General features: G+C 42.6%; 6 protein-coding genes across 8 annotated transcripts; 4 read left to right on the top strand and 2 right to left on the bottom strand.

Moving 5' to 3' along the window:
- Nucleotides 1-13192: 13192 nt before the first annotated feature.
- Nucleotides 13193-24691, top strand: POLD3 (DNA polymerase delta 3, accessory subunit). Of its 2 annotated transcripts, none has more exons than XM_053456641.1 (12): nt 13193-13326; nt 14104-14159; nt 15323-15425; nt 16452-16491; nt 17280-17412; nt 17866-18103; nt 18877-18949; nt 19109-19259; nt 19383-19486; nt 22212-22300; nt 23990-24062; nt 24153-24691. In XM_053456641.1, the coding sequence occupies exons 1-12, from the start codon at nt 13270-13272 to the stop codon at nt 24359-24361; spliced, it is 1326 nt and encodes a 441-aa protein (XP_053312616.1). In that variant the 5' UTR covers nt 13193-13269; the 3' UTR covers nt 24362-24691. The 2 variants fall into 2 exon arrangements, with proteins under 2 accessions (XP_053312616.1, XP_053312615.1); XM_053456640.1 differs by having other exon boundaries at nt 19380-19486.
- Nucleotides 24692-59313: 34622 nt separating this feature from the next.
- Nucleotides 59314-99655, bottom strand: CHRDL2 (chordin like 2). Its single transcript, XM_053456642.1, has 11 exons — nt 99443-99655; nt 80785-80897; nt 72978-73071; nt 71946-72088; nt 69219-69312; nt 68189-68244; nt 66523-66694; nt 66101-66295; nt 65552-65734; nt 64541-64633; nt 59314-60830 (listed from the first exon to the last, which is right to left on the bottom strand). Exons 1-11 carry the CDS (start codon nt 99528-99530, stop codon nt 60754-60756), a joined length of 1308 nt encoding a protein of 435 aa, XP_053312617.1. The 5' UTR covers nt 99531-99655; the 3' UTR covers nt 59314-60753.
- A 10899-nt stretch (nt 99656-110554) lies between these two features.
- On the top strand, nt 110555-115202 carry RNF169 (ring finger protein 169). The gene is made up of 5 exons (XM_053456639.1): nt 110555-110854; nt 111898-112020; nt 112281-112393; nt 112896-112998; nt 113689-115202. The coding sequence occupies exons 1-5, from the start codon at nt 110822-110824 to the stop codon at nt 114796-114798; spliced, it is 1482 nt and encodes a 493-aa protein (XP_053312614.1). The 5' UTR covers nt 110555-110821; the 3' UTR covers nt 114799-115202.
- Nucleotides 115203-117670: 2468 nt separating this feature from the next.
- Nucleotides 117671-130910, bottom strand: XRRA1 (X-ray radiation resistance associated 1). Its single transcript, XM_053456637.1, has 18 exons — nt 130817-130910; nt 129411-129601; nt 128738-128809; nt 127901-127973; nt 127695-127792; nt 126786-126919; nt 126471-126575; nt 125874-126103; nt 125240-125286; nt 124419-124556; nt 123989-124082; nt 123359-123477; nt 122535-122810; nt 121655-121823; nt 120350-120465; nt 119946-120017; nt 118776-118881; nt 117671-117998 (listed from the first exon to the last, which is right to left on the bottom strand). The coding sequence occupies exons 1-18, from the start codon at nt 130908-130910 to the stop codon at nt 117790-117792; spliced, it is 2343 nt and encodes a 780-aa protein (XP_053312612.1). The 3' UTR covers nt 117671-117789.
- A 1206-nt stretch (nt 130911-132116) lies between these two features.
- Nucleotides 132117-137913, top strand: SPCS2 (signal peptidase complex subunit 2). The gene is made up of 5 exons (XM_053456651.1): nt 132117-132194; nt 134494-134577; nt 134824-134984; nt 136312-136446; nt 136555-137913. Exons 1-5 carry the CDS (start codon nt 132156-132158, stop codon nt 136739-136741), a joined length of 606 nt encoding a protein of 201 aa, XP_053312626.1. The 5' UTR covers nt 132117-132155; the 3' UTR covers nt 136742-137913.
- Nucleotides 137914-139316: 1403 nt separating this feature from the next.
- LOC128474333 (sialidase-3-like) lies at nt 139317-142508 on the top strand. 2 transcript variants are annotated; one of them, XM_053456643.1, is made up of 4 exons: nt 139317-139342; nt 139593-139632; nt 140525-140734; nt 140864-142508. In XM_053456643.1, exons 3-4 carry the CDS (start codon nt 140534-140536, stop codon nt 141860-141862), a joined length of 1200 nt encoding a protein of 399 aa, XP_053312618.1. In that variant the 5' UTR covers nt 139317-139342; nt 139593-139632; nt 140525-140533; the 3' UTR covers nt 141863-142508. The 2 variants fall into 2 exon arrangements, with proteins under 2 accessions (XP_053312618.1, XP_053312619.1); XM_053456644.1 differs by lacking the exon at nt 139593-139632 and having other exon boundaries at nt 139321-139338.
- The last annotated feature ends 1671 nt before the right edge of the window (nt 142509-144179 follow it).

Here is a 144179-nt window from a genome sequence, read left to right as displayed (position 1 = left end):
ACAAGAGAGCAAGGAGGTCCACATCTCGACTTGGGGTGAACCTCAAGAGATCCCTGAAGGGTGAAATGCCATACAAAATGACCTGTGGTGCGTCTCCACTTGCGCCATAACAGAGAAAAAATCTCCATCTACAAATCAGCCTGATCCCAGGCGCGAAGGAACCAACAACCCCAGACATACGTTTCAGCCTTCATCGGCCTCGTCAGTGTTTTTCTTTGTTTCACATCAGTCTGTGGATGATTATTGGTGCTGTGACATAATACAGTATTCATAAAAGTGTTCTAATATCTAAGATGTACTGTTATTACTAGACTTGGGCGCCGGCCAACTCTTCGTCTTCGCGGGGGGGGATTTTCATATTCCGCGAGTATTCGCCTGTTCCTGTGTTCGGTTCGGGCGAATATTTGTGATACATTCTTCGTGTTTGTTTTGTTATCTTCGTTTTTTGATGGTTTTTGTGGAAGGGGTTAATACGGGGTTAACGCGGTACGGACTACGCAGCAGCTTCGGCGCCAGGATTTTAAATGTCCGTACGAGCAACTCTATTGGTCGCCTGCAGGGGCCTCCTCTGCCATCAGCCAATGAAGTACACCTGGTAGAAACATGGGACAGTCCTGTCCGCCTCCCCAAAGGGTATGGGGGAGGTAAGGGGCATCGTCTTTGGGTTGGTACCGGTGCCCAATATTTCTGATAGCGGCCCTGACCATTCAGGTTTAGGGAAGACACAAGCAACGGCACCTCACGTATTTGCGTGCCGACTTTCTAAATATAACACGTGTCCTTGGATGCCGAATTATCCTGGGCCTTGTCTCTTTCCCACAACCCGTGTACTTATTTGTAATTGGTGGCTCTCAGTAAGACACCTGCTGTTATTTTCTCACAAGCATTTCCTCTTCGATGAGAAGCATAAAAGGTTCGCCAGCTGCACATCCTCTATAACCTGCTTGATCTGGAAGTGTCCGTGTAATATCAGGAAAAGTGCGTCCGGCAGCTCAGGAATGTTTGTAAATACATTGCGTACCTAATTTAGCCTTATTGCGTACAACATGGATCTGAATATCCTGCTTTTCAAGATGAGAGGATAAGGAAATGCTAAATGAGCTTGAACGTAAATATCCCAACATCCCTTCTAATCAAAGCACACAAATGATTCATTTAACAAAAGCTTTCACAATTGTTTTCTGGGGAAAACCTTTTTTTTTTTTTTTTTTTTTGCGGAACATATATAGTCTTAAATGATAAAAGAAAATAAATGTAAAAAAAAATAAAAAAAATTAATTATTTAATATTATACAGTATATGATAACATTTTTATTTTATTTTAAATAAAAAAACATAAAAATTTAAATTTAAATTACTTTTAATTTAATTTAAATAACATAATACTTGATATCTGAATATTTAATATGTGATTTCCATTGAGCAAGAATAGATGAAGAACTTGTGAATACGTTGAACAAGGGTTTGAGGGAATAAATATTGTTTTAATTGTTTTAATTACTTAAAATGTTTGATATTATTGTGAAATTATATTTTCGCTGTTTCAGTTTTTCATTCAATCTTACTGTGATTATATTATATTTTAAAGGTTTGAGAAAAAAAGTCATAGGAATTATTATTTCAATATTATTAGGCATAATAATAATAATGTAAATTTTTACAAAGAGCTTGAAGGATACGTTAAATAATATATTGGACCATGTTTTGCAGAGTGTGCCTTTTTTTTAACTATTCCGACCCCAATGAATGGTGACATGAATAGAATTATGGGATGAATTTGCTAAAAGACCCCAAATTTATCTAAACTACCGTAGTTAAAAAGGTTACACCATTCCGAGCTTCGAGAAACGTAATTCCATATTTCGATCTATCAATATGGCTAGATTAGAGAATATGAAGAATTGGTGATCTGTATAATGCAAATATTTGTTATTCTTTTGATTAGCCAAAAAGAAAAATGAGGGGTGGCTAATAAACAATTCCTTATTTATGTACAAGTACGTCATTGTATATCCTCGGATATTTCTCAAAGAGGGAGTCGTTCTTCTATCATTAAATAACACTCTAAACATGCTCCTTACACCCAAAAACCCATTTCTGGTTGTTTGTTATACCTTCTTACACCTTTTAGCACAAGGTGAAATACCTTGTAGGGTCAAATTGGAAGAAGAAGAATTTGGACGTCAATTTACAGTTGAAAATTGGGAAAACGACCTCGCACAACCTTTCCAGCGTTTCTAGATCTAGACATTTTTCCCCAATGGTGCCGTACCCCAGATAAATTACATTTTATGTTTCCAGCTGTAGCATTTACCAGTTAAAGCGAGAATAGGCTACGCTTTTACGCATTTTCTGGGCTTATTACAAAATTAAACCAATCTGGCATTGCGTGTTTCAGTTCATTTCTGTGGTGGTACGAATCGAAGTCCTGGCTGCACCGGAGCTCTGACTTGCCCAACATAATATTCAAGATGACGGATTTTCTATATTATTGGGGTATATCTTTTAAACTGCTAAAATTGCATTGGAAAAGTTATAAAAATCATTTTAGTAGACATTAAAAACATGGAATATTTGATTCACTCCATTCGTAAATATTCAATCCAACTTCCGTTGGCTATCGCTGAAGGAAAATATAGTTTGAGCAGTGATTCATCTATTGTTCCTTTAAATAATTTACCTGGAAACAGAATGGCGGAGGCTTCTTGGAATCCAGTGTTAAGTTAAAATATCCATGCCCGGGTTTCCTGCTGATTAGGTCACGATACTCAACCGCAGACCAGTTTTTTTTAATTTATATACTTGTTTTGTTGTTTTTTTTTTCTCTTCTTCTTCATATTACTTATTTAGATTGTTCTATTAAAAAAAAATAATCATTTCGACAATATGAACCAAAAAATGAATATACATTCTATAAATTATATGTAGAGTTCTTCTTTGTATTAACTGGAGTTATTTCAGTTTTTGTTAGCAATTTCATTGTATGTTTTTATACATTTTGTTTTCTTAAAAATAAATATCATCAGACAAAAAATGATAAATTCAACCAGCTGGCTTAAAAAATTCTTATTGCGACGGCTATTTTTGTATTGTATGCAAAAAGTTCTGTGATTTTGGGTGAACTTCTTTAAATAAAAAAAATATTTATAAAAAATGATTTATTCATTAGTTTTTTTTTCATGTTTTTCCATAGCCTTATTGTTATTAAATATGTTATTTAGGTAAATATATTTTTTTTGATCTACCATTTCATATTATTTCTTTATTATAATTATGTTCTTACCATCACATTGGGTACAAACTCAAATGAAGTGTGATTTGTGGGAATAATTTATGTTTCAAATGGGCAAATATGGACAATATAGCGCCCCTTACAGTCTCGCTATAAAGGAATACATATTAAAGCACTCTGCAATTAACCCTTACCCTCTGGAAGTACTTTAATATATGTTCTTTCAAAATGAATAAAAATAACAATTTAGCCCTTCTACAAAATCTTCTTCCTTCCGCCATGATTGGAAATTTCTGGTCAATGATTGGCTGCTTACTCTGTCAATCAGTGGCAGTATAGTGCTTTCAATCAAATCAATTGGGGGGTATTCCATTTAATGATTGACAGCTTAAGCAGCCAATCAGTGGCAGGAAAGTGCTTGCATTGAAAAGCAAGATTTTACACATGCGCACTGGGGTCGCACTGGAGGCGAATTTAGCAGGGAATTTAGCTGGGGGTAGGGAAAAAGGGGCAACTAAAGTGCATACGATGGCTGGAGCATCCCTTTAGTTTGACTTTGTGACCTATTGTAAATATTAAACTATTTTGAAGAAGAGTTATATATCTTATTATTTATTAACACATTTTATTACGTTTATATAAACGTCAGTGACTTCAGACAGTAAATTATAACTAAAATAAGTAAAAATAAATATTTGAAGAGACGTAATCCTTTGTGAAATCAGTTGACTAAGACGCAGCGTCCCAGAGGCTCGTGGAGTGAAACGTCGCAGTGAGTGCCGAGTGGTCCCACTCCACACGTGGCGATGTCGCAGGAATTCCTGTATTCGGTGATTTTTCCCCCCCACTTGTCCTTAGGTCGAAGTGTTGGTTTCCTGCATTTCATCTTCGGCTGGAGTCTGTCCCGCTCAGCTTTCATTTTGTTCCGTTGCTAATATAAATCAATAATATCACAGCATTTTATGTCACAGGTTAAAATGTTATTTAATTCTAACCAGCTGCATGATAAGAATGGAGATCACGACGTAGGAAAGGCAGGCAACACGTATGTCACATACATGTGTGATTATACACTCACGCCAGCAGGGCCCTCTTCTCTTTCTATGCCAGTATGGCTTACGTTCTTTCATATTAATGTAAATTCAGCTTTAATGATACATTTCATTTCATGTTCTGCTATATTTTAACACAATCTGCTTTTTTCTATTTTATATCCCATTTTTATCTCCATTTTTATTATTTTCTCTCATACATCCCCACCTCAGTTCACTTTATCATCCCACCAATACGTCCCACTAACTTTTTCCATCAATCTTTGAATTTCATTTCTCCCTCTCCCCTTTGTGTTTCATTCCCTTCAATGTTTGTGTTGTCTTTTCTATTACCCCCCACCCATTAACTCTCTTTAAGCATGAGCTGAATACCTGATGTAACGGATCTCGGTACCCCCGATGGGTATATCCGCTAGAGTCGGCTTCCTCGGCTACTTTGATCTCTGAACTCTCGCTTTTTATCGGCCGCTGCCGTCTTCCCCCCAAGAAACATCAGCCGAGACTCGATGCTTGAGGGTAAAAGCTTGAACAGAGTTTAATGGAAAACACTTTGGTATCGAAAACAGTACAATGGGGGTAATTTACACAGCAAAACACGCATAGTTCTCCATCAGGCCCTCCTTTGCACTCGGCCCACCTCAGCCCAGTAGGGGGTCACAATTGGAGTCTCTGGGAAAGATGGTAAATGTAGGCAGTTCCCTGACTTCTGGCTGAAACCGACTTGGTGCCAATACTGGCCATAGAGGTCTCTGTCCTGTAAGTCCTGACCTGATGGAGGGTAACACACCACAGATAAACCCCCCACCCAAAATGGAGGTAGCCCAACTCTGTGTCCGAGCACCACAGTCTTTATAGTCTCTGGTAATTGGGAAAATATGGCACTCTGTACCAAGGGGAAGAAGTAGTCCAAAGAGACCACCTGTACCCACCTCCCCATAAACAGAACCCCTTCCAAGGCCAGGGCCCATAGTCTGTAGGAAGGAGGTCGACCCTCGGGCTTCCGTGACACCTGACTCATCCAAGCTTGTCAGTGGGGTAGAGGAATGTATCAAAGCTGAGCCAGCTAAATTCCTTCATGCCTGCCGCCTTAGAGAAGAAGAAGGACCTATGGTGGACATGTGTTTATGGTGGACAAGTCAGACATGGCTCGGGTGCAGAATCAGCAAGCCATGCCAGGGTCTGTCTTGGTTTATGGAGTCACAAAATCAGGGATGTCCGGTAGGATGATCCATCCCTGGTCTGCTGGAACTTTCTCTCCCTTGAATTATACTAATATTAATGCAATTTGAAATCAATTTTCTTTAGTGAAGAAGCCCTACAGTCTTTGGACCATCTCTCTTTTCACTGTTTAGCTCCGAAAATATCTTCTTCCTTGAGACTGCTTCCTTTTCCACAGTTATGGATTATTGTCCCCAGCGTATTCTCGTCTAGGACAACTAGACCTAGGGTAGAAGGTCCAGGGTGGCAGTACCCCCCTGCCACATAACTGGTAGAAAAGCCGTCCTATTGGTCAATCAGGTTCTCACGACTCATGACTTGTTTAAAAACCATCTTTAATGGGGGGGGGACAAAAATATTCCTCTGCGTCACTAGAAAAAGAAACAAAACTTGTTTTCAATATATTATATATCTGTTTTGAAATTTATAAGGTCAAGTCCAAAGACCAGACCGGCCCAGCCTCTCTTATCTGCCATCATCATGTATGTCATTGAGCTTAATCTTGAGGTGACGAATATAGTGTTGATTGACACTGACAGAGGGATGTAAATGATCCTTTAACAATGGCCTCTGACATCACATAAGAAACGTACAGAATAAAAGAAGACGGAGCTGATTGATAGAGTAACCGCTTCAACGGAACAACAGACCACAACTGTTTACCAATTTCAGGAAACCTTCATCCAAAGAAGCTCATAACAGGAAACTAATGTGGGAAAAAACAAGAGAAGACAAAGAAAAACGCTCTCTTGTCAAGTGAGCAAAGAAACAAAACAAAACAAAACAAAAAAAAATATGATGACCCGCTTTTTAAGGCAGAGTAATGACTCTGTTAACTGCGCAGGAGTCCCATGCCAAGGACAACAGTCTTTAAGGACAGGAAACGTTAGTTCGCAATATAAACAGCAGTAGGAAGAGGATATGTAGAGCTTTATGGCCATCCAGACAAATGCTCCTCTGATAATGCGCTTGTTTTGATCATCAAGGAAAAGGAATCCACATCATACCCCCAACCAAACTGCGTCATGATCTCCTTTTGATAGTGCAGCTGGCGCGGAGTCCGTAAGAACCACGCGGGCAGAGGTTTTGAAGACCGGAGTCGGCTCATTATCCCGAACGCGTCCGTTAACGGTCGTTGGACGATGCCATGGAATCCTCAGTGGGTGTTGTGCCCCCCCTTTCAATGAAATAACTCGGAACACAGACGGTTCTTATGTAATATTTCATCATGAATGGTTTGGTTATTGGCTGACCGTCATATCTAAACGTGAAAGTGTGCTGTCCAATTAAAGAATATTCCAGGAAAATCTTGGACTTTTGGTTTACTGCTGTCTACATAGACTGAAATTGTCTTATTACTCAGTTGTTCATTGTACCTATTTGTTTTTTAAAAAAAGTCCTACCATAATGGATCAAAAAACCTTGTGCTCCCAATAAAAGAAGGGTTATCTATACCCCCTCTAACTGTGTGTGTTGGGCAATGTAGGACAATGACCTTATACTCCAACTCAAGATAGCGCATCACCTATACATTTAGGGTTCTAGAATGTCTTCAATTTATTCAAGTTATTAATAAGGCTCCAAAATGGTCTTACTTACCCTTCTTCGGGTTCTCTTCTTGGTATCAAGGATCAGGATCTGGTGTCGTAAAGCCTTGAAATCAGAAATTCTGAAACAGGAGAATTATCTGGTGTTGACGGAACATCTATCTGCTCTGTTCCACAAACATTCCAGATCCGGCTAAGCAAGAGCTTTTTGTGGACTGAGTGAATTATTGCAACACAACCGTGCAGCTGGCCAAGCCAACATGGTCTCATGCCCATTACCTAGCTCGACCTGGCATGTTGATAGCAGACAAACCCCAAAGGATCTGGCCCCATCCCTTCCTCTGTTTTTGTCCTGGTCCAGCCAGGTAGCTCATCTCCATACACCCTCATCCCACACTACTAGGAGCTCATATAAATTAAAGCCCGGGTGGAAGGTGTTCTTTTCACTTTGGCTTAGTCCTAGTAAACCGCATCAGAAACCAAGCTTCCTAGGCCAGGTGGATCAACCAGAAGATACTCAAACAAACTCATGACATTGGAAATCATGACGTGAAGCTATTACACTATAATTGTACTGAGAAATCAAAGATCTAGATGCACCTCTAGATTTCTTTAGTGGCAACGTTTGACCAGAATGACCAAATCAGCCATGTTTTTTGGGGCACATGTAATATTGTGAGGTATGGGAAGTATGGGTAACCAGTTGGTCAAATGGTATCACCTACTGCCTCATCCAGACCAAGCCTTTGATCCCTGAGTACCTTCCAAAGGAAAACATGGCCACCCAACTCTCTTTAGATACCATGGATAACAGCAGCTCCTCATCCCACCCATTTTCATAGTGGCCATGATCAGTTTTCAATAGAAGTCTTCACAGACGGTGAATTGATGGTTTCGTAGGGTAACTAATTCAAACATATTCCTTCTAATTAAACATAATCCTTCCACAGAGTCTTATGACTCCGGTCACGTCTTTCTCATTCCCCAATTAGACAGCACGGAGGAATTTTAACCCTGTCATGTCTTTTGTTACATTGTTTCTTTATACTATGCCTCCCCCTTCCATGATATCGTAATTAAATTACCATTTAAACCTAATTAAATGTCTAGCTGCTCTCATTGGACCTTAACTAACGAACATTCTGGAAGCCTTGGGTATCCATTGGTAAAATCATGCATTAAATATAAATAAGATGATGACCACGCAGAGAGTGGACCTCCCTATATAATCCAGGACAGGACTTGAAATCATTTCACGACTGAACGTAGAAGGCTAAGCTACATCCAGAACACACAGAGCTATGGGTCATCATATACTCATCATTCTAATCCTGCTTGTAGTCACCATGGATACCGGTAAGTAATATATGTACACGTGTGCACATTATCATAGCTACATTCATTCCTAATTCCAAATGCATGTATAGCAGGAAAAACATTATTACATTTTGCGTCTTGCCTTTCTGTAGCTGATTTTTTCCATGCTACGACACATATTAACACATATTAACACATATAACACATATTAACACATTCTTACACTCTAACACCCCGCAATAAGAAAATAAGACAGTATGAAAACACCAAACAACAGCTTCATTACATTAAACATGTCATGGTTTGGCTGCCATAGAGCTTTCACATAGAAGTGAAAGATCATATATTCTAAATTGTGCCTCTCTGGACATGTTTACAGAAATGTAATATGATAAAAGTTATATTTTATTTAGAAATGTCAGAGAATAGGATAAAAGCGCATGGCATGTTTCCACGTTCTCTGTTTGGCTTCTTTGCTTGGAGTGGGAATAAAACTTTTCCCACTTTTCCCACTTTTCGGGGTGGGGGGGGGGTCTTGCGAAGTCTCCAAAAGATCCGGGGCCACAGCAGATTTGATAGCAATGGAGTCCGCTTCGGGAAACCCTCTTTCATTTTTCTTTATTCCCTTTATTTCTCTCTTCAGCTTTACCCTTTATCTCTCTCTTTTCTTCTTATTACCTCTCCTCCTCTTTCACTTTATCTCTTCTTTCTATCTCTTCCCTATCATTTTATCTCTGGCAACATATCATGGCGTACTGCATTCATTTGTATCAAAAGTATTCTTTATCCTCAGAGTCTCTATTAGGGGCTTCAGCCCTATTAACCCTCTCAGTGACACTTTAAAAAAAAACAAAAAAAAAACTATTTTTCTAACATCAGACTAAAAATATATATTTTTATAAATAGAATTGTAGTTTTTGCCTGATAATATAATGTTTTCAGGCAGCTGTATATCAGCCATTTGTATGAGTTCTCACTCTGTTATCTGAGCCCCAATCTACTAGACCATCACCCCAATTTCTTATCATACTGCCTGTGGGGAACAATAGAACGGCTCAGTCTCAATCACCCAGCCGGACTCTCTGACCAATGAAAGTCTATGGAGGAACGGACTTCATTAGCATCGCCATAAAGCATCAGCTCAGTGTGGTGTTTGAGCCGAAAAAGTCACCCCAAATATCACATGACTGACAGCAATGTTATATTTTATTTATAGATGAATGAGAATAGAAATAAAAACATTATTTCCTGTTTTGGTTTTTTTCCCCCCCAGTTACCGGAGGAATCTGGGGATGTGATAATTTCATGGGGTATTGCCGAGTTGCCTGTTTTGCACGAGAGTATTCGTTAGGTTCCAAGGACTGCGGGGAAGGATTGGTGTAAGTTTTCAGTTAAAAAATCTAATTTATGTAAAAATAGATCGGTACTTTGTGCCATATTGTGCAGTAAGGGCAGACGGACCCGGGGTTGGGGGTAAGGGGTTAAAATTCTTCAAACAGGGTCAGCTAGACTTGGACTGCCTTGTAAGGAGAATATATGAGGAAAGAGACATGCAAGAGACAGCAGATACGGACTTATGATGTTCTACAACATACATGTTTTAATTTTAGGTGGAACTTACATTTTTATTGTGTCCGTAATAATAATAAAATATAATAATAATGATAATAATAGTAATAGATAAGAATAAATTATTATGCATATAGAAAGATTTCAGCATTGGATCTGAATAAATTGCTATCTTTTCGCCCAACAGATGTTGCGTCCCGAATGCTTATAAATGAGTTTTGTGAGAATATCGAAGAAAACTGGAAAAAATCTTCCAAAATCCTGCTGGATGGAATTAAAATACGTTTCTTTAGGGAGAACGTCGTGTTCCGCACTTCTGTCATTTCCATTCTTTTATTTTACGAAGAAAGAAACTAAAGAAGAAATAACGAAAGAAATATCTCTGTCATTAATACAGTAATTTAATAAAATTTGGGTGATAAATCAAAGATTTATATATTTTTTTTTCCTCTCGGATACATTTACAGGAACAGGATAAATGGATCAAACAGTTTAACCCTGCATATGCCACACACCTTGACGAATGCGACCCAAATGCCCGCGTCTTGGTGGGTATAAGCAGCGACATTTCAGTCTGGATCTGATTCCATATTCTGCACCGCTGTGATTATACCGTATAAGACTCCCAGGTTTTTTTTGCTACCATTATGTTATGGTCGGTATCCCTGCTTGAATGCAGGTGTCTCAGTTTAGTGTATCTTTAAATAATAACAAGTCAAGGTTTCTATGAGGGCCGGTATTAGAGGTGGTAACGTTGGGGGGCGCCCACTGACGGCAGCAAAGCCCTCAGATCGGGTGCTGCAATGTGTGGCCACTTTCAGTATATGCCGGCCACACGCTATGTGAGCATACTCAGCCGTCGGCGGCACTTATCAGGCGGCTGGTGGCCTTAAAGTTGGGAGACGCTTATACCTCGTACTTGAGAGCTTTCTAAGTAAATTTGATCTTGACACAAATGACGATTTAAATATTCATTAATAATGAATGAAGTCACCTGTATTCAAGCAGGGGAATCAGATGGTGAGAAAAGTGCCAGCTGGGAATCTCAGATACCGTATTGGCTCGGATATAGGCCGCCCCCGTATATAGGCCGCACCCTAAAAGTTTGGTGCTTTTTTAAAGAAAATTTTTTTTCTTTAAAAAAGCACCAAAAACATGCTGCCACTCTGTCCCCCCCCGAGATATGCTGCCACTCTGTCCTCTCCCCCTCCCCGAGATATGCTGCCACTCTGTCCCCCCCCGAGATATGCTGCCACTCTGTCCTCCCCCTCCGAGATATGCTGCCACTCTGTCCTCTCCCCCTCCCCGAGATATGCTGCCACTCTGTCCTCCCCCCCTCCCCGAGATATGCTGCCACTCTGTCCCCCCCCGAGATATGCTGCCACTCTGTCCTCCCCCTCCGAGATATGCTGCCACTCTGTCCTCCCCGCGATATGCTGCCACTCTGTCCTCCCCCTCCCCCCCGACTTACCAGAGCAGACTCCCGGGTGTCTTACGGGGCCGGAGGGGGACATCTATGCACATCGTGTATACAACTCCCGGTGCCGGCACTCAGCGGAAGTGCCGGAAGTTGTATACGCGTATTGCGTAGATGTCTTCCGCCGGCCCTGCAAGACCCGGGAGTCTGCCCTGGTAAGTCGGGGGGGTTAGAATGCATCGTGCGCACGTTCACCGGCAACGGCGCATCGCCGCTGCCGGTGAACGTCCGTGCGATGCGCTTAGACAACCTCCCGTGCCGGTACTCCCCCCCGTGGGAAGTGCCGGCAGGGGAGGCTGTCTGAGCGTATCAGACAGTAGGATGCAGGTCCCCTGCACCGCTGCGGGGGATCTGTATCCTAACCCCGCTGCCTGCCCGGCGCCCGGGACTGCATAGACCCCGAATATAGGCCGCACCCCCACTTTAAAGACTTAAAGTGGGGGAAAAAAGTGCGGCCTATATTCGGGCCAATACGGTATTATTAAAGCAGAGTGGAATACAATATGCGTGTGATGCGTGTGATGGGCGTAATGTTACGCCGACTATAAACCAAGATCTCAGACCGAATAAAGTTTGAGGCTTTTACTGCCGAGAAAGATGAGCCGTAAGATCCTGATTGGCCGCCAGATTCCATGTTTATACACACAGCAGCATCTAGTGGTCATTTCTGACAATGCGGAAACCTTTTAAGAAGCTTCTTTCCTGTTGCCATGGACACCCATCAGCGGACTTTTATTGTGTCACATTACATAATATGTTACACCTCCCACATATCCCTGTTTTGGAGGAACAGTCCCTCTTTGGTCCCCCAAAAAACTCAATCCCTTCCCTGATGCCCCTCTTTTCTAGGAGGTCAGAATGTTTGCTGGGTATGAGGGGATCGCAGGGTTCTACGGCCCTAAAAGCCCCGATAATTTGTATAGAAACAGCAGGGAACGGGTAAATAGTAAACAGTGTAAATAAAACCCTTTATTATTCTTCTGAAAGCTGCGCCCCCTTGCCATACCTCTAATCACACCCCATAAATTGTGTCCCCAGTTGGCCACTTGGAATGTTTGGAGATATGGTGTAAGGGAGGTGGGATGACATCATTTCTCACGCTGTAGACTTGACATGGGTGGTTATATTTTGCCCATCAAATGCCCTTTCAAGCCCCCTCGTTGCGCGCACAGATCCCAGTTAAACAACTGTGCCGCAAAAGCTGCCAAGCCAGCTGACAGTCCGGGCATAGGTCCAGTTCATGGGAACTGCCCTGAAAAAGCCAGGACTGTTGGCACGTATGACACCCTGCTTGCATTAACTATTAGCTATGAAAATATGGTTGGGACAAAACTGGACGTTTCAGTATTCCTAGGGAGGGTCTGACAATGGCAGACTCCCCCAACATAATGCGTTCTTAGCACCATAGCAACAAACTTACATCTAACGCGGCTTGACCCTATCAACAAACTGTATGTTTGTTGCTATGGTGACAAGACCACGTTTCAAAATGTTCAGGAGACTCCCACCTTTCAAACATAAACCTTTACGTCTGTTATTGTATAAAACCATGTCTTCCACTGGTTGCTATGGTAATAAGATCAAGCGTCAAGCTCTCCTCCATAACCCCTGCAATGTTGTGCTCAGAACTGACAGCCCACAGGAAAAGGCGTGGCTACATAAAACGTACGTGTTGAGCCCGGCGCTCTCATTGGCCAGCTGCGGACTGTTGCCCCGCTTCCCAGCCTACGACTGCTCTCTCCGTGCGCCACTGCGCATGCGCTTCCTCCCTGCAGCGCGCCACACATCCGGCGCCAAACCATCTCGCGCCACTGAAGTCTAGGTGTACCGAACGCTGAACACGCGGCCCCGGCCGCCATGGACGAGCTGTACCTGGAGAACATCGACGAACTGGTCACGGACCAGAATAAGATAGTGAGTTACAGAGGGGCCGCAACCGTCACTCGACCTCAGAGGGGTTAACCCCCCCCCCCCCAAAAAAAAACTGACTGGAGGGGAGGGTGACGGCTGGGGCTGTGTATGCTGACCCCCTGGCAAAGCATCATGGGTAGACAGTGGTCCTTTCATTGCTAGACAGTTCGCTTTCCCTGGCAATTAGAGGGTATTTAAAAAAAAAAAAAAAAAAAAATCGTCGGTCACGAAACACAATTGTTTGGGAGACAGCTGTTCCCCTCGGCGCTCATGGAGTTAATAAAATATATGCACTCCCTTTATCTGCATGCTACCCCCTTGCACCTGAAAATTACCCTCTGATACCCAAATGGTTAATGAAATGCAATACGCGTTCTTACGGAGACCTGGGAACTCACGGCAGCTCCATCCTGATCTGGGATTCAAAGGGTTAATAAAATCAGGTGCGTCTCCTCGTACCTTATTGTATATTGTACAGCGCTGTGGAATATGATGGTGCTATATCAAAGAATAAATGATGTTGTTCTGCTGTGCGTCTGTATGTTGCTGTTATTTACCCCGTTTAATTTATAAAGCCGTTCCTGCTGTTTCTATACACATTATCGGGGCTTTTAGGGCTGTAGAACCCTGCGATCCCCTCATACCCAGCAAACATTCTGACCTCCTAGAAAAGAGGGGCATCAGGGGAGGAAAAAGTGCCTCGCGTGTACTGTTGACTCTCAAGCTATGGGGTATGACTCTGAGTTTTCTGACTGTTTCTATCTCTTCTGTCTCTTTAAGGTGACTTACAAATGGCTGAGTCTCACTCTGGGTGTTCACGTCAATCAAGCTAAACAGTGAGTATTCCGAAGCGATATAAATGGCGGCTCCACGGAGAGCCTTTCCTGCCGTCTGTAAGAAAACATCCGTTGCGCCGCTTAATATTGTGGCGTTTCGTGTTGCTGATGTAGGCAGTGCTAACGCATCACTCCCATCACACCTACTCAACGTATGAAAACTCCTCTACGCGATACTTTCAACTCATCTTTTTTTTTTTTTTTTTTAAATTGTACTGCCGTCTCTTCACTCAGTTTCTTCTAGGGCAGGCGTTATAAGTACCCACTACCACTCAAAAGTCTGGAGGGGGTTAATGACGGACACGTACGCCACTGTACACGCAAACACATACATGTCTATACACGCACACGCTACTGTTCACAAGTTTGCGGTCACTAAGATGTCTTCATGGTAAACAAGAACATTTCTGGCTGTAACGTAATTTGCAAACGGGTTTTCTAACCATCAGTTATCCTTTTAAACTTAAACTTGGATCAGTGAACACAACGTGCCATTGGAACACGGGAGTGATGGGAGTGATAAAGGGCCGTTGGAACACAGGAGTGATGGGAGTGATAAAGGGCCATTGGAACACAGGAGTGATGGGAGTGATAAAGGGCCGTTGGAACACAGGAGTGATGGGAGTGATAAAGGGCCATTGGGACACAGGAGTGATGGGAGGGATAAAGGGCCATTGGAACACAGGAGTGATGGGAGTGATAAAGGGCCGTTGGAACACAGGAGTGATGGGAGTGATAAAGGGCCGTTGGAACACAGGAGTGATGGGAGTGATAAAGGGCCGTTGGAGCACAGGAGTGATGGGAGTGATAAAGGGCCGTTGGAGCACAGGAGTGATGGGAGTGATAAAGGGCCGTTGGAGCACAGGAGTGATGGGAGTGATAAAGGGCCGTTGGAGCACAGGAGTGATGGGAGTGATAAAGGGCCGTTGGAGCACAGGAAGGATGGGAGTGATAAAGAGTCTGATTAAAAAGCAAGTTTCCAGCTACAATAGTAATTTACAGCTTTAACCCCGTCTGCGCTGGATTTCTGATATGTTTTATGTTGTTTTCATGGACAACCCGCAGGCTGTACTGTTAGTCTTATGCGCTTATTCTTTATGACGATGACTCGCATCGGAACTGTTTGTTTTCCTTTAATGCGCTCCCGTTTTGTCCCTGCGTAGGATGCTGTATGATTATGTGACACGGAAGCGGAAGGAGAATCAAAGCGCTCAGGTGCACGTAACGTACCTGCTAACAGGAAAATGTATTCAGAATGGGTACCCTGTGAGTATATTTTCCTTATATAAATATCCTTTACTTACCGCCAACCAATGACACGGCGCTGTACAGTGACATATATACATTAACACATACAGACATAACCGAAGCGGAGGACCCTGCCCCTGAGCTGCCATCTAGCCTTATGATACTTTTACGCCACGATGGTCCCCGCTCGTGAGCTTACAATCTGAAGGAAGGAAAGTCATATAATATGTGATAATCGTCCAGTACAATAGTACGGAGCCTCTGTAAATGCTGTAATGTCCTGTAATCACTATCTCCAGCAGCTGCACTGGGCACATAGTACAGCATAGTTGGTTCCATTTGATTATTACATTTTATATATTGTTGATATGTGTGTTTAAATGAGTAGCAGCATCTTCAAACTCGGTATATTATTTCCGTGGAGGGTTAGGGTGAGTGAGAACTTGTGAGGAAGAAAATGCCACAAAAGAAAAAGTAACCTGATTAAAGGGACAACTTAGTGGCCAACAATCTAGAAGTACTTTTAATATACATTCTTTTACCTAGAAGAAGCTAAAGCGCTGCCGCATAACACCCCCAGTGTCAGTGTTTTGGCTACTTGGAGTCGATGAGAGCGCTTTCTGTGGGGTCTCTTTACACCCCCTGGAACGCTTGCATGCGGTGATTGGCCAAGAGTTTTAATTTGAAAGCAAATAGATTGGGGATCAGGAAACCGAGGCATTTCATCTACAACCAATCATCAGTTGTGGTGCATGCGGCAGCTGAAGCGTACTTTTAACATGAAGTTATTGATCTCAGAGGAAGATGGACCTTTTAACGGAGCAACATTCGTGTTTCTCTGTTTATGATGGAAGTAGGAATTTCGAAAGCCAGTCTGCTAAATGACATCACTGCTTCTCCAGACATCTGTCTAAGCTTAAAAATGACACCGCTGTTTATACAAATCCTCTATTGAGTATAATATTCGTCCTCCTATTCATAGAACACACATGTATGTGCGATATACCGCACGCTTCTCACTGGGTAATGTGCTTTCTCTTGCAGTACCACAAGGTGGCAGTAGTGAGGGAGGACAAACTGGAAGGTAAGACAAAGGTACCAAAAACTAGATGCCAACCGGTCTTTATATAGAAATTAACTTTTTTTTTTTGTTTGTGTGTACCAAAATGACCATATCATTGAAAATGGATTTTGCTGCTGCTGAATCAGATCTACTATCCACCTTTTAAAGCATCTCCATGCATCTAATAGATCTGTGCACAGAATAAACAGGTTTACAGACTAGAACAAGCTAATTGTAAACACACAATATGTGTATCTGTTTGGAGTAAGTTTGTATCGTAGCCGTCAGTCTTTTGAGCCCATGGGTAAGAGTCTTGCTCTGATCACATTCGAAATGCCGAATCATAACCTGAAGTCGTTCTTCCGCTTCTGCCCACTAGGGGGCGCACTACGAGCACATCTGTGAACATAATCCCTCTCTGTATATTTATCAGTACAAATCAACACTACTTCTTGTTACACGGACGCCTAAATACGCCGCCACGTGGAAAGGTGCTACAGATTGCTTTAAAATATGCCCCTTGGCTGAAGGGCTACCCACTTCTCCATTGATAATAACGGCATGTTCTGTTTCAACAATCTATTCAGTTTTGCTGTAAATTGGCAATTCTTTCATTCAGATGTCGGGTGCATGTAATATATTTCAATATGCAAGAAATGTAAAGGCAGCAAATCTTCCTTTTGTACATTAAAAGAAAGTAATGTAAGAAAGGTCTTATTTGTATTTTTTCACCAGTTTTTTTTTTCTTCTTTTGTACGCTGAATGTATATTTTTGAAAGTTAAAAATGCATGGTAATTTGTATCTTCAGCTGCCAAAGCGAAGCTTGCTGTGGTCGCCAACGTCCACGTCTACAGCATCCAGAAAGCCGCCTTGAAAGACAGCGCTCCGCTCTTCAACACCGATTATGATATCTTCAAGAACAACCTCGAGGACTGTAACAAGTACGTGCCGACGGAAGCCTCGCTGACGCTTTAGAGGGAAGGTCTCGATCTCCTTTTAACGCGTTTTATTGTGTTAAGGTGCCGTTAGTAAAACTATATATATATATATATATATATATATATATATATATATATATAATGTTAAACCATGGGCAGTGCTCCTGTTGAACCTTTCGAGACCTTTGTCCATCTACCTCTCGGCGTAGCATGATCTCGTATTTGGGAGAACATGAAAACGAACACGAATGATGAGTTTTCATTGTATAAACTAATGTGTCGCGGGACAACATACATGAAGAATACACTGAGCAATTCACCTTGCTGCCTTGAGCTGAAGGTAAAAATCTCTATTGGGACAGAGAGGGGTATTCTCTAAACCCCTACATACTTCTAATCCCCTAATAGGGACTGCATGGGGGGGCGGCAGCATTTGTAACCGTTTCAATCTCCTAGGTTTAGTGCCATTCGATGCCCGCAGGCTGTGCCGAGGACCCCGGAACAGATGTCACAGAGCCAGCCGGTTGAGCAAGCGCCTACTCCCAGCACGCCAGCCATCAATGGGCATCTCTCTCAACCAGCAGCGAAGTCCGGCAGCCAGCCTCCCAAGGGCATCATGGGCATGTTCACCCGGCCGCCGTCCAAAACACAGCAAGCCGATAAAGAAACGAAGCCGGAGAGCAAGGAGCCTGAAGTAGGTCAATTGTAATACTTCTCCCTGTCTGTGTGCTGGAGTAATCACACGACCTGATTATATTTTATACATGGCCCTGTTTAGTTCTGCAATATGCTTTAAAAAAAATGAAAATGTTGGACAGCGTGTTGTCTTCCCGTAACCTTTCAGACCCTGAGATTCCTGCTGCCTAGCATTATGTTTGTATGATGACCATATAAGTAATTCTGGCATATGGTTATCCGCTGTGTAATATGTGAATTTATTATATGATACGAAGGGCCGGCGTGTTTTTTCCAGAAATTAAAAGCACAGATGGGAAAAAAATCACTAGGGGTGCAATTTCTCCAGGGATAGTACAATTTCTGTAAAAATGAATAGCATGTTGATTTTGTTTATAGTTTACACCTTGGCATATTTTGGGCCAGAGTACAATGTCGTGGGTTTCTTCAGGCATTCGAGGCGCATAAATCCCCGTTAATTTGTGAAATGCACGTTTTCTTGATCGTGTTTATTTGGTGGTTCGGAAATGTGCGTCTGTTTCAGAGCCGTGTTTAAAACATTAGGTCGCGGATAGCTTTCAGGAATTGTTCTAGAGGTTAGTTATGTTTTTATCGTAATGTTCTAAAGATTTTGATTGGCTTTAAAAAGGAAGTATACGCTTGAATGGTAGTTAACAAAAAACCTTACTCTGTCTACAGCGAAACCAACGTTTCAAGACAGGTTAAGGTAAACTGAGTGAGTGTTAAAAGAATAAAGATAATCCGTTCCTTATTTTCCTTCTCTCTCGCTAGCCTTCTGCCGGAAGCAACAAGCCATCTGCCAAAGCCAGCGCTATGAATAACTTCTTTGGAAAGGCTTCATTGAGTGAGTAATATAATAAATGCCAGGATCATGTATATCTAATGAACGGCGGATCTAGTCACCCGCTTTTCCTGATCATGCGCAGTCCTTGGTCTCGTCTTGGTTTATGAGCTATGAGTGACCCCTGAGTCCGTTAAAGCGCTCTGCCTTTTTTATTTGTAGGCAAAATCAAAGAAACCTCTTCCACGAACGAATCTGTCAAACAGGAGGAGAAACCATCTCCGTCGGTAGCCCCTACCACCGCCGCACCACCTCCAGAGAAGCCCGCCAAGAAAAGCGAGGCCGCCAAAGCTCCGGCAAAAGAGAAGAAAAGGTATCGAATTAAGACGGTTTCTGTACCATGTAACCGTGTTCTATACACCTGAGCTGTTAATGCCACTCGGAGACCGGGGATCTCGGGCGCGGCGCCAGCTTCATCTCCCTCCTTGTGCAGCAGGTTGAAGCGAGCGGAAATCTCGGATAGCGACGAAGAAGCCGAGAAACTCGTGAAAAAGAGGAGACGGATCAAGCAGCCCACGCGCGACAGCAGCGACGAGGAGGGTAAGTGCCGTGAAACTGCCCCTCGACTCGCATTTCTTGGCCGTACCTGCTAAACGTAAACGGAGGGATTTTTGGAGCTGTCTCCGCTATTATAGGTCTTTATAAGTCCCCGACATACACACCAGGGGTGAGTTTTGCTCCTCATGCTGTAGGGGGGAAGCAGTCTTAAGCTGCGCTCCTTTTCGTGAGACCGTCGTCGAGAAGGCCGTCAGCTTCTTCCTTCGCAACCTGCAGCGAGAACGCCAGGTGGGATCGTCTGCTGCCCTTTTTTACACCGGTCTGGCGGTTTTAACCCTTTGCGCTTCGGAATTGAGTAATGAGTTATTCATTCATGGGTTGCTCGTCCACTCCCTTCAAACTTATAGAGTTTATGCGATCCCTACTAAAAAAAATAAGAAAAAATAATGGGATTTTGTTTGTGTGCATTTATTGCATCTTGTTGAATGACCTATAGTTTACTGCTAGCGGGACACGAATCCAAATATTTATGTAAAATACTAAAAAAAAAATATAAATATTGTAAAAATACAATATAAATAACATATAATTAACATTTACTGGCAAATCTTTTTTCCTAAAGGGTCTTTCTTTTTTCTTTTCTTCCTAAATTAATATTTAGAATTTTGGGGGGTCGTCTTGTATAACTAAGCAAATACGGTAACATATATACAATATAATTTTTATATATATATATATATATATATATATATACATTATATTTTATAGTTTTTTTTATAAAAATAATAAAATGGAAATTATTTCAATTTAAAAAAAATGTGCTGGCACGTTAAGGGGTTAAGTCTTTTAGTAAACGGCGAACGTATTGGCTTTTCTTGCCCCCCGCGGTGTAAGTCCACGTTGCGCCGGCGGCCCTGGGCTTTCACACCCACGCACTGTTTACGCCGTGCTTTCGTTCGCTCCGCTGTAATCTCCCGCCGAGCCGGCTGCCAAAACAAAGCCACTCGCGCCGTCGGGAACTAATTGGCCACTTGTGTTTGTCGCCCGGCATTTTCCACGTCAGGACACCGCGTAGCGTTTGCCGTGCCAGCTGTTGGTGGCGCGTCGCAGACTTCGCAGCGCTCTCCCCTCCTTTGATGCCGTGTTTGTTTTTGTCACCGTCCCGCGGCGCGTTGGGATTTAATCTCGGCTCGCTCGTTAATGATTGCTGGCGGCTGCTGCTTCGATGTCCCCTTACACTGGAGGGTTTAAAGAGCCCCCCCTGCACAGCTAGCGTCCGTCGGGGGTCCGAGAAGCTCTCATTTGGTCTCCGGGCCCCCGCCTCTCAGGCTGGTCTTTATTTCATCGTGTCACTTCTTGCTAAGCTGGAAAAGGTCACTGCTTTAAAGCCGGTCAGAGGTCGGCTGCTTGGAGAGCCGCAGAGGCTTGAATAATATCGCGGGCGCAATCGGTCGTTTTCTTTACGTCGTCCTCTCGCTTCGGTTCACATGTCCGCGTCTCCACTCCTTTTCTTTGCAGACTCGAGGCGCGCATGTTATGCATTTCACCTTTTTTATTCTCGTGACGCCCGAAGCACCAGAAATACCCGTCTGTTTTCACCTATCTGAGCAGAAAGGAGAGTTCTGTATCCTATAGGCTCCCCTGGCGCAAGCGACAAAGCCGTATGGGACTTTATCTTACCCCGACTGTATAAATACCCTCTGGTGGAAAATAATTATGCAAATCTGGAATTATTTTATGAAAAAACATCATTTTAAGCACTTTAGCCCATGGCATGGTTAGAAAACAGTAGAAAACTACTGGGGGGGGCTTTTTGGTTTACCATACGGTGCGAGAGCTTTGCATGTTGAACTGCTAGCCCCACAATTTAAAAAGGGACACGCGTGTTACCGTCATTGAAACCCAGTGCCACTTTTTTTTTAGGTTGCCTAGGGAATAACATGGTCCAAGAAATAAGGGAACCTAAATCAACGGGTTTTTTACTCAAATATATACATATGTATCAATCTGGGAGATGGGCTGACACTTGTTAATAACAGTTAATGGGTTATTTTTGTCACCTTAGCTTGTTGGGTAAATACCGTATTTGCTCGATTTATAAGACGAGGTTTTTTCCAGAGCAAATGCTCTGAAAAATACCCCTCGTCTTATAATCGGGGGTCGTCTTATAATCAGACCTCAACTAGGTCTGACTATGAGACTAAGATCCAGATCCCCCGCAGCGATGCAGAGGACCTGGATCCTCCTGCCCCCCCCCCCCCAACTTACCGGTACTTCTAAGTCGCCGGTGCGTAGTCCGGGCAGCTCTGCGCGATTTCCGTAGACAACTTCCGCTGCAGCCGGGAGGAGGTGCAGCTACCAGCGGGGGTTGTCTGTGTCCATTGTGCAGACTTTCCCCGGCTGTCAGAAGCACCGATAAGTTTGGAGGAGGGAGGGAGTGTTAAATGGGGGGTATAAGGCATTTCTGGGGCAGGTGGCAAGCCTGGGGGCAGATGTGCAAAACTGGGGGGGGCAGGTTGGGGAAAAAAAGGAAATTAAAACAAAATATTTTTCTCAATCATAGCTTTTATTTAACAAACAATGGTTCACATAGTTTACATGAATTAACATTTACTGGTAAAACTTTTTTCCTATAGGGCCATCTTATATTCAGGCTTTTTCTTTTTTCATAAATTAATATTCAGGTTTTGGGGGGGCGTCTTATAATCGTGCAAATACGGTATGCTGTCCCGTTATAATTGTAACCCATACGCGATCTCCTCTCTAGGTGCGCCACCATCTCGGCAGGTGAAGACCCCATCTCCTCCGCTACCGCCGGAGCCGGTTCAGAAGAGCGAGGCGGAATCCCAGTCACAGGTATGGCCGTGGACCAAATTCACGGGATTATTCCTCGTCCCGCATCAGACTCTCGTTCTGATTGGCTGTCCGGTTCAGCCCATTGTGAAAAGGCTTTGAAAAAAATGGCGGGCGCCATCCCTATCAGTCTTATAATCCCTGGTCCGGGAAGGGGTGATCATTTATTAACATCTTACAAACCGCTGAATTTTATTTATTTTTTAGTGGCCATGTTTTTTTCCGGCTGCTTTATTGACGTGAGCCAGGACTCAACGTATAAAGACAGACAAGCAAATGTTCTTTTCACAGCAATAAATAACATTTGTTCTACTTTTGTGAGTCAAACACCAAGATTTATTTTCTATTTTTTTTATTTATTTTTTTTTTTTTTGGAAGCATTTACTGTGATTTCACTTTTTTTTTTTTTTTTTTTAATTTTATTTTTTTTGTATGATGGATTTCACTCAAACTGAAACTATTTAAAACCCATGGTAGTTTTTAGAATGTTCTCTGACTAATCTGTTGATAAACATTCTGTTTATTGGGAAATCCTGGGGATTTTCAGCTTTTCCTTCGCCTGCGAAGAATCATTTTCAGCGAAGAGGGGTGAAAGAATTTTTATTCTATTTGTGCGCCTAAAACAGCAGTTTTATTATCAGTTCAATTTGTCATTTTAATGTTAATTTCTACTGTGTGCCCCCCCCATTGTGTAGCACTTTGGAACTTGCTATCGCTCTATAAATGAGTAATACTCCGGGGGGGGGGGGCGTTTTTGGTACAAACTTAGAGATAACATTTTATCTTTTTAAATATCTTTTTATATTTCCATTTCATGTTTGTAGCCTTTCTGGCCAGTAATCCGTGTTTGGCATTAAGAGGGATAATTATTTGCCATTCTTCAAGGCAGACTACCATCAGTGTATTTTTTTTTTTTAATATTATTATTTTAAAAAAATTTTTAATATTAAACGGCGTCTGTGTTTGTGCTTATAATAAAGGTATAAACCCCTACATATGGTTTACTCAAGCATTCCAGGCAGAATGATATTCAGAATGTGAGTGAGATTTAATTGGATGATGTCACTCAGAGGAGCAGTTAAGTTTTGTCTGAATGCTGCTCCTTTTTGGTAGCTTTGTATGCAATGCGTGCAGAAACGGGATAAAATTAGAGCCGTCTTTATGCAAGCTGGGATCTTCCCGGATAAACCTCTACTTTTTGTTGCGTTGACTGATAGTTGAACAACCCCCCCCCCCAAAAAAAAAGGCTCCAAGCTATGGTGATAATCACAATAATTGTGAATATAAATTATTCCCTGATTTTATTTATATTCATATATATATATATATATATCTATATCTCTATCTCTCGATAGATAGATAGATAGATAGATCTCTATAGATATAAATAGATATATCGCTATAGATATATAGATATAGATGTCTCTGTCTCTGTCATCTGATGTGGGTTAAACATTTCTTGTGGGGTGTGTGGATTTCACAGGGTTTTTTTTTTTTTTTTGTTTATTAATTTAATAAATGTATTATGTTCAAGGTTATCTTGATAAAAGGTTAGAGCCTGAAAGTTGATGAAATAAAGGTTGAGTCCCGTGAGTGTTTAACTTCTTGGACTTGTTAATATATATCATTTAATTTTTTTTTTTTCTTTCTAATTATGCGATTTTTATTTATTTATTTTTTTCCTAGCTGCAGTCTGGAGGAAAAAGGAGGAAGCGGAAACGCGTTCTGAAATCCAGGACGTTTGTGGATGACGAGGGTTGTATGGGTAAGGTGTTTATAACAGCAGGGGGTACGTTAGATTTGGGGGGGTTGATTGCGGTTGAGATGAGACGTGTTTGCGTTCCTTGTTCCGCAGTCACGGAGAAAGCGTATGTGAGCGAGTCCTGCACGGACAGCGGCGAGGACTTCTCCACCACCTCCAAACCGGCGGCCGCTCCGAGGCAACCCAGCGCGGCGGCCGTAAAGCAAGAAGCAAAAGCCGAGACCAAATCGTCGAAAAAGACGTCTGCGGCCAGCAAAGGCACCAAGCAAGCCTCCATTATGGGCTTCTTCCAGAAAAAGTGAAACACTGGCCCAAAAAACACTTATTTGTAGAAACATCTTTGGGGTCGCCATAACAACCGCATGGATTTTTGTGGCCCTCATGGGGCATTTTGGCTATTGAAGGTAATTCGGGGTGGCCTGCGTTCTCGGAACCTTGCTATCCGAGCCTGTTCGGCATGCGCATGTTCTGGCCGCTTTCGATATCCAGCCTGTATATTTATTACAAAATCAATGAAGCGGTCGGAAGGATGGCGACCGGGTGGGCGATTCTCTGCTCACATACACGCATCTGATTATCACCGACCTATCGCAAGCGGTTCAGTAATAAACAACATTAATAATAATTAACAATTCAATGGATACATACAATATAGTGCTAAACGCATAAGTAATGTGTTACATAAGCTCTGAATATCAGTGGAAGTCACACGATAGCATATTTGTTCTATTTTTGTAAGTCGTCTTTTTCATATTTGTTACTCATGTTTTTTACTTTTTCCTCCCCATACAAGCCACCACGTGGCTATTAAATCATTTAACTCTTTAAATTGAGAGGAATCTGCTTCTTGGCTGCGGTTTAGAGTTTATCACCCTAGTAACCAATAGGACGATTCTGCTGTTTGTTGGTTCGCTATACAGGTTGCCGTGGTGATAGGACCACTTTCAAAAAGTTGGCCGGTGTTTTTGCGGGGTCTGCATTAATACGATTATCCGCCCCCTTTTTTACATAGATCTGTAAGATCTTAACGAATTTCTCCTTCATAACCGAGGATCATGGGAGTTAAAGTCAGGCAGCTGCCGGAGCAATGTCTGTCAGCGCACCTAAACAATAAGCAGAAATATTTAGAACTATTCAGTTTTTAAGCCCTCCGATGCTTTACGAGACGGATTACTGTCCCTCAGCGCCCCTCCAAAAACTAATGCATGGAAAGTATGGGGGGGTCCCCTTAGGTAGAAGCTGCAGCTGCCCTCCTGTCTGTGTTCTGACAGCTCTTGGCACTAATAGGCCAATCAGAAGCAGGAAAACGATCCAATTGCCCAACAGTAAATATGAATATAGATTGGCGGGGGGGGGGGTTGGCATAGGGGAATGTTATGGGGGGGATTCGGCCGAGCCCCCCATAAATATGCAAAAGACACTGGCTGCACTGTCCCTTTAACTGCCCCTGCGATGATGATGATCGGTTTAGACAGCCGTTTTTGCGTTGGGGGGCAGCAGACGCTCTGTTTTATTTCCTTCGGTCCGGGCCGCGGCTGTATCGTGGCTTTGTGTTGACATAGACAGCTCGGGTGCCGTTTTCCACTTGTAAACGCGACCTCATGCTATAAATTCATGTTTTATTTTAGCGCAGTCATCCTAGACCGATGACAAGCTGGAATTTCATGTTCCGCGTGAAAGAAGTCTCTTTGTCCGTACGTCCTTCACACAAAGATCCATTTAATTCGTAAATAATACGTTTACAGCTTCGGTTTGCTGTAAATTACACGGCCGTTTTGGGTAAAATAACATGAAACCGTAGAGACCCGAAAAGTGCTTGTTTTTATTCGATCCAGCGAAGTGGTTACATAGGACGAATGGACCGCTGGAATTCTGTGGTTTGCACCGATTTGAGGGTTTTTTTTTGCCTTGATAAATGGTAAATAAGTTAAAGAAGAATGTCTTCTTACCCAAATTTGGCAAGTGGTTCATTCAACATTCAGCCACCGCAAACCTTGTGTGTAAAGCCTGCTGCCCCTAAAACAGACAAAGTGCTCCTGTCACAAAATGCCCTTAGGCGACGGCATTTGATCTATACACTGCTTTAAGGCGGTTGTGAAGGATGTAGTGGGCGTAGGTGCGTGAATGCTGATAACGATGCTCGGCACCCATTGGCTAATCGGCGGCATGAAAGCTCTCTGAATGAATCAATGGGAGAGCTTTTCTGTTCATGGAACTCAGAAAGGATCCCTGTCCGAAGCATCTGCCGAGCCAGCTCTGGAGCGGACTGCAGGGAAGGATGTTATGAGCAGGGTGATGGCTTCGCGACTTATGTAGCACTTGAAGTGTCTCGCTGGATTCGATCCTTGGGCGTGGTGATATGGCGCAAATCTGCAAAACAGTTTAAATATAGTTAAAATGGTATATTGATTTATAGAGACGGACAGAAGAAGTGATCGGTTAGCTGAAGTAACGGACTTGCAGTAATAGGATTCCAATGGGTACCTTGAAATTTGGGGGAATATCACTTGCTATCTAAAGCAATTAACGTCATCCGGTCGTTTAGAACGAGTTCTTATTGTGGATCGGTATATTATGATTATGGTGATTGTCTAGCAGCTGGATTATGTGATGCCCTCAGAAACAAGGGTACTGAGCTACTAGAAAAAAAGGGTATGGGGGTCCCAAACGGGGTCATGTCAGGAGAGTTAGGGGCAGCACTGTCCCAAGGGGCCTCCTCGATATACTTCATATACATATATATACATATACGTTTCATCTTCCGTACAGATGGATCCCAGCTCCTGCCAGCAGAGAGTATCTCTGCTCCTGTGATTATTGGCTGGTAGTTGGGGGGGATTCTGTCACGGTAACTCTGTGCCTCCGGTGACAGCTCCCCCTGTCATCATCTTCTGTGGCTCTCGCTATCTATGGAGCTTATGACTTTGTGTCCATGGACATCCCTGCTTTTGAAACCATCTGGCTCTCTTACTAAACCAGAGAGTGCACTTTTGGCGTGATTAAGCTCATCACTGAATGCGCGCCATGGTGGAATTTTGGCTACAAATGGACCCTCCTGCCATTTCGAGAGGGTAGCGCATGGTCATGAACAACATGAATGGATAAGCTGGCGCCGTTCGTTCACCAGGCTTCGGCTGCCTTTCGTAGGACTTGGGCTTTGTGGCTTTGGAATCCCGTTTATCACCCGCAACCCTTCTCACTTGAGTTCTCCTATCCTTAATTCTTTCTTCAATCACAGAAGCGTACGGTGGAGCGGCCCTTACCTGAAGGTTCGAGTCCAGCTTTAGGGGACCCGGAGATGTTGTCTGCAGTATCTTCGGCGAGCTGTATCTTCCCGAGAAAACAGATGACCTCCAGTGTCCATCCCTTCCAATACTTGGAAGACGTTAGCGTCGCGGTTGCCAATGTGGCTGCTCTGTGGTTGGAAACAAGTTATCAAAAACCGAGGGGAATAAAAAAGAAGTTTTAAGGCTTGTCATGCGCTGACAGATACGATCCCGAAGCGGCTATTCGGCATCTCCCTCATTGTTTGGAAATATCCAGCAGTAAATACCATTCCGCTGCTGGAAGTCGACATGGGAATTATGAAGGTTATTACGTCTTAGGAGCAGCGGATGCCCCAGCATGGGGCTGTCAGGGGTTTATGACCCTTAAAAAAACCCACGCATTTCCATAATCCACGTCTCTGTCTTTTTGTCTCCATGTGTGTTTAGCAGGCGATTAAAACCCACGCCGTGGACTTTCTAAGATCATATCCAACGTTAACAGGTTGGCCTTTTTCTCCTTGAGCGTTTGCTCCACTAATCTCCCTTTATCTGCAGACCTGGAGCCGCCGTTGCTGTCAGTCATGTGATATTTTGGATCACCTTCCCAGTTCAAACACCACACTGAGACGATGCTTTACAGCAATGCTAATGAAGTCCGGTCCTCCATAGACTTTCATTAGTCAGAGAGTCCCCTTGATGACAATTGATGGAAATGATGAAGTTCCTGACGGTTGACTGCACTGTCAAAAAAAACATCCCTGTCATGAAAGGGGTTAAAAAAAAACCCCTTATTTTCAATCTGATACTAGTAATAAAAAACATTCTTATTGCTGGTTTAATTTTATGCACATTTTCACGCAAGACACTTCTATTTGGATGACAAACTGGATAAATACCTAGCGGGGGGGCATGAATGGGGTTCCGAGCATTTTGTTGCTAGTTTGTCTATTTAATTAAAAATGGAGTCATGTTTTTTCTCTTTTTGCAGCGAACGATCTTGATCTTCTCAGGCGGCAGAATTGTCACGGTCACTCGCTTGTTCGCCGTCCAAGTAGTTAAACTCCCCTTTTGTCCAAGTTCCTTCTCTCTCTGCCATGAAATATTTTTTTTATGTTCATTATAAAAAAAATGAAGATTTGGATTCTTTTCCAGCTGCCGCTCAGCTGGGCAGGAGGGAGGAACCGGCACGAATGATCCGGGCTGGAAACCACTTCTACCCATCCGATAACGATATCTGACACCAGATACTTACTCCCTGACAATTGTTTTATGATTATATTGTCCCCTGATTATTTTATAACATATTTTATAATTTGTTGTACTGATTCTAATATAGTAGGGGCAAGGACAGCCCTAGCATACAGGTGAATAAGGCCTAGGGTGGAGCGCTTAGCGGGGGTTCCGCCCATGAGGTTCTTTCCTATGTTGGTAAGTGAGTAAAGAGAGGCCAACCATCAGTGGATGTCAATGTAAACATGGGTGCCTGAAGCCTCTTTGTGTATTTTACTTGCAATTCCAGATATAGCCATATAACGAAACTTTATTATAATTTACACCCTGACTGGACCCTTTCTGTTATGCTTTACATGTTTGTTTTCTATATAGCCCTTCTTGGAGAATGTATCAGATGTGTTTTTGGGCTACTTTATTACTGGGCCACCCCCTCCCCCCCACGAACCTGCAGCCCTAGACCTGTGCCTACTCAGCCTAGGACAGGATACGTCACCGACTACGCACCAAGCTGTTAAAGGGACAGGACCGTTTTATTCTGCAGCCCATCCCAGGCCATTAAACCCAGCGGCCTATCATTCGCGGTTGTTACGAGTAACCGGCATGAAGACCAAGCAGCTTTTTGGAGAGACCTGACACCAAAATACACAATCCGTTCCAGTCCAACACACATTGGCCAAAAGGAACAGCGTAGAAAAACATGAAAAGACCATGTAAAGGATCCAATCAGGGTGTGAATTCCACCCTGCTTTCTACTCACTAGGGGGCGCACATTATAGCCACCCAAAAAAATGGGTGAAATGAACAGTTTTAAAGAATTCCGCTCACTGAGATATCCAGCCATCCACTCGGCGATGTTGTTCCTGGCGAATGGGGTTAAAGTCATGGCATCTGTCAGCACGTCCTCATCTACAGTAGCCGGCGGCGGCGGCGGAGGGCTCCTGTCCTGCGTGTGCATCGTTAATTACTTTTACGGTGTTTCTTTTCCCACACGTTGATGAAGTCAAGGTGAGTTAGCTATAGGCATTAGTCACTGTCCGGCCGCGGCCAACCTCGCAGTTGGAGTCATTTCACTCAATCGCCTGGCACGATATGGTTCCCATGAGGAAAAGGGAGTCATGATGTCATATTCGCTTTCATCCACAGTCCTTTGATGTCCCCGACGCACACATGATGCTTTTAACGGCAGCCTGGCAGAAATTCTCACAGTGATCCGGCCCGATGAGAAAGGAACGCTTCGATTTCACGCTTTCTCAGAAGGTTCTGAGTCCTCGCTCTTTAATGTCTCAGAAGCAGACCGGACCGCGTCTCCTGGGGACGAGACGTATGGAATTCCGTCTGGCTCCGTTACAAACATTATTGGAGGAACGCTGGAGCTAAACCCCAATAAATGCGCCTTAAAGTAGTTTCATTTTCCTTCAATTGACAGATAAACGAGTATTGCGTTTTTTAGCTGACCTTTCTCAATTAATGATAATAATAATTATTATATTCACGGAATGTTCTTCTGTACCTCAAAGTGAAAAGTATGACCGACAAGCTGCTGAGATTTCCGAGTTACAAAGAGAAATCTTGACTTAAAGAGGAATTCCTACTTTAAAATAAAATAATACTAGCGTTCTAATAAAAATATGCGGCCGCTGGGTGCTGATGCCGCCGGCCGGCGCTGCTTTAATACTATTTTTTTTTTCATTTAATAGCCGATCCGGCTTGCCATATTAAATTTTTAAAAAAAGTATTAAAGTAGCGCCGGCCGGCGGCAACAGCACCCCGCGGCCGTTTAGATCAGATTTCGGGCGGCCTGGGGGGCAATGGCCCCCCTGCCCCCCGGCCCAGCCCGCCCCTGGCGGTCCCCCTTCTGTTATGGGGGGTTATAATGTTATTTATGGGCTCGTTAGAAGGAAGTTATTGTCTATTTACACTGCATTAATAGTGTATGACGTCACTTTGGTTGGAGAAGGGGGGGCAAATGTATAAAATTGTGCCAAATGGCTTAAACATAGATTTTTTAAATTTTACCTTCTTAAAATGCGTTTTTATAACCCTTTTTAGAATATTATTTTGGTCTGACACCTTGTGTTCCTACATATATTATATATAATGGCAACATACAGATATTTTCTGTTACTGATATAAATTCCAAATAATTTAGGAATATACATATTTTATATTTTTCTTTAATAAAATAATAATTTTCCCAGGATAGGATGATACAAGCATAAGAATAGGGAGTCGGGGGATGGGTTCTGTGCCTTATTTATTTTATTTTAACCCACAATTGCATGGGGCATTGGAAGTGAGGGGTTCAGGTGGGTTCTATACCCCAATGGCTAATTATTTTATTATCCTTCAGCCCAATATACACCCAGGGTGGGGGAAGTGGGGGCAATTGTTGGTTAATAGTGAATCAGGTAGACATTTTATTGTTATTTTATATATTTTTTCCTTAAATAAGAGTGCGGTGAGTATACGATCCGCTTGGTTTCAGTTTCAGTGCTCAACCAAAATGGCGGCCATTGACCATGGAAAATGGGTCACGCTGTGATGGAGCGACATGGCCAGTTGATAAATACACTAAAAGGAACATGGGGGCAAGAAAAAAAAAACATTTTTGGATAGAGCCCCACTTACAGACACTCACGCTAAATATGTGAAAAAGCCAGTTTAACCCCTTAATGACAAAGGCCGTACATGTACGGCCTCAAAATGCATGGTTTTCAATGGGTTTAGGGACCGCCCATTGTCCTTAAGGGGTTAATATTGGAACGCAGGAAGACGGTGTCGTCCGTACAGCTGGTAGAAAAGCAGGGCTTAGTGAATCGTGCCCTTGTCCGAATGTATCAGGCAGGTTGCCTGGGCTAATGCATTGTGTATTATTCACATAGCCAACGCTCACCGAATAATACTCCCCTTCTTTAAAATCGGTGGCTTTAATTTGTAAAACATTACAGGCAAGTTTTTTTTTTTTTTTTTTTTTTTTTTTGGACAGATACTAATTTTAAGTCCCTTTAAGAAGTTAATGGAAAATTCAAGTTTGCTGCCAGTCATATGATGAAGTATTTTATAAAAACACTTTAAAAAAAAAGTCCTTATGACAGCAGACATCAAAATATATTCTATGCTATTTACCTACGGTCTACACTGAAAAGAGACTCTGTTTGTTTTTTTGGCTCTAAAATCTAGGCACTGTTCTAACCTAATGTTCAGCTTTTTTTTTTCTGCATTAATATAATGTTTTTCTTTTTTTTTTTTTTTTCTCCAGTATAAACAAGACTAATTGGGGACGACGGGTTAAAAATATTTATTTGGTCCCTTAATGTGAACGATGGTTATAAAAGTAACGTTTTAACCAGAATATGGTATGTTCTATCTAGCCGCTAAATAATAGTCGTTATCATTCAAAGAAATTGGGTATATAGAAAAAAAGCAATAAAAAGTAATAATTTTATAATAATAATGATAAATAATCATTTTATAAATTAGTGTATTTTTTGCCAAGATTTTATATGAAACAGAGTAGGAATAGTAGTAAAGGAAAGAAAACGAGAGAGGATTTGACAAACTGAATTGGAATAGATTGTAAGATTTTGAAACTCCTTAGATCCCTTCTTCAGCCATATTATACAATGTTTAATAATAATGTTTAATATTATCATACGCCTTGCGCTCTATTGCAACTTAATAATGGTATAATCCTCACAATTAACAGTTTAATGCATTAACTAGACCTATTTTGTGATATTGGTGAGATTAAACCAATATATAATATTAATATATTAATATATAATAATAACTAATATATAATGTATACACTATATGACCAAAAGTGTGTACACCACTCCTAATTATTCAGTTTAATAGGTTAAACAGGTGAATAAAATCCAGCACATCGGCCGCTGTCTCGGTAGAGAAATATTGGCAGTAGAACGAGTCGTACCAAAGAGCTCATGAGTTTAAACATGGCGCTGCCATAGGATGCCACCTTTGCCACAGGTTAGTTCATGAAATTTCTGCCCTGCTAGATTTGCCCCGGTCCACTGTAAGCGATATTATTGTGAAGTGGAAGTGTCTAGGAGTAACAACAGCTCAGCCACGAAGTGGTAGACCACGTACACTCACAGAGCGGGGCTGCCGAGTGCTGAAGGCCATAAAATCCATAACATCACTCACTACAGGGTGCTAAACTACCTCTGCACAAGCACTGAGCGTCGGGAGCTTCATGAAATGGGTTTCCATGGCCGTGCAGCTGAACACAAGCCGAAGATCACTATGCGCAATGACAATAATCAGATGGAGTGGTGTAAAGCCACGGCCACTGGACTCTCAGGAACGATAATCTGTCTGGGTGTATGTCAGTGTTAGTATGAGTGTCTGTGTGAGTCTCACCTTTCTCTCTTCCCATTTTCTGTCTCTTTCTTTCTTTCTTCTCTTCACTTTCCCCACCCTCTCCTCTCCCTTTTTCTCTTTTCTTCCCATCTCTCCTTTCCTCTACCTTTTTCCATTCTTTTCTTTCTTCCATCTCCTCTCTTTCCTCCTTTTTCTCATCTTCCTCTTGTCTCTCATTCCTCTACTTTTCTTTCTCATTCATCTACTCTTCTTTCTCTTTGTATCTCTTTTCTATTGTCTCCCTTTCTCCTCTCACTTGTGTTTCATTTTTTTTTGATGACTCCTTTATCTAAATTATAAAGCCACACCCTGACCACACCCTGACCACACCCTTACCACACCCCTGGGAGCAACCATTCAAAGAATAAGTGTGGCAACCCTAGGCTCAGACCCTGACAACTGACTGTCTGGTTACTGGTTATCTCTATACCGGCACTGACAAGCAGACCCCAGGCCTCCGCGGTGCTTTGAGAGATTGGGGAGGCATTTAAAAGGCTCGGTGAGTTGCCTCTACTTAGCTCCTCTCTGCTATATTTAAGCAGCCTTTCCACGACTGGCGAGGCAGCTGCTGCTTGAATACGGAGCGCCATGCAGGATCTGTGCCTTAAAGGGGCAATCTACACCCTAGAAAAATGCATATTATTATACTTTCATATGCACTTTAATATATATTTCCAATATAATCAATGGGCAGATTCCTATCACTGATTGACATCTTAAGCAGCCAATCAGTGGCAGAAAAATACTCGCATTGAAATCCATGGGAAGACTTTCCACACGCACACCCTCATTCTGTGCCAAAGCGAGACCCCTATGCCGGGATTTCTATTTCAGTGAATTAGTTGAGATTCACTTTTCTTGCCTAAGTTATACAAAGTTATGCTGCTTTGATTTATTATTGTATCTGTGGATCTTGCCTGTTGGATTTCTGTAAATTATTTGTGTTCTAAATGTTGTCAAATTGCTCTTACATCGATAGAAAGTTCCTCATAGGCTGTCCCTTGCTATTTAGCTCCTCCCACTCAATATATGGCCCATTCCCCACCCATTTTCTTATATATTAGTAGAGAGATCTAGGGGACAAGCCTTGGGAATTTCCTGGTTATATGTGCTCTTAAATTAATTTAAAAAAAAACCTCTTAAAAAATATCTTGTTCCTCTAGGGTTGTTTAGGAGCATTTAATTCTCTTTTAGGAACTCTTCTTTCTGATAGGAATGCTAATTATCCAATGGATGGTTCCGGTTTGTTCTCAGATACGATGCCAAGTCCAGGCATCACACAAGAGGTGTTTCTTCTGAAAAGCTCCAGCAGTTCAAATACATTAAATAACTTCATACGGCAGATTTCAGAGCCAAGACGAAGTTATAAGTATAACAGCTGGTGGCATCTGCCTCCATGATACATCTGTTTCATATCCAGCATGGCCGATGGACCCCTCTCTGAAGAACTTCTGTCATTATGAGGATTACCTGGCTTTTTATTGAAAGAAACGGGGACGTTGGGCTTATCGGCTTCTTTGTGCCATTAAGGTCTCTCGCCCATGAAGGTGGTGATATTCTTTGTTCTAATCTGATTCATAACAAACATGTTGCGTATGCTCAGAAATAAAATATTTCAGAGATCATCAACGGCAGATTACAGATACTTTCAAAAGACTTAGTCCTGCATCAATAAAGCCTTGGGGGCCCCTAAGAACTGGAGGGCCCCTGCATCACAGGGGCTACAAGGGCCTGTGTTATCCATGATTCTGAAGGAGCTGTAATAGTAAATTACCGGAGGGTAAAATAAATGGGTCCTATTCACTAAGAAGCCAAAAAATCAGTTCAGTTAAGGATTGACAATACTGACCATGTCCTTTAATCCTAGTACTTGTCACTTCTAACACTTCAAACATGTATATTTAATATATATAGGCTATGGAGGGAGGCTATAAAGTCATGACATTCTTTTGCGGATCACGGAATCTGGGATGGGGGATAATATAGAGCTATAATCTAGAGCGCTGTCTACTCTACTGAATATAATGACTGTAAAAGCTCTCCTAACCTTCTCCGACAACCACTTCTCCTTCATGGCTTATCCTGTTCTTTCTCCTCATCTCCACTTCTCCTGCTCCGCTTCTTCTTCTCCACTTAATTGCTCCTCTTCCAATTACTTCCGCTATAGGGCAGAGGCTCTGCGCACACCATGGGGACAACCTTTCCCCCCCAATGTCACCGGGGGGGCTCTGGAGATGGTGAAGCGGAGAACGAAATGAAGAAGCGGTTGTCGGAGAAGGTTGGGATAGAGTAAGAGAGAATGAGAAAAAAACAACGAATTTCCAACTAATATTTAGAGCTGTCTCCTTTGTTTGTGTTTGTTTTTTTGAGGCCCACCTCCTTGTTTTTTTGGGTCATTCATACAAATTAACAAAATTAACACAATTCCTGAGGTTCTCATAATCTGTTCCTTAAATTCTAGAGATTATTTAATCTATAATTTAGACATAGGGCAACCATATAACCAAGACGTGAGACCCTGGCAGACAAGGCTCATCTAGGAGGAAAACGCAGGTAGACAGACGTTTTGAGTGAATTTCTTTTAATTTACAAAAATACATCAAAATGTGTTACTTGGTCCTCATTGATCAATCAAGGTGTTGCACATTCTTGCTGTTCTGTATACCTGTCCACCATGTCCCATGTCACGTTATTCCAACAAATGTTCCCTTTAAGAAACAAAAAGTCATGCCGTCAACTTGTTGGAGAAAATAAAATATCTCAAAAAAGTAGAAGTTACCTAATTTGCAAATGACAAAAATGTCTTTTTTCTTCGGTCAAAAAAAGAGCCTTTCTTTGCATGCATGTAAATTATGGCGTGTAGTAGACGGCATATTCCAAACAAACAGACTAAATAGTGAAATTAATCCCACTAAAAACATGCACCATTCCAAAATCCGGCAAATTGATGGACCGCAAGTACCAGATTTCTTGCAATGAAGAATTTGGCAGGTCCCGTGGAACATTAGAGCCTCGCACAGCATAAGGAGCTGCTCAATTAGTCATTGGTTGGTTATTAGTATCATGTTCTGTATGGCACTTGGCAGGCTCTCATCCTACTTGAATTCAATTTTATTTTTGCCTTTGAAAAGAAAAAAAAAAAGGAATATTGAGGGGATTTGTTGTCTGGGTTTGGAACCTACCTGACAGAACAGAAAATTGAACACTGAAATGGCACGGCCAAAAAAATGAAACTTACGGTGAAAGAATTGGGGTCTTATTGGAGAAACTGGATGTGCTATAGCCTACGACAATCAATGATCTTTACGATGGCCGAAGAGGTCCAGGCCGAAGAGGCCACAAAGCCCAATCGCCCCATGAAGCGCCGCTAGTCAATGGTTCCTGAAAGGAAGAATCACTGATCTCATCAACCGGCCTGTTACCGGACCAAGTCGTTACTGTCGGGGATTGGCAAAGTGTCCGTACGAGGACACAAGTGTCCGTGGCAAGGTTGGTGGAGGTCCATAGAACATCATTAAATTGTCCACCACTGACCCCGGTAAATGTCTACCATAAGTAAAGTCGGACACAGTCCTCTATAGTTTCCTCCTGTGCAGCCCTGCCTTTGGAAGTGGAGAGCCGGGATATGACCAGGACGTCTGATATAGATCCAAGGAAAGACAGCATTTTTAGATGTTTGTGTTGGAGATCCAACAATGTCATCAATGGAATGCATGGGATAGACATATGAATCTAAGACGAGACCAACAACCGATTAGGGTCTGGAATCTTTACAGCAGGAGACGGTGCAGACAAGATGGCGCTGATCTGCCGGCAGGATCTGGCATTGTTTTTAGAACCTCTTTCTTTGTGACTTAAACTGTAAATTCTAGTAACTTGACTAAATAATAAATTATAAATACATTTAAATAATAAATAAATAATGAGGAAAACATATCCGGAACCTTTGGTGACTTTGACCCAAGTCGAGGAGAAGTCCTGATGGCCCCTTAACTCTACGTACGATGAACCAACGTAGCTCCTCTAGAAGACCTGTAGTGGCCAGATTCTAAGCCGTTGAATAGAAGTCTTCTACTGCTTTGTAGACTGTAAGCTCCTAGTGACCTGCTTTCCTCGATTGTCTAGATTTATGCAGCTCCACCACTCGCGAATGATAAATTAGCCACTAATTATTTTATGATGATACCGAGATGGCGTCTTACGTTTAAACCCAATCGCTATTTTTCACTTTATGAATATCTGCGTTTCGTCTCTATAAATTTTCTCCTGGGGATTTTTATTTAATTTTTTTTTATTTTTTGGGGGGTTAGATAATCTTGATCCGCATTCTCATAACACACACACACACACACGTGCTATGCCATAAATTACATTCTGCACATTGTAAACCTCAAATGGATAATGGGAAGTGTTTTCTAGACCTATTTTTGTGAGTTTTTTTTTTTTATTTTTTTTTTACATGCAGGAGTTCCTTTGTGAAGGATCATTAATAAAGGGTCATCTTTGTTTCCCGTAGCTTATATCCGGACTCTCTTGGCATATGTAGTATATAAACTTTATAGCCCCAAGCGACCTCTTTCTAATTTTATAAATGATAACAGCTGTCCATCTCGTCGCATAATAAACTGCAATAATCAAATGATTTGTTTACCATATTGAATTAAGTCATTGGAGAATAACGGGTTGACATCATTCTCTGTTTAACCCTTTAGTGCTCAGTTAGCGAGAGGACGCACGAAGTCACATGTTACGCATTTGGGAGACGTCCAGCGCGTTTCTGATGCAATAGGCTGCAAAACCTCTCTGCTATGCAAAGAGTTAACCATTACCCCGTTTCCGTTAGTGAATAAGACTGAGATAAACAGAGCTTTCATTTCTCAGCAACAAAACACGAATACGAATCCCCCCCCCCAGGCACAGGAGATCATGGTATGATCCATCTATCACACCTGCAAGGGTCCGCCCTGCAATAGAGCCTCCCCCGAGGATAAGGAGTGAGGCTTCTTCCCAACAACTGTCAATGAGCACATAATCTTTTCCTACGTAATGGCCTTCTAAACCTTGGAAAGCTAATTCTTGCATCCTGATCCACTACTCCCAACCTGCGCAACTTGGTCTGTTTTAGATCTGTTTTAATAAAAGTTTGGACTTCGGACTGAATGCAACCATTTCGTCTTCCACCATCACCCCTGCTTCAGGAAGAGAGCCTAGGTTACTCCGAGAACGTTTCTTAGTATCTGTAAAGCTCTGTTCCAAATACGTTTCCAGAAATTTTGCGGCCAGTGGCAGGCTGGCCGAGAGGGCAGAGGGGCATTTGCTCCTCAGGGGCATTTGCTCCCCAAAATAGTTCACAAAGGGCCAGTCCCACGGCCACTGGATCACCTACAGAGGCAGGAACACAGTAGGGTCCCATAACAAGTTGTTACGTGACCCCGGAGTAAAAAAGCTGCTCACACAGTGTGCTGAGTGCGAGGTAAGGGAGTGATGGAGGGAGTATGTATGTGTGTGTGTGACTGTGTACATGAAAGTGTGTGTTAATATGAATGTATATGTGTAAGTATGTGTCAGCGTGTGTATGTGTGTTAGCTTGAGCGTGTACGTTTGTGTAAGTGCTAGAGTGTGTGTAAATATGTGTGCCACTGTGTATGTTAGCTACCGGGGAGGGGGCAAGAGGACACTCGGGGCGCTTTACCTGTCCCCCAGGCCAGAAGGTGCCAGCCCTCCCCTGTCTACTACTCTCTTTTACGTAGTCCTCTCTGCCCAAATTCTTACGGATAAATTAAATATAATCAAGCGCCATGTAGTGTTTTATTGGAAATTAGTGTTTTATGTGAAATTATGAATCTAATTTTCAGTGTCTGCCGTGGTCTGCATCAGTATTCCAGTAGCTGTAACAAATGTAACCGGTCCCCGTTCAGGAGGAAGGCTCCTACTATGTAGTTTGTACGGTTTCTCCCAATTTTAAAAGCCTTATAATGAATAAAGCCAGCTTGGGACTGCATAATATCAGCAACAGATATTTCTCCACTGATGTCTTCCTAAAACTTTAGGATTGCCCTTTGTGTCCCAATTCACACAGGATGTTCACTGTTTAAGAGCTTCCCACAGTTAAAGTGCGTGATGACCTAAACATATGACTCTCCGATGGATTAAATAATAAGGTCACTTAGGTAATTGCAATTTGCTCTGCTGATAGACGGACAGCTGTTTGTAACGTTTACTGCTTGGACACCCGGGAACATAAACAAGTCATTTCATCATGAGTGCCTGGAAATAACAACCAGAAGCAACCGAAAAAAACAGAAGAGGCAGTCTGAGTTCATCAAACTCGTCGTAAATCATTTATTTCAGACACAAAGTATCCATAACCTTTACATTTATTTCCCTATATACAAGGCTGGTCCCACCACGAAGATGTCCTATATTTCTCGGATTGTATGCTGGTGGGAAACACATTTTTGGGTGGTAGGAGACAGAAGAACAGTAGTTTTCACTTCTTAGTAAATCAGGTTGTTAACTTCCATGGGAAATGAAGGGCAGCTGCCCCAGGCAATGTAAACGGTGCATTTGAGATGACCGGTGACAATGTCCCCTGACCTACTCAGGCGCCATGCTTTGGTCTGTGGAGATGGTGCAAAGAAGAACAATGAGGTTCTAAAGAGAGTTCTCCAAGGGTTCCTCAAACCCCTGGCCACAGATCGACTACATCTAAATCCATCGAGACAACACTCATCCAGTTATGGAACAATAAATCCTTCTCATCTCGTAATCAGTTGTGTGAAGGTAATCAAGTCTATGGCCAACCTATGATCAGCACCATCTGTAACCCTGTAATGTCAGTGACAAAATCTCTAAGGCTGAAATAGTTTCAGAATCATTGGGCCAATCGCTGATGTGCGTACCTATCAGATTTCGAAAGGATGACGAATTCTTGGGAGCAGTAAGTGCCACCATCAGCCAAAATGCAACGAACCACCTTTCCACCTTGCCAATATCTGTCTATAGAGATGGCTGCCTATGGGCTCGATTTTATACACCCGTTAGCAACGAGTGTGGCTGAAACTCAATAATTATGAGGGTCGTCCCAATACTATTGGCCATATAGCGAATCTTTGAACGCAGACTTTTACGTAGATATCGGTTCATCCACATTGCCTTCGCCACAACCTTCCAAGAGGAATAAATATTAGGACTCTTGGTGAGCATCTGCATATTTCCAACATCTCTGAGTCTAAATAGTTTACAGGTCTTTGGAAATTCTTGCTGGATTCTACTTTTTCTAGATTCTCATAGATTAACCTAAACCAGTTTTCAAAAATATTAAATCGTTAAAGTAGATCATCCATTCAGAGACAAGCAGTCATTGGCATACAGGTACATATTATGGAATGGATAATTGGAGTTTTCCAATTGGTCGTGAAAAGTCAACAGGTTCCACGTTGTGCTTTTTTTTTTTTTTGGTTAATATCCGCGTATCATGAATGTCTCCAGCTTTGGCCTTTGGGACCTCCAACTCAAAACAAACCAATAACTTCCCGGCCGTATCAATACGCATTACACACCATACCCCAGAAGTGTCGAAAGCACAGGATGTTAATGAGATAATTATAACAGATTATGGAAGCGATGGCGTGGTTCCACCTGGTCCACTGTGAGAAAGATACTTACATGAGCAGAATACGACGTCACTTGCGGGGACCCTACAGTAGCCAAGTCTGTCACAGATGCACCGAGTAGAGAGAAACATTTGTTATGTGATAATGCTATAAAAACCCTGAGCCATTCACAGCTGTGGACTGAAACTGGCTGCGGATCTACGTCCGAATCCCTGGTGTTCTGGATCCCAGCCCTCGCATAATCAGTAACAAGATTAATATGCTTCCCTTGGCATCTCAACCATCTCTACTCTGGACAGTCTGTGTCTGTATGAAGACCTCAATGTCTAAAACAGGTGGACAGCGTTATAAGTGACAGCTTGTGACCAGGAGTGAAAGGGGATGATGGAAAATTTAAAAAAAAATCGCTAAATATTGTCACCGTTTGGGGCAAATCTCTCCATCTCGATTACTGGAGTATTCCAGGTAGCTTTGTTGATATGTTCATACGACCCTTTTTTTTTTAATCAATGTTTTCCTTTTTTTTGTTCCTAAACTTTCCTTTTTCATTACTTTAACAGAATTATAATATATAATTGTTATAATTAGATACGGGGGAGGGGTATTATAAACAGCTTACAGTTTATATAAGGAAACCCCCTATGCAACATAAACCGTCTATCACACAGAAATATATAGTTCTAAAAATACAATAAATAAAGAAAATCAAGCCAAATTGTAAAAGTTACAGAAAATTATTATATATATATATATCCAATGTTTTGTGACCTGGTGCAATGACTTTTGTGGGTCCTCATCAAAATTATGACAGAGAGTAATGGGAATTGTAGTCCACAAAAGTTAATCAGTCTATTTTTTTTCTATTAAAACTATATTTAAATGATTTTTGGTAGTTTTGTGTTTTCATTTTATTTTATTATTTGTGTGGGGGGGGGGCACCTGTAACATCATTCATTTCTCACCATAGATCAACTCTCTGCAACCTTCCTTTTTATTTTATTTGTTTCTTTTTTCTTAGTTTAATTTTTCTGCTTATCTTATAATGGTAGCGAGCGACCATATTAGACTGCCTGCTTCATGGATGGATCGCTAACAAAAGGCAGCCATCAGATCTTCTGGTACCTTCTTTTTTTTACAGATTAAAATCAGCAATATATGTGTAAAAGCATATAAAAACATACAACTTAACTGTAAATAAGAACCACACGGCTCATACAGTCTGCCCGTTTTAAAGAACCTTAATCAATTCTTGGTCTCGTCTTAGATTCAGGATGCCATGCGTGTCTAAATTATGGATGAATCACTAAAAAGAAGGCAGCAATCAGATCTTAATTGTACTTTTTGTTTTGTGCAGCTAGAGAGACTTGGTCTATGAAAAAAAGGTTAAACAAATTAAACCAAGGCTACAAACTTCATCAAAACCTAGAAATGGCCAAAGAAGGGATCTTCATTACCGGCACTCCAGTAACAATCACACAAAACAATTATACTCTTACAATAAACTAAAATAACATAAAATACATTTTTTTGTAGATAGAGAAGGGAAATGTTTGTCTTCCGCTGTAGGCTTTTTCAGATATAAACATATTAAATAAAATATAATTCTGGAATTCTACCTCAGGCAGTTGACTCTAGAGATGGTCTCCACTGGTCCTTCTGCTTTTGGACTTCACAAGAACAGGAGACTCTCCTTTTTTTTACCAGTAATTTTTATGGGGTTTTGTTGTTTTGTTAATTTTGTATTATATATAATTTTATATAATATAATACAATTTTGTAAATGTAGCATTTCCCCCTTTTTTTACGCTTGGGCAGCAAGCCCACCGGGCCAGTTCAGAGCTGCTACCCGCATTCAGATTCAAGCTACTTCTCATGCATACAGACCTGCTGCTCAAAACATACTTGACCCGTTTCCTTGGAAGTGATGATCTTACTTAATATTTGTGCCTACGACCTCTTGGGGTGTGAATCCAGTCCTGAAAGTATCACTTTGGCCAATTACACATGGACATGGCTGGGAACTCTACGGATTTTGCCCTGGAGACTCCGGGAGAAGCGCCGCTTCTCCAGTTCTCCACGTCGGATTCTAAGGGTCGTCGGAGTGACAGACCCCACTCACCACCTATTTCCTCCTTAAATGGGGGGGTTCCTGTGATGTCAGCCCGAACACCCTCCAACGTCAGTTGGACCAATCTAGCACACCCATACCTCTTTATGGTCCAGAATTTATTTTCTTCCCTTCGTATGATTACTAGCTTTTATTTATAGAAACATGGAATTTGATGTCAGATTAATGTCATTTAACGAATCTGGTCCGCCCATTCTTCTCCCTGCTCCAAGATCTCAAACCTCACCTGGCCGTTTGTTTATCAAAGCCATATGGCTATCCCAACGCACGATAGTCCCATGTCGTTAAAAAAAAAACAGGCTATATAACAGATCTTTACAGCTATTGTGTCCATTTAACCCCTTAAGGACAATGGGCGGTCCCTAAACCCATTGAAAACAATGCATTTTGAGCTTTGTCATTAAGGGGTTAAACTTTTTAGCTAAACTATTCCAAATCCTAACGGCTCTGTTTTCTTTACTGTCAACATATATATGTGTAAAAGCTTTTATGTGAATAAAAAACAATAGGAAGCATAAAGTAACCCACTGGATTCTACCCCTCGTCTGGACATTTGACATAACTGACCTACACACATTTTTTTTAAAAAAAATATATATATGTTTTTCCACCTGTAGCCTAATTTTATCCTCGAGCCATTGAAGATAAATGACTAAAGGCAAAACAGTGAAACATAATAGTCGGCTTCTGAAATGTCATCACGTCTCATTACCATGTAATCCACGCTGAGGAGCCGTGAAGGAAACGGACTCGTGTTTCACTCATTTTTGTAATTTTTTTTTTTTTAAATGACTGTATTTTAATTTTTTTATTTTTTTGTAAGATTCTGCAGTGCGTGTGTCCTACCCGGGAACTCATGATCTCAGAGCACATGTATTCAGGATATAACAATGTATGTGCATGAAATCGCAGTGTTAAAAAAAAACAAGAGCTTGTGAACTCACAACACATTCCCAAACCAAGCTCTGGGATTCCATGTGGGTGAGTAATCGGCAGTCCGGTGGATATTTGGACCCCTTCGCTGTTGCTCCCGGCAACCGATATTGTGGTACCTTCTTCGTTTACAGATTAAAATAAGCAATATATGTGTAAAAAGCTTATACAAATAAACAAGAACCACATGGCCCAAATAGAGTTTTAAAGACTCAAGCCTTAATCAGTCGTTAGTCTTGTCATAGATTCAGGAGCCGTATGCCATGTCTAAATTACTTTACTTTACTGTTCCACGTACCTACCACCCTGGCAGTAATGTAAAACTTCCTTGCGTTGCCTCTCAGCCTTTGGCCCTCTAGTTTTAGATTGTGTTCTAACATTTCCCCTCCTTTTCAAATAAACTTCCCTCCGGCAACAAGAACCTAATACCCCCATCGGGACAAAGCCAATCATTGAGCACCTAGTTCGCTGTAATTGGACTTTCGGTTTAAGCCCCACCCATCATGACTGACAATTCCAACGCTGACAAACCCACCCTATAAGCATACCATGGAAGCAGCCATCTTAACTTCCTGTTCTCAGACTCTACAGGAAGTTCATTGTTATCTTAGTTTTGCCACAATTTACAGCGTCTCTAAGGCAACGTGTATTTTCTATAATATCAATAGAGCAAGTATTTTTTCTCACACTGTGAATTTATTGACCTAGACCTTTTTTACCCGCATGGCGACAATGACATGGGTACAGGAATCAATTAACAAAAACCCCTTAAAATTAAATGCAGAACATGCATTCAGTAACAAGTCTGAAAAGTGCTAACTATAGAACAATTAGCTGTCAGATTCTACGTTTCAAGGAGAAATGAGACTTCTGTATTATTTGACTCCTCCCACGACTTCCACTACTGAAAACAGGAAGCATTCATCGGTACACTTCTCGCACATGCTCAGTAGCACTTCCTTTCTAGTCAATGGGAGCTGAGCTCCCTTTGAAAGCTGAGTAGCAGCAGCCAATGAGAGAAAAGTCTAATTTTCTACATGCGATAACTAAAGAATACATGCTCCGATTTGTATGGAGTAAAATGCATTGGGGTCATGCAAACAGGTTTAAACTATGAATAGTAATTTTATGAACATCAAAATGAATTTAACCACGTCAACCACTGACGTCAGCGGGACAATTGTTTGTGCGATTCTGGAATATCTGTTAATGCATTGATTATTTTTTTCTATGACTTGGATTTACTGGATTGTGGGGAAATGGGGGGAGGGGGGATGTTTAGCTTTGTGGCTCCTAATATATATAGTGAATCAGATTCACTGAAGGGTCGGATAGGAATTGACAGAATTGCTAAATCTGAGTTCCGTGGATTATGTGTTCCCACAGTCCCATTATCACACCTGGGAACCCCAAGGATCTCGGGGTGAAGGGGCAGATTTTCAGGGGCCGCACATCTGGAGCTGACTCCTCTATATTCTACACGGCTGTGATCATATATAAGACTCCCGATTGCTTTTGCTACCAGTAAGGTATGGCCAGGGAAATCGTTAATATTAATTGGATCCTGCTTGCCCCCCCCCCCGCAATTGGCCCCTGTCCTTAAGGTGCCAGAGCCACCTCATGCTCAGTCCGTCCTTGAGCTGGAAACAGGGCCGGCGCCACCTATAGGCAAAGTAGGCAAAGTAGGAGCCCGCTGTCACTATGGGGAGGAGTGGGAGCGAATCAGCCAGTTAGGAGTGGATGGGTGGATGTGGCAAAGGGGGAGGGGCTTGTGGGGGTGGAGCCATGGGCGGCAAAATTATGTTTTGCCAGGGGTGGCAAAAATCCTTGCACCAGCCCTGGCTGGAAATGACCAGCAGGCGCTCGCAAACCAGGACCTCGTTCTTTTTCTTCAAAAAGCTCTTTCAGCCAAACAGCTGTTACTCAAAATTAACATTTTTAGATTTAGCGTCAAAATTGTGTTTAAAATGACATGGTAGTACAGGTGACTTTATTTAGAATACAAGTCATGATTTTTACGGATCGGATAAGGACTGTTATCAGAAGCATTTGGTGGCCAACGTTAGCTTACCATTGGGGTAGAAAGTTTGAAATGCATGATGAAAAGTTTAATAATTGGTATTAATAATAAGAAGAATCTCATGTTATCTGGATTGAAATGATGAACGGGATGCCCTTTTTACCCTGTGAAAAAGAGAGTGATTAGTTCAGGGCTGTTGGCAGCTATGTTCTAATTTAACCTACCTGTGCGTATAGGTAACACTTGTTCTATGCGTTACTCGTTTGAATGAGATTGTAAAAGAAGTGTTATTTGGTTGAATGTCTGATACAAATCAGGTCTGGCTCTTTTTTTGGCAAGTTTTGGATGATTTTAACATTCTAATGGATTTTTTAAAACACAATAAAGTTTAATCTGCCTACGACATAAATAATAGTTCCCGCTCTAATTGTTACAAGCCTGGAAGTAAATACCCCAGACAGATCGCTGATAAACGATGGTTACAGAAGGACAGATCTTTTTATAAATCTGCGTTATGTTATCTGAATTCCACGTGCAAACCATTGCTCACGCGCTGAAATAAACCAGATCTGAAATGTTTTGATGGATGCGCCTCCCGTGACAGGTACTAAATCACTTTAGGACTTGAGCTGGATATAGTAAATGTGAAAACACTGACGGCTATTAACCACACTGACAACTCTCAGCCACAGGGGCATATATTCAACCGGATAAAGCCATCTGATACGGACCACCTTTTACCCACCAATGCAAACTCCCACCGATCGCTCTCATTAAAAGGTAAATACACTCAAACACACGCACCACACTCAGCCAAATGAACACACACACAGTGTGTCACTCAAACGCACATCACATCCAGCCCTAGTTAACAAGAACAGGAGGTTCTCCCCTTTATATGTCATTTGATCAAAATCAACATGAAGGAATAACTAATTATATATATAAATATATATAAATAACTAAAAGGATAACTACCGTAATTGCCAGTGCAAAAAAAAGCCAAAAAGTGGTATTTGTCAAAAAAAGTTTTTATAAAGTTTATAAAAGTCAAAAAAAGGACCAGCCACAAGAATCACACTCAGCCACAAACAAAATATTCAAACACGCACACACTACACCCTCACTCACATGCACTATACTCAGCCACACATGCTTCCCGTGATGGTGTTGTGTGAACCGCTACACTGTTGCTGAGTGACTAAGGAAGCTGAGTAAGGTTTGAGTCTTCATGGCAGGGAAAAAAACATGGCCTTCTGGCAAATTCTTTGTGTTTATAAGTGCTCTCTCCAATATTGGTGCCAGAATTATTGCCACAGCATTTCTCTTTCCCAATTAACCCCTTAAGGACAATGGGCAGTCCCTAAACCCATTGAAAACAATGCATTTTGAGCCCGTACATATACAGGCTTTGTCATTAAGGGGTTAAATTCAGATGGCCCTGATCTTGCACACACACAAGGCAATTTAAGGCACTGCATCAGCTATTCAGTCCAATAAGCAGGTCAGTCGTCACTGGGAAGTCAAACCGGAGGGACTAAGGTCACGGGCAGTCAGGCAGGTAACTGAGACAGGTATATGGGCAGGTAGGTAGGCCAAAATTAGGTTGTAGCAACTTTAATGAGCACCTATAATACCGAATGTAGCAAAGTGTACCTGAGTATGCTTCTCTCGCTCGTGATCCCAGCAAGGGGGCGGTGCTTCTGAAAAAAAATTATAAGTTCTCAAAATCTCTCAACATATTTTTGTGAAATGCAAACACCGCAAACAGGGTTTTCGTAGGCATAAACCTCTGTATTACACCTGGACTGTACCAGAAGGTCACAGTATTAAACTGTTATCCATATTTTATATTTATAAAGCCGTTGCTTTATCGTAACACTATTCGTTTTAGACAACCTGTTTCCCCCTAATGTTACAATAAAGCAGCTTTTGCCAGCCTGTGGGATATTATACCATGTTTGCCATTCAAATAATTAGTGAAGACGTTGTGTAAATTTAAATTAACCATTCAATGTTTTAAAAATGCGATATCGCAGGTAATACATTCCAAAGGTGTAACATATTCGTTGTACTGACATTGATGCAGTACGGTCTCTTACCACTTGGTGGCAGTAGCAAGCAGGTCCGGTGCAATAGAATCAGAGGTCTGGTAACAGAGGGCATTCTAAGGGTAGTCTCTTGAAGTCTCTGGATCTATGTGAAGAATAAACCACACGTCTCCTTCGACAGATTTTGTTGATCATCTGGCATTGCATCGCGGCAAAGTTCCATGTTGTCTTCTGAAAGTTAGAAATGAAACTCAGAGTAATAATTTTTAAACCACTGGTCCCACATGTTTTTTTTACCTAAAATGTGGAATCTGAATTGAATCTTGGATAAATCAGTTTAAATTTAAATGCCAACCCCAAAAAGACAAAAAAAAAAAATTACATTTTATTTGTTTAATTCCAATAACTTGTATTTCCTACAAATTCTGCCACGCAAATCGCCACATTTTAACAGATGACATATATTTTTTTATTTTTCTTGATATCAAAATGTATCACACTATGGGGGCGATGCATAAAACAAGGTCGTCTTCGATGATACCGTTAGTTTTCATACTTTTTGTATAATTAAGATGGGCTGTTAATGGAGAAAATTAGTTTCTTGGCACTTTCGACTGGTAATGAGAACCACCACCGTCATCTGTGGCCCCCGACCGTGCCCTCAACACCCTGTTTTTTGTAGGTGGAAATTTTGTGAGCTACATATACATTAAATAGGCCAGATTTACTAAAAGGGACGCTAATTTGCCTTTAATTACCAAAATAAATATATCCCACAGTAAAACGATAGTTCCAAGAAACAGCATTGCATTATATTTCACCCCAAAAAAAATGGCTGTGTTACATAAAATTACAATAAATGTAAAGAAGGAGGTTCAATTAACCCCTTAATGACAAAGCCCTTGTTTTCAATGGGTTTAGGGGCCGCCCACTGTCCTTAAGGGGTTAATTTCAAGTTTAAAAGCGTCGAAAACTAGTCTATTTTCAAACAAGATGCTCCAAAGTGTACGGCGGCTGAATTTCAAGATGCCTCTGAGGTCCAAACTTGTTCTAGGCTTCTTCTGTACAATCTCAGCTGCCTGCCACGCTCGTAGAGATATCGGTCCCGGATCCTAGCCCATTTCAAAAAATATTTTAAAAAAAATGGAGACTTTTCCAATGGTCCTGTACTATACCTTTAAGATAATAACAGGACACAGTGATATCGAGTTGCTAACGACCCGTGACCTTTTTTGCTCTGTGACATTATCGTCAGATCTTTCCCGTTTCCCGGAAACAGGATCTGACCGCTCGAGTCATCGGATTAGGTGTACGGATCCCAGTGTAACGTATACCGAGTCTTGGACGTTCACGGGCCGATCCATAGGAAATAGTTCAGATACCTAAACGCGCCTTCACATCCGTGCTTTCGGTGCGGAGGTCTGACCGTGTTCCCATTCCAGGAACGTATCAAGATGAATGCGAACTGGTTGCATTGTAGCCCACCCCCCCCCTCCAATCTCTTGCTCAACGATCATTCTCTAATTTGTCCTTGTCGTCTCTACATCTTGTCTCGCCAACCTCAGTGGCCTGGCACCACGCCATGTCTGACCTCCAGTTCCCAGCCCTTGTGTAAGAAAAAAAAAAAAGAAGCCCGCTTTGTGTTTTCACCATCGGATCCCGCTCTGCATACGATTTCAATTAGCGTCTGGTTTCAAGCTTCAGCAGATGTGGAATGTATTTCTTAACCCAGGTGGAAAAAATCTATTACCATAAAAAATAAAAAACACAGTAATGTGATTAATTCTAACTTTAAAAAAAAAATTAAATAATACCAAACATTGATTCCATTCTTCCGACGCTTTTTTGGATACGAATTTGACCGGAAGCTTAAGTGTTAATTTAGTTGTGTTGGCTCTCCAGATTTGAACACTTTCTTCATCAACGTGAATGATGTACTGGTGGTGGTGTTTAGGGCAGGAGGCCAGAGATTGAGGGCGTTAACCCCTTAATGACAAAGCCCTTACATGTACAGGGTCAAAATGCATTGTCCTTAAGGGGTTAAAAAAAATAACCTCTGAAAAATTAAGGTAAATTATCACTTTGTTACAAAGTATCCAAAGGCAAAGCTGCTTTGAATCCGCCAATGTCTCTAATCACTAGTATTAACCATTTACTAGACTGACAACGTGAGCTGATGAGTAATGACTTTGGATGAAAATGCTCACTGACCGTTTTAACCCGTAGAGTGCCAGCGATGAAGAGGATAGGTCGCTCTTACAGTGGGCTCCAATACCCAACTATGTATCTCCTACTGCCGTCTGATGGGTCTTATGAGTTGTCACATTTCTGTACTGTGGAAGGGATGCCAGTTCTAGTCTAGGCCATCGTGTAGCCTTCACATACCTCTTCCAGCTAAAGTCTTGTGTGTTTAAGACTACACGTGAAACTTTTCTATTACAGGCAAGGCACTCTCTTGGGGAGAACAGAAATGTTTTGTTAAAAAAATGCAATCACTGCTTTAAGCAGTGGTGGGTCCATGGGGCAGGCAACCAACATGGCTGCTCGCTGCCATAAACAACAATGCTAAAGCAAACCTAAAAAGGATTCATTCCTCATCAATTTCTGGGATGAAGGAAACTTGTGTAGATGAATTCATTTGTTTATTTTTTTAATTATTTAATGTATATTGACATATCATCTTTTCTTACTGTGAAAAAAAATATTTGCTTGCTAAAATTTGGAAGACAGCTTCTTCTTTTTTTTGAAGGGACAAAACAGCCGTCATATGTACTTTAATGAGAGGTCCCTTTAAATTTACATGGTGTCACCTTTGCAAACACATGCAGAATCTCCCAATCTGCATATGCCCCTCCCCCAAACATACCTCCTGACATGTGATATACTTACTACTCCAACGCTGGCTCAGCGAACCTTGCAATGAGGTCTAATGACAAAGCTCTTACTTTGATTTCAACAAGGAGTCCTTTCCTGCCGCTGATTGGCTGCTAGAGGAATAGTGGTGAGAATCATCAGACCTCAGAGGGGAAGCAGAGCTGCAGCTCAGTAGCTGGAGCTTCTCCCTAAGGTTAGTTTTTTTTTTTGGAACTTTGAAACCAAGTACTCATAAAGGACCTTAATATACCTACATACTTTTTGTTGAGGCTGCCTTAGACATTAAACTGTCCTTTAGTAGACAGGCTTGTACATGTCGATACATAAGAATTCATCATTTTTAGTGTTTTACATGATTTATGCATTTCCATTTGGTCCGTTTCCGTTGAAATGTCCACCGACGTGCCAACCTAACGTGCTGCCTTCTACTCTTTCCACATGTAATAACTTCAGCTACTCAACGACAACTTCAACAAAGGATTTAACTAGACTAAGCTGAGTTGCCAACCCACAATCTGGCGTCCACCACCGTCCGAGACGCTGCACAGCAACCGGTGCTTCTCAACACCAGCGAAGATTGAATACAGGTGGGGGGGACCGACAGAATTGGATAGGAACGGAGCACCAGTCGTGGTCCAGCTGCCGCTGCTGCCGGGAGTACACAATATCCACCAGCAGAGAAAAGCAGGAACAAACATCTTTTGTGATCTCCTGTTTTCACTTTGTAGAGTTTCGGCGGCTGAAATTAAAAGCACGTTGTTTGTGTCTAAAATGCTGTAAGCCGAGTCTGGAATGAGAGGAGAGGCCTGCTCGGCTGCCACCGACAGCCTTTCTCCTGCTTCTCGAGTATTTATATAGCTTTCTAGATGTGTATTTTTATATAGTATTTAAGGCCCCAAAGGTAAAAATGACAACTCAACGTAACCTACACTATATGACCAAAAGTATGCAGCCGCCCCTCCGAATTATTGGGTTTAAGTGTTTTCTAAAAAAAACACAATTGCTGCCAGGTGTATAAAATCAAGCACATCGGCAGCCATCGCTATAGACAAACATTGGCAGTAGAATGGGTCGTTCTGAAGAGGTCACAGGGTGCCACCTTTGGCACAAGTCCGGTCCACTGTAAGTAGACCACGTAACAAGAGCTCAGCCTCAAAGCAGTAGACAACTAGACGACGCACATTCATAGTGCCGGAGTGCAGAGGGAAGATGTTCTCTGGAGTCAAGAATCACAATTCACTATCTGGATCTATCTGCTGGAACTGCCTGATGGACAAATCTGGGCTTGATGGACGTCAGGAGAACGCTACGTAATGGAATGCATGGTGCCTCCTGCGTGCATCTCACAGCTTGGGGAGGTTATGAGATGGAATCTGTAAGCTCCATCCCTCCCCAAAAGGATAACCCGTACTTTAGCTAAAGGGATGAGGGCATAGTTGGTACCTAGAATACCCAAAGGAATAATTTAAATTTAAGCCCCAATCTTTCCCACAAGAATGAGTGGGGACACTAACTGTCCCGTGGTTCATAGGGATATCAAACCTCATTATTCTCTGTTTTATTGGTGTATAATATAGAGAAAGCATTTCGTAGGAGTGGTTGGGAGACTCTGAAGAAAACTTGGCCTAACATATGAACGAATAGGCCCGGACTGTCGATTATCACGCTGACCTGTCGCTTTAAGGCCAGCAGCCGCCTGATGACTTAAGTGCGTATAGAGCGGGCTTTTGCCCAGTGTGCCAGATGGAACGCCGGGACCTTTTAACGGTTTCAAGATTTTTTATTATCAACCTTTAAATTCCGTTCAAGGAAAAAAATGAAAAAAATGAAAAAATTGAAAAAATTGAAAATTACGCTTTTCATTCACATTACGTACGAATGATTGATTCAACGTTCCGCTAATCCCCTCTCTTCCGAGGTATATAAATGTGAACTATGCAGTCGTGTAACAACTGCTACATATTTCATCACTTCCTCTCAGCGAAGCCGATTGATATCTGATATTTTTGTTTAGTTGTAGGGTCTGTATTTCATCAAAGGCCGCTCTTTAAAATCCACCAAGTAATCAATTTCCTACTGTCAGCGCCACGGACGCGGATTGAGTAACGAGATTTTCTTGGAAAATTCAAGGGACCATCGAATTAATTAGTCCAGAAAAAGGATGATTTACTACTAAAAAAAACACGAGGGGCAATTTCTCAATGACCCCAGTCATTCTAAAAAAAAAATTCAAGCATGAAGAATGTCTCCTGAATGGGGGGGAACCATCTCCACCGCAACTTTTACCATTTCTCGGCAGTACCTTTCTAACTGTCAAGACTTTTTATTGTATTTTTTGACTGTTTTCCAATAAGCGTACGCCGATATATCGGGTTATTTCAAATATAAAACTATGAAAAAGTCAGGATTTGACACAAATGACAGAGCCGCGTTTCTGCCGACAATGGCAGTGAACTCCAGGTACACATCTGGTCCTGATATACATTGATATTTATTCCGCAATATCTTGGAATTCAGGATTCTTTGAGCGGGGGGGGGGCCATAAATGGCATTTTAATCCCGTCAGGGGGTTGAGGTTGCCCTCTCACCCTTAGCTTTCGGTAATATTTTGTCAGTCCGTATGAATCACGGCAGACGCGTTGTAAGGTAGACTATACGAGGAGATTTTTGTGTAGGTGGAATGTTTGTATCTTACGAGCAAACTCACATTTTTTTAATAAAACGTACGTCAGAGGCCGTTGCTTGCCTCGTGCCAAGGAATTGTGCCTTCACATTTCAGATCTAGAATGATCTTTGTGGTTAGAATTGCAAGGCGGTGATCTTATCTTATACCCCCTTTAATACACGGCAGAATTACTTTTGGCTCTTGCAGCAGCTGACTGACATTGAGCACCGTTGCTAAGTTGTCATTGTCTACAATTACTCCTAAATTCTTCGTGTTTAATTATTTTTGTGTGGCATATTGTTATGAAATGCGAATGAGAATGCATATATATGTTTTCTTCTTAATGAAAACCTTGTGCCGTTTGTTAACACAGACAACACTAGTCAAGACTTGAGTACGTTTGCTCGGTAAAAAAGTGTTCCTCCCTTGTCCATGGTGCTGACGAGCAATGGATCAAGGGAGTTCCCAATCTTCTATCAGCAAACTAAAAAAGAAGACTTGATTATGGCTTGGTATAGATTTTTATGGTACTCCATTACCTCGTTTACATGCTTTAACAAAAAATAAACGGACTATACCTACACTCCTACCTGGATCTCAATTCTTACGTAGCTCGTCAAAGAATGAAGGGGGTTTGCTTGGCAAGGTCCATTTTCTAGATACCAATAATTTTGTTTGCTATGATAAAGACCCACATAAAATCCCCATACCATATGGGGTTTCATATATGGGGTTTCATATATGGGGGGTTCATATTTTGGTTTGTTTCCTCACCATAATATTATATTAAATAGAAGTTTTTGAATTAATCATATTGAGCTCCCAAAAAACCATTGAGTGAAGCTCATCAGATCCTGGCACCTTATTTATCTAGACATTAAACCTCTAGACTTCTTCCTAGCCAATATTCTTCTGGGGACATTGTTATGTTTAGAGGCTTTGTCAAAGACCCACCAATGGCACCTAAATAATGTGAAGAAGGAACTAGCCACGTTAAACCAAAGAGTGTCTTCTCCACCAGTCTTGCCAACCGATTGGTGTTACTGGCCTGTATCACTCGGACCCATCGGCTGGGCGGTCAGCGCCTATTAATTCAATAACATAAAACTGAACCCCTTAAGGACAATTGACTTATATGTTTCTCTATTCATGTATTTCTGCCTCTATGGGCCATTTTTTCAAGATAAGGAATAATATTTCAGTTCGTTGCAGAAGCTTAGAAAATGAGACTGATTAAATTTCAAGAGCCCCCTGTTTTTTTTTTGGGGGGGTTCTCTCATTTTACCATCACGCTCCGGGCAGGTAAGCAGAGAGATGAAAACTTTCCAGAAATGTTGAAGCTATGGGAAAAAAAAGATTGAAAATCCATGTATTGCTTTTTGGTATAAAATGATCTTATATTTTTACATTTATTTTAAACTACAAGTCAAAAAAGCACTAAATAAATAAAAAAATAAGCAAAACAAGAACTGACGGTAAAAAGAGGGACCCCCCAAAAAAGGAAGACTCTTGAAATTTAATCAGTCTCTTTTTCTGAGTTACTTTTTTTCAACTGTTTTCCAAAATGGGCTATAGAAACCACTTATTTGTGATTTATTTATTTTTAAGGCTTTTGGTGCAAAAAGGTATATTGTGATTGTGATCCCCTGCTCTATAATACATAAAACTTTCTATAGTATTTGAAATCATTACACGGGAAAAAGTACTCGTACGGTACTAATAATAAGTAATAAATAATAATAAGTAATAAATAATAATAGTACTAATAATAATAATAATAATTATTATTATTATTAAAATAATTATAATTATCATTAAAATAATAATAAAAAATAAAATAATAATAACAATAATAATAATTATTATTATTAAAATAATAATTATAATTATCATTAAAATAATAATAAAAAATAAAATAATAATAACAATAATAATAATAATTATTATTAAAATAATAATTATAATTAAAATAATAATAATAAATAAATCCTACCCCATTAAAGGCACAGATAGATGTTTATGTGTCTTTTTAAGGTTGGGATTTTACCTAGGGACCAGCTGGAAGGAATTCTAATCCAATTAGAAAAGACATCAAACATTATGTTTTTTTTTTTGTTTTTTTGTTTTTTTTTTGTTTTTTTTTAAAAACCTCACAGCTTCTCAATGTCAGTATAAGTTACCATACTTATTAAGCGACGTTTCCGGTGAAGTATTTGCCTGCTTATATCGGTATGGAAGAGGTTATCTTGTCGATATATGTGTTTGAGAAAAAGGAAGGGTAAAAAAAAAAAAAAAAGCCGTGAGTCATTGTAGCGAGGGCTGCGTGCAACAGGCGGAGAGATTTACCATCTAGCTAGCCTGCCATCTCCTGCCAGTTGGGAAATAGTTTTCATATGCCCTAATCTTCTGATAAATGTCAAGGACCACCTGCAAAGCTCGCAGCTTGGTGATGGCCGGAGGAGATAATTTGTCAAGGTCAACATCACTCAACATGTTCAGGCTAAAGCGGTCCACGCCAGCCAACAGATAAGGGGCAGCCAGTGCCAAGACAAGCAAGGCGATTTCTTTCCTTGCGAATGGGTGCGACAGATGTGAGTTACTTTATCTAAACAGATAAGATGTTAAAAAAACAAGAGGATGCGGCAGATTTTTATGGGAAATATTGATTTTTTTATGGTTTCAGAAAACGGATATTCAGCTACGACTCTAAATATTGCAGAAAAATGAATGAATGTGCCTGACGTTAAGGCCGCTGGATTAGATAGAGAATTGACTCGAGTCCGTACGAGGACACCAGTGTCCGTGGCAAGGTTTGTGAGGTCTATAGAACATCATTAAATTGTCCACCACAGAGCCCAGTAAATGTCCACCGTGAGCATTATTGGTGCCTACCCCTGCTCGATTCTGGGCAAGTTTTTTTCTGAGATGGGGCCTAAAAATGTATATCCCAATGGTTTCATATGTGGGTTTGTTTTCCCAAGTAAGAGTTGATCCTTTCCCAGTAGAGTGATGTCCATTGTCAAGGGATACTATTGCTCAATCAATGGTCTGTTCTGCATGTAGGTAGCATGTTATGTGTATCATGTAAGGTTTTGCTGTCCATCTTTCTAAAAAAATCCATCTGCATATTCCTAAACCTTGTCCCCCATAGTCCCTATAAACCTACAGCCCCTATAGTCCCTATAAACCTATAGTCCCCTATACTCTATACTAGGGACAAACAATTTCTGGAATTCTGGATGTGCCTGTGGGTTATCCACTAGAGATTCCTCAGGTCTAATGGATCTACCAACAAAGTAGATCCATTAAATCAATCGAAATCAATGAATTTTTTTCTGCAACGATGATCTCAAACAGATGATGTCGAAAGAGCTTTCTCTGTGGATGGGATGAAATGTCCAGTATTGACCATGAAATATCTCAAAACAACATTTGTTTTTAGGAGGACTTGATCTTCTTTTTAAAAAAGATATATCTGCGTAAACAGCTTGTAGATTCTGAGAGAGTTGACAGTCAACAGGGGAGGATGCTTTCATAACATCACCTCACATTTTTTTCTGGACGAGGCTAGAATGTCTTGTGAAGAAAAGGCTCTGTGACATGCTGTCATGATGTTTGTCTCCATGCTGAGCGTTTTTGGAAGACCATAGCAGGATGTGTCTGTCTACCCCTCCAAGTGTCACTTGGACCGGCTAATAATGTCCTTCTTCTCCTTGGGCGAAGGGACGTATGACAGGGGCCAAATGAAGTCAGAGGTGCTGAGAAGCGACGGCGAGACTGGGTTCTCTGGTGGCACTTGGAAAAGACGTTCCTTATAATTCTCAGCAGGTGTCCTGAATGTTGTCCACCGGGCAGGGACGTCTCGTTTGGCTTTTGCTCGAGCTGCCTGTCTTGTACTGCCATTTACACGTTCTCTCCATCAAAGGAGCGGCTGTCAGCAAAACTCCTTAAATCATGTCTTCTAAAAGTAGCAAACACTGCATGAGGCCTTCTGCCAGAGACTGAGGGGCAAGCCGAACCGGTTAACAAGCTGTGCGTATGATTCATAGCCACTCATAACCCCCTCCAGCTGCCATCTTATTAGCCTACGCAGTGGTTCTGACTTGGCTGCCAAAGAGAGCGGTTTTTTTTCTAACATTTAATTATACAATTTATAGAGTGCTTTAAACAACCTCATCCCAAGACATAGCTGCAATAAAACGCTTACACACATTTTCGTTAGTGTGAAGGCTTCAAGTCTAGGAAAGTTGGCCTCTTCTTACCACGGTTCACTAAGAAGATGAGCATCGGACAGAGCAGAGAACGTACAGCAGTCGGGCTCGGAGGGAGGTTCCGGTGTCCAAGAGAAAATGACTTCATGTGGAAGTCATCAAGAAAAAGAAGAACTTGGTGGTCTCTCCTCAAACTACTGTGAACCAATAAACATAACAATGTAACCCACTGGGGTTATTTTATTAGTAAATTAGACAGACATTGCTGTTTTTACTAGCACTGATTTATGGTGGACCTTGCTGTCTGACGAGTGAGTCTCCTCGTTGGTCTTCAAGGTTCTAAGTGCAGAGACGTTAATATTTCTTGGGATTTACTAAAAATGGACCCCCAGATATCAATCCATCCGCCACAGATAGATCTGGTATCTGCCTGTGGTGTGAGCAGGAGATAGGAGTCACTAAATTATCCCATTTTTATAGCTGTGGGTAGACACAGAGAGACTAGAACCCAATATCAACAACTCTACAAATGGCCCTATTAGCACTTTAATTCCCCAAGCTCAAAGAGAATTTTCTTACGCTGTGGGGTTTGTGACTTTGTGTGTTGTGTCCATACTGTTGGACGGTACTCTACACTATAATACTTTGAGAAGTTCTAGATTGGCTGGTCTCAAAGGTTATCCAGATAGTTGCCAAATGTCGCAGTTTGGTAGGGACAATCCCAACAGTGGAGCTCATGAGTTGATGGTTGGCTGACGGAACGTACAATGGTCGTTTCGCTGCCATGTTTTATTCCACCAATGATGTTGTCCACCGTGCGAACCCAATCACGCTGGTTCTTCTGAGCAATTCACCACCAGTGGTAACCAAATAGTTCTAATAACTGTCCTCATGCAAAACATATCATGTTGGGACTTGGCCCTGATAGAGGTCAATCACGGAGGCTTTTTTGTTATTTTCTCGTTAGGTATGTTATATGTACACATTGTCTATACATACACACATATATATATACGTGTGTGTGCATGTGTGTGCATATAGACTAACTTTTATTCTTTAGAATATGTTGTTAGAACTCATGGGTTCTGTGTGTTTTATGAGCGTCTGAAACACATCGAATCCCACGATCAAAGGTTCCAATTCCTAACTGCCGAAATGCATGTGATTCCCAAAACCTCATAGGGTCTCCATACAAAGTTCCCAGTCATCTTGTTATACGTTTCCCTGCCTAAACTATTCCCCATTGTCGCGTACAATAATCGTCGAACACAATGAGATTAACAGTTACTTTATTATAAATTTTTTTTTTTTTTCAAACACAGGATTCACAAAATATGAAATATGACTTCGGAAAATACTTTACTTAGATTTCTCAGATAGAAATAGATATTAAAATAAATAGATTGCTTTTTCAAAAATGGGCTCGGTACAGTATCCACGGAAACAAAACAAAAAAAAAAAAAGACATTCCACCACCGCATACCGGCCCCAGCGCGTACCCTTCATAGCTCGCCTGCAAGGTTGTCCTCCTGTCCTCTAGGACCTTCTCCATGAATATAATACAGTAGATATTGTTTAAGATACATACATCTGAGCTTGCTAAACATTTTTCTAGGTATCTAAGTGTCTAGTGCTTGGTTTGCAAAAACATTGAATATAATATATGTAGGACATGATAGAAAAATAAACATTCTGTGTGTCTGAGAGACGTTCCACCCAACGTCGGTGTGACCTTAGACCGGGACACTAATATCACACAACCCCAAGTGTCAACATACACTTCATTGTCGGCCTCGGTGACATCTTCAGTTGTGATTGAACATTGTAAGGTTGGTAAAGGTTTGATGCTTTTGATTTTTTTAGAGGTTTTTTTTATTTTTAAACTAAAGGCATTATGGGGAAGAGTCGGAACTTTGGAAGCTGCATGATCCATAGATCTCATTATATCATCTCATGGGGCAAAGAGAAGGTGGTTCAGGGTTTGGGTGAAGGACCAGAGAAAGGACGTTCTTGGCAGGTTCTGAAGAAGGCTAGAAAAATTCAGAATTGCATGAATGAGTTCCTAGAGGAAATCTAAGGGTTACGTATAAATATTTCTTAACAAATCTTATTTTGATGTTTAATAATTCCAGTTTCCAGTAACTTCATGATGTTGGAATCAGCTGTCCATGGCCCAACGTCTCTGCATACGTTCTACATTAAAAAGGAAATGATTTGAGCTGCAAACAGCCAAAACCTGCCTATGTTCGAATCACGAGAGGCGAAGAAGTTCAACTATGTAACGAAACGCGTCTTAAAACTCCAAAAGTGTGTAAGGAGGTCTGCGACTTGACAAAACTTCATCATGTAGGATCTGCATTTCATAAATGTCCTTCAAAAATACGAAATCTTCACAAAGTAACACTTTACCAATTTAGCCAAACTGGAATAAACCGTGTTTTCACTTATATACTAAGGGGTCGTTAAAATAATCCGCTCCCGAGGGGCAAGCTGAATGGTCTTACAGACTTAAGGATTTTATTTGAGAAGCTGACATCGCTCTACCTCCTCTGTGCCTACCGTTAGTGTGTGAAAGTATTAAGGATGCATTATTTGCGTGGGAAAGAACGGGGCACGTATATATATGTCAAAGCTGTCAAATTTACACCTACGCCCCCTTAATCCTTCAAATATTTTACGTTTTCTCTAATTGGTGCGTAATTAGCGTGTTTTGGGCATACTAGATGGGCCGAACAGTTCTTATTTGCCATTCGGTTTACAAGTAATGTGAATATATGGAATAATTGCAGCACACGTATAATGGAGTACTGTTTAACGAGCGTATTGAATAGACGGATAGTCAAAGGTAGGTTGGAGAGGCCGATAAAAGCAGCACATGAACGCATCATACCCCAATGGTCGACTATTCCATGTGAGCAATGTCCAGTTAAATACAAGCACTTTGGCTTAAAGGCAAGCAGTTGGCATTGTAAGACCATGGACGTCTGGTCTGCAGTCCTCGAGGACTGGCGTTGAGTTAGGTTAGTACAAGGAACCTTTATAGAGAGTATTATTGTTGGGTTTTTGGGTTTTTTTTACCCCCCAGATAAGCTGTATGGATAACAGTCGTCTCTACAGTAGGCGCATCAGGTGGCAAATCTTCAGAACAGTGGCCTTCTTCTGCGTTTTACAAAACCGTAGGCTTCCTCTGGACTCCAACCATCTCAGAAGTTGTCTTTTTGTTGGGTTGTTGTCTTGTATTTAAAGATTTCTGGTCTTTTAAGGTCATTGCCGTACACTTTACAAGTCTTTTTTTTCTGAGTCTTAGTGTTTTTTCAGTTCTCTGCCTCCTTGCTTGGACTCTCTGTCATACTGAGATCGGGAGGTTGTGGTCTGAAGATGTTCCACTGACCTTTTCAATAACAAGAGAAGAAAAGAATAGTTAGCTTAATGCATCGAGACGGTTGACTCTCAAATAAAACCTTAAAGACCACCAGTGATCCAAATCATAATGTCATAAAGACTATGGACAAAAGCAGAACGGTGTGTGGCCCTTGATAAGAACCTCAGCAAGAGCTCATCACACGTCCTTATTCTCCTTCTCTGGTTGACCACTACTGAAGACTACCCCACCAGTTGTCCAGTATGGAACATGGATACTGGTACCAAGTATCTAAGACTAGTTATGGATACATCACGTATCCACTGCAGATGTTCCTCAGCCACGTAGGCCACTCAACTGACTTTTCAGGAAACTTTATATGCGTTGTGATGTCAGAGGACAGAAAATTGGTAGCTTCTGCCTGCTTTTGCAGCTGTGATATATGGTATAAAGCTATATATACATTACCCTGCTTATGAGCAAAGGCAGGTTGTGTTTCCTTGGCTCTAGAAAGGTTCTTGTATGTTCCGTAGACGGCTGATAAGCAAACATTAACTTATGCTGCATGTACTAAGTATTCACATTACTAATTCAGTTTACTATCTGGTTTGGCACAATTTGGGTCTCTCAGAGCTGGCTTAGAAACCTCAGCAGCTCACTTTTTTTTTTTCTGGCCGCTGAGGTTTTTACGAGTCATGTCATGAAATTCTCGCTGCTTATGGCGAGGGCTCCAGAAACACACAGAGACTGATTTACGAGTGCCAGAAGAGACTGCTCCACACTTAGTCCAGACTTCCTTACTCCGCGTAAGGGACTCGTTAAAACTCAGCCAAGAGCATTGTGGTTGCCCATCGTAAATTAGAGGTTTGTAGTGAAAATGATGTCATTTTCGAAAATCACAAACATCCCTGTAAGCGTTATGTGAACGCGGGCAGAGGTGCATCGCAGTCAGACGGGTGCCCGCTGAATAAAATAATCTAGATACATTAAATAAAAGCACTTTGAGTGCCAGGGATGATTGTGTTTCGACGTTATGCACTTGATACACCAACCACTAAACGACTAAACCTAAAAGCTCAGGCACTACATGCACTGTGGATCCCTGTGGATACGTTGTCAAGGATGATGGGAATTGTGGTCAGCGGCAAATAAAATCCAGAGATCACATATCCCTGCCAAGTCCCCGTTTTTTGGTCTTAAAGCCGACAATGTCCATTCTTGTATGATGCAGATTTTTTTTTTTCCACAATACATGAATATTCAGTTCTTGGTTGGATTTCATGATTATAAATTTCCGTTGGTCAATAGAATTTTTTTTGTGTGACTCTTTTTTGTATATCTTTATAATAATAATAATAAAAATAATAATAATAAAAAAATATAATAATAATAATAACAATAAAAAAATGTATAAATTCAAGAGATAGGGTGCGATGACCAATATGAAGGACATAAGCTCTGAGTGACGGAGGAGAGGTTGGCTCTTAATGTCCATTAGTCCTACTCTTAAAAACTGAGATTATAGAGGTTAGAAAAGTCTGTGAAACCTTTCGTGGGGCATTATAGTCATACAGTAAAGGATAGGGACACATACGTTATGAAGACCTCTCCAAGAATCTAAAGAGGTCTTCTCGTTTCTAGGTGTAGGGCTTGTACCGAACATAAATGGTTCTTGTGTAATTTAAAAAAAAATGCATAATTCTAAAGGAGCTCCAGAGACTGAAGGAGACGAAGAGTAAAGTCCCCATAAAATGGTAGGAGAATCCGTACAACATTGGAATCTCCAAACTTGGGAGGTCCTGGTCCCACCACAGAGCAATAAACATTCCTGGTTATACTACTCTTTATAAAAACCAGCGTGATGAAAAAAAGTGACAGGGAAATGTCTTCCAATAAATACCTAAAACATAAATAAATAAATACCGAACAGCTTGACTCCGTTTCTATTGGGAGACATGGCTTTATAGCCATAAACACATAAACAATGAATCCACCATAAAGGTAATTCAAAATATGTCTAGTTCCATGAACCAAAAACCGTATGTCTTCAAGGGCCAGAAGCTGTGGGTCAATAACATCTAAAATGTATGCATCCATTTTGTATGAGGGACAGATACTTCTCCTCTCTGTTCTATTACTTTAGTTACTCGGTCGAGAAAATAAATGAAATTAGTTTGAGAAGATCTTCCCGGGGTAAACCCGTTGCTGTTTCTGATCTTACAAACCATTTAGATCCAGATATTTATTATTTTCCTTTATCGTCGTTTCCCATTATTTCCCATTGGTCTGTAGTTGGCCGAGTCTTCAGTCCTCTGAAATCTGCTAACAATTTTACCAGGACGCTCCGAACCTCCTTTAATAACTTTGGGTTATTAAAGGAGTCTGATGGACTTGTCTGTTGTTACTTTGGAGAACTCAAGTAGAACGTCTTCCTCCGTAAACACACATGCTTTATGTGTCTCATTGCCTATCCTTTCCAGCAATGGAAGACCTTGGGATGTCTTCCATTGGGAAGTCCCTTCTCTTCATCTTCCTTTGAATAACTGCTCCTCACCTTCAAATGAACAATTTAGCGAATAAACCCCATGAAGCTTGCTTCCTGCACTTGATGGGACTACTGGCTGTTATACCTGAAATGTTGGGTTAAGTACTACAGAAAACAGATAAAATCAGTACGGAATGGGGCGGCATGGTTCATGACCTCATAACAAGTTCCCGTGCTTTTGTGATGGAATGGGTCTACTGCCAAGCTGGAAGACCGTTCCTTTTGGGACGATACCCTTGGCTAACCCCTGGTTGGAAGATTAAATTATCTACACACACAAAGAAACAAAAAATATTCTAATAGTGGTAATGAAATGTACGAAAAGAATTATATGAACAATTTAGGTCGTAATCCCCTTTGTTCGTCCAACTTAAAAATACATAAAGACTGCCATGGATGAGAAGAAAATAAAGATACACAGAAGACTCTCACGTGGCTTGGGGTAACACGTGCTTGCGAGGACGGCTGTCGATTAGACACTTGTGATATTATCTGGCAGGCCGTTTACAGTAATGAGATCTTGGAAGCCATGTAGGGTAAACAGAACGGAGGAGACGGCATAACACGGAATTCTTAAAATACTCAAAAAAAACTCTCTAAATGAATTGGCTGAACAGAGACGGGGAAGATCTTTCTAAACGATACGGATGAGTTACAGTTCTAATTTCATGCATGTCTAACACATCCAGGCTTCTTTGTCCATTACCTATAAATGTATCATTTTTGTCTTGATTTATTATTATTTTTATTATTATACAATTTAGTTATTTTCTAATTTACATATTTTAGATACATGTCTTATCCGAAGCTAGAATGGCTTGACAAATGCTGCCGATCAGGGTCTATTTGCACAAAAAAAACTGATTTTAATCCATATAATAGCTTTGTCTTTTAAATTTACAACCCCCCCCCGGACCCCGTGTATGTACATGAAGAGGTTCAGCAGACACCCTAGGCCCATATGCATACGGCTTCTTTCCCGCTGTACTCATTGGCGTCCATGTAAATTCCGGGAGGGAATTCCGGGTTCATGCACCAAAAGGGTTCCCATTGATTTCCCCCGGAGCACTTTCCTGCCGGTGATAGATGGCATCACGCAGGCTAAACTGACGCAAAACCGAACCAAAGAGGGGCCGTGCGTTACAGCTTAAGGTAAGCTGAGTTTTAATTCCTACTTTTTAAGATGTGAAATTACCTTCACTTGTTCTGGTGACCAGCCTGAAATTTTCAGCTTCTTGTTTGAAGTCCTGCTTTGCCACTTTTTTAATTTGGATCAAATGAAATATCCCTGCAGGAAGTAGAAAAAAAAACAGAATTGGAGGATTTCCTAATTCTATCTGTATTCCGTATCCAGAATATTGTAAACAGATTCAAGGAGAAAGAGAAGCTTTTCTGCATTATTCTGGTTAGTTGGAGTACTTGATAAGCCATGGCTTATCACCCGGACAACCCCTCCCAGGTCTCTCCAATCGGGAGAGAGGGGGTGCGCGGAGGCTCTGCCCTTTTTGCAGAAGCGCTCCGGGAGGCCTTGTTAACGGAGAGCAGGGAGAAGCAGTAGAAGAAAGAAGACCAAGAGGAGGCAAGAGAAGAAGAGGAGCTGTGAAAAAGGAGACCGGGACACAAAAGTTGTTGGTGGAGAAGGTAGGGAGACTTTGATAGAGAGCATGTGAGAGAGGGAATTAAATTGTGAGAGAGTGAAAGAGTTTGAGAGAGTGTCAGAGTATAAAATGCAATGGCACTTAAAAAAGACAGCTACTGGCAAGCAATTCAAAACAGTCACATTTAAACAGTTCTTTTTTACACAAGAATGGCAAGTACGTATTTGTGCAAAGTCTGCAATTTTTATTGATAGCCGAGCTGTCATATACCTATCACAGGCCCTCAAAAACACAAAAAAATTAAGACCAAAGTTTTATTTTGTAGCAAAGATGATTGATAACACGTGGAACATCTCATTGTAGCATACTATCCGCCTCTAACGTGTATTTTAACAAGAAAACATAAAACCACTTATTGCAGTCTGCACCTTTTTTTCTGTATTACCTAGCATCATCCTATACAGGAAGTAGTGAGTGCAGCGCTAAACTGCTTCCCCAGACTACAATAAAAAAAGGCAACACAGAATACAAAAATGTACAATTCTAGGAGGATGCTCTGACTTATAGATCTGTAAATGTTTTTAGATTTATTTAGATGTTGTCAGTACCTTTAATCATTTTCCAAACGTAGATTTCCACATCCTCTGACGCCTCCTTCTCTATAGCGATTTTCCGCAGGTTTTCCTTCAGTCCTCCGGTCGTGGGTGACATGTACATATACACCAAGATCCTGTTGGGGTTTTTTACGCAGCGAGTCACGGGGACCTCTTCTGTGGGTTTCACTCTATCGTCTTGATAAATAAACAAAACACTAAGTTGCTCTGTGCACGGGGCATACCAGGCAAACGGAGTGCTTACATTTCAATTAGAAAGAACAAGGGACCCCATGAGTTTTGTTGGTGTTGAGCGTTTGCCTATGGTATAAGCCGGAATGGAAGTGTGAACTCATTCCAGTTGGCCCTTGGTGTCTACATATACTCGATCACCGCTAACCTCAAAAGAGGCTGAGCAAATACAAGAGTGCTGATTTATTTTATTAGTTATTGGGATCTCCATATAACAGTCGGTGATGGACCTCTCATGTCGTCAAAGAAGCTTCATGGAATCAACCATAGAGGAGATCTGGAACATGGAGAGGAAGAGCTGAACCCACTAACCTGGACATACTTTGCAGCATTTGCCTTCCACCTTCTCTGGAAATTCGCATGGATATTCCTCTGGACAGGTGACCCTCTGACAGTCCTGACTCCCGTCCTTACAGGTGCACACGATACACGGGATGGCACCAAAGTTTCGGAAAACCGGGTGCCAGACCTCTCCGTGGGAATATGTCTTCGCGTTATAAACGCAGGCTGAGGGGGCAAATGGAAATCCATGAAGCATTCCCCATACACATCTCTAGGCAAACCTTATTAGCTGCAGAAGACCCTATGTACCATCATTATGTTCAACCCATCATATGTCTAGATACGTAGCTCTTTGGTCTTTTTCTATCTAAGGCTAACCCCGTTATACCGTATCAGGTTGGAGACATACACAGAGGGTTGTTAATTTCCATACAAACATTTCTCATCCTCACCTTTTTTATGCTTTTCTTTCATTAAGATTTTCACAGTCGTGCCACCTCCCCCGCCTTTTTGTTTGAAGCTCCTCGGGTTGAACCCGAGGGACGAGCTGATGATTGTAGACGCCGTGGCCCCCACTGACTTTCTGCTGAGAACCTCGCTCAGACACTGCTCCTGAGAATGCCTCTGATGTCCAAAAGAGACACACGACTTTCACAATCGACACTCCGGACCACAGACGCTTCATTACATCATCTCAATTTACAGCAATTCACACTTTCATCTATTATAGACCTGATCTGAGGTAACATCAATGCATGTTGTACTGTATGAGTGATAGAATTCGATTCATATAGTTGATTAAACATTGAGTGCTTGGTCATTTATAAAGTGGATATCAAACCTTAATTCAGGAACAAAGCCAGATTTATATATTTTTTTTACTATATAAAATTCAGACTTAAGCTGAATTATTTAACTATTTTTTTATTTATTTTTTGGTGTTTGAAGTACCTCTGTCTTCTGTTGGAGTCTCAGGGTTTTACTGCTCTTAAGCTAGTCCAAAACTATGCTTGCGCATTGGAGTAGCTCACTGAATGTCGTTGACCTACAATTCCCATGATGCCTCGCAGCTGTAAAGTAGCAAACCCTCATGGGAACTACTAGCTACTTCTGATCTGTCCTTTCTGACTTTTTAATTGTGTGAGAATTACAATGTGCCATAATATGTTCTAATGTGGATGTCCACCATTAATGGTATCCCAGAGATCTCCCAGACCAGAAATCAGCTGCCATAGTCTAAGACAAAACATTGCCAAGTTCCCCTGTGTGGACTTTTTGATGTTTCCTCAAAGACTTGGGAAACTGCTGATTTACTGGAAGCTGTAATCAGATCAGGATCATAGGCAGGGGTATAACGAGAAACCACAGGATCCTGGTGCGTTAATTGCCTTGGGGCCTCTCAACTTCACCAAGCAACCTTTGCCCCAAAACAGCTTATGAGTGCCACTTTTCCCTCTAACAGGTTATCTGTGCCATATTTGCCCACAAACAGCTTGTCTGTGCCATCATTGGCCCTTCCCCTCTCCAACATACACTCTGGCACACATATGTAAACACACTTACACTAATGTACACATGCTAACACACACTCACTACTCACTAACACACACATAAACACTCATTCTAACACACTCCCTCTCACACCACTCATGCTAACACACACACTCCATCTCACGCCACTTTACACATCATGCCCACATAACAAACAAATACATACTCACACACACTTATAAATACACATCTATGCTCACACACATACACATGCATGCTCACACTCACTTATACATAGACATTCAAGCTCACATACACTTTTACATAGACATTCATGCTCACACACACTTATACATAGACAGACATTCATGCACAGATACTTACACATAGACATTCATGCACACATACACTTTTGACATAGACATTCATGCTCACACACACTTATACATAGACATTCATGCACAGATACTTACACAGACATTCATGCACAGATACACTTTAACATTGACATTCATGCTCACACACAACTGCTGCTTCTCCTAGGATTCCGTGATACATTAGCGTTAAAAAACACATTACGATAGAGATACGTTCATATATCTGTTTAGAAAATCAAATGTCACGTACAACACCTCTGTTTAACTGCAGCGGCTCCTCTTCCACTGACCTTTCATACGAACCGTCTGCAAAGCACAAAGCACAAACTTTAATATTCCGTAAAGAAAGTTCTGTAATAAACATTCTGCGGTGATAAATGTCGCCGGAAGGTGAAAAGCATTCAAGTACTGTAAAATCCTTTACTGAGCCAGTAAATATCAGGAATATGTAAAAATTTACATATACAATAGAAATTCACCTATAACTCACTATTTAGTAGGTAAATCCCAGCGAGTATTTTGTGAGGAGCATTGGGACTGGTTGAACTAGATAACCAAAATATTTATATAATGGCAAATGTGTTTTGGGACTCTATATACCTTGGTCATTAGGTTGGAACAAATTCCACCACAACCCTGTGCTTGATAAAGCTGGGCAAACGTAAGCAGAGTTGGGAAACAAAACTACGAGAGATACAATAAAACCTTGTGACGAGAGTCAATGTGGGAGGGGGGCTGCCAGTGTCCATCTCTGACATCACATCCTACATGCATTTATGCATCGTGACATCACAAGCTGTCACAATACTTGTGACCCAAACAACGGAGGAATCATATTTCTTTCCATGGGGTCAAATGGCTTAGTTGATGCCATTTTTTTGGATATCGGGGAAAAACTTCAACCAGGTGGGACACGACTCGAGCCAACGTAACCTCCTCTCCTTCGCTTTCCTGAAGGATTTTCCATATGGCAAATCTGAATCAGCTATAGGTGGTGGAATCCTGATTCCAATGGCCTGTTCGGGATGTACTTTGTGCCAGCACCATTTTTTTTATTGTAGTAAAGTGTAGTAAGTAAAGCGGCCTAAGTGGTTCCTATTACAATACAATACAAATAGTCCACAGAGTTGAACTTACTATGAGTTCGCAAAACTGCGAGTTCATATTTATATAAAACTCCAAAGATCAGGTAAAACAACCATTGTCATTGATGAAAAAGCGTGTAGGGCATTTACTAGACGTGGTTATATAAAAAGGCTCCCGGCGTGCCCAGACCTTACCTCGGCAGACAGGGCAGCATGAATCGGGCACAGTAAGAGGAGAAGAACAGACCAGCTCCGGGCACGTCACTAAACCACAGTAAATCTGTCCATCCTGGAAGAGAAACCGATAAAGTACACTCACACAAAGTCGGCCATTGGCTCTTCACCACTAAGTGTCTTAAACACTGAAAATATCACAGATATACACTCGCCGTTAAATATGTGGGGTGAGGCATCTGTACAGACAGGACATGGGAAGAACTGGAAAGGGTTAACATTCAGACTGATATGAAAACACAGTAAGTATAATGATTGTTATCGATATAGATAATGTAACCGCAGCAGTGATTAATGAGTTAATAGGAGTTACTAATCTATACCCCCAATGTAAAATAAAATCAAGTAGAAACAAATTGCACGTAACGAGAAATTTTTCTTATGGGAGGTAGTGAGCTGTCACTTGAGGGTTCCAAAAAGCAGAGCTCTTTACCAAGTTAGTATGTGTAATCCCCCACTCTCTGTCCCTTTACAGTCTGTTTGTGGTTAGCTCCGCCCTATGAATAGCAAGCCCTGCCCCTTATGTCCTACAAGGACAACCCACGAGGAGCAGAAAAAGGGATAGCTAAGGAGGGTCAAGCCTGGGAAATTCTTAGACATGGTCAATGGTCTATGAACATATTTTTTACAGGTTTCCCCACAACCAGTTTACACTTAGAGACGGAGGAATGTTACTCATGTGGCCTTAATAGTTGCTTCAATATGCTCACAGCCATCCTCATACCTGGCAACATCTCAAGGTAGGTTACCTGGAACTCTGTCTTTTCAGGTGTAGACAGGGCTTCACAAAGGGTGGGGCTATCCATGCAAAAGGGCGGGATTAGCTCCACAGTAGGTGTAGCTGGCCATATCAGGGGAGGAACAAGCACTAAATGGTTTGGTAATGGGGGGGTTGGTAATGGGGGGGATTGGGCAGAGAGTGGGCCAGAGACTCCAGGTCAAACTGGAGAGATTCCAATTGTGCGCTTAAAGCTTAGTAATTAAATGGAAGGCTAGGACAGGGACTCACGCGTTTCGCTTTGTTAGTGTAATCAATGACCATGGATTTATGAGTATTGTGTTTTTTTCCGACACTTTCACAATGTGTTTCTCATACGTATTAATCAAGTTTCAACAAAATGGTAGGGCAGAGGTTGTTTTTAGCCAACAATGTATTTATACATCTGAACGCAAAATGAATTACTGAAAAGGTTGTCTGTTTTTTTTCAGGGAGTTAAACTGAAAACCATTGTGGGACACGGCATTCCTGAGCTCCCTCGGACATAAATAAAAATCACAACTTTGGCCATAAAGTCGCTACAAAAAAATCTTGTAAAAAAAAAAAAAATTACACTAAAATAAAGCGATGCTCAGAATTTCCTGGAAGAGACAGAGTTCAATACTTGAAGTCTGGGTTACACAAATATTAAAGGCTTCTTAGCGGCTCAGCGATCTCTACAATAACAGCACAGTGTAAGATTATAAAGTTTCTCACTCAAATGTGATTAAGCGCTTTTGATGGAAGAAAAGTCTGCAGTTCTTTGCATTTTATAAATATCTATTTAACCCCTAAAATACCACATGGGTGAGTTATGAATGCCTCTGGATTGCAAGCAGGACCCTCTTTACCCAATGTAGCGGCCCGCGTTAGTCTGTTAAGCCTAGTCTTCTCATACCCTTTCAATGTATGTACCAGACAAGGACGGGCCATCTGGCACGCCAGGCAAATGGCGGGACAGCAAACTCACCCAACATGCCGCGCTAGATCGGGTGAACCAGCGGCAGCCGGCAGCTGGATGTTAAACGCCGGATATTAAGCCGTCAGCAGATGGCCACAATCCTTAAAGGTGCAGTTCCACCTAAAGAGCCTCTTAAAATATTTGTGAGATAGGTGTGATGGGAGTGATGTGTGATGGGAATGATGTGTAAAAGGTATGAGGTGTTTTGTGTGATAGTTGTGAAGAGATTTGTGTAACTGGTGAGATGGGAGTGATGTGTGTGATAGGTGTGAGGTGTGATTGGAGAGATTCACGATTTGTGTGATGGGTGTGAGGCTTCCACCTGGCCATTATACCAACAGGGACTTTGATGACATCGCATTCTAAATACATTAATATGAAGTTGGTCCTCCCTGTATATGGACAAAAGTATTGGGACACACCTCAGTTATTGAAATCCAGTGAAAGGAAATCTTAATGCTTCAGCAGCAAAAAAAAAAATGGAAAATGCTCGGCTTCCAGCTTTGTGGGGACAGTTTGGGGAAGACCCTTTTCTATTCCAGCATGACTGCACCTCTGGCGCACAAAGCAAGCTCCATAAAGACACGGTTGGGTGAGTTTGAGGTGGAAGAACTTGGCCGGCCGCACCGAGCCCTGACCTCAACTCCATCGGACACCTTTGGGATGAACTGGAACGGAGATTGCGAGCCGGGCGTCTCGTCCAACATCAGCGCCTGACCTCACAAACGCTCTACTGGATGAACGGGCAAAAATTCTCCACAGAAACTCTCCAAAATCTTGTGGAAAACCTTCCCAGAAGAGCGGAAGCCGTTATAGCTGCAAAGGGGGGGACCGACTTCATATTAATGTCTATGTATTTAGAATGTGATGTCATCAAATTCTCAGTTGGTGTAATGGTCAGGTGTCCCAATACTTTTGTCCATAAAATGCATGCTTGGTCTTCTTCAAACCAAAGTCCAAGGGCACGTACCGAGCAGCTGCACTGAACGCACTGGTTGGGCTGCCGTGACGGGAACAGCTCGTACGTGGTGAACATCTCTCCCTGCTGATAGGTCGTTCCGTTGTGCTGACAAATCTTCGCGGACGCACGGAGCCCAGACGGAGAGAGGGGCTCTGTGGTGGAGAACACAAAAAACAGGCAAGGTTAAGACGTTTTACACCATAAATTAACCCCTTGATTCACAGAGGCGGAAAATATAAGTCGCACACCTATCAAAGGGTTAAAGCCAAACGCCGGCAGCTGACATTGAGCAGATTACTTTTATCCCTGACTAATGAGCCCGTCTTTCCGGGAGACAAATATAACCATATAAACAGCTTTATCAGAGTTTGGAAGTTTTGAAGATTAAACAAAACTTTTGTAAACTTTTAATCCTAAAAACTGTTGTATCTTTATATATATATATGCTGTATCTGTTTTTTCTCCCAAAAAAGATAAAAAATAAATAAAGTCCCGATATTTCTCCCATATTTTTAGGTAGTTTTTTTTAATTTCATATACTGTATACACTTTTAGTGTAATACTGTTTACATAATACACCCTTACTCATATATATATATATAAAACTGAATTGTATTGACTCTGCACTTAACTGTGACCCCTTTAATGTAGAACGACACATATGTGAATGGTAGCTTTAATCTGTGTGTGTTATTGTGTGTGGCCCTTGGTGGCCGTGCCTAGACCTCCTGTTAGATGATGCAATCATTAGGGTCTGGTCTGGCATTACTTTACAGTAAAAGATGGAGAGATTTACTAAGATGTTCTTCAGACATAATACACTATTGTTCTGCCCACATAATTCCGCTTATGTCACACGGAGTTGTGATGTCATGCAGTGTTCTGCGCATTTCCTCCCCTCGTCCCAAATTCACGATCCCCGAATTGGTCCCAGCTATAGAGACATCTATTAGGACAGCCGACGGCCGCGGCATAAGATGGATTGTCCTGTAAATTCAAGACTTTTGGCAGCTATTGTTTTCGCGGCACGTTCCCACTTACCAATACATCTCGGACAGCACTGGTGCGGGTCCGTGATAGTGTGGACGCAGTGCAGAACCGGACACTTTATCCTGTAACAGCTCACATTCCCACCCTGTGCAAAAAATGAAGAAAAATACAATTTTTGTGCGTCTATACCCCCAAGTAATGAAATGGATTGTAACCTCGCCGCTGTCTAGAGTTCTAAAACCCCCAGAATTTGTTAAACAATCAAAATTTGCCTTCCCTGCTATCTCAAAAGAACAGTTGTTTCTTGGTTAGAAAGTTGGTGTGGATAGCTCACTTTTTTCCAAAAATATACATTAATAAAATGGATTGATTGTTTCATTAAAAGTAAAGTCCCACTGTTCAATCAATAAAAGAATTTTAACACATTTGGAGATTTTTCTCTTACAGAAAAATTGTTTTGATGAAATAGATTATACTTGATTACATTATACATAGTAATGCACACATAGCAATAACCCATATAATAAGAAGTGCAACCTTGCTGTTGATCCAGAAAAAGTGATTTCCAATTGTGTTTCAAAAAGGGGAAAAAATACTTTTTGACTCAAAAATGGCATCTGATTTCTCACTAGATCAACAAACTATAACTTATCCCATTGTTATATCCCTGTATATTCCTCATATTATATATTTTATATTATATACTCTACGGCTGTATAACTAATCCCGTCCTTATAACCCGTTATATCCTGTATATTCCTCATATTATATATTATATACTCTCCGGCCGTATAACTAAACCCGTCCTTATAACCTGTTATATCCTGTTTATTCCTCATATTATATATTATATACTCTCCGGCCGTATAACTAATCCCGTCCTTATAACCCGTTATATCCCTGTATATTCCTCATATTATATATTATATAATCTCCGGCCATATAACTAAACCCGTCCTTATAACCTGTTATATCCCTGTATATTCCTCATATTATATATTATATACTCTCCGGCCGTATAACTAATCCCGTCCTTATAACCCGTTATATCCCTGTATATTCCTCATATTATATATTATATACTCTCCGGCCATATAACTAATCCCGTCCTTATTATCTGTTATATCCCTGTATATTCCTCATATTATATATTATATACTCTCCCCCGTATAACTAATCCCGTCCTTATAACCCGTTATATCCCTGTATATTCCTCATATTATATATTATATACTCTCCGGCCATATAACTAATCCCGTCCTTATAACCCGTTATATCCCTGTATATTCCTCATATTATACATTATATACTCTCCGGCCCGTATAACGAATCCCGTCCTTATAACCCGTTATATCCTGTATATTCCTCATATTATATATTATATACCTTCAGGCCGTATAACTAATCCCGTCCTTATAACACATTTTATCCCTGTATATTCCTCATATTATTATATTATATACTCTCCGGCAGTATAACTAATCCCGTCCTTATAACCCGTTATATCCCTGTATATTCCTCATATTATATATTATATACTCTCCAGCCGTATAACTAATCCCGTCCTTATAACCCATTATATCCTGTATATTCCTCATATTATATATTATATACTCTCCGGCCGTATAACTAATCCCGTCCTTATAACCCGTTATATCCTTTATATTCCTCATATTATATATTATATACTCTCCCCCGTATAACTAATCCCGTCCTTATAACCCGTTATATCCCTGTATATTCCTCATATTATATATTATATACTCTCCCCCGTATAACTAATCCCATCCTTATAACCCGTTATATCCCTGTATATTCCTCATATTATATATTATATACTCTCCCCCGTATAACTAATCCCGTCCTTATAACCCGTTATATTCCTGTATATTCCTCATGTTATATATTATATACTCTTCCCCCGTATAACTAATCCCCTCCTTATAACCCGTTATATCCCTGTATATTCCTCATATTATATATTATATACTCTCCGGCCAGTATAACTAATCCCGTCCTTATAACCTGTTATATCCCTGTATATTCATCATATTATATATTATATACTCTCCCCCGTATAACTAATCCCATCCTTATAACCCGTTATATCCCTGTATATTCCTCATATTATATATTATATACTCTCCGGCCGTATAACTAATCCCGTCCTTATAACCCGTTATATCCCTGTATATTCCTAATATTATATATTATATACTCTCCGGCCGTATAACTAATCCCGTCCTTATAACCCGTTATATCCCTGTATATTCCTCATATTATATATTATATACTCTCCGGCCGTATAACTAATCCCGTCCTTATAACCCGTTATATCCTGTATATTCCTCATATTATATATTATATACCCTCCAGCCCATATAACTAATCCCCTCCTTGTTCTTTGCACAGAGGGCGGCTGGTATTTTCCCCCGTATGTAGTTGTATAATAATATTATATCCCCCTAAGAGGCCTTTTTTCTTCCTGAAACAAATGTAACTTCGCCAGCCTTTCTTCATTACTAAAGTGTTTAATTCCTGTTATTTGTCGCCGTCTCTGCACTTTTTAACGCTCTAAAATGTTCTTTTTAAGGACAGGTGCCCAGACTGCATATTCCAGATGGATCTTATCACTGATTTATACAGAGAAAAAATAACATTTCCTCTTGTGATTCATCATTACCTCCTTTTATAAATGTAAATATCTTATTGGCCCTTGCAGCAGCTGCCTGACATTGGGAACTGTTGCGACTTTATTGTCTACAGTGATTCCAATGTTCTTTTCATACAATGATTTCCTGAATACAACCAGATCTAGAGTATTATTTACACGTTTATTTATTTCCCAAAATGCATAACTTTGCATTTGTCAACATTAAAATTCACCCGCCACTTGGTCACCCCGTGCTCCGTTATTCTAATGGGGTCGTGTGCAAGAAGAGATTCTCATGTTAAAGTTTGAAAAGTGATTTTAACATGATAGGAGAAGATAGACCGCTGTAATCTGCTGCAACAACTTCAAACTGCGCAACATAATCCCATAATTCTCAATGAGTCCTTGTTATACAGCCATAGAGTGAGCAACATAACGCTTCATTCTTCTCACCCATCCAATTCGATATACACATCAAAAAACAACTAGCAGACCTCATCTGATCAAGAGGACTACATTTCCACCTGTGTGCAGGTGACACTCATATAGACCTTGGTGCATCAGAACAACACAAAAAGCATACCAACATCATCACCTTATGCCTCAGGATAATCCAGACTGGATGACCACTAACGTCCTACAAGCACCAAACATGACTTTCCAACAAGCAGCAGCAGAACTCCAGCCCTCCATAGGTAACTCGCCCAAGTCCCCCCTCGGCAGGTCAAAAACCTTGGAGTTGTGGAAAATATGCTCTCGTTAAAATTTTAGATTGCAGAAACTGGTCTGAGATGCTACAGTATGTACGATACAACCACCCCACATTCAGGTGGAAAGTAAAGACTTGGCTCTTCCTCGAGACATCTTGGCTCTTCCAGACAATCAGCCCCCTAGTTCCCCCTTTCTGGTTCTTTTAAGAATATAGATGCAGGATCTATATGCTACAGTTCATAGAAACATCGAAACATAGAAAGTGACGGCAGAAAAGAACCATTAGGCCCATCCAGTATGCCCAACCTCTGCGTACTTTTCTTAGAACCTGCCCTTATCCTTTATCTAGCTTGGCCTCATGCATATCCCATGCTTGCTTAAATGTCTTCACTGTACTAACATCTACCACTTCTGCTGGAAGGCTATTCCATGCGTCCACTACCCTTTCCGTAAAGTAATATTTTCTGATGTTACCATTAAACCTTTGCCCCTCTAGTTTATGATTATGTCCTCTTGTTGTGGAGGTATTTCTCCTTTTAAATAAACTCTTCCTTTACCTTGTTGATTCCCTTTAAGTATTTAAATGTTTCTATCATATCCCCCCTGTCACGTCGTTCTTCCAGGCTATATAGGTTAAGATCCTTTAACCTGTCCTGGTAAGGTTTATCCTGTAATCCATAAACCATTTTAGTCGCCCTTCTCTGAACTTTCTCCAACATATCTATATCCTTCTGGAGATCCGGTCTCCAGTGCTGTACACAATACTCCAAGTGAGGTCACAGTGGTTCTCTCTACAACGGCATGAGCTCTTCCCTCTTTCTACTGCTAATACCTCTCGCTATGCAACCCAGCATTCTGCTACCGCTACCTGCTGCTCTACTGCATTGTCTGCCTACCTTTAAATCCTCAGAAATAATTACCCCTAAATCCCACCACCCCTTAAATAAATGTATCCAGTATATACTATATGACCAAAAGTATGTGGACACCTCACCATCACACCTACGTTAGCTTGTTGGACATCCCATTCCAAAATCATGACCATTAGTATAGAGATGGTCCCCACTTTTCTGACTAAAGCAGCCTCCACTTTTCTGGGAAGCTTTTCCACAAGATTTTGGGGAGTTTCTGTGGGAATTTTTGCCCGTTCATCCAGTAGAGCGTCTGTAAGGTCAGACACTGATGTTGGACAAGAAGGCCTGACTCGAAATCTCCGTTTCAGTTCATCCCAACGCTGTTGGATGGAGTTGAGGTCAAGTTCTTCCACCCCAAACTCATCCAGCTATGTCTTTATAGAGCTCGCTTTGGGCGCTGAGGCTCAGTCATGGTGGAATAGAAAAGAGTCTTCTCCAAACTGTTCCCACAAAATTGGAGGCAGAGCGTTTTCCAAAACGTCTTGGTGCTGAATCATTAAGATTTTCCTTCATGGTAACTAAGAGGCACAAACCCTGAAAAACTGCCCCAGACCGTTATCCCTCCTCCACCAAACTTTACAGCAGGCACAATACATTCTGGTAGGTAGCGTTCTTCTGGAATCCTTCAAACCCAGATTAATCCATCAGATGCATGAATCATGAAGCATGATTCATCTCTCCAAAGAACACATTTCCACTGCGGCTTTACACCGCTCCAGAGGACGCTTGGCATTGTGCACAGTAATCTTCCGCTTCTGTCCTGCTGCTCAGCCCTGGAAACCCGTTTCACGAAGCTCCCGACGCTGGCGCTGATGTTGCTTCCAGAGGAACCTTGCAATTCTGTAGTGAGCGATGCTACTGAGGACAGGCGATTATTACGCCAGCCCTGCTCCGCGAATGTGCGTGGGATCCGACTTTGCCCAGCTGACCTCACAACACATCAGCTAGCGCCATGTTTCTAATGTTTTTGGAATCGGTTACCATGGTAGCAAGCGGCCATATTAGGCGGAAAGGTAGGGATCACATTTTACTTTGTTGTACAGTCAAACAGGCCAGATTACCACAGCACAGACCACCACTGATTTTACAGCTCCCTGGGCCGATCACCGGAGATCAGAGGGTCTCGCCAACCAGCTAATGATCCAGTGCCTGAAGATCGAGACTGTCCAACAAAGAATGGGACAGTTGGGGTTTATAGATTTTTTTTTTCCAATATAAATTTTTTAAAAAAAGTGGTAAAATACAGTAGTGTTATTTTTAGAAAATTTCAAAAGATTGTAAGCTTTAGATTGTAAGCTCTTTGAGCAATTGTTATGTTATATACTACCTGTTATGTCCTGTCTACTCATTGTACAGCGCTATGGAATATGATGGGGCTATATAAAACAATAATAAAAATTAAAGCGTTAATTAAAAATTGTAGCAGTTTTTTCTCTTCATTAACCTTGTAGCAGGAAAAACACTTAAAAATGTCATCCAGCATTCGCTTTCTGTTTTCGCTAAACATTGTTATATATTGTATAATCTATGTGCATTTTGTGGCTGGATTTGATCGAATTAATCGGGTGAGGGGGGGATTGCCGAAATATTTTTCTGATTTTTTTTCTTCATTTTTTTTTTTTTTTTTAAATCTTAAACTTAGAAAAAAAAGAATAGATTTTTTTTTCTCCGCCTGAAATGATCTCCTCGCTGCAGAAATTCCAATGCATCCAGTATTCGCAGAGTTAAGTTATACTATAGGAGACAGGGGCTCGGCTAATACACTGCTCTATTATACGCTAGCGTTGGAGGGTTTTGCGTGATGCGGTTTTTTTAACGTCCCTTTTTTTATTTATTTTTTTTAACAAGCTATAACATTTTTCACTAATCCCTATCCCCGAGCACTTTTTTGGGCTCCAGCTGTATACCAGGCGCTGTAACAAGGACTCATTCATAGGAGTCCGAGTTTGTTCAGAAGAGGACTGGGCACTTAGGAACTAAACGATAATGATGTGGACCCAGCTTGCGATCCTCAAGAGGCGTCAAGTGTTGGGATGACACTGGAAAAGCAGCTACGCGGTGGGACGGTGGACAGCTGTGCCAGACGGCGGTGACATCACTTGGCTTCCTTAAGCCAGACAGATTAATTGCACTCACTTCGTTTCAAGCAGAGTAAAGTACATGGCGCTATTGTCGGTAGCCGCCTGGGCTGTCAGGGTCCCCCCCCCCTGAGGGTATACAATTGGTCCTGGTATGTTTTTGGCAAGCGCTCTGATTCACGTCACCGACCTGCCAATCATACCGAGCTCTGTGGGAGCTTTGCCACCGGGGGTAGGTTTGTCGTGTTTATTTTTCAATAAAAGGAGATAGTGTCTCCTTATTTAAGGTGGAATAACATATGTATAGAAAAAGATGCATACGGCTTTATATATATATATATGCCCCCCCCCATCATTTGAGGTGTCTAAATTGAGACATTTGTGATGGAGGTGTGGCAGGACTAGAGACTGAAGTGGGTGGGGCTATAGACAAAAGGGGGCAGAGCTGGAGGCATGTTTGTTATAACCAATCAAATGAATGGAGGGTAATTCTGATCTCGCATCTCCCTATAAGCAAGGATCATTGGAGGGAACTACTAGCTTAGCATGGTTGCCAGTTTCCAAGTTAACAAACGTTAAAAAAAGATGGGCTATAGGCAGCGCTAGGCTAAGGCGGCAATTGTGTGATTTGGGGGAGGAGTTTTGGAGGCGGGTTATTTAAGGTCGGTGGGCATAGTGGTAAGGAGCCATTTTTGTTTAACCTTGCCTGGTGTTGTTTGTCCCTCCCTCCCCTAATGTCGTGGGCGGTAGCTTGCCAGGTATCCAAGGGGTTAATGTGGTGGTATGATCATTGGTGGTCATAGCTGGTGGAAGATTCCTGGCGGGAATTGGTGCTTGGAACCTTAGGCCTGGGTTGGGGCATCTGGGTAGGTCTCTTCCCAAAATTGGTGTACCTCCATCTCCAGAGACAAATATTGGCAGTAGACTGGGTCGTACGGAAGAGCTCTGTGACTTTAACCATGGCGCTGTCATAGGTTGCCACCAACAAGAACTTGACCGGCCGCACAGAGCCCTGACCTCAACCCCATCGAACATCTTTGGGATGAACTGGAGCAGAGGTTGCGAGCCGGGTGTCTCGACCAACATCAGTGCAAAAATTCACACAGAAAGGGATAGGACCAACTACATATTAATGGCCATGGTATTGAAATGGGATGTCCGACAAGCTCATACAGGTGTGATGGTGAGGGACCCACATACTTCTGTTCATACAGTATCTACTGTGGAAAAAAAATACAAAGTGGGGTCTTTATACAGAAATATTTACTTTGTATATTTGGTTTGGCAGAACTGGGAAAATATGTTTTCTATGTTTTTGGCAGTTGTACAATTACATCATGAAGTGTGATGCGTAGTTTGTCTTCAACTAGACATTTAAATGGCTCAACTGAAAAAATATGTTTTATATGTGTACGCTATTTATACGATTTTTACCTAAACATAACTATAGAAAAACTAAGACAACTGTCTTACGGGGGCTATGGACATTATAGCAGACATACCTCAGAGCAGGTGCAACGGATACAATACACAATTCCTTGAGGTTCTAGGTAGGGGTGCCAGCTCTCTCCTGGACCATACTTCTTGCCATGAAATATACAGAACATGTCAGGACCTGGAGAAACACAATACAGACAAATGTAAAGTTATGCATTATGGGGAGATAATAATGCAACATTAAATGGTATCTCCCTGGGGAAAAAAACTACTAAGGAGAAGGTTTAAGGAATAACTGTAGAGGACAGACTTAACAGCAGTGCTCAATGCCAGTCTGCAGCTGCAAAGGCATGTAAAGCAGGGATTCACGGTAGGAGGATACCATCTTGCCTCTATATAAGTCAATGGTAGGACCTCTTCTTGCCATCGTTCCTTAAAAAAGACATTATGGAACTAGAAAAGGTGCATAGGAGGGCTACAAAATTAATAGGGGGGGTTGGAAGATCTTAGTTATGAAGAGAGACCACAAAAAGTTGTGTCTATATACGCTTGAAAAAATGGCGTCTTAGAGGGGATATTATAACGCTGTATGAATATGTGTGGGGCCGATACAAAGAGCTCTCCAGCGAAACGTACAAAGAACAAGAGGTCGTCCTCTGAGACGGGAAGAGCGAAGACTTCATCCACAACAAAGGAAGGGATTCTTTACAGTGAGGGCAGTAAAGGTACGGAGTCCACTGCCGAGAGAGAGGGGGTTCTATCAGATACAACAGATGCCTCCAAAAAGGGTAAAAGCAGAAAATACAGGGGTATAGATGATAGAATAAACAGTAAATGAATTAATACGTTAACACGATCATACAGATTTAATGTATAGAATTTTAAAGTGTAGGATATGGGAAATGTTATTTTATTTTTAAATGTTAATATTTGAATCTTTTAATAGTTTGATATGTTGACGGACAGTTTTTTTCTTTAATTAATGGTAAGTTTTTTAGGCCTGCTTTATGACAGAAGCAAAGTAAGATCTTAAGTTTCTATAAGATAGACGCGCCAGGCCGTAACGTACCGACAGTCTCTGGCTCCGAGTATACACTTTAGGTGCGCGGTACGCCTGTTTATTTATTTTTTTCTTAACCCCCGCAGAAAACGTAGCCATTCACTCACACGTTCCGCAGACCAGCATCTGTGGCCTGGATAAAGGAATGTTTGTCTTGAACCTGTCTCCGTACAATAAGAGCATTGTGAGGCCGGTGAGAGTTTCCAATAAATGTTACCGCTGGCTAAGCATGCTGGTATGGACGGTGGCCACTTTCTGAGCAATAGGGCTAAGCATGTGGATGGCAAACCGCACTGCCGTAGGAGACGTTGCAATCTAACAGCAATGTTTTGAAATGAATGTATGGGTTCTTATGGGTATAGACGCTCATTCTATAACCCTTCCTGCGACCTACGGAGAGCAACAAGTATCATATCTCCCATCACTTTTCTTTTATGGGGTGTAAGAGGGGGCTTCACCACGACTTTATATATGGACCTTGTGATAATCCAGTAGACAATGCATTGACATACTTGGGAACTTCTTCACTCCGGCTACCCGGAGCCTTCCCTTGCGGGAAGCGGCCAGGACTGCCCGTTGACGTCAGTAGGCCTTCACGCTGAGGTCAAGGGCCTTCACGCTGATGTCAGCGGGAAAAGCCCCATTTAAAGGGAAAATGGGTGAGGAGCGGGGTATGTCAAGACCCCGCTCCCGCAACCCGGAGGATTCTGTTCTTGACCCAGAGAACTCCGAGTCAAACCCAGAGAGTTGCCGGGTATGTGCATTCAAAGACACAAAAGCTTTCTTCTGAACAGAGTCCAATGGCCGGACTGGCGATGTCGAGGTAGCCCTGGCACTTCAAGTCCAAGTGCTGCCGATGGCTGGATATCTCATACACTACGTTTTTATGCTCACATTGCCTACGGTCGGGCATATCCAGCCGCTGGCTGAACGCTGCAGCACCAGAACTGCCACTGGAGCAGGCAGATGCGTGGAGCTGTTGGCCATCAGCCCTCCGAGCTTTTGCCTGGTATGCCGAATGGTCGGTTCAAGCCTCCACAAGGTATGTCACTTTTTGAGTTCTTACCCATGGTTACATGTGCTTTCTTGTTTGCTACTGTCTAAATTATGGACAAAATAGTAAAATAATTAGGGAGAGTGGAAACATATTTTAATCTAAAATATCTCTAATCCACCTAAGGGCAACCAAAATACATTCCTAAAATTTTTACCAATTTTGTCCAAGAAGGGGGATGTAATTATTCCTAACTCCTGGGGTCATTTCCTAAATGTCCCTGCTTGCCAAATACGAAACCTTCACAGATTGAGCATTATCAAAATTTACCACCTTCACGTAAAAAAATGACCTTCTAACTCGTAATTATTATTTTTCTTATGCTCATATTTTGATTACTTTTGGAAGCATCACTTTTACTGTTTTCGATCACTGCTCGTATACACATATTTTGAGCGTAATATGTTTAACTACCCAAATGCGTTACTTTACACTTATCAATGTTAAAACTCATCAGCTATTACTCATCATGGTCCAAGCTACCAGTATATAAACTACTAGTATATACAGTATCCAATCCAATCAAACGTGTAAGATAAGTCACAATCAATCTTTGACATCGCCGTGGAGGAATTTTGGCCGACTCTAATTGTTTTAATTCAGCCATTTTGGAAGGTTTTTCGAGGAGGAACTGCCTTTTTTTAAAGGTCATGCCTCAGCATCTCAATCAGATTCATGTCAGGAATTTGACTAGGTCACTCCCAAACCTTTATTTTGTTTCATTTCAGCCATTCAGAGGTGGAGTTGCTCATTTGCCTCAGATCCTTGTCCTTGTGTATAACCCAACTGTGCTTGAGCTTTTGGCCACAAACCGATGGCCGGACATTCTCCTTCTGGTAGAGAGCAGAATTTGTGGATCTATCAATTCTGGCAAGTCTCCCAGGTCCTGAAGCATAGTACTACCTCCGCCATATTTGACCGCTGCTATGATGTTCTTATTGTAGAATGCTGTGTTAGCTTTATGTCAGATGTAAAGGGACCTACATCTTCCAAAAAGTACCACTTTTGACTCATCAGTCCATAGAACATTATTCCAAAAACTCTTCAAGGGTCATCAAGATGTTTTTTGGCAAACGTGAAATGAGCCTTTTTGGTCAGCAGTGGTTTTCGCCTTCCAGCTATCCCATGGATGCCATTTTTGTGCAGTCTCTTTCTCATTGTGGAATCGTGAACACTGACCTTACTTAAGTGAGGCCTGCGGTTCTTTACGTGTTAGTCTTGGGTACTTTTGTAAACTCCTGCATGAGTCGTTCGTGCGTTTGTAGAGGAAATTTGGCCGGCCATTACTGGGAAGGTTCACCACTGTAGTCCACCATTTGTAGATAATGGCTCTCAACATGGTTCGTTTGAGTCCCAGAGCCTTAGAAATGGCTTTGGAACCCCATCCAGAGGTTCTTGAACTTCTTCAGATGGCGCCATTATGTGCTGCTTTCTGATACCTTTTAGCCGACTTCACTTTGCAAGACAGATTCTACTTATTTGATGTTTAGATTCACAGGGTTGGCAGTAATCATGGCTGGCCTCGTCTAGTGAAATTGAACCCAATTATCAATTAAATCTGGTTAATTGGTTGATTTAGTAACTAAGGGGACAATAACTTTTTTTTCACATAGGGCCAGATACGGTTGGATAACTTTGTCCCGAAGTCCTAGGGTTTCTCCCCGATTTCTCAGGGTGATTGGTCAGATTCTCAATCATACGGTCAAAAAAAGACCATCCCAACCAGCGCTTCTCCCCCTGATACATCACAGCTGAAATCCCGGCTTCAATACGCAACATAAAGGGACTGTTTGATGTCGCATGCCGAAGAATTCATATTAAAGTCATTTTATTTTATAAAATCCGTTCTATAAAATATTTTTACTTTGCTTACCTTCAGGAGAAGCTGCAGATCCAGAGCTGCATTGGGACATCTCCTCCATGGTCATAAAACAGAAGAAAATGGGAGCGTTTGCCCCCCGTTAGACCCCCCAAGACCCACTGCGCCGGCAACTCTCAGAAGGGGCAAGTCAAAGGGGTAAATACATATGTTGGAGTTCTACAAAATCCCCCAATGCGGTTGCAAAGGGGCACACCTACTAAACGGTAAAAGGACCTCTCGCCTACATGTCCATGAAAGTGCTTACGATGGTGGGACTGTCCCTTTAATTCAGAATATCTTTACCTCCTGAAAAGCCATGGTTTTGGTTATGGTTTTACAAGGTCCGTAATGACGCCTACTGCTTTTACACCAATTATCGCTGTTCTCGTTGCGTCTTATTTCTAGATCATACAGATTATTCCCGGGTTTATACAGATTACTGTATAACACAGCTTTATAGAACACCCGTCACTGTATTCATACGGCGTGTTACTGGATTTATAAAACGCCGTTATTGGACCCATAAATCACCCCGTAAAATGGCAGCCGCGGCCTGCCGTTCCATTTCTTGCATCGCTTGTTCTCCCCACAGCAGTTTTATTAAAATCTCTGGTAGTTTAAAAAAACATTGACACATTTTATAATTTAATCGCGTTTACTTTGCTTTTTTATTTAATGAGATTTTTCCGCAGCTGTTTTCCATTGGCTCACCGATATCGTAATGAAATGATTTATTTACGCACGTATTTTTTTTTTTTGACCAAGGCTCCCAGAACGCCTCAGCCCCGGGAAAGAAAAATGCATGTCGAAAGAAAAAAAAAAAAAAAGACACGGAGCGCAGGTGTGCACGTCGAAAGCTCGTAGGAACATTGACGGCAGATAAGATTCATTTGGCCCATCGAGTCTGCCCTCTTTTGATGTAAGACTCTTAATCAGCCTTTGATCTTGTTTTAGATTCAGAATAGTTGAACGCCCCTTATGTTAGGAATCTCTACCACCTCTGCTGGGAGGTTGTTCCATTTAACTACTACCCTCTAAGTAAAGTAAAACTTCCTTACATTCCATCTGATCCTCTGGTTTTTATGTTCTAACATTTCTTCTGCGCTTCATGCCATAGACAAGACACTACTTCACGGATGATGAGACTCGCAGGAGTTGTGGTTCCTCCATACTTGGAAGTCTACCTGATTGTGGCATGAAGGGGGGGGGACATCAGCATTTACACCTGGGATGTCTGTCTTCTAAGAATCAGCGGTTTCACGGAATAAAAATAGTACCAAGACATCGTAGCCAAGGGGTGAGTTTTTTGATGGGTGGTCTAGGCAGAGAATTCCATTCCTAGCTCATAATTTTCCACTTGCATTGATTCGCCATCATCAGTAACGAGACACTCACAAAAGTCGTGTTTGTTTCTGTTTAAATGGTTTTAATGAGCTCTGTTCCATTAAGTAGAGCCGTCTCCGGCCAAAGGCAATAATCTCCTGTCCAGGGAGAACTTGCGCTCTTACGGCTTAAGTTCATGTGGGAATTGGCTTATAGTAAATACGAGATTCACAGGGAGCGTGTTGTTGATCCTTGAAACGAAAGCCATCTCTGGCGAGTGGCGGTGTCATATGGATCCAGTAAGGTAGGGCTATGGACTAAGACATGGGAAGTCGGGTCCAAGCTGAGGTGGGGGTAACATCAGAGGGCTAATGAGCTACAGAGCTCAGAACGCAGGTTGTAGCAAAGCAGGGGAAGAAGGCACAGGCTCCGGTGGGAAAGCGGGCAGATGATGACAGGGTACATTTGAAAAAATTGAGAGCTCTTGAGTACAGCTTGGTGTACGGCCTGTACTAAGGAGTAGAGCTCAGGTTTTGGTATGTAGTGAGTACAGCTTGGTGTACGGCCTGTACTAAGGAGTAGACCTCAGGTTTTGGTATGTAGTGAGGAACAGAGCTTGGTGCATGGCCTATAATGAGGTTTACAAGTCATAGTATGAGCTGCAGTGAGGAGTAGAGCTCAGGTTATGGTATACAGTGAGGAGTAGAGTTTGGTATATGGGCTCTATATAGGAGTAAAACACAGGGTGTGGGATGCAGTGAGGAGTAAAGCTCAGGGTATGGGATGCAGTGAGGTGTGGAGCTCAGAGTATGGGATGCAGTGAGGAGTAAAGGTCAGGGTATGGGATGCAGTGAGATGTGGAGCTCAGGGTATGGGATGCAGTGAGGAGTAAAGCTCAGGGTATGGGATGCAGTGAGGAGTAAAGCTCAGGGTATGGGATGCAGTGAGGAGTAAAGGTCAGGGTATGGGATGCAGTGAGGAGTAAAGCTCAGGGTATGGGATGCAGTGAGGAGTAAAGGTCAGGGTATGGGATGCAGTGAGGAGTAAAGGTCAGGGTATGGGATGCAGTGAGGAGTAAAGCTCAGGGTATGGGATGCAGTGAGGAGTAAAGCTCAGGGTATGGGATGCAGTGATGAGTAAAGCTCAGGGTATGGGATGCAGTGAGGTGTGGAGCTCAGGGTGTCGGAGTAGCGAGGAGTAGAGATCACATTATGCGGAGAGGAGTAGAGCGCAGTGTATGGGATACAGTGAAGAGTAAAGCTGGGGTTATAGCATGCAGCGAGGATACAATGGGAAGCGGAGATCGCTTTATGGGATGCAGTAAGGAGTAGAATTCCAATATGGAATAGAATTCAGCTCAGAGTTCAGGTTTTTGCATGCAGTGCAGGAGTAGATAAGTGTGTGAGATGCAGTGAAGAGTAGAGCTCAGGTTGATGAATTAAGTGCCGTAAAGAGCTACGATCAGGCTATGTATGCAGTGAGAAGGAGGCGCACTGAGGTGTAGAGCTCCGTTTATGTGATCCAGTGAGATGCAGCGAGCAGCCAAGATTAGGTCATGGAAGACAGTGTGGAGTAGAGCCCAGGGCAGTAGTCATGTGGAACATGATCATGCTATATAAATCAATATATAATAACTTAAGGGTAGGTCTTTGGTCCTTGGTCTTGTTGTATTATTCATTGTTTTATATAACGCCATCATATTACGCAGCGCTGTACAAAGAGTGAAAAGTAGTGGGAAAAATTTAAACTTACACCCCCAAAAGAATAGCCTCATATCTTCCCAGTGTGTGTTTAAAGATAACTAAGGGGCGTCTCACGAATGGAAACAACAAAGCTCTACAATACAACAGAGCTTTAGTATTAAACACAAGCGGACCACACAAAAGATCTCCCAAGCACCGGAGAACATAAACAGGAGAAATAAAAAACGTATCCACACGTGGCCGGAAGCTGCCTCCCGCGTGGCTGGATCTCCCGAGAAATGGGAAACGTCCGCATGACATATCCCTGGCAGAAGCGTGATGGCCAACTGGCCGCGGAGCCGTGTGCGCTACAATATATTTCCCTGCGTAAAGACTTCATTGGTGGCAATCAGTCAACGTATACCCCAAGGAGACATAGACAAGTCCAGAAAGTATGAGCAAGCAGTATTTCCCAATTTATTGGATCATTTCACCCCAAGAAGATGTCACACTCCATCTGTGACCGTTTTAATCATAAATAACTCATTTATTTTATTTGCTTCTGTGACCAAGCTACGCAACGTAGGACAAATGACCATTTGGATTGTTACTATATAGAACAACATAACTATATATATTTAGAGTTTTTACAGGTATAGGAACAAAATGTAAAGATCAGACCAAAGAGGCCTTTCGTTTGTTGGCCCTATTCTATCTCCACACCATAATAACGCAATACTTTTTCCCAAACCCAGCGATTTTTAAGCATTAAATGAAATAATAAGTCTCAGACCCGGACTGGTCATCTGGCACGCCGGGTAAATGTTCTCCCGATCTTCCTGATCCAGGGGGAGATCAGCTGCCGCTGCTGCGATGTAACGACTTCAGTCATCAGACGGCCGCTGGCCTTAAAGTGCCACGTCTACCCTGTAAACACCAGTCCGACCCTGGTTATGCATGAATTATTAGTAAATACAGTCCCATGGCAAGAAGTCAGCCATATTTATCAAAAAAGAACAATGAGTGTTGCCAAACCACAGACACATTATCATACCTGGGAACTCTCCGGGTTTTGCCAGGAGACTACCTGGTTCTCCGGCTTGGCACCCAAATCCTCCAGGTCACAGGAGTGGGGTCCTGACGTCAGTGGGTAGTCCTGACCCCCATCCCGCAAGGGGGGGGGGTCCAGGTAGCCGGAGCCTAAAATTTCCCATGTTGAGGTTGGTTTAATTAACCATGGCGACAACATAGCATCCCATACAGATTGCTTAATATTATTAAACCTTTAATTCGGAAGATGCCGTACGGAAAGTCTCCGAATTACGTAAGAGGATCGTTCGTCAACTCTAAGCGTAAATTGAGACATGTTATATTATATATTTTTTATATATATATTTTTTTTTTACGTACGTATGGAGGAGCTACATAAGTCGGGGGTCCATCTGTATTCTGTATCCCTCTGATGGCTTTATATGTCAATAAAACTTGAACAAATCAAGTAAATTTTTTTTGATCGCCATGATTTTGCACTTTGCGCAGTTGCAACATTTTGTAAAAGTCATTCCGAAGATATTATTACCTAAATAACGTTTCCTCGAGGCAAACCTGTGATTGTGAACGCATAATTACTGGGGTGCAGTATAAAAACAATAGTATCTGCAGGTCGCACTATATGTGAATAGGTGAGTGAGCTGAGATGGAACGGTGTGCAGCAGAGCCCCCTGCTGGCTGAGCCGGGTATTACGCCGAGATTCAAAGCACTTTGAATTAAAAGGAGAACTATCGAAGTCACGGCTTTAGCATACATGTAGCATGTGCCTTCTTGTTTATTAATCAGTGTAACCTTCGTCAATGTATCTAGTTAACTTCATGGACGCTGAGATCTCCAGCATCATATAGCCTTACATTTCCATCCCAACCCCTTAAAAAAGCCGCCTGAACCAATCAACAGCAATCAGCAACTTCGCGGCAGATGAGAGATAACGTAACCCCTTAATGGCAAAGCCCGTACATGTAAGGGCTCAAAATGCATTGTTTTCAATGGGTTCAGGGGCCGCCCATTGTCCTTAAGGGGTTAATGGGTAGGAAGCATAACACGGACCTCGAGAACAGTAAGTTAAGATGGTCTCACTGTGCACAAGTATTTAGTTAGGAGAGTTAGATATTAAAAATAAATAAAAATAAAAATAAAAGCTTAACAGGAAGCATACTTAAGTACACTTCCTGTACATGCTCTGTAGTATTCGCATTGAAGTCAGAGGGAGCTGGGGTCCATGTATATGTGCTGTGTATATATATATATATATATATATATATATATATACATATATATATATATATATATATAAACATTACATGAATTTAGTGTACTGAACTATGCAATAGAGCCCTGCGCGGGACTGCTTTTTTAATCCCGCTCCCGCCCGCTCCCGCTGATTTTTTGCCCAATCCCGCCCGCTCCCGCTGATTTTTTGTCCAATCCCGCCCGCTCCCGCTGATTTTTTGTCCAATCCCGCCCGCTCCCGCTGATTGTTTGTCCACTCCCGCCCGCTCCCGCAACATATGTGTCCTATCCCGCCCGCTCAAACTAGGTTTTAATACCTAAAAAAAGTTTTACTAGTAAATATTAATTGATAAGGAAACTATGTTTTCATATTTAATAAAAAGTATAATTGAGAAAAATTTATTTCTTGTTTTTATTTTTCTTATTTGCCAACCTGCCCCCCAGTTATGCATATCTGACCCCAGGCTTGCCACTCTGCCCCCCAGATATGCCTTATATTTCCCTATATGCCACTTTCTACACCAGATATGCCTTATATCCCCCTATATGCCACTCTGCCTCCTTAAATTGTCCTTATACCCCCCAGATATGCCACTGTGCCCATGATATGCCATGTACCCCCTGATATGCCACTCCAACCCCTGATATGCCACTGTGCCCCCAGTTATGCCTTATAGACACTTATATGTCACTGTGCCCATGATATGCCACTCCAACCATTGATATGACACTGTGCCCCCAGTTATGCATATATCTCCAGATAACCCACTGTGCCCCCCAATATGCCACTATGCTCCCTGGTGTGCCACTCTCCCCCATCATAGAAGCCCCAGCAGAAGTTATTCACAAACATCCATTGATCTATTCCCTAAATCATACATACTGGTTAATACAAACTCTTTCACTGCCTTATCAGAATTGCAGATTTCCCGCGCACTCAAGGCTGCCTTCAGGTTGCTCTCACAGAAGGTCTCTTTTCTTTTCCCGCAGGAACGGAGCAGAGTCATTTGATGAGATGTTAAATCACGTGACTCCGCTGTGTTCCTGGGCAGAACAAGAGAAGTGACGCTGTGAGGGAGCAGCGAGAAGGCAGCCTTGCGGGACTGCGCGGGATTACCGGGACCCGCAGGTACGCTGGCTGACCGCCCGCTCCCGCCCGCAATAGCTGAAAAACCGCCCGCGCCCGCAAGTTCTTTGGCGGGTCCCGCGGGACCTGCGGGACCCGCCTCCCAATGCAGTCCTCTACTATGCAAGATAGTTTGATCAATTTTATCTATCAAAAACATACATTTTCTCGGGATTATACAATTCCTGGGAGAATAAGTGACAACGGCTAGTGTTGTATTTTTCACCCCACAATTCACTGTAAACATTCTCTGACTCCTCATTTCGGCAACGGCCGTGCCTCTCTTGGACCAAGTTCGAGTAAACCATGTCCGTTCTTTAATGTCCAATTACGTTTTTATATTCCCATAGCTCTCATTCTAGCACCGCACCATACCCTGCCTGACCACAGGTGGACTTTCCATAAGAGCATGCGGATGAAAGGACAGATAGTGTATCTACGTGAAGGGAGACGGAAAAAACCTAAATACACAATTTCTATTGTTTGGACAGAAAAAAAAAGGAATCTGGAACCGTCGCATTTAAAGGAATGAAAGCGGCGGATTCTGGACGTTAATGGATAATTCTGATTAAAGGGCTGGACGCGGCTGAGGAAAATGAAACCCCGTCCACGGTCTTTCTAAACGAAGCCTGGATTTGCAAACAACCGTAAGATTCCTGTTTAATCTCCTGCGGATTCTGGTTAACGCGATTATCTGGCTCGGCATTAAAGCGCAAGTGATTGACGGAGCCGATTTCTACATTGAAATAAAATTCACCGACTGGCTTTTGTATCCCTTTCCGCGTCAAAATTCCATCTCTTTAATCCAGAGTCAAGTGGTGGCCTGACCTCGGAGGGTCACTCCGCTTTCTTCACCTGATTTTTTTCCCCCTGATGAACTCGATTAGAGGTTCTGAATTTTCTTGGAGGGCTCCAGAAGCACATCTTTCATATTCTGGGCTGATTTTGTAAAATAAATCATTCAGGGTGACTTTAGGGTATCCATCAAGGTTCTACAGGCTCAGGTTCTCTGGCTGGCTCATTGATGTCAAATGCACTCTAAGGTCTAACATCTTAAAAGGATCAGGAACCTCCAGCTGGCTTGCAAGGGAAGACATTGATGTCCTTCAAGTGCTTCTCTGGCCAGGATCTGCATGTCCCATCACAGCCATACCTGGAAGCTTCCCTGGGAACGTCACTTTGGGCTCTCCGGTTCCTTCTATGAGGCAAGAAGGGGAGTTTTGTCGAAGGTCTAACAACTTAAGAGGGTGAGGAACCTCAACATGGCTCGCAAGGAAAGAGATTGATGTCCTTCAAGTGCTTTTCTGGCCAGGATCTCCATGTCCCATCACAGCCATACCTGGAAACTTCCCTGGGAACGTCACTTTGGGCTCTCCTATTCCTTCTATGAGGCAAGAAGGGGAGTTTTGTCGGAGGTCTAACAACTTAAGAGGGTGAGGAACCTCAACATGCCTCGCAAGGAAAGAGATTGATGTTCTTCAAGTGTTTCCCTGGCCAGGAAACCAACGTCCCATCACCAGCATACCCGGAAATTTGGGCTCTCCTGCTCCTTCTAGCGGGCAAGAAGGGGGTTTTGTGGGAGAGGATGGCGGCCCCTGGTCTTAAACTGCCAGGGTTGTTTTTCTTCCCCAGAGCGGCCAAGGTCCCATCGAGCCACTGTTATGGACAAACAGAATTTGACAAGAAATAAGAACACCTAGCCAAGCTTTCACCCTGTAAAGACGCCATCAGTTGGGCCTTGGTGGTTCCTTAGGTTCAGATATCCATATGCCTATCCCATGCATGTTTAAATTCTCTCATTACCACTTCTGCTTGGAGGCTGTTCCATTTATTTACCACCCACCTGCTCAGAAGTGCAGTTAATCAAACCAACAAAAAAATATTTATATACAACAATCAAGGGGAAAATGCAGATGGCGTTCGCTGACTGAACTGGGCACAGAATTAAGTGACCACGGTTAAGAATACCCCAGGTGACCTGTGCCCCCCCCATTCTTCACGCATTAACATGCGGTTTGTCTATATGGTAGGATTGGCCCTGTGGGCTCTGGGAGTCCGGCGACGCTCACTGTGACGGGCTGGCAGGGACGCCAAAAACAGTGTCCAGCCCGGGGGTTGAGTGCCCGAGGCTACGTGCCCATCTATTATTAACCCCTTAAGGACAATGGGCGGTCCCTAAACCCATTGAAAACAATGCATTTTGAGCCCGTACATGTACGGGCTTTGTCATTAAGGGGTTAATGTAAGGAAGATTTACTGTATCTCCGCTAAATCCCCCAAAATGAAAATACACTCTCGTTTCCCAGCGGAGATAAAGCATGCGCGAGTACGGGACAAGTCTGTCGGCCGCAACAGCTGCGTTATATCCGGCTTCTGGCAGCAGCTGGCGAGGCCGTCCCGGCATCGAGGCAAACAGGTTAAAACAGGTGTTTGTGTTAACTTGACATTTATATCGGAATGACAGCAGAGCTGGCAGCCGGAGTATGAAGAACACCAGAATTATACGCCGGTTTAATGGTTAGAAGCCGTTACGGAAGATCTACTGCCCTGATTTGCATAAAACCCCCTTAAATTATCACCAAATAACTAAGAGACCTCAGTATGTCCGGCATGGGGGAGAGAAGAGAGGGGGATGGGATAGGAACGTTTAAATACATAAAGGGGGTTAGCAAAGGAGGAGAAAAGTTACAACAAGAGACCGGAGGGTCAGAGACTGAGATGGAATGGAAGGAAGTTTTACTTTACTGAGAGAGTGGTGGATGAGTGGAACAGCCTCCCAGCAGAAATGGTAGAGGCTAATCCAGCGAGGGGATTTAAACATGCATGGGATAGGCATACGGCTCCTGAATCTAAGACGAGACTCAGGATTAAGGTTTGAGTCTTTACAGCAGGAGAAATGAGCAGACTAGGCGGGGGCCGAATGGGGCCAATCTGTTGGCGGGTTTCTATTTCCAAAACTTCATCAGACACATTTTGGGGTCACTTTTCATCCACATGATTTTAGGAGGAAGATTAATCTTAGGGGTAGTAGAGTCTGGATCACCGGTGCATTTTAAAGACCAGTTGAGCAGCGCCTACGATGGTTAGGGATGTAGCACACGAAGTGTTAAAGGGCATCTCAATCGGGTGTACAGGACAAGAATGATTTGGGAAAGCTGATGTGCCCAATCCACAAAGAAGCACCCCAAGATCGGCATCGAGCAGCCCATCCCCACCGAATAAAATGGAGACGGTAGGCTCTGGGCAAGACCTGGGTATGATCAGAAGACACCATGGAGAAGGTGGCCGCTTCTCCCATTAGTTGTCTACTTTATTGAGTAGAGGAGGCTGATGCTAAGTCCCCGCAAAGCAGCAGAGAATGAGTTTCTGCCTGGATGGTTCACAGGATCATCCCTGACGGACCTGAGAAGGACATCAGCACGGCGGCCGGGCGACGGTCCCCGACGTCTACTCTACTGTGAATAAACCCCAGGGACTTCTAAGTGTCATAAAGCACATGATCAGAAGAAGGAGAATGTGATACTTAAAGAAGGGTGAAATCTTAAACACTCCAAAGAACTCAACTACAAATTATGGCAGCCAGGTGACCTGAATTGCCTAGGACAGTCCCTACATCAAGGGCTTTGTCCCGATCCCTGGCCGCCATGTCCTGGCACCTTGTCGTGTTCTGGATTTAATGCAGTACAGACTGTCCTTCCGTCTGCCTGATAATCAGGGACAGTGTCGAAAGGCAATTGCATTTTGGGGGGATTCTGCACAACCCCCCCCCATGCATTTGCAAAACGGATCACATGAACATTTAAAGGGACGGCCCAGCTATCAGATGCATCAAAGTGCATACTATGGCTGGACTGTCCCTTTAAATAAGTCTCTGGGTTTATTTCCACCAAGGCTGGTTGGCAGCTTCATGCTGGATCCTCGTATGGCAGAGAGTTTGGCACTGAAACAGTTAAACAGAGCTTTTAATCTCTTACTTTAGCTTTTCTGTTTTCGTGACCCTGGCGATGTATATCACTCATTCTTTTGACCCCGTGTCCGTTCTCCTACGCAGTCTGCCATTGCCCCCATCTACCCCCTTGGCCGGTTGGCTGACCACATCAGCCATGTATCCCACGGCAGGTATAATTTTCACATATTGCGCGGGATGTGGATTCTCAATACTCATCTACATTGTAAGGGCAAGGCCTGTTGTTTCTGTACATCAAGTTGTTGTGTTACATACTACTTGTTATGTTCTCTCTACCTATTGTACAGCGCCACGGAATATGATGGCGCTATATAAAACAATAAATAATAATAACAAATAATGTTCATTTATATATCCCACATACCGCATGGGGCAGCGCTTTACATCGGGCATAAAACGGGAGTGTATAAGAATTTATATATACATGTTTACTTTCTTGAGGTGGCGATGGATAAGTGGAACTGCCTCCCAGCAGAAGTGGTAGAGGGTAATACAGTGAGGGGATTAAACATGCATGGGATAGACATACGGCTCCTGAATCTAAGACGAGACCGACGACTGATTAAGGTTTGAGTCTTCACAGCGGGAGAAACGGGCCAGATGGGGCCAAATGGGGCTTGTCTATTGTCAAATGAAGTGTTTCTATGTATACTTTAAAGGAGGAGAAATAGGATACAAGCTCATAATCTAAGACTACAAGGACATTCATTGTGAGGTAACATTAGCATTTTTTCAATGAGAGAGTAGTGGATAAGTAGAACAGCCTCCCAGCAGAAGTGGTAGAGGGTAATACAGTGAGGGGATTAAACATGCATGGGATAGGCATACGGCTCCTGAATCTAAGACGAGACCAACGACTGATTAAGGTTTGAGATCTAAACGAAATGTAAAGGCATCTCTCAGCAATCGTATGCATTAAAGTGCGTCTAATGACTGGAGTGTCCCTTTACACTGTTAAAGAGACAGTGGCGCAAACATTGCTTGCACATTAAATGCAATTTTCTTAATTTCTTCACAAAACAATCATTTTAAGATTAAAATATATTTAATAATATAATAATTATTATATTTAATAATAAAGAAAATATTTACAGCGCGACAAAAGTCAAAATTCACAAAAAACATTGATTTTTAGTCATTTTAACATCAGCCTTGTTTTAAACAGAGTGTGCCTCCCAAATGCATACCTCCCAACAGTCCCGCTATTAACCCTTTCTGGGTTGCTTCAATATTCGGAACTAGAGACCACGGGGCTCGGTTGAACGACCCATCTAAACCTTAACTGGTGTTAATGGTGGTTAAAAAAAAAATCATGGTTTTGCCATTTAATACCCAAGGTGCTCGATTTTAGACTGCAAATACCCCCCACCCCCCAAAAAAAAGCTGCATTGACCAGAAAACAGCATTTTAGTGCAAATGAAATGAACATTTTTTGCACGTCCGTTCTAGAAAATCAAAACCTTCATTTTATCCAAGCTGGCTTACAAGCGCTTACTGATGGGGGGACCTATCCATACTCGGGTACTCTGAGGGTTTGCCCCCGAGTCTCAGGGATTTTACCCCAACCTCAGAGTCTCTGAGTGAGCCTGCTGCCCACTCAAACTTACTCTGCGTTGATCTGATGATATCTAAAGACCCCTAATAGTTTTTGCCACTAAGAGGTCATGGCCGCCATTCTGAATCCTTGAATGAATGTTACTCAATGAAATGACAAGTAAATGTTTCCATGACGACTGGTATTAGACCAGTAATTAAATGGTTAATATTCAAAGAGTCCCAGGGACCGCTCATTTCGAACATGCCCCGCTGTGGACCTACCTGGGGCATCGGCCTCTGAGCGTGTGATGATAAGTAAAAGCATGCCCCCCGTTGTTAGTACGGCTAAACACTCATCATACCCGGAGCCCAAGGGTTAATGGCCGTGCGGCTGAGGATGATGGGACATAGAATGCTGTCTAGCAACATTAAAGGGACACTGCTGTCCCCTTAAGAGTTTAAAGGAACACTCCAGCCATCAACCCCAGAAGCTCCCCCATATGCATTTGCCCCTTTGCCCCCACCCAATCCCCTATTTTCCATGCAGGACATGTGTTCAGCTGCACACATCTTCATGCACATGATATACTTAGCCCCACTGACACATGCATGTTTAAATCCCCTCACTGGATTACCCTCTACCACTTCTACTGGGAGGCTGGTCCACTTATCTACCACCTTCTCAGAAAGTAAAATGTCCTTATGTTACATTTGTCTTGGACAAATCTTTTAGATGTTTTTGTATTTTACATCAAGGGAAGTTATAGAAACAGACAAGGAGCCAGAGATATCTGTGGCTGCTGCTCAGTAGACTTTCCACCTTTCAGGTAACGGAAAACCCCGAAAAAGAAGTATAGTGAGGGTATGGTGCCATGTAAACAGATGAGAAGCACTGAACGTACCATAGCCTTCACTCTAGCCATGGTTCCCGCTATCAAATGCCCCCTCTCTCTGCCACCCTATCCTCCTCGCCTTTAGCGTAACAACCCACCCAAGCACATGCAAGGTCTAACAGCTGTGTAGGTAAATTATGAATATTATCCAAGGATCGAGAGACAACTCTCCAGTCATCATCTCCTTTGTTTGGCATGTAGTAATAGCTGCACAGTGTGCCCGTTTCTCGCTACTATCGCCCATATCATTGTCCTCTTCATTTATGTTCTGATCCTGCATTCCAAACACCTTCACCTCATGTTACCCTACGCCTCTTATCCAATCTATAAAATGTAACGAGATCTAAGACGTTTGTGGCAGCTTTTACTGGCCAATACTCCGAGAATTAGAAGATAAGTCACATAAGAAGAGGAGACCTTCTTCTTAAGACTGTATCATCTCCACCACCGGCGTATTTCACAGCCTTCTTCTTTAGTTCAGCACAATAAGACCGGAAACCTCTGTCTCTTCCACATCCTCTTAATCCATAACTCATACCTCACTTATCACCCTCCACCAGACTGAATATCTTCACGATCTCTTTTGCTTCAGGTCCACTCCCAAATCCATCTGAACATGACCTTGTTCACTATTATTACCAAATAACTAAACCAAAAGATGACAGCTAAAACTAACCAACTATTCCTCGTAGACATCTGTGCCACTTCATCACAAATGGTCCTAATTCTCTATCTTCATAGCTCTGTTCTCTCCTGCTTCTCAATCTACTTCTAGAATTTCTCTTCCTCCCCACTCCCTCCTTCCAAGTGTGCGATAAGGTTCCGTTCCTCTACACTTTCATGCTTGACAAACTAATAAGGACCTCCAGACACTGGTACGTTCCACACTCTGAAGTTTCTGAACATACTTAGGTATTACAACTTCCCTCCTTGCTGTCTTCCCTCCACTCTTGGACCATTTAGTTGGCTACCTTATCTCTAGTTGTCACCATTAGTCCTAAAAACACTCGCCTTTTGATAATTGTCCTCCAGACAATATCTTCCTTGCAAGCAAAGATGCGACTTTCGATCCTTCACACCACTGGCTTGTGACATTATGGACTTTGTCCTCCACCTCCACCATCGCTGGATCATATCTCCACGATTACTTTGCCTCTTCCAGATATAAAAACTTAGCAGAGCTCTAGATCAAACACGTTCTCTCCATCTGCGTATCGATTCCTGATTCCTGCATCCCACTCTAAAATAGTCTATGAATGAACTTCTTCTCTCGCTTACAATCCATGCTCTCTGTTCTCTCCTTTCCTTGTGAATTCATCTCTCTCTTTATCCTGGGACTCTCACTTCTCTCTGTTCTCTGTCACTTTACCACTCTCTTCTCTGTATCACAGGAAAAATCACCTCCCTCCACTCCTTGGAGCATTCACCACTCTCCGTACCCTGCCGAAACTTATCTCTATACTCCATACCCCCAATGGACTCACCCCCCTCTCTCTATACCCTGAGGGATCTACCTCGCTCTCTCTCTACCCCATTGTGCTTACCTCTTACTCCTGCTCTCTCAGTTCTCAATCCCCGACCATAGCTCCCATTACCATGCCTTGCACCAGTTACACCTTAACTCCCAGTTCCCGTACCAGCCTCTGTCCGGGACTCGCTTGTCTGCCGCACTCAGCGCCGCGTACACTCATCACCGTAACAAATCTCCCAAACACATCGTGCGGTATACCAGTAACACCAGCGTGATCATGTTACATGCCAAAACTCGCCGCTATCGCGTTTTACACACTTGTTGCTCTCGTGTTTCAGGTTTTATTAAAGACATTTCCATCCGCCGAACCAAAACAAGACAAAAAAATATCAGTTCATGCTGCATCCCGGCTCCCTAATTTCCCCACGTGTTTTTTGTTTGTTTTTTTTTTTCGCTCTTTACTTACGAGGTCTGGCTCTGGCTTCTGTGTGAGAGGCGATAAAAAGCACAGAAAATCCCAGTAGGAGCTGCACTTCTCTCGATTCGGGAAACATGTTTCCAGCCCCAGGGATCGCTGAGCGTCTTGGCTTCGGTCGCTGGATCCCCGAGCTATAAAAGCAGCAGCGGAGTCCGAATCAGCATGACACAACTACGTCAAGGGCTGTAGTACAGACTCACAGCGGCTTTTTGCGAGGAGGGCAGCACCACAACAGACTATCACCAAAAAAAAAAAAAAAAAAAAAAGGACCTCCTTTAAGAGAACGCAAGAATTCGGAGCCTGGGATTAACCCTTTCCGCTCCAGACCCCATTTGTCATACCTTATCTCGCTTGTCCCTTTTTGGGGGGAGGGGGGTAGTTAGACGATCTCATAACTTCGATCGTGTCGCCGACATATGCCGCAGCGGCGCCGCAGAGATGATAGCTTGGAGCTCATCGATGGCGTTTAACCCTTCACATGCTGGGGATGCGGGAATTCGGGCCCCTGGACGGCTCGTTTCATTTGCATTTTCGGTCGCGCCTGGTATCAAAATAAAAAGGTCCTCTTTTGCTTACTTAAAGAAGTAGGCAGCAAGGGGATTTTACTAAAGTTTGGTAAATCCACTCCGATGAGAGAAACGTCTCCAGATTCTATGGGGGTTACATATACAAACGTCATGAGAATACTGCACCTATGTAAAAAAAAAAAAATATATATATAAACTAAATATATATATGTATAAAACGTTTTGTTACACCTATACAATAATATTAAAGCTGAATATGCCCCCTCCGCTATAGACTACAGCCATCGCTGGCTAGGCTGTGATTGCTTGGACCTGTTGGGCTGTGAGTTCCGGATCTCGATGAATAACCGAGACTATCCAGAAACGGGAAACGACTGGCACTCGGCATGGCACTCGCCATGGCAGTCACTACCACTCCCATCATCCCTGACCAAAGGACTGTGTATACACTCGCCAGATACGTTGGTCAATCTGTGGAATACCCAACTGATTTTTGGAATACGATAACATCTTTAGTCTGGCGAGGAATGCCTTGGCGTGTAAGCGGAGGACTCACCGTGTTGCAAGCCAAAACGCTAAATCTTTCATTACAACTCGTCCTGCGCAACTCACAAGCCTGGCTTATAATAATAATAATAATAATAATAATAATAATAATAATAATAATAAAAATACCGGTAATAGTGGTAATAATAATAATGAAAATAATGATAATGATAATAATAATAATAATGGTAATAATAATAAAAATAATAGTGGTAATAATAATAATAATGAAAATAATAATAATAATAATGGTAATAATAATAAAAATAATAGTGGTAATAATAATAATAATGAAAATAATAATAATAATAATGGTAATAATAATAAAAATAATAGTGGTAATAATAATAATGTAAATAATAAAAATGGTAATAATAATAATAATAATGAAAATAATGATAATGAAAATAATAATAATAATAATAATAATAATAATAATAATAATGGTAATAATAATAAAAATGATAGTGGTAATAATAATAATAATAATGAAAATAATGAAAATAATAATAATAATAATGGTAATAATAATAAAAATAATAGTGGTAATAATAATAATGTAAATAATAAAAATGGTAGTAATAATAATAATAATAATGAAAATAATAATAATGAAAATAATAATAATAATAATGTAAACATAATAATATGGCCGCGTAAGACGGGCGCTGATAATATGACCTTTGTTTGTAGCGGGCGCGTTTACTCGTTAGGAAACACAAGTTAAAACGTATATACGCCACATTTTATTTTAACAACCCCCCCCCTGAGCTGCCGCCACTGGACTCAATTAAACGTGACGACCCCCCCCCCATCCTTCCATAAAGACAAATAGCCCCGGCACAGAGAACAGAAGCCGCTCTCAGTAAGGAGGCTCTGTTCTCACACATGTAACGTGACACATTTACGGGGCGCACGGGTTAGCATTCGGTTTTTTTTTCTCGGAGTAGTGTTACTCGCTAACGCAGATCGCGTCCGGAACGGAGGAACCAACAATGGTGCGCCTGGGCTGCCGGGTTTAAAGGGACAGGAAAGAAAGAGATGTAAGAAATGAAAGAAAGCACGTGATCCAATAAATCCGATCCATTATTTCTCGTGTATCGGGGCCATCGTTGCTCGTTTAAGCTGCTGTCCCACTTACTCTGCTGTGTTTAACACTTTTGTAACTAAACCAAATAGCATCAGAAACTTAAGCCCCAGCGCTGAAGAATGCGGAAGATTTCCCAGGAATCATGTGTTAATAATCAAATAAAAATGGCCTCATTCCTAACTATTTAAATGCCTCAATAACCAAAGATTTTACAGAATGTAATTTATAATTCAATGTATAAACCTTTTTCTATCTATCTATCTATATCTATCTATCCATTATCTATCTATCTATCTATCTATCTATCTATTATCTATCTATATATCTATCTATCAATATCTTTCTATCCATTATCTATCTATCTATCTATCCATTATCTATCTATCTATCTATCCATCAATATCTGTCTATCCATTATCTATCTATCTATCTATCTATCTATCTATCTATATCTATCTATCTATCTATCTATCTATCTATCTATCTATCTATCTATCTATCTATCTATCTATCTATCAATATCTATCTATTATCTATCTATCTATCTATCTATCTATCTATCTATCTATCTATCTATCATCTATCTATCTATCTATCAATATCTATCTATCCATTATCTATCTATCTATCTATCTATCTATCTATCTATCTATCTATCTATCTATCTATCTATCTATCTATCTATCTATCAATATCTATCCATTATCTATCTATCTATCTATCTATCTATCCATCTATCTATCAATATCTATCTATCTATCCATTATCTATCTATCTATCTATCTATCTATCTATCTATCTATCTATCTATCTATCTATCTATCTATCTATCTATCTATCTATCAATATCTATCTATCTATCCATTATCTATCTATCTATCTATCTATCTATCTATCTATCTATCCATTATCTATCTATCTATCTATCTATCTATCTATCTATCTATCAATATCTATCTATCTATCTATCTATCTATCTATCTATCAATATCAGTTGTTCAAAGAAGTCTGTAATACCTTTGAATGAGTTAAAAGACATTTGATAAGATGTACATATTATGTTTTTAAGACCTTTGAAGTCCTTCCTTTAAATTTACATATATTTTCTTATATACACAGTGCAATTTACTATATAGATATATATTTAAATATATATTACTGTATAATTGCTAAAAATATATATTTTTCGTAAATTTTAGGGCTGTAGAACCCTGTGATTCCCTCATACCCAGCAAACATTCTGAGCTCTTAGAAAAGAGGGGCATCAGGGGAGGAAAGAGGGGCATCAGGGGAGGATCAGGGGAGGAAAGAGGGGCATCAGGGGAGGAAAGAGGGACATTAGGGGTTTGGGTTCCAAAAAGGAATTCTTTTGAAGTCTGATCATGTAAATTCACAATAAAGGTTAAAGGGAATCTATAGGTTGGTAACGGTCAGAAATGTCCATGAATGATACTCTATACCTTAACAGAAAGCCAGAGCGTTTACATTATATTTTTTGTAAAGGGCGAGAGCAAGGAGGCTAGAAACCATCTCTGTTTATTACAAAATATTACAGGCTTCCTTCAGATGCTCAAGAAGGGAAAATGAAAAAGAAAATTGTTAACAAATTAAATTTAAAAAAAAATAAAGAAATAAATATATATATATATATATAGAGGTGTGCAGATGTTAAAAGATTTTTTGAATAAACAGAGTGTATTGTGTCACCCATCATCTGGAACCCAAAGCAGCGGGGGGGTTGGTTGGCGTGACCTCCACTACAGTCCATTAAGGGCCACACTTAAGTCCACAAAGGACTTTTTGTCCTCTATGAGGCTGACCTATGATTAATTATTACTGTTATATGGCATATCTGTCTTCGGAGAAGTCCTAGGCCTGACTGAGGGCAGCGCCACCAGGCGCCCTCACCACGCTGCATTGCTTACGTCTGAGTCACGGGATGTGATGTCATATCCTGCCGCTCTGCCACTTAAGAACATGCGACGGGAGCCGACCCGGCACAGTACTCCGTAGTGTCAGTGGGCCAGATCGTGGAATAAATAAAATATATTTATAGAGGCACAAATCTGGCGGTTTGTTTTTTTAATTCACTCATTTAAAGGTGAACTGAACCTTCTTTAAATTTTAGCATCTGAATAAATGGAACAAAACCCCATATAACTTGTACTTTGTACCTTGTGTTTTTCCATGAATTTGATTCCCGCGGATATATGTGGATTAAAAATGTAACTCGATGAAGCTCAAGTCTGCCATTACCATTATTTAATCAATTTCCTGTCCTACAAAGGCTGTCTGAGCCAATCAACAACAATCAGGAACTTAATAGAGGAGAGATAAGTAATGGGGAGGAATCATCATGCAGATAACGAGATCAGGAATTTATGATGGCACATAACATTTCAAATGTTTTATTAAAGGTCATGAATGGGGCAATTCTCTACCAAGAAAACGTATTGATATTTATAAAATCGTCTTTTAGGGTTTGTTGGGGTGCCCTCTCTGAGAGGTTGTTTTCATGGGTTTGGCTTTATTGTGACAGCTAAAATGTTTGATTACTAGAGAAAAAAGAGAAGAGAGAGAGGTGAAATAAAAGAGAGGAATGTGAGAGAGCAGAGGAGAGAGAATAAAGAGCAGTATGAGAGAGAAAGAGGAGAGAAAAAAGAGAGAATGGAACAGAAAAACGAGAGAGAAGATAGAGGTGAAAGCAATGAGAGATATTGATGAAAAGAGAAAGAAGAGAAGAGAGAAAAGAGAAGACAGAAAGGAGAGAATAGATAGAGATATGAGAAAAGAAAGAAAGGAGGAGGAAGAGAATAGAAAGGAGACAAATGAAAAGAGTGAGGAAATGGATAGATGAGAGAGAAGAAAATGGAGAGAATAGCAAAGGAGATGCAATAAGAGACAAACCAAGAAAGAGCAAAGGAGAGAAAAGTAGAGTAAAACCCATTACCATAGCTGGGAACTTCTTAGCTCCGGCTACCCGGAGCCTTCCCTTCCGGGATGCGGCAAGGACTGCCCACTTACGTCAGCGGGAGGTCCGGGTGACCTCGGTGGGTGGTCCCATAACTTCAGTGGGCAATCCCAAGTCAGTGGGCGAACCCACTGACGTGGGGGGCATCTTTGCTGATGTCACTGGGTGTTCCCGCTGACATCACGGGAAACGCCCCCATTTACCCAAAGTAGTTCAACCATCTCTTGTAAGCATGCGCAACTCTCTCCCCGCTACATTTAATTCAAATGTACGTGAAACAGAAAACTGAAACGTCATAAAGGTGTCGCAGTGGGTGTAAGAACCATCGCTGGGGATAACGTAAGAGACTCCATGATATAAGAAGTCGTTCCGATCTCTACCAGGAGACCTCGGCTCTTAGTGAATACAAACCAAAGCCCTTAATCTTTGAGCGTTAATTATTTAGCGAAGTGATTCTTTATTTGGAATCATTCTCCAAGGTAAATTAGTTTCTGCGTTCGGCTCGCCTTGGGACGCCGTGTTCGCCGCCTGCTTCTTTATTTATAGCGAGGCAGCGAGCCGTTCCCAGAGTTTGATGAATGAGATGAGGTTTTTTAAGCCGTAGACGGTGACCTGCGCTATCTGTCTTGTTAGACGTGCCATTTCTTTTTTTACACGATCCTGAGTCCTCATTCCAAATTTGATTTAAAAAGCTTTAGAATGCATCTGGAGCACCTAAAACCTGACCTTATTTAGAGACTTGCGAAGACGAGAGCTGGAATTCGGCCAATCGCGTCAGTTTCCAGCAGCGATCCTAATCCAAGCTCCTTGGCCTGCGTAAAGGTCCGCCGGCCACATCGGTGTCATGATGTGCGCTTTTCATAATTATCTCGGATATTTCACAGCACATTCTGGGACGTGTGTGTTATAACTCCTTTGAAGGAGACCTACCCCGAAATCTTCTGATACCTCCTAGCTAGTTAACCTCTTTATGACCACACGGGTAGAAGCGGCATAATTAACCGATGGCTAGAACCGGACAGGAAAGTATGGATTTTTGCCCGATACTGGGCTACTTGTTTTAGGAGAACGCCATCAGAAATGGAACTCGAATTGGTTAGAAGGTCCAAGCCATCGATTCGGGAAAAGTGTCCTGGTGGTGTCTTCTGAGTTGCGGAGTGTCTTTGTTTGAATCACACAATGGCTCCCATAGGCAGACTCACCATTAGATCCATAAACCACCAGTTATTAGCCCATGTATAGATCAAGAGACGTTTGATGACACGCTGGTTGGCGTTTCCATGGCACAAACTATATTTCAACCAACACATTTTCCAACCCACTACACACATAAAACATTGTGACAACGTTGTAGAACCTCAAATTTTATAGCATCCTTTGTGGACAGAACTTTCCTTAAAGAGGGGGTCCATCAAGTAACTCAAAAGGAAAACGTGCCATAAGAGCCTGATTTGGAGAATGATATAAATAACATAATAGAAGAAGAATACCCCATCACCAGCCCAAAGAGAAAGGACTCTTTAGTCGAAATTGAGGCATATAATTGGGCCAACATAGAAAAAGTTGTAACGTTAAATATGTTTTTTGGGGGGACCACAGAGGCCTCTCCTTCCTGAAATCAATGGGTTTGGTGGCAACCATTGGTACGGAAGCCGGATACACGTTGCAATTGTCTACCTGCAAGAAAATGCGGTGGAGTCCAATCTTCTGACTGGAGAAGAGACAAGTGAGACCTACGACGGAGTCCACGTGGACTGACGAAACGCGTCGCTCGATCGCGTCACCTGCAGACACGTCCTGTATTTTATTGATGAATCAAAAGTTACGTCTTACACGGCCACCCCGTGCATCCATTTATTTTGGGACCCCTAGGCTTTGTCTCCGAACAAGTTTTGCTAGTGAGAAGAGAGAAGTGCCCCGAAGCCCCCCTCCCCCGTACTTAACACGGTTAAGGCTTTAGCCGTAGAAATCAGCTGTGGGCTCCACAAGGGTGGTCTTCACGTTTCTTGATGCTGATGGACTCTGGTGGACTCTGACGTTGCTGCGCTGCCAATATGTCCTGAGTATGAAAGTGGACCATTAGAATCTGCCCATTCATCCTGAGATTGGGAGTAACAGCTCTAAGAGATCTGATTTGATTGTAATAATTGCGCGGTAACGCGTTATGTCCCAATTTCCGCTATTTTGTGAGAATCGTTTTTTTAGGCTCTTCTGAAAAATATGGCGGAGCCATTTACTGGAGCAACAAATATATGTGGCTGGCATGAATTCCATGAGGGGTTTTTTAAGCATAAAGGGTTAATTGCGGTATAATGCCCGTAAAGTTGGCTCAAGGACGTTAAGGTAAAAGCTATACGTTAAGCTCGGCACTGTTTGCCCTTCAGAATGTAAAGGGAAGTCATGGACATGAAACTGCAACTCTCCTGCAAACTCTCTCTTTAGTGATTATTACACAAGTTCTCGGATGTAAGGCTGCGAGGACATCTAGTGGTTTTCACATTATTTGTCTGCTGTAGTTAAATAAATTGCACCCGTCAACTAAATAATTTATCCATCCAAACTGTTCACAAAGTTATTAATCGTCAACCAATGAATATTTAAGCTTATGAGGGTGCTTACATATAGACGTCTCTTTACATTGACATGTATGTATATATAAATATATATATACATACACTATATACATACTAATGTAACACATGCACAAACACACGCATATATATAGATATATAAATATATATAATATTAGAATTTATATATATATATATATATTAGAAATTATAGCCATTTACACAATATATATATATATATATATATTAAAATACTAAAGTTACACACGCACATATATATAATATTATAATTTAGAATTATATATATATATTAGTAAATGATAAATTATAGCCATTTACATAATAAATATAAATATAAATATATATATATATATATAAATATATATTATATATTCATTTATTCAACGTATGCAAAATATACATATATATATATATACATGATGTAATATTCAGGCTGAAAATGATGGATAAAAATGTAACGAGGATACTGGTATATCCCGTTGTGACGCGCGGCGGCAGCCCTCAGTATTTCCTTATATGATAGCGCCATCTATGGGCTGAAGCTGCATCTGCACTGGTCCTATATGTATATACGGTATAGAACGAGCGGTACATGCCCAGACGTGTTCCCATCCGAGCCGCGATGAGAAATATAGGCATGTTGGTTGTAAAAGGGCACGGTATATACACATAATGAAAGCCGAAGTGATACTGTGGAAGGAGAGACAGGCCTGGCCGCGCATGTCCTGCCGCCCGCCGCACTTACGTCACTAGGAGACCGCCAGCCTTAAAGTGCCAGGGCCGCCTCGTCAAGGCACGAAAAATGGACTCGGGCACAAAGTTTCAAAAGTGGCTTTGTCACCATAGCATAGAGGATGGCTCCATTAGTTGCCATGGCGATAAGACTACTTTTGAGACTTAGCCCCAGTATCGGTTTTTAAACGCCAAGCCTCAACCCACAATACGATGCATGCGCCATGGGGCATTTAACCCATGGAACATTATGTCTTCTCCTGTGCCTGATTGGGTGCTATCCGCGCCAAGATGGAGGCAGCTGTGGCAACCAAGGCATTCGCTCGGACATCCAACGCCCAGCACAACGAACGGGTCTCTGAGTTTAAGGACTGTCGGCAGCTATGTTTCTCTTAATGACTTCATAACATCCTCCTCCTTCTGACTGCTGAGGACCGATTGATTCGTGAAGCCAAATCTATTTGCCCCATGCCTGAATATTGCCACTCGGCGGAAACGGGAAGGTTGGCATTCGGTTAGTAGCCATTTAACCCTTATAGCGGGGCAGCCGAGGATATCGCGCAGGCTGGATGTTACCCTCGTACATGGAGAGCTGGGAATTCCCCGACGCAGACATGTGCTGACATGTACCTTGCAGTACTTACCCTGTGCTGCACCGTGCGGGTCGGCATTGCTCCGTGTGACAGCGGCCGTGCGATAGCACCGGGGCTACTAACACGCTACAAACCACGGGAACATGGCGCCGCTGCATGTAAGTACTCCACGTTAACCAGAGCCAGATTAATTATCTCTGATCGTTATTATAATGCAAGGTGTCGTTAAAGGGCATTTTTTCTTCATCTGAATAAAAAGATATCCTTTATATCTATCTATATAATTAAAATATATACTGTATGTACAACCTGATAGATAGATAGATAGATAGATAGATAGATAGATAGATAGATAGATAGATAGATAGATAGATAGATAGATAGATAGATGATAGATAGATAGATGCTGTCATTCAAAAGTTTGGGGTCACTGAGCTGTTTTAATGGAAAAGAAGGAGATTTCTGGCTGTAACGTAATTGCAACATAATTAGCATTTTAAACTTAAATCAGCGAACACAACGTGCCATTGGATCACAGGAGTGATGGGAGTGATAAAGGGCCATTGGAACACAGGAGTGATGGGAGTGATAAAGGGCCGTTGGAGCACAGGAGTGATGGGAGTGATAAAGGGCCGTTGCAGCACAGGAGCGATGGGAGTGCTAAAGGGCCGTTGGAACACAGGAGTGATGGGAGTGATAAAGGGCCATTGGAACACAGGAGTGATGGGAGTGATAAAGGACCATTGGAACACAGGAGTGATGGGAGTGATAAAGGGCCTCTGTACGAGGTTACATTCAATAACAAATCAGCTACAATAATCATTTACAGCATTAACCCTGTCTGTGCTGGATCTCTCATTCATTTCATGTTATTTTAATGGACACAGTATGCCCCCAAGTGACCCCAAACATTTGAATGATGTGTGTATGCATATATTTATATATCGGTATATTGGTAAAAGACGCTGTCCCCACCCAGCCCTTTAACTCCCTTCCTCCACCTGCAGCCGCATTGGCGTTCTGTTCGTCTAAAATGAAGCCCAATTTTCACAGCCCGCATTTTTAAAAACGAGAACAAAAATGATCATAAATATACAATGGATTTCTGATTTAATGAGACGGCTGGGGACGGGGGCTGCCCGGACACATTAGTAGTGTTTATTGATTATCACTCCCATCACTCCTGTGTTCCAATGGCCCTTTATCACTCCCATCACTCCTGTGTTCCAATGGCCCTTCATCACTCCCATCACTCCTGCGTTCCAATGGCCCTTTATCGCTCCTATCACTCCTATGTTCTGATGGCTCTTTATCACTCCCATCACTCCTGTGTTCCAATGGCCCTTTATCACTCCCATCACTCCTGTGTTCCAATGGCCCTTCATCACTCCCATCACTCCTGCGTTCCAATGGCCCTTTATCGCTCCCATCACTCCTATGTTCTGATGGCCCTTTATCACTCCCATCACTCCTGTTTTCCAATGGCCCTTTATCCCTCCCATCACGCCTGTGTTCCAATGGCCTTTTATCACTCCCATCACTCCTGTATTCTGATGGCCCCATTATCACTCCCATCACTCCTGTTTTCCAATGGCCTTTTATCACTCCCATCACTCCTGTGTTCCAATGGGCCTTTATCACTCCCATCACTCCTGTGTCCCAATGGCCCTTTATCACTCCCATCACTCCTGTGTTCCAATGGCACGTTGTGTTCGCTGATCCAAGTTTAAAATGCTAATTGATGGTTAGAAAACCCTTTTTGCAAATTATGTTACAGCCAGAAATTTCCTTGTTTTCCATGAAAACAGTGAAGTGACGCTATCCCTTTAGCTCGTACATATATACTGATTTTAGATATTATATATATATATATTCCATGTGTATTATTAAGTATTGATAAAGCACCAACATATTCCTCCGTATTTATTAATATTATGTAGTATATATATATATATATTGTTTTTAAAAAGCGGTTTTCGCAGACACTATTATTGTGTGTCAGATTCCTCTGGCCCCGCCCACAGTACAGTAATTTCCGCCTGAACCGGATGTCCGGTGTCAGTGTCGAAGTTGGGTTGGATTTTTACTTCTTTTCTTTCTTGGCGGTTTTTGCGCTGTAGTTTCGCGAGCTGGTCGGCTTTGCGCCCGGCTGCAGAGCTCCGCTTTTCTCGGGGGGCACAGCGGGCTCATGCCGGAGCTCCGTCCCGGTGGGGGAGACCGGAGACACTGGACAGCGAGATACAGGAGCCCGGCCGCGGACTGGGGAGATCCCCCCCGGCCGGACGGCAGGCGGTGGCGGGACGGCCACTGAGGGAATATGTCCCGGAGAACGAGGAAAGGCCAGGCCCAGGTACATGAGGGTTTATGTGTATAACGGCTCCGCTGCGTGTATACGGTATGCATAGGCTGGGGCAGGGGGTTCCCGTTAGTGGTATTGGCCGTTTTTATATGTCTATACTGACTCTGGGGTTTATAGGGCTGGTGCCCGTGATATTGGCTACTGTATGTATGTCCATACTGGCCTCTACGTATATATGGTATGCATAGGCGGTGGGGGCAGGGCATGGCTATTGTCTGCTTCTCTGGCAGGTGCAGATCTTGCCTATCTGTGATTGCATTAGACACAGTATTCGGCCCCCGTGCCCCTGTGTGACGGTTACATTAGACACAGTATTCGGGCCCCCGTGCCCCTGTGTGACGGTTACATTAGACATTGATTCGGGCCCCCGTTCCCCTGTGTGACGGTTACATTAGACACAGTATTTGGCCCCCGTGCGACGGTTACAGTATATGTGGTATTTGTGCCCCCTGTGTGACGGTTACGTTGGACACGGTGTTCGGCCCCCATGTGACGGTTATGGTAGACACGGGATTAACCCCTTTTGCGGAACATACAGATCCCCTATGGAACTGATTAAAGCGTTTAACGTAACCCTTCGCGGATCACAGATGACCTACGGAATACATTTTTACCTTCAGCCCTGAGCTGTAAGTAGGAACGTTTTGGTCATTTCGTGGGCTTGGAGTGATTTATGTTGCGATCGGGAGTAAAATATATGGCTACATGTTACAAAGATTCTGCAATATAACATACAACAAATGGAAAAGTCTGATCCAAAGACCACCTTTATAACCCACTGTGTATTATAGGAGTCTATGCCCTGCTGTGGAAAAGCCAGGTGGCCGGCAAGTAAAAACCGATAATCTTAAGTGTTTTGGCGTTTCACATGCCGGGGTCTCTGTTTCAGACAGGTGGGGGGTTGGAAGGAAGACATTCTTTTAGTTGCTGTACATTACGTGGATTGTAACGTATAACATTTGCTACCCGGTTGTTCCCAATAATTGTCTGCGAACCGCCGTGCGCCTGTAACAGTGCGGCTTTTATTTCCTCAGGTAAGCGATGACCAGGATCAGGCGAAGGATTTGAGCCACAGGCTGCCCTTGGAAGAGACCGAAGAGGGAAAGCGGAGAATGGAAGATTCTCTGAGACGGGAGGATAAAGCAGTCGTTAAACCGGTAAGGCTTCGTGTGTTTGTAGCGCGGTCTTTGCTGAAATGGAGCTGCTTGAAAGCGTTGGGGGTCTTAAGAGTTTGCCGCAGGATTTCGGTAATTACCATAAATAACCGGTAATGTGCAGCGTTACTGCTAACGTGTCTGTTTACTAAACAAGGTGCGGATGTGTGTGTGTTTTTTTTTTTTTTTTTTTTTAATTATTTCTCTTAAAACCAGAGTATATATTTTGTTGCAGCAGATGACCTCTCCTCTTCTGTTTACAGCACTTGCAGCATCTCTCTGACTCTGAGAACGAGGAACCGTTTGCCGGGAGGATCCCTTACAAATCCGCGTTTGTTCCAAAGAGCAATGCAAACACCCTGGCATCGCTGACTTGGTAAGGTGGGCCCCAACTGGCTCCCGGGGGTCCCTCACAATATTGTTTGAAGTCCGATGCAGATATTCATCCATCAGATTTGTGCATAGGATTGGGAATTCGGTTGCCCGTTGTTATATATATCCGGCTGCGTGGGAACATGCGGTTACAAATTGCATAAATACCATCTGATAAAGATGCTTGTCTCTTGTGCTTGGAACCTGCTGGGCGGCTGCAGCCTTCCTTATACAATGAGGCAAAAAGACATTATGTTTAATTTATAGAACGCCAGCAGATTCCTTATTGTTATAAAAAGGGAAGCAAAAACTCGCATTAAAGCTAATAATATATAAACCGTGTTTAACACAAGTGTGGATGAGGAAGAGGCTCTGGCCCTTGGGAAGAAGGGAGGAATATCTTGGTGATTTTAGATTCATATTTTCTTTAGTCGTGTACATAATGTGGCATTTTTAGTAAATACTCGGAAGTGCTAACTCTTTGGTCTGCACCGTTATCCCGCCAGGAATATTCATTCAAAGATAGAGAGGAGCCAGAGCTGCAATGATACGGTGTACGAGTGCCGTACAAGGAGCCAGAAGGCTGCCCCGCTGCTTCACAAAGCAAAAGTGAGTCTGGTACCTTATTAAAGCGCATCTGTCCCCGTCACAGAGCGTGACGTATTACAATACTGTTCAAAAAAAAATACTTATCACTTATTGTTTTATATAGCGCCATCAAATTCTGTAGCGCTGTACAATGTTGATTGATGCTTAGAGACTAAAATAAGTAATTAATAATGCATCTTATGTGTATACAGTGGAAGCATCCATATTATCTCCCTGTTCTCAGGATCTGCTTCATTATCCTGCCTGCAAAACCTGCTTTTTTTGGTTAATTATCCAATATTCCTTGCTGGTGATTGGTTGCTCGAGATATGCGCCCTTCCTGTCTGCTGCAATGTGGGTGCGGATACTGTTTGTTTGTTGAGCCAAAAATATTATGTTTTCAAATATCTTCAGTTTCGATTCGGTTGACACGATCTCGGCAGAAGCGGGTCCAGCTGAATAGATGCGAAGCGAGCGTTGCAGGCTTTGAACAAATACAGGCATGATAAATGCTAAATGAACATTCTTGGTGGTCCTTTAATAATATAGCGTGACCTTTTAAGAGCATTAAATTCAAGAGATGGCCCCGTTCTCGCAGTCGCTGTAGTTATTTTGCTTTCCTCGTATTTCCTTCCTTTTTCCCCCCCAACAGCGTTTAAATGTGCGTGAACATTTTACATAAAATCTAATTGTGCTTATTTTACTCTGCAGGCATCTCCTGGCGGTTGGGCTCCTTTTGGGATGTTGGGAGTCCTCCTATCTACAGAGAATAGCCGTTCCTTTTCTGCTCCTGCCCTGACCTCGGAAAAACGTCTTGCTGGGAACCCTTTGAACTCCTTCATCCCGCTGCAAAAGCCAGAGAGGTCCATCAGTCCGGATAGCAATGACAGCATTTCCGAGGAGTTAAATCACTTCAAGCCAATTGTCTGTTCTCCTTGCACGCCACCCAAGAGGCTTCCCGACGGCCAGGTCCTGAGCCCCGTCATCATAAAATCCACTCCCCGGAATTTGAGAAAGAGCTTGCAAAAGCCCACGACGTACGAGGCCAGCCCTCTGATTTTGAAGAAATGGGAACAGATCTTCCAGGACCGTCAGATGAAGAAAACGCTATCCAAAGGCACTTTGACGTCGGTCGACGAAGGGTTACCCGTACAAAGTAAAGCGGCGGCATCAAGTAAGCATCTTCTCGATCAGAACAGCACAATAAGTAGCACGGGAACGAACTCCGAGTTTCTGCCTTCTTCTAGTAAAGGAGTGCTTGTGAAACGTGATGAAGGGCGGCAGGACTCGCAGGGTAACGATTCTTTCCCTGGCTCTGGTCAATCCTCGGAGACGACTCACGCTAAAGACTTCCTTAATACGGATGCCAACTCAAACGAGTACGCCAGCACCAAGGTGTCCAACGCTAAGACTGTCCGCAAGTACGTCGGACCCACTTCGCTAAAACCAACGTTAAAGCGGGCGCACAAAACCGCTTCACAAACTGTAAATATGCAAAACGGCACATGCTGTACCGCCGCCGAGAATATCAGCCCGGTGTTCCAGCTGCGCAGGGGGCAGAAAAGACGATGCAAAACCAAGCACTTGGAGCAGAACGGTTCTCTTAAGAGGTTAAAAGCTCCCCGCGGGGAGGGCTGCGCTCAGGGCTTCAGCTTCGTCTGGCGGGAGGCGGAAGAGAGACTGCACCAGGAGGAGGAAGACGAGAAGCTGGCGTTGAAGCTTCAGAAAATCTTTGACAAGGAGCATCGGGCCGTAAACCGCTGCAAGGGGAGCAGGGATGAATACCCCCTGCGCTCGAAAAGCACCGCTGGCGCAAACTAGCACTTAAAATACTTTTTCTACGTCAAAATGATCCACAGGAAGAGCTATTTTTCCTTTTTAGAAACTGATGTTGACATCTGGTTCTAGCAGAAGCCGCAATAATCGCATGCGGGGCTCTTCTCGTATCGCAGCGCTCCTCGGCCTAAGCTGCCGTGTTGAGGAGAATGTGTCCGCCGCGGCGGTTTGCGGTCCGCGTGCATCGCCCGTATAAAACCAAACCTCCTGGAGGCTTCCGTTGTTTCTTTGAGAGCGAAGGGCCATGCGTTGCTTGCTCTGATTAGTCCTCTGTTGCTTTTGATCTTTATTTTTCTGGAAATTAGTGTTTTTGGTTTTTTTTTTGCAAGGGCTCTGTGTTTCTATGCATACCGCGGCAAAAGAAAACCCTCCAAATCGAGGTTTATTCTACGCTTCTCTTTCTGGACATGGAGGCGTTCAGTGTTCAGTGTAAAAATATATATATCTTTTGCACATCCCGTCTTGTAATCGAGGAGTAAAGCCTGAGAGCTGGAGAGGGTCCATCCCTCAAACACAAAAGCTTCAGGGAATCCGGCCCCAAACTTTGGCTGCGGAGAGTCGTAGCCCAATAACGTGGGCTGCCATTGGCTGTCCCAAAGCTGCTCCTTGTTGCGGTGGGTCCTTTAAATGAACAGTCCCTTTAACCCCTAGTATGTGTATAATATACACGCGTGTCATTAAGCTCAGTGTTCAGACCTAACCCCCGTTGGTGTTTGAAGTATCGACGGCAAACGGGTTTTGCATTAATCTACAGTTTGATAAGCAAGTCATGTGGAAAAATCTAATGTGATTATGAGAGTAAATTCCTCCAGTCTACAATTGGTATGAAAAGCTGTATTTGAGTCATTTTAAACCTTTTTTGAAAGTTTTTTTTAAAAAAAATTACAACACTCCCTAGTGTTAAGCGGCTGTCAAGTATTTGAAGAAACTCACTTATAGGCTACACCCCCAAAAACTACTTAGCAGCCTTTCTGTCCACGGGGGGTTCTGCTAGATATAGCTCGTGGGTTTCTATTCGTTGGCGCCAGTGCAGGATTAACCCATTTAGGGCCACGTGTCATTTTATTTTTTTTAATGGTAATACTGTCGGGGTGGGTATTCGCGGGTGCCGGCGGTGCCCAGCGACGTTCTGCTGCCTTAAGGTGTATAGAGGAGCTGGATGGATGTTTGGTAAATAATAACCCTTTTCGGTGCGAAGGTTGAGTGACGTTAGGATAAAGTGCAAATGATACGCGATGAATGTGCATATAACACTAATCGTGAAATATATTTTCCCACGTGCTGGTGTAATATAAGCGTTTCACTGTCTGCCTATGTGAAATATGCTCAATAAAACATTGTGTACAGTTTTTAAAAGGGTTGTCGGTCGGCTGTCTTGGTAAATCGCAAACAAGGAATTTATTTTTATACGGAGCCATATACATTTATTAACCTTCCGATAATAGTTTCCTATCGATGATCGTCCTGTGTTTGTATCTCGTTACTAGTGACAGCGTCGTGATTATCTTTGGAACCCTCGGGAAGAAATCTGGGTTTGTACTTAGTTCAGTGACTCTGTGTGACTCTTTGCAGTGGATGCACCAGGGTAGATCGAAGAAGGTTAGCGTGTTACTGTAAGGGGTCAGTTGGGACGTTGGCGTGCCCCCCCTCAACAAACCTTGCCCACCAGCTCCCTGGTGTGACTGAATCACTTTCTGGAAGCAGGGGAGCTGCCGCACTTCTTGGCTACAAAGGTTGCTGATGAGAGTGCTGCGAGTGCATACAGGCGCCCGCGTTATGTGACCCGGTGGTGGCAGCGGCAGGCAGTGCAGACAGGTCTCCGCTAGGTAAGGGTAAGCAGTGGTCTATCTTTAATATTCAAGCAAGAACATACTTGGCTTGCGCTGATTATGAGAGTTTAACAAGTCCAGGTGCAACCCCCCAGAAATAATATTCATTAGCATGAATATGGCTTAAGAAGAAACCTTGAAATAATTTGGCAGGTACACTAAAAAAAAAAAAAAAAAATTAGCAATGCAAGCTTGGCTATTTCTGGTGTAAAATATGCCTTGTCATGAAGGGGTTAACTGCCGTACAGTACAAAGTAGTGCAACACCGAAGAAGTGTGTTTTATGTCGTATTCCCCCCCCCCCCCAATAAATGTCCTTAACCTGCAGACCCGGGGGTAAAATACATGAAAATAAAACAGGATTGGGGAAGGAGAATGCGCCGGCTCCTAATTTTTCTGGCTGGCTACCTGATCCAAACAAAATTTGTCGACCTTGGATATAAGGAAGGTTACCGAGAGGCTTGTAAAATTATGACCCTCTTACAAGGTCTGTGCAACGGAATGAAACGCATACACAAGTGTGTAATTATATTAAGTTAGTCCTAGCAGTTTCAATATTTAACACACAAATGAAATAACAGCCATATAACGCAACTGGTCCCATCAATGAACAATCCCCCGGGTGCTCTCTGTGGGGATGGAGTGCGACTGGGCTGTTTGTTTCAATCCATCACACATTCCCTAAAGAACTGAAGAAAACAGGGGGATCGTTTCTTACAGGGTGCTAGATAAGTAGAACGTCCTCCCTGCAGAAGTGGTAGAGGCTGATACAATAAAGGAACAGAATGGAATAGACATCACGCTATTCTGAGACCAAGGGCTGGTTAAGGTTTGAGTCTTTACGGCAGGCAAAACAGGAGAACGGGGCCGATCTGCAGGCAAATTCCAAAGCGTTGAGGATTTTTCTCCGCTGTGTTATGAAGCACGCGCTAAACGATGAAAACTAATTTTCAGAGGGTAAAAAAGGATGTGAGGATTACATCCAAGTGAACGGTCCGCAGAAAGGAACAAAAAAAGCCAATCATGATTTTTACGTTTATTTGAATTTACCCCATTATGGAAATCCGCCGCACAAAGTCTTCCCTACTGCTTTTCTTTTTGCCATGAATTAACCGATTGCCGGAATTTGTGTGCCTGGCCGCCTGCGGTCACCTTTCCCCCGGCTTCACCCCAGCCCCCATGGTTCCCAGCTGCTCTTCAGCCTCCCTGAGCCTCTGTGCGGTGTCTAGGAGGCTGCGCTCCAGGTCGGCGGCTCGCTTTACCATCTCCGCGTAGAACGTCCGGTACTTCTGCTGCAGTTCATTCAGGAGCTGTTGGGCTTTTTTGCGATCTTTGCTGGAATTTTTCAGCATGCGATCTGCGAATGACATAAAATAAGGGTGAAAATCAAACGTGGCTAAAAACAATTATGCGGTATATAAGAAGACATTTCAGGACGGGTTATTACATGGGGCAATATGTTTACAGAACTCAAGAATTTTGTAAATGATCTTCAGTTGAAGGACTTTGGGTATAAATTGTAGAAGTTTTTATCTACCCCGTAAGAGTCAATCTTCATATTATGCGATCTCGATGTATACGGCTTGGAGGAGAGAAGAGAGGAGGGGTGCGATATAAACATTTAAATACATAACGCGATTTAACAAAGCGCTGGAGGGAAATTTATTTCACGGGAGGAGAAAACTTACAACAGGAGACCGTAATCTAGCACTAGAGGATCAGATGCTGAGATGGAATAGAAGGAAGTTTTACTTTACTGAGAGGGTGGTAGATAAGTGGAACAGCCTCCCAGCAGAAGTGGTAGAGGTTAGATTTAAACATGCATAGGGTAGACATATGGCTCCTGCATCTATGACAAGACCGACGACTGATCAAGGTCTTTGCAGCAGGAAAAATGGATAGACCGGACGGGCTCAACTGTTCTTATCTGACATCTAATTTCTATGTTCTGCGTTAAGAAAGGCTAACCCTATCGGGTCTTTCAGGAAGAATGCCCTGCATAATGCATAGATTAATCATTGAAATTAACGTCTAGAAATCTCCCCACATTAAGTATACATTATACAGGGCCAGCACAGCCCTTCCTGCAGGTCCGTGCATAGTTTGTATGTTCGTAGTGAGTCAGGATACGCACCTAGCGGTTCCTGCGTTACTTGCGTTGTTTCTCTCATACTCGTTATCACTTCCGCCACGACCTCTCGTTTGCTCTTCCGAGGCGAGGAACGCGTTTTTAGATCACTCTGAAAGGCGTCAAAGAAAATACAGATAATGTTTTGAAAACATTAGTTAAAAGGGGCCTTTCTGGAACGGGGTCCCTTGATAGATTTTATAATCTGAGCTAGAGCCCTGTGCGGGACTGTTTTCTTAATCCTGCTCCCGCAACGTGTGTCCAATCCTGCCCGCTCCCGCAACATAAGTGTCCAATCCTGCCCGCTCCCGCAACATAAGTGTCCAATCCTGCCCGCTCCCACAACGTGTGTCCAATCCCGCCCGCTCCCACAACATAAGTGTCCAATCCCGCCCGCTCCTGCAACATAAGTGTCCAATCCCGCCCACTCCCGCAACGTGTGTCCAATCCCGCCCGCTCCTGCAACATAAGTGTCCAATCCCGCCCGCTCCCGCAACATAAGTGTCCAATCCCGCCCACTCCCGCAACGTGTGTCCAATCCCGCCCGCTCCTGCAACATAAGTGTCCAATCCCGCCCGCTCCCGCAACATAAGTGTCCAATCCCGCCCACTCCCGCAACATAAGTGTCCAATCCCGCCCGCTCCCGCAACATAAGTGTCCAATCCCGCCCACTCCCGCAACGTGTGTCCAATCCCGCCCGCTCCTGCAACATAAGTGTCCAATCCCCCCCGCTCCCGCAACATAAGTGTCCAATCCCGCCCGCTCCCGACAAGCATCATTCAGAAACCTTAATTTACTCATTCATATACTCGCTCATTCACAGATACTAATCATTCACTCCCTCAATAACGCATACTCGTTTATACAAACTCCCCCACTGCTTACCTAAACTGCAGATTTCCCGCGCACTCCCGCAAGGCTGCCTTCGCGTTGCTCGCACACAGCGTCTCTTCGCTTGTCCCGCCAGAACGGAGTCATGTGATGTAACGTAAATTCACGTGACCCCGCTGGGTTCCTGGGCGGAACAAGAGAAGCGACGATGTGTGGCAGCCTTGCTGGATTACTGGGACCCGCAGGTTCACCCTTTCTTTACACAATTACTTTTCTGGCATTTCAGAGGATACTGGCGCTAATACAATTTTTCGCCAGTTGTGCGCCTGGGTTTGATGCCCTTACCTTGTTGGTGGCTACGACAGCCATGTCCGTGGGTCTCGGTACGGGATCAGCCTTGTGTTTATTAGGCAGCGCCTGTAATACACGGTCAAGAGTCTGCTTTCATAATAAATACACGCGGCCGTGAGTTCGCTAATTAAAAATACAACCGGCGGATTGTATTGTGCACAGTGTCAGTAGGCTGCCTCCAAGCCTAGAGTGGGAAGGAGAGGAAGGGATATGGCTGTACCCTGTTGACAAGGCCATAAAAGCACCAATATATATATATATTTAAAGGAACAAACGTAAGAATTTGGATTTACGGAGACAAAGGGTGACAGCAGCCTGGCCCAAAGAGCTTACAATCTAGAAGAGGTCTGAAAGGTGTAGACATAAACCTTCTACCTTTTCTTAAATGCAAGTCTTACCTTAACTTCATTCAGCACAGATGTTTTCTGGATACGAGGCAGCCGTGGCTTAAAGTCCCTGCATAAAAGCAGGTGCTTCAGAGCATATTCCAGAGCCTTGACGTTGTTCTGGATCCCTGTAACACAAGCACGGTAATCTTTGGGATATCGGTACGTGAGATACTGAGAGTTCTATACCCTGACGTTGTTCTGGACCCTTGAGACATAGACACTATCTTGCCTGGGAAGCCAGTATCTAAAATACAGTAGAAGCTGCTATTCTAGAAATGTGGCATTTGTTCTGGATCCCTATAACACAGACACGGTATAATTTGGGATTTCGGTACCCGAGATACTAAAGCACAATAGCTATTCTAGATCTTATTCCAAAACGTTGGCATTGTTCATGATATAATATATATATAAATAATAATAATACATAAATAAATACATTTCTCACTGAAAACAGATTTTTTTCTTCTGGATCAACCGTAATGCTGGCTCCGATTTCCAGGGGGACTGTGAAGGAACCCGGTGCCTACAATCACCTACAGAATTTATGCGAAGCCTAACGTTACCTTAAAGGGGATCTCCCACCCGTTTATTTAATTATTAGTATCACATTAAAAATAAGTTCTTAAAAAAATGTATTGGAGGAATTCTGGCACTAAAACCCCAATAAATGTGCCTTAAAATGGTTTCATTTTCCTCGAATTGACAGAAAAATGAGCATTTCACTGTCTAACATTTTTCAAGAAATAATAATTATTATTTTTTTTCTATTCACAGAATGTTCTTCTGTACCTCTAAGTGAAAAGTAGGACAGGCAAGTTGCTAAGACTTCCATTGAGTTGAGTTCCATAGAGAAACGTTGAAGGAGAATTCCTACCATTTAAAAAAAAAAAGATATTACTAAAAAAAAGTTTTCAAAAATATTTTCTTTTTTGAGCCCGATCTACTAGACAAACACCCTGACTCCTTATCATACTGCCTGTGGGGAAACAATAGAATGGCTCAGTCTTAATCACACAGCCGGACACTCTGACTAATGAAAGTCTATGGAGGAACGGACTTCATTAGCATTGCCATAAAGCATCAGCTCAGTGTGCTGTTTGAGCCGGGAAAATCACCCAAAATATCACATGACTGACAGCAACGGCGGCTCCAGGTCTGCAGATAAAGGGAGTTTTTTGGGGCAAAATGAGATAAAAACAGGTCATTACACTGATCATCTTAGAGAGCTGATATTACTCAAAGGAAGTCCAAGCCTTTTTAAAAATACATCCTTCAATATTATTTTGGATAAATGCAATCAAATCATCTTACCTACGGGTTCTATGAACCCCGGGTCCGTCTTCACATCAAATAATTCTTCATAGCCTTTAAACTTTTCTGGGATGTCTTTTTGCGCCACTACAACTTCTTCTTTCTCGACATCTAAATGACTTGCAGAGACTGGGCTGGGAATGCGCTGGGAATCGAGCACATTATCCACCTACAGAAAAGAAATCATATGAAGAAGAAGGAAACGTGGCAAGAACTTCTGCTGAAAACTGTCAGAAAACACCAAGAAAGGGTTAATACAGACACAGCAGATTGTCTATTATCCTAAACGCATACAATTTGACAATATTTGGCCCGTCTAGTCTACATCTCCTCATATAAAGTCTCAAACCTTAATCAGTCGTTGGTCTCGTCTTAGATTCAGGAGCCGTATGTCTATCCCATGCATGTTTAATCCCCTCACTGTATTACCCTCTACCACTTCTGCTGGGAGGCTGTTCCACTTATCTACCACCCTCTCAGTAAAGTAATTCCATCTAAGCCTCTGACTCTCTAGCTTTAAAGTATAGCCTCTTGTTCTAACATTTCTCCTCCTTTGAAATGAACCTCCCCTCCTGGACTTTATTACTGGTTTATAGACACCATCATATTTCTGAACCGATCTATAAAAGCTTCTTGCCTGTCTAGTCTTAAAATCTTACGTAATCTCTGGCCTTGCCCTGGGTCCCCCAACTTCAACAGCTAGTCTGCGCCATCACTGCCCCCCACACAACTGGTCGGAAGGGCCCTTTCTAAACTATTTTGAACCGGTACGAGGAGACGGGAAGAAGGGGTCGCGGGGGAATCAAGCGGATAGTAAAATGGTATGGAGATAGAAGCCAGAAGAAACTCAGAGGTTAGAGATGTGGAGGGACATTCAAACCTGGGTCATAAAGACAGACTCCGCGGCAGGATCAGAGCCGGGGAGAATTTCTTCCTCCCCTGATGTTTCTGGAGAAACGCCATGACTCGTGTGCTGGGCTTCATCGTTCTCCGGCTGCGGGGATGTTCTGATAGGAGGAAGAGGACCAGGCGACCTCCGATATTGCGTTTCGCCGCTCGCCGGGCCACTGCGATCGAACAGGAATCCCAGAAAGGGGTACGATGGCGGCTCCAACATTAGAGGCTGTTTGGGGATCTTCGGGACGTGAGTTTTTACCTGTAAACACATTTAGAGTGTCCGTAAACAATTCCATTGTTCTGTATGGTTGGATCAATGCTTTAAAGGGGAGCTGTCCCTGTAGCCTTTACATTGAATACATCTGGAGGCATCAATGGGTGGCAGCCTGTGGCAGAGCCAGCATTACAAAAAATCCATTTCCTTTCTCTGAAGTTTTTCCTTCCCTCCCCCACCTTTACAAAAACTGCCTGAATCCACAGCAATCGGCAGCTTAACCCTAGACGAGAGATAACTTATTGGGGAGGAATAATCATACGGATCCGGAGAACAGGATGTGAAGGGTAAGAAATAACGCCAGCAGACGCCGTAGTGCTGCACGTGTATGTCTATACACATAAGGTGGGTTTCTAATACACCCCTCTTCTCTTTTTGTACCGGTTTGCTGTTGTGTGTAGATTTTATTGACTCTGATTGTACTGCGCCACGGAATCTGCTGGCGCTATATAAATATGTGGGGTGCCCTCACACGCCGCCAACAAACACGCTACTTGATTCCATACGTTGCAAGCAGTCCAGTTTCCTCCTACCTTCCTTGTTTCTTTCACCGGTATAAAAATGTGCGGTTTGGGAGTTTCCGCCGATTTCCTTCGGATAACGCTGATCCCCAAGCGTTCCTGGAGGAAACTCCGAAGCAAGGTGGAATCACCTGTCCGTTCAAATGATACACAGTCAGAGTTTCCAACACCTATGCGTTATCCACGCTACCGTAAACGCTACTTTTGTATATTTATTGTGCTATATTTGCAGGTTCTGCTCCTTAGGGTTGAGCCGCTCCTCCTGCCACACAGGAAGCTCATTAATGGAGCCCGAAGAGGGCTTTAAATAGCTTGAGAGCCTCTTTTGGGTTAAAATGCAGTGCAGTCCCACCGATTCAGCTCATCCAAAAGCAAAATTAGACAGGACTCGTCAAACTTGGGGTACTTTGACGCGGGGGAAGCGATATATGGCCGGAATCCCCAATATTTATGCCGTAGATCTGTGTTGTTTGAATGGTATTTGCTGGGCATGCGCTGAATTCTTGCTTTGTTAAATGAATAATTATATCGTCCCTTTCAGATCGAGGGCTTTATAAACGTTGTGATATTTTTTGTGTATCTTCACCCTTTCTCCTTTGTTTTGTGAGAATAGATTGTTAGATAAACAATTACCCCAATTACCTTTTCTGTGGGTGGTTAGGGGGTTCCCGTGAATTAGCAGCTCCTCCAAGGAAGGGAAAAGAGCCACCGCTAACAGGTCCTCTTCGTATGCAATCTGAGGAACATAGATTATAACATGTTCGATTAACACGAGACACGCTCCACACGCAGCGCTGCCTCTTTGAGACACGGGAGAGTACAGAGCGAAACGCGTTTACCAACTTGAGAAAAAAAATCTCAAGATGATGAGATCTTAAATACATCATCGGGCTGCCACTGGCCTTAAGATGCCGGGGCTGCCCTTCATTGGCCACTCCTGCCCTTCATTGGCCAGTCTTGCCCAGGACACGTGATACTTTGTGAACCTGATAAAGGTTTTCAATGGAGGGACCATGGAAGGAGTTTCGGCTCACATCAGTTCTAGATTTATCCGGAAATCTGTAAAATATACCTTGTTATCCACCAGGCTCAGGTGTCTTAGATTTGGGAAGGGTGGGGAGAAGATCTGACTCGAACTGTCTGTTGATGCCATGGCAGAAAGCGTACTGCTGGGCAGAAAGGAAGAACTTTTGGGCGTAACAGTGAATTTCTGGTTAAAAAAAAGAATAAAAAAAAACAACAAGCGTATTAATCATGTTTTTTTTACACCCGATACACAGATCCATAGGTAGCCCCACTCTCCCCGTTAGAGGTGCATGGTTCTTCTCCGTAGTATTTGATCCGGAGCCGTGACTTTATTAATGTGACCGCAGTATTCGGCTGAGTCCAATCAGCTATAAGCTTACTAGGAATATACCGTATTACCAAAAGTATGTGGATTCCCCCCTCCTTACTATTGAGTTTAGGTGTTTCAGCTGTACTCAGGTGCATCGGCAGCTTTCTCCATAGACAAACATCGGCAGTAGATTGGGTCGTACTGAAGAGCTCATTGACCTTAAATGTGGTGTTGTCATGGGATCGCCACAAGTACCGTGTTAAAATCACCTGTCCTCTGTAACATCTCTCACTATAGAGATCCAGGAAGCAACATCAGCGCAGGCTCTGTGTGTCGGAGGCTTCATGAAATCGGTTTCCATGGCCGAGCAGCTGGACACAAGCCGAAGATCATACAGTATGTGTGCACAATGCCAGGAGTTGGCCGGAGTGGCATAAAGCACCCCGCCACAGAACACTCCGGACCGGTTACATGAGCAAGGCAGCTAAATACACCGTGTCCATATCATATCGACATTTAAAAATAAATAGTTAGAAGTACTAAAAATGGATATTTACCGGCAAATGACTGTTGGGTGAGCTGTAAGTTGAGGAAAATATAACATCTGGAAATAAATAAAAAATAGAAGGAGTGTTTATAATCTGATTTCCAGTTCCTTAAGATTTGCTTAAACAAAATAACTTTAATTTATTCAATAATTCATCTCCTGCTTGTAAATACAATTATTTTTCTGCACATGCGCTCCATAGCTGGTCGCTGTTGACCAGTGGAAGTCCTGGGGACAAGGCAAGATTAAAGAGCTTGGGGCCCTGGGACACTTATACAAAAAGGTCCCCCCTAGGTCTACTCAGCTACTACAAGATGGGGGCTCAGGGGTCCCTACCACTCTGTGTCCCAGGAGCAATTGCTCCATCTGCTCCTTGGCTTATCTAGCCCTGGGGAAAAGAGGAGTGGAAGATCAGGACGGGATTTGGGAAGAAGGAACTAGATTGATGACTGAGAACAGAAGTAGAGTGGAGGAAAGAGAATGGTAAGAGCGGGGGACTTGGTGGCGGAGGCTGAGAAATACCCAACATGCTCTTCCGGTAACCGCTATGCCGATGATCGCAATACACATTTTACAACCATTTTTAAAAGTCATTCAAGGAAACCATAGCCCCCCCCACAAAGGATAAGGAGAAATCTGCATACGCGTTCTATCCGGATCGCTTGCATTCTGGAGCACAGTGTAGCTGATGTCCCCACCGTCATCTGACGTGGCTTCCGGCATCTTTCGTTGGCCACGTCTCTCGTGTATGTCTGTGTCAGAGTCCTGTTTTATCTGTCCTCCAGACAGACTATCCGTGGAGGTCGTCGGGACCGTTTCACGTAGGTATGGGACTTCTGCGATGCCATTTCTAGCGAGGTTCAGCTGACGTAGGCTGTGAACAGAAAGCCAGAAATCACTAGAACATGTGCGTATAATTCATAATTTGGTCGAACAGCACCGTTAAATGTGTTTTAGAATGTTGGAGGCTGTCAAGGTGAACCCATTAATAGGTAAATGTTAATAAAAACATGAATAAAACCTGACGTTTTGAACAAGGATGAGGTTTTATTAACTATTTTTGACCCAAAACACAGGATTCAAAGATACCAAACCTTGAGCACCGGTACTGTATCACGCGTGTGTCTGACCTGACATCTCCTTCAGTCACCAGAGTCGGTCATCATCTATACGGTAAGGGCCCTATAGAACGTAGAAGTTGTCCCTGTGTGGGCTCCTACGAGGATGATATGGCGTCCTACCTCTTTAGGTTGGCCAGGCTCGCAAACACGGCAGGATCAGACAATTTATTGTCCTCAAGCATCAGAATCTCCAGCGATGGAAAGCCAACAAAATCTGGATCTTTGCTTAAAAAAGAATATAAGTTGGTGAACACAGCATTTTCTACAAACCGGAATAAACTTCTCCCACCTCTTAGTAGTTTTTTGCCTACGCCTTACGTTCTTCTAACTCAACCCTTAAGGTTTTCCAGTCTACTACTTAGGCTGCTGGCACAATACATGGTGGGAACGGCCCCCATGGTGAACTGTCTGGATGCAGAAGAGGACTCTACTTACTCATGAGGGACACTCATGCTCGCCGGGAGATGAGTGAGCCTGTTCCCAGTCAGATGCAGAACTCGGAGTCGAGGCAGGAAGCTAAGCCGAGAGATGGCCTTTGGTGTCAGATTATTGTATGAAACGTCCAACACCTAGAATAAAAGAAAGAAGAATGTGGCTGTGAAGCGACGTCACTCAAAAGCATTCCTGATGATGCTCATTCTTGCGCTTTTCTGCTTTCTCCATGCCAAGTATGGGAGGCAGTCCCCCCCCCCCCAAGAGCTCCGTTTCAGATTGGGTTTTATTATTGGGAACTGGTGGTGTTTTTGAAGGGTGTCCCTGGGAGGTGGTGGGGTGGGTCGGAGATGCTATGTGTGTTTTTGGTGATTTTTTTTACAGACTAGTCTCCACCTAACTCATCATGTAAGATACCGCCTTGCTCTGTCACAAAGAAAACGTCGGTTAATAATGAATTACCATAAAAAAAGGGAAAGAAAGGAGGTGGAGGCGCCCAAGAATGCCCCGGTTCAATTTGTCGACTCAGAGATGGTGAGAAAGGAAACAGCAATAGCCGTCCATGACTAAAGTGGTCATTGTCACAGCTTTTAGAGTATATAAAATAGGGGTTGAGTATATAACAGTACCAGGAATCCCGACTAAACACAGAAACATAGAGTTTAACAGCAGATCGGCCCCGTCCGGCCCCCGTCTAGTCCCCGTTTCTCTTAAACTTTTATCAGTCGTCGGTCTCGTCTTCAGGAGCCGTATGTCTATCCCGCGCATGTTTAAATCCCCCCCACTGTGTAAGATACATACAATATAAGAAAGGATCTTGTATATAACAGCGCTGTCAGTCCGAGGTTACGGACGTTTGACGGAAGTTCCCCGATACATTAAATGACGTTTGCAGAAAGAGACGTGACTCACTTCAAGGTGGGGGAAGTCTCCGTGTTTTACGCGGATCTCGGTCAAAGCGTTCATCGACAAATCCAGTTCTCGAATTGCCGGAAAAGTGCGAAAATCCTCTGACAATAAAACAATAATAGCGCAGAGATCATTTCGCCATCATGAATGATTGTTGAATACCAGCAGGAGGGATTTACTAAGCTGTGGCAGACACGGGGCATAGTTACCTAAAGTCAGCAGGTTCTCGGCTGCGTTTATGTATGCCACGGAATTAAACTGTACAAAGTCGGCCCTTTTAGCCTTAAAACAAAGGAAGAAAAATACAGAATAAAGTCGGGAATAAAGTATTAGATTAGTGAAAAAAATATGCGCATTTATGGACGCAAGTGACATGATAACAGAGTTAAAGTTGGGCTAAAAGTGAAGCTCCTCGAGACGCCATTAAAATCGGTCTACTTTTTCAACCCATCGATGTCACGTTGTGAGAAGTCTAAGTATGTTGTGACATCATGAGCAGTGGCATGATGTAGAGTAACAACACGAGTGACACAACAGGACAGGGAAGCACGGCCATGGATTCCTAGCACTGGGGTTTCCACAGGGCAGAAAGTGTTAATTTGCCCCATTTTCCTTTCCAGCTCTTGTGATATCGTCTAACTTTTTATAAAATATAACTCGTAATTCTAGTCTGAAAATATATGGCAGCAGGAACTGCGGGATATACCAACGATACGAGTACGAGAAACCTGATCATTAAAGCAGGATATACAGGATTACACAAATAAAATGTAATTAGCGAGAAGAGGCCCCGTCCAACCTGCGGCCCTCCAGCTGCTGCAGGACTACATCTCCCATACTCCTCAGCCAGCCCCTTAGCTGAAAGAGCATTATGGGAGATGTAGTCCTCCAGCAGCTGGAGGTGCCGCAGGTCAGACACCCCTGTGTTCTAAGGCAAATTAATTCAGCGTTCATGTGTCAAGGTATCAAAACTAATATAAAATGGAAGGGATGGATGGGTACATGATCCGGGTTATAGGCCTTGCCCGCGGAGCTTGCACACTTACGGAAGTCAGGTTCCGGTCGCTCACATCCACAGAGCACAGATCTGTCGGCCTCGCCACAAAGTGCGTTTTCATCTGAAGGAAAGAACGAAGACTTGCTAAGCTTTACTCTCTTTATACATCTTTGGCCTGAATTTTATTTGGTTTCACCCAGGTTTTTACCCTCCGACTAACCCTGAAAATGTGGTGCGTTGTACATTATTTAAGTATATACTTACAATACTCTCTAACTCCCTCTAGATTGTAAGCTCTTTGAGCCGGGCCCTCCTCACCTGTTGTCTCTGTAAGTCTAATTGTTATGTTACATACTACTTGTTATGTCCTGTCCACCCATTGTACAGCGCTACGGAATTTGATGGCGCTATATAAAACAATAAATAATAATAATATAATAATAATAATAATAATAATAATATTTTTTAATATCTCTTGGATGAAAGCTTAGCATTGAAATAATAACTGTGACCTTTTTTTTAGTTTATTGTCACTTTAAAGACCTTTAAAGGATTTCTAGACTCCCTTGCTGTAAAAATGATCTGTCCAAGTAAGCTAAATACATCCTGGGTTTCATCCTCCTGTCCAGTCTGTTTCTTCTTGGTCTTTATGGCTCACAGACCTCTCGTATCTCATAATCATTGAACTTTCTGCTGAGACCTGACGAATTTTATTGACTCACCAGAAAGGAGCCATCCAGGACACGTTCTAGGTTATCCGAAGTTCCGTGTAAGGAGCTCCTGGTTTGCCGGTGAAGGACCGATGTCTTCTCGGGGTCGGAGCGGCTGGTTTGGTTGGATGATGCTGAGCCGACTACAGCCCTGAACCTCCTTTCTGGGGCAGCTTTGTGGACCACCTGCCAATGACCAGCTCCTGTGAAAGGGGGATATACCGCGTTAGAGACGTATGATCGCAGTCAAGGAACACAAAGCGTTATTACCAAGAGGCATGATGGAAAACATTATATAGAGCGGGCCTGAAGATTCCGTAGCGATATTACAATGGGGGTATAATAAAAAAATAACAATAATTAACCTTAATAAATTAACAATAACATGGAGACACTTAGGACATACTAGTAATGAAGGAGAAGAGGGTCCTGCTCTTGGGAGCTGACAATCTATTAGGTGGTTGAGGAGGAATAAGTTAGCACCGGGTATACATTGTGTAGCGCTCTTTTACTCTTTAAATTAGTGTTTGCCTTTGAAGGGGGAATTGTCGAGGTTTGTACTGTATAGGTAAGGACTATGGTGCCTATGGGTGCTAAGACCTGTGTTGTTGATATGCAGGAATAATATCTAATCAAATATTCAACTGTAATCTATCATTTCACTTGTTGCTTTGCTTAATAAAACCCCTCCAAGAAAATATTCAAAAAATGACTTGTGTACAAATTGGAAAGCTTTTAACCTCTACTTTGCGTTTAGTAAATGGCTAGGAAATGTACAGATCAAAAAGGATATTTACAGCAAAACATACATACGTTTGGGGTCACTTAGAAATGTCCTTGTTTTTGAAAGAAAAGCAGATTTGACTATTGTAGCTGGAAACGGCTGATTTTTAATGGAATCTCTTCATAGACGTACAGAGGCCCTTTATCACTCCCATCACTCCTGTGTTCCAATGGCCCTTTATCACTCCCATCACTCCTGTATGCCAGTTGCCCTTTATCACTCCCATCACTCCTGTATTCCAATGGCCCTTTATCACTCCCATCACTCCTGTGTTCCAATGGCCCTTTATCACTCCCATCACTCCTGTGTTCCAATGGCCCTTTATCACTCCCATCACTCCTGTGTTCCAATGGCCCTTTATCACTCCCATCACTCCTGTGTTCCAATGGCCCTTTATCACTCCCATCACTCCTGTGTTCCAATGGCACGTTGTGTTCGCTGATCCAAGTTTAAGTGTAAAAGGCTAACTGATGGTTAGAGACCCTTTTGTAAATTATGTTACAGATAGAAATGGTTTCTGCTGAATGAGAAGACTTACACATGCCGTACACATGTACTTTATAGCTAGGGGTTAAACTTAATGTTCTGATGATGATCTTGTACCATAATAAACAATCTATGAAAATAAACGCACCTCTATTAGTCAATCGAAAAAGGCTTCTAGCTGGGAAGCAATTGGATACAAATATTCCTCCGTTGTCCATCTTGTAGGGTCCGTCAGACGCCATATCTGTTGAGATATAAAAGTGTTTGTCTGTTTTTACTATGAACCATCAGTTATTCCAATACGGATCGGCCTGTCGGGAACCTGCTCGGTCCGACTCGTCTAAGACAGACACAAATGGCGTGGTCTCTCTGTCCATGTTTTGGTGTTCGCTCAATACTCCTGTAGATTGTAAGCTCTTTGAGCCGGGCTCTCCTCACCTGTAAGTCAATTTGTTATGTTACATACTACTTGTTATGTCCGGTCTACCCGTTGTACAGCGCTACGTAATATGATGGCGGTATATAAAAAATTATAATAAAATAATAATAATAATTAAATAAAAATTATTATTTATTATTATTTATTGTTTTATATAGCGCCATCAAATTCCGTAGCGCTGTACAATGTGTAGACCGGACATAACAAGTACTATGTAACATAACAAATTGACTAACAGAGATAACAGGTGAGGAGAGCCCGGCTCAAACGAGCCTACAGTCTAAAAAACAATAAACTTCTATTTTTTGGATGAATATACTTTTTTAGTAGCGGAGTGCTTTGTTTTTGTGCTTTATTCTGGTGAATACTGTCAGCACGTTTGATTTCATTCATGATAATCGTTCTATAAACGTAGCCGCCTCGCTGGAATGATCTCCATTCAGTAGACGCGGTCAGTAGACGTGGCGGTCTCGCTGAAATGATCTTGATCTCCATTCAGTAGACGCGGCCGTCTCGCTGGAATGACGACTACTCAGACCCGGCCGTCTCGCTGGAATGATTTCCATTCGGTAGACATGGCCGTCTCATACACTGATATAATGTTATGTGAGGCAATTTATATCAACAAACAGGTCAGGTCTGGACAGTCCCTAATTCTAGGCCGATATAGTACTAAAGATACTTGGGCTTCTACTGACAGTATACTTTACCTGCACCCGCCTAATTAGGATCCCCGATGGGGACCAAGAAAGCCCCAAAACTCTGCTCCCAGCACCATGTTCCTCTCCCGGGAACCCCGGTCTCCTAGCAACAAGAGACGCTATCATTTTACCCAGACGCAAATGTAGACTACGACTCCCGGCATGCACCACTCTCGCCGCATGTGTCCCGACGTCACGTCGCCGCGACCAAGGATTGCCGGGAGTTGTATTTCTGAGGGCTTCTTTCTAATGACAAGCAGGCGAAGCAGAAGGTAGCGGGAGAAACGTCATCGCTGCCGTTAGCCAATCAGCAGCTGCCGGGTCAGAAGACAGCGGGATGAGAGAAGATGGCGGCGAGAGGAGGCAGGAACGGCATACTGGAGAAAGTAATTGGGGCTGAGGGTGATGGTTTGGGGTAGGGGTGCGAAGGAGGGGGCAGTTTGGGGTACTTTCTGTTTTGCTAGGGGTAGTGTTAACCCTTGCGAGTCTTGGCTCCAATGCGAGTCCTTCACAGGATGCTACTCCCCATGAATAGAGAAACCAGGGCCGGGGACCTGCTGGGGTGGGATGATTTTTAGTAAATTGGCCTAATTTGTAGGTGTAATCGCAAACGCATTACTGCAGCGGGGCTAATATGGTGCTAAAGCTGCTGGGGCTGTACAGAGCAGTCTCTCGGCAGAGGTGGTATGGTGCCTAAATCCTCTTGGGCTAACTGTGGGATGTGGTGTATTACCTCTATGAGGGGTAGATCCCTGGATCCAGGATTAGGCACCTTATGGTGGGTAGTTACCCTGGCAGGGTATATAAAAAGTATGTTATTAACCACGCAGGGGACTGGCATATGGCTCCTGAGTCCTGGGACTGGGGCAGACTTGTTAAGTTGGTTTTCCCCTGAAGCGCGTGATGTGATCTCGGACGGCACGGTGACAGCTGTCAGTCTCCCTGACGTCCGCCATGAATGGTTCCTGCCCCGGGGGGGGGGACCCGATGGCTCTGCGGGGGTGTAATTAGGTGTATTTGGCGTCCATATGTCCGTCTACTGCTGCAGTCCCACTACATGCCATGTGTTCGGGGGGGCGATTAACTACTGGGTGACGGGCCAAGTTCAGGAGAGTAAATATATATATATATATATATATATATATATATATATATATAATGGGGCAGCGGATGTAGCCATGGTAACGGGTGATGACTGTGCTCGGAGCAGCGAGTGTAGCCACCATCAGACCCCGACGCGTTTCGCCTCTTCCCTGCTGAGATGAGTCAGGTTGATGCGATTTATTGACGATTTATTTAAAATCAGCCCGCTGGTAACAGAATAACTGATGGTGGGACGCAGCCAATCAGGGCTTTGCTCAGAGTACTTTTTTTTTTTTTTTTTTTTTTTTTTTACTGTGTTAACACATTAAGTACTGCTGACTCCTCTGGAACCTCGAAGGGTTAAGCATATTTGCATATTTAAATGGATCTTGAGACGGCTCGATTCCCGTAAGGCAGCGTCGCTCCCGGGACGTCAGATCCGGTCCCCACTCCACAACTGCATTTAAAAACTTATAACCTAATTAGAAACATAGAATCTGCCGGCAGATCGGCCCCATCCGGCCCCCGTCTAGTCACCCGTTTCTCCTGCTGTAAAGACTCAAACCTTAATCAGTCGTCGGTCTCGTCTTAGATTCAGGAGCCGTATGTCTATCCCATGCATGTTTAATACCCTCACTGTATTACCCTCTACCACTTCTGCTGGGAGGCTGTTCCCTGTATCAACCACACTCTCAGTATTAGTTTCCTTGATTGCGGTCTGTGTTTTGGAGATCAGATCAGGGGCTGAAATGAGTAAACATTTCATCAAACTTATCTTAGAAACCCAACTTGTGAATACCATGGGAGCAGCTATGTGAATGCCCCGTTCTCAGGATCTGCATGATTATTCCTCCCCGGTGGTGACATCACACAGTCTTTGTTAGGGTTAGTTGTTTGGTGAATTATATATTATGGATGTATGGAGTTCGTTTTCCGAACAGGTTTATTTTTTTTTTTTTTTTATAAAGCCCCCCCCCCAAGCCATCGTAGGCAAATTTAATCTGTGTGCTCCCTTTGCCCCCCCCCAGCTAAATGCCTTGCAGTGGATGGGCCTGAACGTGATCTACTCTCCTCCGAACAGCTCCAGCTGTGCCCGGGGGTCTTTTTAGACCCCCGTGCACATGTGTTGAAAGTGCGGCCCTTCATTTCCTGCCACCCATTGACTGCTTTAAGGCGCTAATCGGAATAGGTGGGCCGTGGAGGAGGAAGGGGGCTGCTGCAGGCTGCATCTTTTGTTTAACTGATTATTTATTTTAATTTTGGAACAATCCATATTAACTATGCGTTCTTCTATAGTAGGGGTCTCTGGGACATCAGACTCTCACTTAAAGCGACCTCAGAGACGTATATATATATATATATTTTTTTATTATATATGTGTGTGTGTATATAATATATAATTTTTTTTTCTGATGAAACTCTATTTGTGCAGGGGGGGGTCAATTTAATGGTGATCATATGCACTAAAGTCAAGTTTATTTTCAGTGACAGAAACTTTGTTGCATAGTTTCAGAAACTAACTTTGTTCCTCTTTCCCATTGAACTCGTTGCCTTGAGTGACATCCTAATAAATCATTCTTATTTTATTTTTTTTCCTCGCAGTGGAAGATTGACGACAAACCGGTAAAGGTTGACAAATGGGACGGCTCGGCAGTGAAGAATTCCTTGGATGACGCTGCCAAAAAGGTACGATATACGGTTACCTCGCCGGTTAATATGATGTGGACCGGATCCTGTCTTTTATAACGTCGCACGTATTCTTTTGTAAGATCGTCTTGTATAAAGGTTCGGGGGTCCGAGCTTTGCTTGGCTCTCCCCGTCTTGTCTGGAAACGCCATAAATCGTCCGTTTTAGGAATGGATTTGGGGCGAGTCCGTCTTGGATCGTCGTCGCCGTGTGTGAATGTTCACAGCGTGTCTGTTTCCGGATCAGGTTTTCCTCGAGAAGTACAAGTACGTGGAAAACTTCAGCCTGATCGATGGCCGCCTCGTCATCTGCACCATCTCCTGCGTCTTCGCCATCGTGGCCTTGGTGTGGGACTACTTGCACCCGTTCCCAGAGTCCAAGCCGGTTCTGGCCTTCTGCGTCATATCATATCCTTTCTGATTATATACGGGTTTGGTTTATGATCGTTTCGCAGGCTGGTATGCGTCCGTGACGGGGGAATAATAATAATTCCGACGTTATCTGTATATACGCCGCTGCTGAAATATCCAGGACATGGGTCTGTGACGTGGCGGTGGTTTGGGTACGTGCCAACTACGATGTTCCCACAATGCATTGCGTGCACCGTGCATTCATGGAGAATTAATGTGGCTTTGTGGTTTAATGGCACGATTATCTGTTAAGTTGGTTCTCTCTTTAGGAAGAAGCTGCAGCCAGATGGGTGAGGATATCGGAGGGTAGATCAGGGTAAGGAAGTCTTTGGTTATCAACTGCCTCTCAAGTCGGGTTCGGTAAAATAACCCCTTCCTTTTCAACCAAATATCACTAAAACAAATACTGTGACTGAAAAACAAAGAAGAGATCTGTGACTGAACCGCTTCCAGACCTCACGGCCTCAGCGCCTTGCGCGGATCTCACTGGGAGATCACGGTTTTGTAGTGGTTTTTATTCCTAAAGTGTCAGTTTTACCAAAATTAGACTTGCTTGTTAATGCTTTCTAGATCTTATTATGTGACGGTTACACTAAGGGACTATTTTACCCCCCAAAAAGCTGGATTTTGTGGCCGAACCAATATATGAAAGAAATTCATGGTAGGGTTTCATTACCTGTGTGTTTTTTTTTGTTTTTGTTTTTTTTTTTAAATTTATTGAAACATAGATACAAAACAGTAAAACAGATATTAGAAATTCTTTAAATAACATAAGAATATATCTATATACTATCTGTAATATAGATTAACATCTTAGCATTGATAATACAGAATTTAGCTAGATCGAGATACTTCACATATTATCTCATGGTCTAGCGTAACATAACATAACATAAACATAACATTCATACCTCATCCACCCACACTAAAGAACTCAAATCTTAATTAATTTATTATAAGTTACCATAGCTAATTGGATATTTATCTGTCCAGGGTTTCCAAATTGAATTAAATTTATGTAAGCTCTGATGCGCTTGATAGTATCCATGTTCCATTAAGCATTGGAATTTTAATTGATTAACCACCTTCTCTATGTTAATATTTATTGTTTGTTGCCAATTTCTAGCTATAGTTATCTTCATAGCTAAACACCTGTGTGTTACTTTTTAACACCATTAGATAATTTAGTGTAAAGGATCTGGTAAACCTTAATCATCTAGATCCATGAACGTTGTAGTTTAACGGCGGGACCGAGGTCGTGGTTCGGAAGGTTTTCATCGACGACAGCTAATGATTGGTGTTTTATACCTTAACTCCTGTGAACCTATTTCCTGATGATGGGGGTCTTGACGATCTACACCTCGTATAAGGAGAAGAGCATTTTCTTGGTTGCTCACAGGAGGGACCCTGCGGGAATGGACCCTGATGACATCTGGCACCTCTCCTCCAGCCTGAAACGGTAATCGATGAGATTCAAAGCTTAAGAGAAACGGGCCGCGTAAACGTAACGTAAAAGCAAATGAACGAGTGGCTCGTGTTTCAATCTCTCCCTCCGTGGCTCTTGCAGGTTTGACGACAAATACACGCTGAAAGTCACCTATATAAGCGGCAAAACCAAGCACCACCGCGATGCCGAATTCACCAGATCCATCGCCAAATTCTTTGACGAGAACGGAACGCTAGTGATGGACGTGTTCGAGCCGGAAGTCTCCAAGCTCCATGACAGTCTGACTGCCGAGAAGAAGACAAAGTAACCCTTCACGTCAGGGCTTTCTCTGCCAGGCTGCGGCAAGAGGGGAACAAAAAACAAAACGGAAGCAATGTGATTTAATCTGGGGTCTGACAGCCTGTAGCTCCTCATCTGTTACACCATAACTCCCATGACTCGGGGCGATGTAATGGAAGATCAGCTGCGGAGCTACTGGCTGACTACCCCCTTACTCTAAACGAATGTTTATCCTGTAACTCTACCCCGACACACGGAACTTGCAGGTGTTTTCGGCTGGGAAAGGTTTGATTAAAAAGCTTTTGTCCTGGAATCCTCTGGTCATGGGTTTTTGTTACGGTAATAAGTCCTCTGCCACCAAGGAGTTTTAATTCAGCACCGAGGCATTGGAGTGAATACGCTTCTTCGAAACTGGAGCATTGTTCCTCCTCTAAAAAAAAAAAAACATACATATTCCTACAAACCCCAAAAAATATAAATAGTAAAAATCTGATAAAAAAAAAGGAGATCTTAACCAGCGCCTGGTTCTGAGTGCGTTACCGATATTAGACTGTAGAGGGAGCACTCGCATTTAAAATGCATCAAAAGAATACATTGCTTAGGGGTGCATAATGTCCCCTATACATTTTGCTAACGACATAAGGCTGGAACCGCGTTTCAGTTCTTACCTCGGTGCTGACGGAGATAAAACTTAAAATATATATGTTTTTTTTTTCTTATTCTTTCCCTGTTTGAACCAAAATCCCAATATACAAAAAGTCATGCTTATAGAATTTCAGGACAAAATCTTTACTTGAACAGAAATCTGTCCATTTCTTTATACATATTTTTTTTAAATATTTATTTGATGGAAATAAAAGCATTTTTTTTTTTGTTCTTTTGTACACCGTCAGATAAGCAGAGCCGTTCTGCCTGTAGCTGTAAAGCTTAGCTTTCTCACACGGCCGATTAATAATAATAAAAGAAGAAGAATCCTTTTTAGATCTGTTACTGTCCAAGTTCCGTCACGTTGTTACATTCCATTACTCGTCTTCTGTTGAGCATTTGTTTTCGAATGGCTGTTTTCTAAGTATTGTTTTCCAATAAAAGAAAGGAAGAGGAACGAGCAGCCTGTTTGGTGTGTCGGTAGATGTCCTCTTGCACGAGGGTTCGTGTGTCTACTTCAAAAGCTTGGTTATTATAAACACTTTTGCCCCCCAACAGTGTGTCCGCGACTCTCTTTTAAAGGGGACAAATTTGTATCGGCTCTCGGTGGCATCCGGCGTAGCGCCAGAAGCGGGTCTACTCAACCCTACTCAATTGAGTAAAAAAAGATCCTTAACAGTCCGATGCTGTTGAGTTTGTTTAAGTTCAAAAAGCCTACAGGATCTACTGTAGGCAACCTGGGCACATGCGTGGTGGGCTACCACTAGCCATATGTGTCACCCATGCATTAGGTGGGTAGCATTTTATTTCTTGGAGACATCTGGCCGACGTAATGTATCTGATTGAGCATAACGGTCTTAGGAAAGAAATAATCACGAGGTGAACAAGACGGGGCGAGAGCTGTTACATTGGCTAAAATCCAAACGCGCTGTTTATGACGAAGCCTACGTTTTTTGGATGGGTTTGCAGGAGGTTTGGAGTTTCAGCCCGCGACTTCACCCTGTATTATGGAGGATCAACGCTGACATGTCTCCTTTAGAAGGTCCATGCTGGTCCTGAAGAATAAAGAGTTAATCTGTAAAACCAAGTAATTTCAGTTTGGGGCATCACCGATGGTGTGGATACATAAGATTTTATCTTAAAACAATCAAATCTGGGAATGCAGATTTCTGCTGGGATTTCCTGGCGAGGATCTGTACCGGGTTTGGTTGTGTCTACCCTCCGCTCAGGTATCGCTGCTCCCTGGCCTGCCAAAGTCTAATTGGGAGGCTGTTCCACTTATCTACTACCCTCTCAGTAAAATAAAACGTCCTTCCATTCCATCTCAGCCTCTGACCCTCTAGTGTTAGATTCCGGTCTATTGTTGTAACTTTTCTCCTCTTTGAAATAAATTCCCTCCTGTCCTTTGTTAGATACAGTTAAATGTTTCTAGCTTCAGGCCATAATCCTAGCCGTATAGGGCAGAAATTCCACGTCCTGCTCTGACTTCATGGCTCATACGGCTTCATGTTTTCTTCGCCAGTAAACAGATTATTATTACTTATTGTTTTATATAGCACCATCATATTCCGCAGCGCTGTACAACGAGTGGAGAGGAGGAACTATTTATCAGTTCTCTGCAATATTTTTAGCTCATGGGAAGGATCATGTGATATTTTGATAAACCTTCCATCGTTTGTCACATGCGGAATAGATGATAGATGTGATCTGCTCCAGAACCACAATAACAATCATCACACTGACTATAAAACATTGTGCTGCAATGGCAATGGAGCAGGGATCAGGTCCAGCAGCACTTACAGGGTTAATCGAACACCAGTAATGAGAACTGTTACAGTAACACAGCTGTGCCCTGTCACCAGCACAGCCAATGCACCAATCAGAGACAGGGTAACAAGCATGGGTTAGGGGAACGGCTCTGTGCTGGCAGCTGATTGGTCTGTTGTGGAGGCGTGACCCTGACATCCAACAAGGAAACAAGTAGGTATGTCTGCCCTTATTATATAGGGGGGTCTGATATAAATCTCTTATATACTGAATTCTATAAGTGTCATAGCAGAATAGGCAGCGTATGGGTGTCATATATATAGAAACAGGGGTACATATAGATCTATAGATTGGCATATCTGAGATTGCCTATACAGACAGAGAATATGGATCTATATTGATATGCTGTATACAGATACATATATATTATAAAAGTGTATGTGTCTGATTTTTGTTTTGTTTTGCAGGAGACAAAACATTGATGTATAAATATTAAACATTTTAGTGGTAAGAAAATCTACATTTTCTGTCCAAACTGGGCTGTGTAGCTGTAAGCTGTTAAATTGAGTGGGATATCATATAGTGTATATGTTGAAGTTCATGTTTAGTGAATGTCCTCTATAGTCCAATAATTTTGGCATGTCAGCTGCTACCCCTGTGAGTGATTGATTCGCTTCCATGAGTCTATACATCCCACATCCTGCAGGGGGCAGCACTGCACATGAAATGTGTCTACTGGAAAACATGGCCAATGTGGTCATCCTGATCCAGGGGGTCCTATGCTGAGTGGTCTGAAGGGGCGCAGAGGGACCTCCGCTTCTGTCTGCACCAATATCTCATCTCACGAAGACTGAGGGTGCTGCTTTATAATGTTTTATCCCTGAATCTTGATGCGGACCGGCATGGGAAACGGAGACTGGAGATCGGTGGCAACAGAGGCTCCGTCACTAGATCCCAAGCTACTGGCGGTGCAGCCAATATTTTACCTTTTGGGGACCTTTAACCAAACAGCTTACTGTCCCCGGTTCAGAGTTAATAATCCCATTAAAGAAAGACCTACCTACGCCAAACATTGTACAGAAAAATGTATTTTACATGATACTCGTCATCACATGTGCGTTACACAGAAGTGTTGTTTCTAAACAAGACACCAAACATTGTTAAAGCCTGTCGAGAAAGAGAGAGAGAGGAACTTTAATTTTAGGAAGAGGAGACTTCTTGTACGGTGACCAACATTACTGCCCCTGGCGCCTAAAAGGTTAACTCTACTCTAGTAGCATGACCAAAAACCATAGGAATGGCACTTTTGTTGTATCATAACGGAACCTGAACGTTTTAGTTCATTTGTTGCTTTTTCTTGTTTTTGTTATTAATTTACTTGTTCGGATGTTTTTTTTAGGGAGTAGTCATGGCAGACCCGGACTCCGCAGACCTGGTAACGCTGTTCCAACAGGAGCCCAGTGGGATCACCTACCGGATCCCAGCTCTCCTCTATATCCCCGAGCCACCAGCCTTCCTGGCCTTTGCTGAGAAACGCTCATCTCCTGATGACCAGGACGCCCTGTACCTCGTGACGAGGAGAGGCGTGGAAAAGCATGGGTCTATTCACGTAAGTCACGACATATCTGCTACTCAATACTTAAAGGGTTAATACGACACTTGTGTGTCTCGGTTCTTTTTTGTATCCATTGCCTCTCAAAAGCTCTCCTCCTTGTGGCCTTTCCCTTATTTCTTGTAGTGGGAGGACGTTATTGCCCTGACATCTGCCAAGTTAACAGGCCACCGAACCATGAATCCCTGCCCCGTGTACGATGCGCAAAGTGGGACGATATTCCTCTTCTTCATTTGTGTTCGGACGAACCGCTCCGAGCTGTTCCAAATTCTGACGGGTAGGAACGCGGCAAGGCTTTGCTATGTGACCAGCAGCGACCACGGTAAAACCTGGAGCCAGCTGCGCGATCTCACAGCGGAAGTTATAGGTGATGACCTCAAGAATTGTGCCACGTTGGCCGTGGGTCCTGGCCATGGTATACAAGCTCCATTGGGGAGGCTGATAGTTCCAGCCTACCTTTATTATGTCCACTCTCGTGTCTGCTGCCTCCCCGTTCCCTGCAAGACCAAGTGTCATTCGTTTGTCTTCTACAGCGATGACCATGGTAGGTCATGGCACAAAGGGAGCACACTGTGGAATCATAAGACATGCGAGTGTGAGGTGGCCGAAGTGGCCTGCGGCAATAATTCATCCGTCCTGTACTGCAGCGCTCGGACCAAGGAACATTACCGAGTGGAAGCCATCAGCAGGAGCCAAGGTTTGGATTTTGCCAACTCTTATTTTTGCAAGAGCTTGTGTGAACCTCCCACCGGCTGTCAAGGAAGTGTGGTGAGCTACCGTCCACCAGAGTGGAAGGACCAGAAACAAGAACTCGACGGCGTTTCCCAGTCAATAAGGCCCTTAATGGAAACAGGCACACTGTCTTGGCTTCTTTATTCCCACCCAACCAGCAACAAGAAGAGAGTCGACTTAGGAATCTACTTAAACAAGTCTCCTCTGGTACCGTCCAGGTGGACCCAGCCATGGATCATCAATAAAGGTCCAAGTGGTTATTCTGACTTAGCAGTCTGCCAAGATTCCCACAGCTTCGGGTGTCTGTTTGAGTGCGGCGTGAACGCATGTGAGAAGATCACCTTCAGGAGGTTCACACTGGAAGAGCTAATGAAGAACGTGCCAGACCCATAAAGCTACGTGAATGAGATGAGGACACCATCAAGGCACAGTTAACTTGTATCACTACAGCTCCTGACGTGGACAACTTGAACAGAATGCTTGGGGCACTGTGGGGCCAGAGTACTAGGGTCTGTCTGTCTTCTCACCTGGTGGCCATGATTACTACCTCCTCGATCTCATTGGATTAAATGTACTTATTGAACACCAGCAGATTCCATAACACTATTACAATAAGCAGAAGAAGAGGAGGGCCCTGGTCTAGGGAGCTTACAATCTATTACAGTCGCAATGATTTGTTGTCCCTCAGCTGAGATGTGATTTGGGTATTTGGACCTGCGCCTGCCTGGTGATCCGTGTGCCTTAAAGAAACCCCGAATCACTTTACCGCATGTAACCGCTAAGACCCCGGGTCAACCAGTTTCTCCATTCATGGCATATAAAAGTAACAGGACGGTTTTAACGGGCGTATGTGCAAAAAGTAATTTTAGTCAAAAAGAGGTAAAAGTGCTGCAGTCACCATGGCAACCGATTGAAAGTTACCCGCCAATTTTACCAGCGGTGACCAGAACTCTTCTCTTTAATTTTTATTAACATATAATTCATCTGCTGCTTGCCTATACACTCCTGAAGAATGACCCGCATTATGCAGCGAATGAGGTCATTTGTTAAACTTTCGTTTTACATAAACCTCTCGTTAACCCTTTCCCCACCAGCGGCATTTGGAATCCAGATGCTTTTTTATACCATAAAGGGGTAGTTAGTGGCAGCTACAGTGCTTTTTAATAATGTTGGAATGATATCCGCGGCCGTCGGCTAACCTTACTGTCTGTCGGGTGCTAAAACCTACTGTTTACAGGTTGTTTACAAAAAAGCGGAGGGGAAATTCTTAAATTCTAGATTTTTGGTTGGCTCGATAATAGGCAGGTGTTTGTTTTAAACTAAGATGATTGAAAGAACCAATCAGGTTCGCGAAAATTTTATGTTACTGAATTCACTACCCTGCGCGTTTCGCAGCTACTGAATGGCTACCTACAGGCTCCCAGACTCCAAGTTTTGCCCGGAGGCTCAGGGGGAAGTGCCGCTACTCCAGTTCTCCTGGTACTTGACACCCAAATCCTTCGGGCCGCGGGAGCGGGTTCCTGACACCCCTCACTCCTCGCCCAATTCCCCCTTATATGGGGGTGTGGCCGACGACATCAGCGGAAGTGCCCACTGACGTTGGCGGGAGCGCCCACTGATGTCTGTGGTACCGTCCCCAAATGTCAACGGGTAGTCCTGGCCGCATCCCGCAAGGGGGGGCTCTGGCACCAGTTCCCGGGTCTGGTCATATGCCGGCGCTCCATGTCTTAAAGGCATCCAGCGCCTTCCAACGCAGCCTATAGTGTTAATGGGCCAGTTGGGGACATCAAAGACCCCCCCTGCGACCAGCCGATTAATGAGTTCCACACCGGGGGCCTTCTCGGGCGATCTGCCCCTGGTTTTGCCCCCAGGCCTGGGGCTAGTCAATAAATTGAGATCAGGTCTGTAATGGAGGCATAACTTATTCCGCTGAAATATGACTTTACAGCAGCCGATCTGATTCTGCGCTTATTAACACACAGTATTTCCACACTGGATACAACTAAAGATTGCGGAGTTTTGTCTTCCTGTTCGATTGTTCCAAAAACTAAAAACATATTTATAAAAGGTATTATTATTAATAATTATTACTGTATTATTAAATATTATTGGCGGAATGTGCCAGTGAAGGCGATGCTATATAACTACAGTATGTACAGTATGGGAATTGCTGCATGATACACTGGAAGAGATGCGAACCATCAAACCCTATAAAATTTTAGCAGTTTGTGTGTCTGTATTATTATTTTGATTGTGTTTTATGATTCATTTGACAAAATATAGTTGTTGTTAATTCTTTAATAATTAAGCGATCACCGGCGACTTTAGCGGGTAGTCATGCTTACCCATTGTACAGTGCTGCAGAATATGACAGCGCTATATAAAGTAATAAATAATAAAGTAATAATAACTCTCTAGTACGCTATTCAATAAAACCTTAATAGATGTCACATGACAATTAAGTGCTCCCAGTAAAAATGATGAATTACTTGATATAAAATATATATTTTTCTTCTGTAAAGCAAGTGGGTGTCGGTGAAATTTTTTGATGCATTTCTGTGGACCTCTGGCTCAACATCCCAAGCCTCTTATATACAATATTCATTAGTGGATATAGTTTTCTTCTGGTGTAAGGGGTGATAAATATAGAATGAAAAATAAAAGTGGGTGAGGAGAGGGGGTTAAGAGTGATGAGAGATAAAGCATAAAA

This window comes from Spea bombifrons, chromosome 2 (assembly GCF_027358695.1).
Source record: "Spea bombifrons isolate aSpeBom1 chromosome 2, aSpeBom1.2.pri, whole genome shotgun sequence".
Taxonomy (NCBI): Eukaryota; Metazoa; Chordata; class Amphibia; order Anura; family Pelobatidae; genus Spea; species Spea bombifrons.
Note: the sequence above shows the minus strand (reverse complement) of the source record. Positions and strands in the feature narration are given on the sequence as shown.

Excerpts from the sequence above, each read along its gene's own strand:
- RNF169 (XM_053456639.1), top strand. The coding sequence starts at position 110,822 with ATGTCCCGGAGAACGAGGAAAGGCCAGGCCCAG. Across the intron at positions 110,855-111,897 it reads CGAGGAAAGGCCAGGCCCAG|GTAAGCGATGACCAGGATCA; the intron begins GTACATGAGGGT and ends TTATTTCCTCAG. Across the intron at positions 112,021-112,280 it reads ATAAAGCAGTCGTTAAACCG|CACTTGCAGCATCTCTCTGA; the intron begins GTAAGGCTTCGT and ends TTCTGTTTACAG.
- LOC128474333 (XM_053456643.1), top strand. The coding sequence starts at position 140,534 with ATGGCAGACCCGGACTCCGCAGACCTGGTAACGCTGTTCCAACAGGAG. Across the intron at positions 140,735-140,863 it reads AAAAGCATGGGTCTATTCAC|TGGGAGGACGTTATTGCCCT; the intron begins GTAAGTCACGAC and ends TATTTCTTGTAG.
- XRRA1 (XM_053456637.1), bottom strand. The coding sequence starts at position 130,910 with ATGGCGTCTGACGGACCCTACAAGATGGACAACGGAGGAATATTTGTA. Across the intron at positions 127,793-127,900 it reads CGAGAACCTGCTGACTTTAG|AGGATTTTCGCACTTTTCCG; the intron begins GTAACTATGCCC and ends TTTTATTGTCAG. Across the intron at positions 126,576-126,785 it reads AGCATGAGTGTCCCTCATGA|CAAAGATCCAGATTTTGTTG; the intron begins GTAAGTAGAGTC and ends TTCTTTTTTAAG.
- SPCS2 (XM_053456651.1), top strand. The coding sequence starts at position 132,156 with ATGGCGGCGAGAGGAGGCAGGAACGGCATACTGGAGAAA. Across the intron at positions 134,985-136,311 it reads CTGGCCTTCTGCGTCATATC|CTATTTCCTGATGATGGGGG; the intron begins ATATCCTTTCTG and ends ACTCCTGTGAAC. Across the intron at positions 136,447-136,554 it reads CTCTCCTCCAGCCTGAAACG|GTTTGACGACAAATACACGC; the intron begins GTAATCGATGAG and ends TGGCTCTTGCAG.
- CHRDL2 (XM_053456642.1), bottom strand. The coding sequence starts at position 99,530 with ATGTTTCCCGAATCGAGAGAAGTGCAGCTCCTACTGGGATTTTCTGTG. Across the intron at positions 80,898-99,442 it reads AGAAGCCAGAGCCAGACCTC|GTCCTGACATGTTCTGTATA; the intron begins GTAAGTAAAGAG and ends GTGTTTCTCCAG. Across the intron at positions 68,245-69,218 it reads ATGCTGCCCTGTCTGCCGAG|ACGGTTCGTATGAAAGGTCA; the intron begins GTAAGGTCTGGG and ends TGTGCTTTGCAG.
- POLD3 (XM_053456640.1), top strand. The coding sequence starts at position 13,270 with ATGGACGAGCTGTACCTGGAGAACATCGACGAACTGGTCACGGACCAG. Across the intron at positions 14,160-15,322 it reads CACGTCAATCAAGCTAAACA|GATGCTGTATGATTATGTGA; the intron begins GTGAGTATTCCG and ends GTCCCTGCGTAG. Across the intron at positions 17,413-17,865 it reads AACCTCGAGGACTGTAACAA|GTTTAGTGCCATTCGATGCC; the intron begins GTACGTGCCGAC and ends TCAATCTCCTAG.